The 121896-nt window shown below is 43.6% G+C and overlaps 1 protein-coding gene across 1 annotated transcript; it reads left to right on the top strand.

Moving 5' to 3' along the window:
• The first annotated feature begins 20827 nt into the window (after positions 1 to 20827).
• On the top strand, positions 20828 to 45481 carry HACD1 (3-hydroxyacyl-CoA dehydratase 1). The gene is made up of 7 exons (XM_074946021.1): positions 20828 to 21208; positions 26719 to 26836; positions 28034 to 28052; positions 28136 to 28224; positions 32486 to 32607; positions 35323 to 35501; positions 39810 to 45481. Exons 1-7 carry the CDS (start codon positions 21078 to 21080, stop codon positions 39890 to 39892), a joined length of 741 nt encoding a protein of 246 aa, XP_074802122.1. The 5' UTR covers positions 20828 to 21077; the 3' UTR covers positions 39893 to 45481.
• Positions 45482 to 121896: the final 76415 nt, after the last annotated feature.

Raw genomic sequence — 121896 nt, 5'->3', positions numbered from 1 at the left:
TGTAGTACTATTCATAGATATGCCACTATTTTATTAATAATAATGCTCAGTTAATTATCTATGCAGCTTAATCAGTTCCTGTTGTTTCTTAATTGCTCTGTGTGTTTACACATGTGAAAAATTGCAGAACCATGTGCTACATGTATTTTTCATGTTTCTGACTGCCTCATCTTCTTTTCCACCCCTTAATCCATCTCCCCAGGACTTACTTTGATATTCCAAACCCTGGAGCAGCTTCATATAGCCACAACCTATAAAAACAACCTACCAGAGAAAGATTGCCTGCACATGTTACAGGAAAAAACTAGTTTTTCAGATTATTACAGGAACCATTTTTGTATCTCTGCTTGTAAAGCTAGGTCATGAGTTCAATTGTACGGGGCTAAGAGAAAGTAATTTAAAAAAAAGTTTTAAAAAATAGGCTAAAATAGTTTATGCATATAAAAGTGTTCTCCTTTTAAAGTACGGTTATCTTAGGCCTTTACTGGTCTAGAACAGAGTATTAGATCTCATTGAAGCAGGAAATCTCCCCTTGTGAGTACAATAAAGCTCCTGTTTCCAAAACTAGAGGAAATTCCACATTTAGGGGAGAAAGAGCAATTATTTCTCTGAAAATTTGATTTTGCAATATATTTCAAGGCAATACTTATATTTTCCACCTGTTTTTTCCCTCATATAGTGTCACGGTTATTAAGTCATGCACATATCTTGATATTTGTTTTTAAATAACTTGAATGAAGGTTGAGTCTTATTCTCACTGGTTTAGAAAACATGAAGGTTTTTGGAAACTTGTCTCAAATGCACATAATACTATGCTTTGACATCTTCAAGGATTCTTTAGAATCAACTAGAGCTGTCTGCTTTTAACGTGTTTTGCATATTATATACAGCAAAAAATGAAGGGTAGTTTTAGTAACAGACAGAAATTACCCTGGATCAAATTCTCTGCTGGTGCAACTCTTTGGGCTTCAGTAGAGTTAGCCATCAGACACTATGTCCCTCTATATTTGTTGATTTCACATTACAATCTAGTTTCAGTCCCAGCTTTATTTACAGTAGTAGCACAGTTATAAAATATTATTTTAAAAACAGATTTTTCTGTTTTGCAATTTGTAAAGGCATTTCTAAAGGAAACTTGAAGATATGTAATTTTTTGTAAGAGTTACACTTTTTAAAAAAAATTAAGTGAGCTCCCTTAAAAACTTTCCAGTTTTCCTTAGATTATTTGATCTCAATATTTACAGTATTCCCTGCACTTACGGTAGAGAGTATTTAGAGAATATTTTAAATACTATTTATTAAATAGGACAAAATCAGAAAGTTTTTAATGATGACCACTATAAATGTAGGCTTCATGAAATGTTCTAGGTTAATACCCTAGGGGACTGAAATTCTCTGTTTCACGTCATTGACAATGCTTTAAAACCAGAGGGGACAAGTTGTTGCTGTAAGCATCATTTTTGATATACCTAGACTCCAGGGAAGCATAGAGTGCAGTCCAACTTATGCGATTTATATCTTCATTTTTGCAAGGTGGATAATTTTAGCACCATGCAGTTTACTGTGCGGTGATCTTGCAGATAAGACTTCAAAAAACAAAGTTGTGGCTGATCTGCATAAATATAAACCAACATGGCAGTTTAGGGATACTATTGCAGCATTCTGTGTGTTGGTTGGCTTCTATACTCCACTTCAGAGATGGCTGCACTTCGGTGATATTTTATATATATGGTTTGGGAAGAGCTTTGGGATAAAAGATGGGGTGTAAATTGTGAAATATATTAATTTTCAAAGTTCCCCATAGTAAAACTTCTACTGGGATCATTAAAACAGTGGGTAATATATCTCAACCCTGTTTTGAAGGACCATCAGTAGGCATGAGAGAGAAATTCAGTCTCCTTGGCTTTCTTGCCAAGATTGACAACAAATGTAAGTTATGAAAGATTTTTTTGGAATGTGGCAACCTGTCCATTATGAAATTGACTGAGATACCCAACTCATTTCACAAAAACCAATGAGTAGTCTTCCAATACTTACAACTTACAACAGTGCTATCAAACAATTTAGTCTTATAAAGCATAATTACTATAAAAACATTACACAGACAATACAAATAAGTATTTACAATTTGTGTATTTATGAACTTACAAAATGTGCTTTTCCACATGGCTCACAGGCAAACAAATCCATAGCCACATGATTTCATGATTTTCACTATGTTGCAGATCATGGCAGCTTGGAGCTTCAATGGAGCACCAGGGATAGAACTCAGATTCTCTAGCTTCAAAATCATAAGCACCTAGGCCTGTATGCACAAAAGGGGTTAGGCACCTAAGTCCCCAAGTCCCAGTTTTAGAACCACTCTGATGCACAAAACTCCCTCTGAACTTGTACACACCTAAGTTTGTGCAGTAAAAATTCCCTGCGTGACTTTGTTTCGGCTCCTGAGCACACATACTGCTGCCTCCCTCTAGGTACCTGTCTCCCACCTAAGTCCCAGAGTGATTCACAAACCAGAGGAAGATAAGTATTCAGTCACCTAAGCAGCATGCATGGCCTAATTCAATAGGCATGCTTAGAGGCCATCTAGTTGATTAGGCCCTTCAGGTGAGTTCACACAAAACAGCCCAAGGTGGACCTCCCTTATAACTTTTAGCACAGTGGGTAGGATACTCACCTGGGATGTGGGAGACACCCAGGTCAAGTCGCCCCATCCACCTAAGATGAGTATCACCACTCACATGCCTGCTTTAACTGTTGAGCTATGGGATATTCTGTTGTGAGGTTTCCTCAATCTGTTGAAGCTGTTGCACTCTGGATAGCTAATTAAAGAGGCATTGGAGCAGGGGGACCAGATCCTGGGTCTCTTTCTCAGCTGAGTGCTCAAACTATCAGGCTACAGAGTCAATCTCATACCTACCGTTTCTCTCAAATAACTTCTCTTCCTCCTCATCTCCGCTGCTTGTTAAAAAGCATAAGCACCTAATGCCAAGAGAGGGTTTATAGCTGAGAATCCCAAAAACAGATTGATGCCTCCCTGCAGCTGAGAGAGGGGCAGGGCTTATCACATACCCCTCTTGTCACCATCTCCCATTGGCTAGCTTAGGCAGCTCCCTGCCTAGCATCCTGGCTTTTGTGAATTGCAGACTAACGGTACAAAAAGAAAGAAAAAGAAAATAAAAAAACAGCTGTAGCTGCAAGTCTCAGAGCCAGGGACAGATTAATCTTTTGTGGGCTCTGGTACCCAACAGTGGCCCTGCTCCCTGCTCCAAGGCCCCACCCTACTCGGCCTCTTCCCCCTGAGATCCCACCCCCCACTTACACAGGGGAGAAGGGGCAGAGAGGAGCGAGAAGTGGGTGTGGCCTCAGGGGGAAGAGGCCAAGAAGACACCATTCTGAGTGTGGGCCCACCATCATTGTGCCATTATAAAGCCGGTACTGCTCAGAGCCCCCCTGGTGAAATGTCTCAGGCTTGCAGGGCTCACACTGCTGGGCTAAAAATAGTAGTGTAGACATTCAGTTTCAGGCTGGAGCCCAGGCTCTGAAACCCAGCAAGGTGGGAGGGTCTTGAAACCCAGGCTGCAGCACGAGTCTGAACATGTAGACATACCCTATGGTGCCAATCTCTTTCCATTCATTGCATAGGAGTTTAGGCACTGAACTCAGGCATTGTGAATCAGTGATTTTCTAGGCACCTAAAACTTAGATGTTATGATGCTCAATGTCACAATGCTTAACTCCTTGTGTGCATTCAGGTCTTACCACTAAAGAAAATTTTCCATTAAGTGGTAGCACTGTCGAGGCTACGACATCCAGCTAAACAGTTCTGAATCCACTGTGGTCCAGATACACACACTATTCTCTTTTATATTACCTTAGTCAGACAAAACTTACCTGAGAATACAAAAATACAGCCAAATGAAATCCTCCACCCTAGTGATTTTACAGAATGAACAGAAATTATATTCTCAAATTAGTCATGACTGAAATTAATAGTTATTAAAGACATATTTTTCCACTCTTACTGAGTTTTACAATCCAGACCAAATTTGATTTGACAGCAATGAAATGTGCACATGTTGAAAGATGATTTGCCTCTGGAATAAACTGAAAAATAGATACAGTTTAAGGGATAATAATTTTCTCTGCACTGTTATATTTTCATAATATCTGCACTATATGCTCTAGCTGCTTAAATTTAAGTCACTTAAAATGGAATGGAATTTTAAATACTTCAACATTCCACTTCTGTATGTTAAAGCCTTACATTGAAACAAAACGTTCACTACCCATTGGTTTGCAGGGACATAAGAACAGCCATACTGGGTCAGACCAAGGGTCCATCTAGCCCAGAATCCTGTCTTCCAACAGTGGCCAATGCTACGTGCCCCAGAGGGAGTGAACAGAACAGGTAATCATCAAGTGATCCATTCCTTGACTACCATTCCCAGCTTCTAGCAAACAGACGCTAGGGACACCAGCCCAGCCCATCCTGGCTAATAGTCATTGATGAACCTATCCTCCATGAACTTATCCAGTTCTTTTTTTAACCCTGTTATAGTCTTGGCCTTCACAACATCCTCTGGCAAGGAGTTCCACAGGTTGACTGCGTTGAGTGAAAAAATACTTCCTTTTGTTTGTTTTAAACCTGCTGCCTATTCAGTTGGTGACCCCGAATTCGTGTGTTATGAGAAGGAATGAATAACACTTCCTTATTTACTTTCTCGACAAAAGTCATGGTTTAATAGACCTATATCACATCCCCCTTTAGTCGTCTCTTTCCCAAGCTGAAAAGTCCCAGTTTTATTAATCTCTCCTCCTATGGAAGCTGTTCCATACCCCTAATAATTTCTGTTGCCCTTTTCTGAACCTTTTCGAATTCCAATATATCTTTTTTGCGATGGGGCAACCACATCTGCACGCAGTAGTCAAGATGTGGGCATACCATGGATATATATAGAGGCAATATGATATTTTCTGTCTTATTATCTATTCCTTTCTTAATGATTCCCAACATTCTGTTTGCTTTTTTGATTGCCGCTGCACATTGAGTGAATGTTTTCAGAGAACTATCCACAATGACTCCAAGATCTGTTTCTTGAGTGGTAACCACTAATTTAGACCCCATCATTTTATATGTATAGTTGGAATTATGTTTTCCAATGTGCGTTACTTTGCATTTATCAACATTGAATTTCATCTGCCATTTTGTTGCCCAGTCACCCAGTTTTGTGAGATTCTTTTGTAGCTCTTCCCAATCTGCTTGGGACCTAACTATCTTGAGTAGTTTTGTATCATCTGCAAATTTTGCCACCTCATTGTTTACCCCTTTTTCCAGATCATTTATAAATATGTTGAATAGTGCTGGTCTCAGTACAGACCCTGGGAGACACCACTATTTACCTCTTTTAATTCTGAAAACTGACCGTTTATTCCTACCCTTTGTTTCCTATCTTTTAACCAGTTACCAATCCGTGAGAGGACCTTCCCTCTTATCCCACGACAGCTTACTTAGCTTTAGAGCCTTTGGTGAGAGCTTTCTGATCCCCCTTGTCCACATACTTGCTGACCCCCTCAAAGAATTCTAGTAGATTGGTGAGGCATGATTTCCTTTTACAAAAAACATGTTGACTTTTCCCCAACAAATTATGTTCATCTATGTATTTGACAATTTTGCTTCAACCAGTTTGCCTGGTACTGAAGTCAGGCTTACCGGCCTGTAATTGCCGGGATCACCTCTGGAGCCCCTTTAAAATATTGGTGTCACATTAGCTGTCCTCCAGTCATTTGGTACAGAACTGATTTAAATGATAAGTTACAACCTACAGTTAGTAGTTCTGCAATTTCACATTTGATTTCCTTGAGAACTCTTGTGAGAATACCATCTGGTCCTGGTGACTTATTACTGTTTAGTTTATCAATTTGTTCCAAAACTTCCTCTAATGATACTTCAATCTGGAACAGTTCCTCAGATTTGTCACCTAAAAAGAATGGCTCAGGTTTGGGAATCTCCCTTACATCCTACATTGTGAAAACCAATGCAAATAATTCATTTAGTTTCTCCTCAATGGCCTTATCGTCCTTGAGTGCTCCTTTAGCATCTCGATCATCCAGTGGCCCCACTGGTTGTTTAGCAAGCTTCCTGCTTCTGATGTACTTAAAAAAAATTGCTATTACTTTTTGAGTCTTTGGCTAGTTGTTCTTCAAATCCTTTTATGGCGTTCCTAATTATATTTTTACACTTCATATGCCAGAGTTTATACTACTTTCTCTTTTCCTCACTAGGATTTAAATTCCACTTTTTAAAGGATGCCTTTCTGTCTCTCACTGCTTCTTTTACTTTGTTGTTTAGCCACGGTGGCACTTTTTTGATTCTCCATGTTTTTTAATTTGGGGTATACATTTAAGTTGAGCCTCTATTATGGTGTCTTTTAAAAGTTTCCATGTGGCTTGCAGGGATTTCACTTTTGGCACTGTACCTTTTAATTTCTGTTTAATTAACTTCCTCATTTTTGTCTAGTCCCCCTTTCTGAAATTAGATGCTACAGTGTTGGGTTGCTGTGGTGTTTTCTCCACCACAGGGATGTTTAATTTAATTATATTATAGTCACTATTACCAAGCAATCCAGCTAGAATCACTTCTTAGACCAGATACGGTGATCCACTTAGGACTAAATCAGGGGTAGGCAACCTGTGGTATGTGCGCCAAAGGTGACACTGGAGCTGATTTTCAGTGGCACTCACACTGCCCAGGTCCTGGCCACCAGTCCAGGGGCCTCTGCATTTTAATTTAATTTTAAATGAAGCTTCTTAAACATTTTAAAAACCTTATTTACTTTACATACAAGAATAGTTTAGTTATATGTTATAGACTTATAGAAAGAGACCTTCTAAAAACGTTAAAATGTATTACTGGCACGCGAAACCTTAAATTAGAGTGAATAAATGAAGACTCAGCACACCACTTCTGAAAGGTTGCTGACCTCTGGACTAAATCAAGAGTTTCCTCTCCTCTTGTGGGTTCCAGGACTAGATGCTCCAAGAAGCAATCATTTAAGGTCTCAAGAAACTTTATCTCTGCATCCTGTCCTGAGGTGACATGTACACGTACCCAATCAATATGGGGATAGTTGAAATCCCCCATTACTATTGAATTTTGTTTTTTTTTATAGACCCTCTAATCTCCCTGGGCATTTCACAGTCACTATCATCATCCTGGTCAGGTGGTTGGTAATGTATCCCTACTGCTATATATTATTAGAGCATAGAATTACTATCCATAGAGATTCTATGGTACAGTTTGGTTCATTTAAGATTTTTGTTTCATTTGATATATATGATATAGTGCCATTTCCCCACCAGCACAACCTGTTCTGTCCTTCCAATATATTTTGTACCCTGGTATTACTGCATCCCATTGATTATCCTAATTCCACCAAGTTTCTATGATGCCTTTTATATCAATATCCTCATAAAACTAAGAGTGACCCAAAAGAATTTGGTACTGCACTCCTGAAACTATTTTTGTTTGGCATCCCATTTACATATATACATATATATACACACACACACTCAATTTTTCTTTTTACTACAAATCCGTAAGGATTTTTTGTTAGCTATTTAAGACATGTTTTGTTCACATGTGTCTGTTGTGTATATTTGACTCTTGGTACCAAGTTCAGTCATGATAACACAGCCACCGGTGCTCCAGGCAGCGCGGTAAGGGGCAGGGAGCGGGGGGGGGGGGGGTTGAATAGAGAGCAGGGGAGTTCAGGGTGGTGGTGGTGGTCAGGGGGCGGGGGTGTGGATAGGGGTCAGGGCGGTCAGAGGGCAGGGAACGGGGGGTTGAATGGGGGCAGGGGTCCCGGGGGGTAGTCAGGAATGGGGGGGGGGGTTGGATGGGGTGGCAGGGGGCAGTCAGGGGACGGAGAGAAGGGGTGGTTGGATGGGGCAGGGATCCCAGGGGGGCAGTCAGGAATGAAAGGAGGGGTTGGATGGGGTGGCGGGGGGCAGTCAGGGATGGGGGTTCCGGGGGCGGTCAGGGGACAGGGAGCAGGGGTGTGTGTGGATGGGGCATGGGTCCCAGGGGGGCCGTCAGGGATCGGGGGGGTTGGATGGCGCAGGAGTCCCAGTGGGGACCATTAGGGGGCAAGAAGCAGGGGGTTGGGAGGGCAGGGGCCAGGCCACGCCTGGCTTTTTGGGGAGGCACAGCCTCCCCTAACTGGCCTTCCATACAATTTTCTGAACCCAATGCAGCCCTCAGGCCAAAAAGGGCTCTGCTTTAGAGTAAAGACAAAAATACTATGACCATCAAAGGAAGGTCAATTGGAGTTCCAGGGAGCATGTTGAGTGGAGGAATGCTCACACCTGGCATCCATATTTAATATAGCACACACTGTAGCAGCATGAGGTTTTTAGCAGCTGTCCTTGAGTGGTATGAGCCAGAAAAGAAGTCATACAGATAGACTCAGGAATGGAACAGATACGGAGACCAAACTTCCATCCAAAGTATCAGCCAGATACAGGCTGTATCAGTATTTTAATTTTAGTTTTCCGGGGATATCCTTTGTTATAAATTGCTTTTTACTTGGAACTGAGGACAGAGAGAAAGTAGAAGCAGAAAATTTCTCAGAACAAAGGAAGTGTCAATAGCATATCTAATGCCCTACCCTGTCTTCAACAGTGGTCGGTAACAAAGCTTTAGAGAAAGATGTAAGATCTTCATAATGGATATTTATACAGTAATATGGCTAAAGGGAAATTTCTTCCAAGTCCCAGCCAATGACAATGTGTTGTAAATCCTGCAGGATAAAGATTGATTTACGATGTAAAATTTTATCTTATGAGTAACTCTGGATATTTTCTCTTATCCTAGTATATCTATTCCTTTTTCATTTCTGTTAAATTATTTCCCTCAGTACTGAGTTATATGGATTAATTACTCATTGTGTTAACACAGTTTTCTTTTGTCAGTTTAAAATGTTCTGCCTTTTCCTCCAAGTGTGTGTTCCTTTCTTCTTATATTAAGTATGCAAATGAAGATGATCTGAATCATGTAGCTGGAGCTCCCCCGGGGTGATGATATCACTAGAATTAGACAAATATTACACAATACATATATATCTATATGTAAAGAGAGAAGGTAGGTGAGGTAATATCTATTATTGGACCAACTTCTGCTGGTGGAACGTACAAGCTTTCAAACTACACAGAAGTCTTCAGGTCTGGGGAAAGAAATCGGACTGTCTGAGCTAAATACAAGTTGGGACAGATAGTTAAACTTCAGGGGCAACATGGGTAGGAGATCACGTGAAAAAATATTCACAAACAGTTATTGGACTTTTGAAAACAAATTCACTTTGCCTGTGTGATAGGATGCTTAGAGGGCCAGGCAGTCTAGTGGTTAGTGCACCTCACTTCCGGCCCTCATGCTTCTCTGGCAGCAGTGCCTTAGGCTGGGAACCTTCTGGCCTCCACTTGCATCTGGGCCTCAGCCCTTAAAGCAGTGGGGTAGAGTGACCCATGCCCTCCCTCTCCACCAAGTCCCAGCACAGGGCACTGTGCGAAGCAATGCCCAAAGTCCTCCCAGCAGAGAGTCTAAGTCCACTGCTTAGGGTGACCACCTTTTCAAAAGGCAAAAGCGGGACACATGCAGGAGCCCCACCCACCTCTGTGGCCCCACGCTGTGCCCCTCCTCTTCCCCCAAGGTCCCGGCCCCTGGTTAGTCTGGAAGCTGGAGCTGGGCCACGGTCAGAGCCATCAAGGGAGCCCAGGCCACTGTGGGGAGCCCTGGACCCTCCACCTGCCTTGGGTGGGGGGCTGGGGTGCCTGAAAGCAGCTCCCGGCCTGTGTCCCCACCTCCCAGGGCATCAGGGGTTAGGGCCTCGTGGCAAGGTGGGGGCTAAGGCCCACCTCAGCCCCCCCCATCCAGCGGGAAGATGTTAGCACCGCCCCGGAGCCTCGGGCAGGCTGGGACAAATGCAGTCCTCGAGTCATTCAGCCCTGGACCAGAACTTCAACTCTTCATTTCGGGAAGGACCCGCCCAATTCGGGATGGGTTGTTACCCTACCACTGCCTTGATCTACTTCCTACCCATGTCCCTTCAGTTTGTGGCATGGCCGCCCTTATAGTCCAAACAGCCCTGTAGTGGCTCTCCAGAAGTAGCTCCCGCTTGTGAACTTTTTGTGGCATTCTGCCATGGGCTCAGGACCCACTGGGCAAGGTGGATGTAAGGTAGGAGGGGTTTAGCCCCACTGTGTCTTTATAATCAAATACTACTGTAAGCAGAGTCAGGATGAGCTCCACCCTGACATCTGGTGGTGAGGTGTGGCAAGTTGTGGAAAAGAACTTCAGGGGCTGATCTCATTTGCATAGGCACACCCACCCCCCCTAGAATGAGGCCATAACTGCCCAAATGGTCACTTTGGCTGTTGTGGGATCCCCAGTTTCTCTGTTATTGGGGCGGGAAGAATAAATTGTTATTAGCCTGATTATGGGAACTGTGCTTGGAACTGTACTTGGCCTTTTGTTATGATGGAGGGACTCACCATCAACTAAGTAGCACTCGCTAGGCAAGGGACATGGGTTCCAAAACTCTGTGAATTGAGAGAGGCTTGAGACAGGTATTAGTACCTGGTGGTGTGGGCCCTTTTGTGAGGGCCTGAAACACCAATTGCACCTCTGTCTCTCTCCACTGTGGAATGTCAGAGCTAATTTTGGGTCTATTAAGAGTCTTGCTACAGGCACTGTGCTGAATTCACTTTGGCCTTATGGTGCACCAACACTAAGACTACTACTATGAGCTGAAATCACTGTGTCAAGTAGTGGGGAGCCGGAAGACCTAGGGTGCAGTGGTGCTGTTTGTGGATAGGCTGGCGGAGCCGTTCGTGAGACGGTGAGGTGAGCTGTGCAGAGCGGAGCCGTTTGTGAGACGGCGAGCTGTGCAGAGTGGAGCTGTTCGGGGTGGAGCGGAGCCCTGTGGGGCAGTCAGCTTTAGGACACATAAGGTGCCCCTTACCTCTTTCCCCCACACACAGGCACATTTTAGCCAGACTGGGGAGTAACAATCTGCAGATGAACTTTTGAACTCTGGGGCTGGACTTTGGGTGATTTGTGGATTGCTGGACTCAAGAGACGTTTGGGTTCTGGGACTCAAGAACCCGAGGGAAAGGATGTGGCCCAATTTGCTGGGATGGGTCTTTGCTCATGGTTTGGTTAATGAACACTAGTTGTGGTGTTTCCCCAATTTAATGCTGATGTCGTTTACCTCATGTTATTAAAGATTCTCTGCTACACCGAGACTCTGTGCTTGCGAGAGGGGAAGTATTGCCTCTTTGAGGCGCCCAGGGGGTGTGTAAGATTTTCCCAGGTCACTGGGTGGGGGCTCGAGCCAGTTTTGCATTTGCTTTGATGAGAGGGAACCCCTGTGTACTGAACCCGGCCCTTGCTGCTATCAACTTGGCCTGGCAGAAGGGTTACATTACAGTTCACACACCGGTGAATGCTCCCCAGTTGTCTCTCTCAGTTATGGACACGCTGTTTCTCTGCCAGTGGCTGCCTGACTTGTGATGCTCCCTTCATGTAGAGGGGCCAAGTTACCTCCTGCGTCTCTGAGGAGTCTACATTCTCTCTCCTTTTCTTTCGCCTCCAGGCTTGGCACTAGCTGCAGGGCTGGGCTAGCTGGCCCCATAGGCTCTCTTTAACCCTTTTCATGCTGGTATGAGGTATCTGCTTCATCAAAGCCTGTGTTCACTTTGAAAAAAGCAACTCCTGCAGAATATTCACAAAATGCAAATATAAACTCATATTTGCAAGCACTGCATCAGAAACGAGTCTCTAGAATTTATGCTCATCTAATCAAGAGACAGTTCAAGTTGTTTGTTTTTCCACACTCAGAACAGCGTTTGCAGCAAGCAGTTAATGAGCAAGCCCCAGGGTGAAAACTTTACATTAAAGTTTCATCAAATAATTTTGAACAAAAAGCACTGAACTCATAATCTAGTCAGAGGCAATACATGAACAGAAACAGGGCCAAATTATATAAATGATTTGCTTCTAATAGGCCAATGGCAGTTTATTGTGATGTACTTTTAAGAAGCAGGCACTATTAGCTTTGTCATCTGCAGGTTTCTTAGATTCCTGGGTGCAGACTTCTTCATTCTGGATGTTGTTTGAAGCGTTTGGAGTTGCTGGGGGCAAACTGCTAGGATTGTCTGGGCCTCTTCCTGAAGTTTCATTTAGTTTTACCTGCTAGGCATCATTTGGCAGTTCCCAGCACCTCTGTATTCCTAATCCCTTTACTCACTAGCATAAGAATGGTTTTAGATGCTACAAAGGGACATTGAACAGTTTCTTGTTTCCCATATTTATTGACGGAAGCCATCACAGAGCTGTATGTTTTACGTGGAATGCTGACTTCTGTGCGGAGTTCTAAACTCTCCCAAGGGAAGCATGAGCAAGATCAGAAAACAGATTTTTTTTCTCTTTAAATTTGGCAAAACTATGACCTTATATTGAATAATGTTTCCTAAATACTATATAGACAGTCCCTTCAGTGGACTTGTACCTTCTTTTGATCATCTTCAGTCTTTGGCTCTTTACTGATATTGCCAAGAAGGATCCGGTTGTCATGTGCTTTTTTTGGTGCAGACACCTGCTCTGTTTCTGACCACAAACCCCTACAGATGCAGCATGCCCAAGATGGTCACTTTCATTTGCTGGTGACCTGGGCCTGATTTCAACAAAATGTTGAAGTTAAAATTAACCTTCTCTCCCCACATTGTCCATGCCATTTCCAGCCTCCACCAACTCCTACAAAAGAAAATGTGAATATTTCCATTGACCTTAAAAGCAGTTGAGGACTGGCACCCTAGACCCTAGCAAAGTAAGTCTCTTAAAAACTAAGTAAAAAGAAAAGGAGTACTTGTGGCACCTTAGAGACTAACCAATTTATTTGAGCATAAGCTTTCGTGAGCTACAGCTCACTTCATCGGATGCATCCTGACCCTAAGCTTATGCTCAAATAAATTGGTTAGTCTCTAAGGTGCCACAAGTCCTCCTTTTCTTTTTGCGAATACAGACTAACACAGCTGTTACTCTTAAAAACTAAGTATTTCTTACTTATACTTATTTCAAATAAGTATCTCAATGCTATGTGAGACTGACAATGGAACCATTCACAGCATTAGAGCCTATAGCACTCTGGTGTTAGAGATTTATTGTTTGAAATTATAGTGAAAGTTAGCAGAGTAATTTTTCACTTGTATTGAATTGAGAGTGTTGCAAGCCAGTCCTGTAAGATGCTGTATTAAAGAAAATCATTATTACAATATACTTGGTGTAGCAGCATAAAAATGACTAAAGCCTAGTTATGGTACATGTTTAAGGGAGGGGACTGTGAGACTAAGATACTTGGCGAGGTAACAACTGAACTCCAGCAAATAAGTTTGGGTGTGATTCACAAAAGTGTTTAGGCACTTAACACCCACTGATTTCAATTGAAATTAGGTGCCTAAATATCTTTAAGAATATGGGGTGGCATTCACAATTAAGTCACTAGGACTACTCACATACTTAAAACTAAGCACATTCATTATTTGCAGAATTGGGACCTTAAGGTGAAATTCAGCCCTCAGGTATAGCCAGCACAAGTGGTACGCAGGGATGCCTGTCCATAGCCTGCATACCATGGAATCACTCTGTGCACCAAAAGACCCATGGCAGTGCAGCAAAAGACCCATGAAAGTTAACAGTGCTACCATCCAGAATGGCCCACAAAGAAAGGAATGATGTAAACAGAGTACACTGGAACTGCTGTGACAATAAGCAGTGTGTCTGTATATGCCAACCCCTCAGAAACAGAATATCCAAGTCATTTTATTGTGCATATCCCTCAAAGCTATAATTTGGATTCATCCTTTTCTTAGGAATCTGCCTGCTCCAGGGTCAGCTGCCATTTTGTAAGACAAATTGCGGCAGAAAGTTACATAGGAAACACTGTTCTCATGAGGCTTCAGTTTTGTTCTTTATTTTGTTATTTTCTTTTAGTTGAAAATAAAAAACTCATTCAGACCTGCAATATACGGGAAACCTGCTGAGGTTGTAAGACAGCAACAATGCAAGTGTACACAAATATTCAAATGATAAAAAAAGAAGGAAACCTACTTCTTTCTAATGGCAGCATACCAAGAGCTATGGTTTGGAAACTGGGTGAACATGGGAAAGAACACCTTGCATAAACTGGAAGTGGCTGTGAAAATTACAGTTGGGTTCATACAAACCACCTTGCCCTGTCCACCCCAGGTTGGGAAGTTCAGATTTAAACTGAAATTAGATAGCCAAATTAAGCTAAATCAATATTAGGCTACACTGATTTAAGAGTATCTGTACAAGGGGGTTGGACTGATTTAACTACTTTTTGTACAAACCAGTTTAGTGATGTCTGTGCAAATTCTTTGTGTAGCCATCCCTATATATAGCTTATACATCATTTGGAGATTCTTCAAGTCAAAAGGCACTATCAGACACTCAGGTTTCCGAAGAAGAGCTATTAAATTCTGAAGGAACTTAAGGATGAAGTGACTTTGCTGCTAGAAAAAAATATGCAATCTCATTAAAAACAGCTACTATATTGGCTGATGTGAGGATACTAAATATTGTACCTATTTTTTAAAAAAGTCCTAGGAGTGATCCTAGGAGTTACAGATCAATAAGTCTGACATCTGTACCTAGTTTATTAATATAAGTTTTGGTTAAAAATAGAATAATAGAACACCTCAAAAGCACCTGCAAAGGAAATTCATGCCTATTAGCATTTTTTAATATCTAAACAAAGGAGAGGATAAAGGAAAACTGACATGATTTATTTAGAGACAAGGTTGGTGAGGTAATATCTTTTATAGGACCAACTTCTGTTGGTGAGAGAGACAAGCTTTTGAGCTTACACAGAGCTCTTCTTTGGATCTGGGAAACATACTGAGGATGCCACAGCTAAATACAAGGTGGAACAGTTTTTCACATGCTTATCACAGTATGTGGTCTACCTCCTCCAGTGCACTAAATGCCCTAGCAACTATACGGGTGAAACCAGACAATCACAATGCTCTCAAATGAACTCACACTGGAAAATGATAAAAAGACAGAAACACCACATCACCTGTGGGTGAACACTTCTCACAAAAACTCATGCTATAGCTGACTTACTGGTCCTCACCCTCAAAGAAAACCTGCACAACACTTTCAAAAGACAAGCCGGGGAGCTTCAATTCATTACTCTGCTAAACACTAAAAGTAATGGACTGAATAGAGACACTGGATTTATGGCTTATTACAATATATAACCCACTAACAAGCCCCCAATTGCCTTTCCCTCCTGCTTTCCTTTCCCTCCTATGACTGCAGGGGAGTAAATGAGCCATTTCACCTTAAATGGTCCTTGAACTATGGGTTAACTACTTATCCTAAAACAATCTGTTCCACCTTGTGTTTAGCTGTGACACTTTCAGTACGTTTCCCAGACCTGAAGAAGATCTGTGTAAGCTTGAAAGCTTCTCTCTCTCACAAACAGAAGTTGGTCCAATAAAAGATACTTCCTCACCCACCTCATCTCTCTAATAGCCTGGGACTAACATGGCTACAACAACATGGCACACAATAATTTATTTAGACTTTCAAAAGGCTGTTGTTGACAAGTCCCTTACAAGAGTCCATTAAATAAACTAAGTAGTCAGGAGGCTAGATGCAAAATATTGCCTTGAATCAAAAACTGGCTAAGAGCCTGAAAATGTAATGTAGGTATAAATGGTTAATTTTCATCATGGCAGAAAATCAAGAGAATGGTTCCATAATGTTCTGTGCTAGAGCTGGTCTTGTTTAATATATTTATTAACTATATAGAAAAGTGAGTGAGCAGAGAAGTGGCAAATTTGAAGATAGCACAAAATTATTTAATTAAGTCAAGTCCAGAAAGGATTATAAGGAACGTCAGAAGGAACTAGCCAAGTTCGGTGAATGGGCAACATGATGGCAGATGAAATTAAATGTTGATAAATGTAAGATAAGGCACACTTCAGGAAAAACACTGTATTGAATATACACGTTAATGAGTTCTAAAGAAATTATCAACTCAGAAAAAGGATCTGAGCATCACTATTGATAGCTCAACATGCAGCTGCTGTAAAAAACAAAAACTTCAAAAAATTAAAGAAAAGTTTATGATGCATCAGGAATAGGAGAGAGAATAATGTGGAAAATGTTATAATGCTATTATATAAATCATTGCAGTACTGTGTTCAGTACTAGTCACTCCATCTCTGCAACGATATTGTAGAATTTGAGAGGATTCTGACACAGGCAAAGAGAATGAGTAGGGGTATGGAAAAACTCTCATATGACGAGACTGGAAAAAATTGGAATTGTTTACATTAGAAAGTCAATGGGATTTGTGCTCCTAAATCCCTTTGACACATTTGAAAAACTCCCAAGATAAATAAAAAGAGGCGTGATAAAAGTGGATCAGGAATTTCTGTTCTCCTTGTCTCATGAGACAAGAACCAAGGGACATTCAATTCAATTGAAAGGCAGGGAATTCAAATGATAAAAAGAAATACTGCTCACGCAATGCTTGATTAGACCATGGAATTCATTGCAACAGGAATTATTTTAGAGCATTCTATGGCCTGTGTTACACAGGAAATCAGACTAGAAAGATGATCACAGTGGTCTCTTTTGCCCTTAGAATTTATTAATCCAAGAAGTTGAAGCCAAAAATTTAGCAAAATTAAAAGAGGGAATTCGCACTTATATGGGTAACAAGAATACCCAGAATAACAACAGCAAATATTTACAATGTTTTGGAATGGATATAAAATCTCTTATGCTTCTGGGTTTATGCCAGTCTCTAACTATTAGATATTGGATAATCTGTCCACTGTAGGGTGTGGGATTCATACAGGGTTCATGCGCTTGGCAACATTCAGGGCACACCCGGAGTGTTGTGCTGGAGCTGTGCACACACAGCTCCTCTCAAGGGCATCAACCTTGGAATCTCGCCCAAATGACATGAACCGTGGGAAGCCTCCCAGGACTGGGCTCAAGGCCCGAGAGCAAGGAATGCGGTAGATAGAAATTGGTAAATAAGAATGTTAAACAAAGCCAGTGTATTCCTTTTATCTGTTGGAGAATGTAATGCACGGGGGGAGAGAAAGAATAAAGGAGAGGGTGGAAAGCTGACAGGATCAGTCCAGTCCGTTAGCAGACCAGCCTGTTTGCTTGCTTAAAGCTGTGTTCTGTCTTGTCATTGAACCGCCACAGTAGGGTTTGTTGCAAGCATCTGCTTTTGGCAACAGGTATTGGACTAGATGGACTATGGATCTGATCCAGTCTGGCAATTCCTGCATCCGTATAAGGAAATTTTATTAACAATAGGGCTCCCAAGCTAGGATGTATCTATATTAGGAAATGTATGGGACACCCTATACCCCATATCAGGGGTTCTCAACATTTTTTTTGTTGAGGCCTCTCTCAACATGCTATAAAAACTCCAGGGCCCGGGGGGGGGGGGGGGAAACGGGGCAGGGACAAGGGCTGGCAGGGCTTCTGCCCACGGGGAGCGCCAGGCATTGTGGCTTCAGTCCTGTGCAGCTCCCAGGTTCAGCAGAGGGGGGAGTGTGCTAGGGCTCCTGGCTTCATCCCTGCACCACTCCTGGCTTTGGAGATGGGGGGCTGCTGGCTTCAGCCCGCACTGCTCCTGGCTTCAGTCTGGGCGGGCAGAAGAATGCCAGCTTCAGTCCCCCATTGCTCCTGGCTTCAGATGGAGGGGGCTGGGGGGAAGGGGTGCTTCAGCCCCACACCTGCTCCCAGCTTCAGACCTGGGGTGGTGGTGGTCCTGGCTTCAGCCCTGCACGTGCTCATGGCTTCAGATGCGGCGGGAGGCGCCGACTTCAGCTCCATGTGCACTCCTGGCTTCAGACTGGGGGGTGGGGCCCACTGGCTTCAGCCCTGCACCGCTCCCAGCTTGAGACGGGAGGGAGTGCCAAGGCTCCCAGCTTCAGGCCCGCAGGAGGGTGCCAGGGGACTCGTGTTTCTGCACGGGGCCCCACGGCCCTCCTGAAAGGACTCACAGACCCCAGGGGGCCATGGATCCCTGGTTGAGAACCGCTGCCTCATATGACACTCAATACCTCATGTTCACCACTTTTGTAAGGTTACAATATAGTTTGTACAAAGTACACCTTGGGAGGTATCTTTTGAAAACCCAATCTGCTGAATATTGTTATTCTGTTGAAATGTGTATATGTGAAATGTGTATAATCTAGCCAGCTTTCTACCCACTATACCCAGCTATAATCTAGCCAGCTTTCTACCCACCTTATAGTACATTCATTCTAGATGAATGTACTATAAGGTGGGTAGAAAGCTGGCTAGATTGTCGGGCTCAACGGGTAGTGATCAATGGCTCCATGTCTAGTTGGCAGCCGGTGTCAAGTGGAGTGCCCCAGGGGTCGGTCCTGGGGCCGGTTTTGTTCAATATTTTCATAAATGATCTGGAGGATGGTGTGGATTGCACTCTCAGCAAATTTGCAGATGATACTAAACTGGGAGGAGTGGCTCTAGACTGTTCTCAATGGTAGCAGATGACAGAACGAGGAGTAATGGTCTCAAGTTGCAATGGGGGAGGTTTAGATTGGATATTAGGAAAAACTTTTTCACTAAGAGGATGGTGAAACACTGGAATGCGTTACCTAGGGAGGTGGTAGAATCTCCTTCCTTAGAGGTTTTTAAGGTCAGGCTTGACAAAGCCCTGGCTGGGATGATTTAACTGGGAATTGGTCTTGCTTCGAGCAGGGGGTTGGACTAGATGACCTTCTGGGGTCCCTTCCAACCCTGATATTCTATGATTCTATGATTCTATGAACATCATTGCATGTAAAATTATGAGATTTTGCTGTATGATTGTTACTGAAATATTTGTAGTTCTGGGTAACATCCACAAACCATTTTCTCAGAGACAAAGGCACACTAGCATGCCAGCAAGGTGCTAAAAAGCCATCACCTACTTAACTATTCATTCACCAGCAGGATGGAAGGTATAAACAAGAAATTTACATTGCATTGCAGGAACATTTCAAATCTCAGGTACACAGGGAACTGTTAGTCTACACGGTAGCAGAGGGTAATCCTCAAAGAAAGGAGGTGGGTATAAAAGAATAAGAGTTTCCTTCACCTCACCTATCTCCTCCTTCCATCTCTGTGCTAATAATAAGAAGAAAGGGGCAGGGGGAGTGGTCCCAGGCTGGAAAATGATGCAGCCTGTGAAATGTATTGCAGCTCATGGTGAGACAACCCTTTTGCTTTTAAGCCTATTAGCCTTGGTAAAGTTTAGGAATTAGCTTGCCTGTTTATCCTTTAATTTCTTTTGTAACCGATTCTGACTTCTATGCCTTACCACTTGTAATCCCTTAAAATCTTTCTCTAGTTAATAAAACTTGTTTTATTATTTTATCTAAACCAGTGTGTTTTGGTTGAAGTGCTTGGGAATCTCTTCTTAGGTCAACCAGCCTGGTGCATAATCATTATTAAGGCTATGTTTTAGTCACAGGTATTTTTAGTTAAAGTCATGGACCTGTCACGGGCAGTAAACAAAAAATCACGGCCCGTAACCTGTCCATGACTTTTACTATATACCCCTAACTAAAACTTGGACAGGGGGCCATGGGTGCTCTGTGGGGGGGCAGTTCAGGACCCCTGCTGGTGCCGGGGGGGGGGAGAGGAGGCTGGGCGCTGATGCTCAGCCTGAGACAGTTGCTGGTGCTGGGTGGGGGGGGTGGGTAGGCAACAGCGCTCAGTTCGCAAAGGCCGGGGGGGCTCTGCACGCTGCTCCCACCACAAGCACTGGCTCCGCAACTCCCATTGGCTGGGAACCACAGCCTATCAGGTCTGTATTGTTGGGGAGTCAGGGTGCAGTATCCAACCTGTCTGATTCACGAAGGACCCTCCCCCTGGGGAATGTCATAATGTATACGCAGGGCAGGGGTGCTGGTACAATTTTTATGGTGGGAGTGCTGATGATGGAAATCATGTATTTGGCATTTGTTATTACTATTTCAAGCCAGAGGGTGCAGCAACACCCCCAGTACTAGCACCACTGATGCAGGGGCAACTTTGCATACAAGTAGGGGGTATGTCTACACTGTAAACTAAGGCTGGGCTCTCACTCAGGTTTGAGCCCAAGCCCCCATTCCATCCACATACAAATCAGTCTGAATCTGGTCACCAAGCACTCAGGACCCCAGGTTCCTAGGACCCTGCTGGGGGTGGGTCAGGGCCCAAGTCCCACTGAGACTTGGATCCAAGTCCTGTTATTTAGCAATGTGGGTGCAGTTCAAGCTGCTGAGCTGAGTCATAAGGTCTGCATAGCACAGTGTGGTCATGTTAGGACAGCTGTGAGTCCCAGATCCAGCAATTGTAAAGCCAGGTTTACAATGCAGCATGGATACTCAAGCAAAGGGTTGGAAACACCTGTCTCACAGACCAGGATTTGCGATGCAGTGTAGACATAGCCAAGGTGACGCACGTCCAACATAGGTGAGCCCTGTAAAAGTAAGGACCCGTAGCAAGGGTACAGCCTGTGTAAGCATAAAGTACCCACCTGGCTATCCTACCAATCGCTCATGTTGCACACAAGGATATGTTACACCTACACGGTTACCCACGGGAGTGTATTTTGTGGAGGCAGCTTAGGGGGGCGGGGTGTAAAAACGTTTGATCTCAAGTCAGGGAAGCCAGACTGGGAACCGCGCGGCGCAGCAATCGCTTTAGGGTCGGGGCGTTAGCCTCTCTCCACGCTGTCCGGCCAGCTGGGCTGGGGAAGGGGGGCACCGTGTGACCTGAGGAGCCGCTGGAGGAGAAAGGAGGAGCCGGCGACACCATGTGAGCCGCTGGCCGGGGGCAGCAGCAGCCCGCCGTGAAGACAGATGGGGTGAGCGAGAGTCCGCTCCAGCTGTCAGCGCGGCTTCAGCCCAGCCCCTGCCTGCGCCCCTCCTCCGCCGCGCGTCTCTCCCCGGGCCTCGGGCAAACCATGGCGTCCAGCGAGGAGGACGGGGCCGGCGGCGGCGGCTCGCTGGAGGAGAAGGAGAAGGGCAGGAAGAGGCGCCTGGGCGCCTTGGCCACAGCTTGGCTCATCGGCTACAACATCGCCATGACCGCCGGGTGCGTGCCGGGGCGCGCTGCGGGCTGGACAGACGCGGCGGGGCGAGGGGGAGCGGGCTGCGGCGGGAGCCGGGCTGAGAGGCGGAGGCCTTGCGACCGGGGGGCGGGGGGCGGCTCTGCTCTAGCAGAGGGCGGCAGAGGCGGCTGCCTGCAGGGCGAGCCCTCGCCCGCCTGGCATTTCCTAATACGGCGCAGCGGTGCAGCCGCGAGCGCGTCATCTCGCAGCCCGGCGGGGAGGTTAAGTATAGCCCGAGCCAGGAATGCCGGGCGGGGCTGCCGGGGCAGGGGGCTCCCCATGGCATAAGTCACCGCGGCCGCCCCCGCGCGCTGAGCCGGCTCCGCGTGGAGCGGGAGCTGCTGGCTGCAGGCGGCTCCCCTGCGCCCCGGGCCCCGCTCCGAGCAGGGCTGAGGCTGACTGCCAGCTGGGGCACCGCCCTGTCTAAGGAGCCTTGGCAGACTTGCGGTCTCAAGCTGCCAGTGAAGGCTTCTGGGGGGTTGCGAAGTGGCTGTAAGCGCGTTGTTACAGCAGGATTCCTCGTTTTCCTCCCACGCCGAGGGCGGGATCAATGTTTTAATAAAGTTTTCAGAGTAGTTTGAGACCCACTGGCTCCCAGCAGCACCAGATGGTACTGCCTGCCCAAAGTTTCTAAATAGCTTTGGTTCAAATTCTTGCTTTGGAGAGCACTCCGGAGACAGGCAACCTATATTAATTTCTTCCATCTGCCATGTTAAGAATTAACTGCAAGAAATGATTACTACTGTTATATTTCTGAGTAGCAGCCGTGTTAGTCTGTATTCGCAAAAAGAAAAGGAGGACTTGTGGCACCTTAGAGACTAACCAATTTATTTGAGCATAAGCTTAGGGTCAGGATGCATCCGATGAAGTGAGCTGTAGCTCACGAAAGTTTATGCTCAAATAAATTGGTTAGTCTCTAAGGTACCACAAGTCCTCCTTTTCTTTTTACTATTATATTGAAAAACCATCTTGGCTTCAGACTAAGCAGCATCACTGATAAATAGTTAACTGATATTGAAACAGTATTTTAAGACATTAGTTTCCTTCTTCCAGCTCCATCTTGGTCTCCCAACGTGCCGCTCTACAGATCAGTCTCTCAGTATTGAAAACAGGTTACAGGCCAAATTCAGCCCTGACACAAGCATACAAAACTCAGTGCATTTGTACCCACTTACCAACGTTGAATTTGGCTTAGTATGTCATTTCAATTTTTGTCCTCAATTCAACTACTGGTAGGGGCCGTTCCAATTTGAATGCATTGGGGTCGAACTGTTAATAAGCCCAGGAGTGCATTTAAACTGACGCCCAGTGTTACAATGGATTCTTTTGTGAAAATGTAGTATTGGTATTAAGTTTTAAGGCTAAGGGAATTCTGGCTTATATTTAAGTGGTTGATGTATGTATTTTCATTCCTTTTCAAGATTTATCATGTTAATAGCAGTGTTTTTCATAACATACTTAAACTGACTTAATTTTCTGTCGAATGACTGAAAATTGTCAGGTTTCAGAGTAGCAGCCGTGTTAGTCTGTATCCACAAAAAGAAAAGGAGGACTTGTGGCACCTTAGAGACTAACAAATTTATTTGAGCATAAGCTTTCGTGAGCTACAGCTCACTTCATCGGATGCATCCACTGAATGCATCCGATGAAGTGAGCTGTAGCTCAAGAAGGCTTATGCTCAAATAAATTTGTTAGTCTCTAAGGTGCCACAAGTACTCCTTTTCTTTTTGAAAATTGTCAGACTCCCACAAATTTTAATACTTAGGATAATTCGACATTGGAACATTTTACAAAGGGAATTGTTGAAGTCAGGCATGGGGCTTTATGAAGGTATGTTTGTGTCAGCTTTAATTAGTGTTTTTATTCGTTCATAATCTTTGCTAGTTTGGAATTGCTGTGTTTCCTCATTGTATTTCTTAACAGTCCACCCCTTGCTTTGTTGTTGTTCATTTGCTCATGAGCACTGGGCTCCTGCCACAGACTTTTAAGGTGGAAACCTTTATTTTAGTTAAGTATCAGAAGGGTAGCTGTGTTAGTCTAGAGCGGTAAAAGCGGCAAAGAGTCCTGTGACACCTTATAGACTAACAGATGTACTGGAGCATAAGCTTTCATGGGTGAGTACCCATGCATCTGACGAAGTGGGTAATCCCCCACGAAAGCTTATGCTCCAATACGTCTGTTAGTCAAAAAGGTGCCACAGGACTCTTTGCCATCTATTTTAGTTGTGATCCCTGCAAGTGCTGAAGCCCCACATATCCCGTCAAAGCCTCTGGTAGTTGAGAGCCACCAGCAGTCGTAAAAGTGGGCCCTTTGTTTCTTGTGTGGGATAGGAAAAAAGAAAGACAAACATTTCATCATCTTTTCAAACCGATAAAGTATAGTAGATACACTTAAGGGAACATTGAAGGGTAATACTAGTACAGGCAAGTTTATCCACTTGGCAAGACAGTACTTGTTAATAAAATTCTAGGAATACCCCAGTTTATCAAAAATTGTGCTAATTCCTCTTTCTAATATGGGATTACATTTTATCATTCATACTGGTAAATGCGTAGGTGATGTTCCAAAGCAAAAATGGCAGGTAGATGTCCAAATCCCATTGAAAGTCAATGGAAGTTAGGCCCGTAACTGTCCTTTGGGCCTCCGAAAGCCTCCCTCAGGGGAATTTATCGTGTAGGGTATTTTCTATTTCATACTGAATGCTTCTCTGATGTTGAGTGAAAGTTGCCATTTTTCTGTATGCAATACAAAGGCCCATATGGGACAAAATAAAAAAAAAAGTTGCAAGCTGAAGACCAAATAAAATGGTCTGTGGAAGTACTTTTTTAAAGAATAACCTGTCTAAGCAAGAGACCTACCAAATTTTGCTTTTTATTAAGTCAGAGAAGACATTTCATGTTCCCTTTCTGTTGCAAAATGAGATTCAGGGAACCTTTTTGGTTTATACTTATTGCCTTTTTCGTCAGATATAATATGGCTTCTCAGGGTATCTCTTATGTAAAGATACTGTTGTCACCTGCCATATTGCCAACCATATAAAAATCCATTATAATTCTCCTTTGGCACACACTTTACTATAAAATACAAAACATTTAGAACCCAGGAAAGCCTTATTGTGAAGGCAACATGTATTGCTGAAGTTAAAATAATCCACTGATTTCAGCAGTAGCTGGAATCCACTCTAATTTTATACTCTACAAAAATTTACTCAGATTTTTACACTAGCCATAAAAAGCCAAAATAATATCTGTGGGTGTTGCTTAACTGGCACTTGTGTTTCATTCTTAGGACAGGAATTGGAATTCACCCTGTGCCGCAGCATTATGGAACCTTGGTAGTTACACTACACACAGGGGAACAGGTATAGAATAGGCATGATGAGAGAATCCACATTTGCAGTGTATGGTGGAGCCCAGTTGCATGTGAGTTCCACATATTGAAAGAAAGGCTTGGAGGTGAGAGATAGCTATTGTCACAGGGTGTACCTATTCAGTAGTGTCCCCTTCTGGCCAAGTGTGGAGCTGTACGTGCTCCCAGACTCACTTTCCCCTAATGTCATCAATAAGGTCACTGAGGCTTTACATGGCCTTCTGAAGGGTCTAATTTATTAACCAAAGACCCAATAAAAATACCAGCAAGCCCTCACCCCAGCATCTTATCTGGGAGACACAGTCCCTCTCGGTTTATCAATTCCTACCTGAGTCTACCACTCTCCTCCAAGAGGGTTTTCTCTCAATTCAGGTCCCTTCTCCAGACACTCTTGACACTCACTGGGAAGAATTCTTCCCTAGAGCCAAGGGAGGGTGTGCAGAGATCTGTCAGCAGTAGCCCTTCTCTAGAAAGCACACAATTCTGACAGGCTGGCCCTTCTGCCACTATTTGGAATTCCCTACCCCTCTGAGCAGTCCTTCCAGGTCCCTTGCTCTGGTGAATTCTTCTACCCTCAAAAACTTCCTGTCTCAGGGATCCATCTCAGCTAATCTCTGGTAACCCTTTGTCAGGCTCATTAGCTAATTAGCTACCAGCTAGCCACCTAGAGATTTAATTCCTTCCAGGTGTGTCTGACTTGGCTTTTCTTTACAGGAGCCTCTCACAGGTAGGCAGGTCTCCTAAAAGGGCTAGCTCTGTGCCACTACTGAGTCCCCTGCTAAGTGGCCACAAAACTTAATGTAAGCAATATTTAGGGACTGCCGCCCCTATTCCCAGCAGGCTTCCCGCAGCTCCCATTGGCCGGGAACAGCGAACCGCGGCCAATGGGAGCTGCAGGGGGCCGTGTCTGTGGACAGTCAACGTAAACAAAATGTCTTGTGGCCCGCCAGCAGATTACCCTGATAGGCTGCACGCCAAAGGTTGCCAACCCCTGCCTTAGGTTATTATAAAATTTATTTTAGCTCAGATTTGTTTGATCTCAGTGAAGAAAGCTTTAATTTGACTAACAATTATTTTTGCTTTCTTTCATTTGAATAATAGCAGAATGCATATTTAAAAAAAAATCCACACTTAATATCAGTACATGATTACCAACATGTCAGTTCCAGAACTGTCCACTTTTGCCAAAATTTTCAAAAGTGACTAGTGATTCTGGATGCCTGGATTTTTGAGTGCCCAACTTTAGACACTTTAAATTGGCCTGATTTTCTGAGGATGGGTATACAACACTTTCTGAAAATTGGACCCCTTTATTGGTGTCTCAAAATGGACACCCACAAACTGAGGCACTCAGAATCACTAGTTGCTTTTTCCAGTCTTGGCCTTAAGTCCCTATGTGCTAGTCCTTCAAAGAGCTTTGTGTGGGTAGAACCCCACTCTCAGGGGTCCCCTCACAGAGCTCCTCGCAGGATTGAGACCAAGGTTGGAAATGCTGGCCACGGCGCTTACTTTTCAATATGTTTTAAGAAAACAAAGTACATATATTCAAATAATTTTTTAAATTTCATGTACATTTTTCAATTTCTTAATGCTATGAAACTCTGATAAGCAATTTGGGATTTGGAATTATATTGGAAAAAGAACTGTAGTCTATACTAGAACCATTACACTGAGTTGTGCAGAGGTTTTCCAGTTGGGGACAACTGCTGGTATATTGAGAGTGGCTGGCACCTGAAGTTGGCATCTTTTTTTTCTTTTTTTTTCTTACCTGCTATGTCATGTTAAAAACAGCTAAAATATGTGAATTAATACTCTCTGAATAATAAAGATATGGTCCATACCATGGAAAAGAGAACACCTTAGCTATGTAACAAAGAGGGCTCTTTGCAAAGAGCAGCAAGACATTCTCTCTATACTTTTCCACAGAGTAGGGTACAGGAGCTAAATAGTTAATGGATTTTGCTATATTTTAAATTATATTGTCAATCTCTTTTTAAACAACACCAGTAGAAAATCAAAATTCTCCTTCAAATATCTGAGATGAAAGTAATGTAATGAATAATTTAGATACCTGGGTGTTCTTAGAATTCTCATTTGAAAATTATCCATTCTCTTTCTTTTCTAGGTGGCTGGTATTGGCTATTGCCATGGCTCGGTTTTACATGCAGAAAGGAACATACAAAGGCTTATACAAAACTATTCAAAAGACACTTAAATTTTTCCAGACATTTGCTGTGCTTGAGGTAAATTTTTAAATGCTACACATTGCTTGATTGGAAAATATTTACCCTCAGCAAAGAAAAACAAAACTTCATTAACATGGAGTTAAGGATGAAAGAATATCTCAGAATTTCCAGTCTTTCTAACTTCATTTATTTTTAAGGTGTTTTTTCTGGGGGAGAGAGGAGGTTGGTTGAAGGGAATGGATATCTATTGTAACATTAACTCTAGGCTACTAAATTATTTGCTTAGGATTTTTTTGCATTTCAAAAATGCTTAAGAATTGCTCAGAGACAGATCTTGCAAGCCAAACAAGGACTCCATTCCTTATGGAGCCTATTCCTTTGCAGACACCCTGCCCTCCTCCACAGATGATTGCTTCCTTCTCATTCCCCATACTGGACTCATTATCCCCCATATGCTTTTCTCTCTTTAGCTCCTTCCAGACTGGACCCACATGCCCCATATGGTTTGCTACTAGTCTTTCATTGAACTATGACTTTCCACATTTGCAAAGCACTCTGGAGGCTGAGTGCACTTGGCAAAGCATGCATCAGACTGATATTGATATATAATACATTCATCAAGCAGATGTATGTATATAATACATGTGCCTCTTTTAACGTGTATGGTCATCTGTGTTTTGGTTTTTATATTATAATAATACCTTTACACTTCTAAATAATTCTACCTGAACCCATCAACACTAGTCAAGGATTTAATTTGAAAAAGAATTAATAAAAATCTTCTAAAATGAACAACAAAAATTTTAAAATCCTTGTATATCTGAAACACCATATGTATCTTGCTTTAAATTTTCCAGAAGAATTCTGATCTGGATAAGATGTTGCATGTGAAACTGAGGTTTGGTTTTGAAGCTGAAGAGCAAGGTGTGTGTATGTATATGAAAATCAGCCTTATGTAAAAGTTCCTTCGGTAAGCAAGTCAGTCTTGATTCAGTGGTATTACAAATCAAGGGCCTGATCCTGTGAGGAGTGCAGCAAAGGAATTCAGGGTAATTGGCACCTCACAGAATTTGGCCTTGAGATCTTAATTTTTGCTGCCGATAGAGTCAATGAAAGTGTAGTCTGAATAAGGAGTAAAGGACTAGGAGTAAGTTTAGATTTATGTTAACAGCAGCAATGTCTTTGTTTATACTGCAAACAATAAAATGACTTTAAACCAGTGACTTTTAATTTATACTTTATTTTTATTGACAGGTAGTCCACTGTGCAGTTGGTGAGTCTTTTGCTTTTAATTTCTCACTTAACTGATTACAAACAGGAATTATGGGACATAGATAATGTATTTCTCTTTTTAAGGAATAGTTCACACCTCTGTGCTTGTGACTGGGGTCCAAGTGAGTTCAAGAATCTTCATGGTATGGTTTATAACACACAGTATAAAACAGGTGGGTGCATGAGCAAATTCTGTTTTACTCTTTACAGGAAGGGCTGATTATTAATAAAAAGCTCATTTTAGCAGGAAGTGTTATTTAACAAGTAATAGGATCTGGCAAATGCTCCATACAGGGGGCTCTTACAAACTTCAGTCAGAGTTCTGCAGGTAGAGAACTTACAGGTTCAAGCCTATAGTTCATGGGTGGGCAAACTTTTTAGCCCAAGGGCCACATCTGGGTATGGAAATTGTGTGGGGGGCCATGAATGCTTACAAAATTGGGGGTTGGGGTGCGGGAGGGGCCGAGGGCTCTGGCTGGGGGTGCGGGCTCTGGGGTGGGGCCAGAAATGAAGAGTTCAGAGTGTGGGAAGGGGCTCCGGGCTGGGGCAGCGGGTTGGGGTGCGGGTGTGTGTGTGAGGGCTCCGGCTGGGGGTGCAGGCTCTGGGGTGGGGATGAGGGGTTGGGGGTGCAGGAGGGTGCTCTGGGCTGGGACCGAGGGGTTCGGAGGGCAGGAGGGGGATCAGGGCTGGGGCAGGGGGTCGGGAGTGCAGGCTCCGGGCAACGCTTACCTCAAGCAGCTCCCGGAAGCAGTGGCATGTCCCTGCTCCATTTCGTATGTGGTTCCCAGCGAATTGGAGCTGCGAGGGCAGCATGCGGAGTCCCCTGGCTGCCCCTACATGTAGGAGCCAGAGGGGGGACATGCCGCTGCTTCTGGGAGCCGCACGGAGCCATGTCACGCGCGGAGTGGGGCAAGCCCCCAACCTCGCTTCCCGGCTGGAGCACTGGAGCGGGGCAAGCCCCAGACCCTGCTCCCTGGCAGGAGCTCGAGGACCAGATTAAAATGTCTGAAGGGCTGGATGCGGCCCCTGGGCCATAGTTTGCCCACCCCGCTATAGTTTACAGTTGTTTACACATAGGATGCTGGTAAATGCCATTGGAGAGGGACAACTGAGACATACTGGGTTTCTGCCAGGTTTGATCTGTCTGTTAAGCAAGATTAAGGGGTAGAGCTTCTGTTCATCAACAAATGTACCACTTTGTACCACAAATTCCACTTTGAAAAAGAACTTCAATTAGCATGTGTTGAATGTACAAATGGAAGTCATTCTTAAACTGAATGCATCTGGATAAACACTGTTGTGACATTTTACATTGATGTTTTCTTTGTAGTTTGTATTAAATCCTTTCTCAAAAATTTTAAATTAATATTATATGAATATTGTAGGTTCACAGCATGCCACTGTAATAGACCATGATTAAAAAAAAACAGAGAAAACCTCCCAGCATATGAAAATTACCCAACTGCCCCTGAAAGTGTTATTTATGTGGTTGGTTATAGATTTTAATGTAGATTCTACTGTTTTGTTACCCCAAGATAAAATGGTGCAAGGAATCTATGATTCTTGTAATGAATGGACTAGGACTTATAGTTTAGTTCGTCTGAATTTTATTTACTTTGCAGGGCTTGAAATTCCTATTCTCTAAAGGTAAATATCGAGTAATGGATCCCAACCTTTGGGTCTGTGCTTCTGTGTGTGACTTGGGTCAGAACTTTCTTAACTCAAGATGCTGAGCCTTTAAACTTTCTCACCAGCAGGTGGCACATGCCTAACTGCTGATGAGATATAACAGCCAGGCAGAAACTGCCTCCATTGTCAATTCCCTTTTTATCTGTTCACAGAAAAGAGCTCTCTTATACACTTTGTTTTCTTTGTCTCCCTTTTTTGTAATACCGAGTAGGTTTATCTTAAAATTTTTTTAAGGTAACTGCTTCTTGTTTTGCTTTTAGAAGAAAAGAAAAAATGTTCAAGAAGTGAACCATTTGTTGGTTACATTGGACGAGTAGATCGAGGCTAGGGCATATATCACTGATTTTCATCATTCTACCTTTATGTGGAATGAACTAAACCTTGTCCACCCAGCTCTTTGTTTCACTTGATTTCAATATAGTAGGTCAAACTACATCAAAAAATCCCCATGTCTAAATGTCTGTCTGAATGCATTTCTCATTGTTATTTCTTTGCATGCCTGAACACTCAGGGTCATGTGAGGGTATCCGATATGTCAGGGTTGGGCAAACTTTTTGGCCCGAGGGCCACGTTGAGGTTGCTAAATGGTATCAAGGGCTAGGTAGGGAAGGCTGTGCTTCTGCAAACAGCCTGGCCCCCCACTCCCTATCCGTCCCCTCCCACTTCCCGCCCCCCTCAGAACCTCCAACCCATCCAAACCCCCCCACCCCACTCCTTGTCCCCTGACCGCCCCTCCTGGGACCCCCCGCCCCTAACCGCCCCCCCCCCAGGACCCCACCCCCTATGCAACCCTCCCTGCTCCCTGTCCCCTGACTGCCCCGACCCCTATCCACACCCCCGACCCCTGACAGGCACCCCAACCCATCCAACCCCTCACCCCACTCCTTGTCCCCTGATCGCCCCCTCCCGGGATCCCAGTCCCTAACTGCCCCCCCAGGATCCCACCCCCTATCCAGCCCTCCCTGCCCCCCCTCCCGGGACCTCACACCCCATCCAACCCCCACTGCTCCCTGTCTTCTGACCTCCCCCCCCCCCGAACCTCCGCCCCATCCAACCGCCGCCTGACTACCCCCCAGGACTTCCTGCCCCTTATCCAATTCCCCCGCCCCTTTACCATGCTGCTCAGAGCAACAGGACAGGCTTATTGGAAAGCCTGGGAGGTGGGTGGGCACAAGCCACGCAGCTGCATGGGAGGAGGGACAGTGGGGGAAGGGCCGGGGGCTAGCCTGGCCGGGAGCTCAGGGGCCAGGCAGGACGGTTCCGTGGGCTGGATGTGGCCCGCGAACCGTAGTTTGCCTACCTCTGGGATATGTAGTTAGAGGCCTGTTAGTGATGATAGCCAGCCTCACTACTTGTCCAGGAGATTTGCGAGGCAACCACATGGAATTCTCTACATACTTATTCAAAGAACTATTGCTTGCATTTAGCATTGTGACCCAAATCCAGGTTTAGCCTGTCAGTGTTAGCCTCTTATCTACTTCAGGTGGAGAGTAGCCTAATTCTCTTCTTCTCCCTTACCTATATTTGAATATCTTTGTACTTCAGTTTGTTTGTTTTTTTGCTTTTGTTATTGAGATTTGTCCTAACCCTCTTATTTTTTTTAAATAAAAGTTAAATCTTGTTTCCAATTTACACATATTGGGCCTAATTTTCAAAGTTGCTGAGCATCTGCATCTCCTAGCTGTGAGTGTTCAGCATCTTTGAAAAGCATTAAAGCTTTGTCACTAGGTTGCATTTTGTTGAAAAACAGTGTTTCCCTTTTCTGTGTTTGGAACAAAAAATGTCTCTGTATTTTATTTTCTAGAAATCCCAGGAGGTTTTCAGCCTTCAGGCACAGAAGCCTATTACCAAATTCCTCCCCTTTTAAAGAAAATAATTAAATCACTTGTGTGTAATTCTCCTTCTCAGAAGGTATTATTTGTAAAAGACCCCCAACCATCATCTTTGCACAGTTGGGGATTCCCCTCCCCAAAGGATCTGATCTTTGAAGCAGCAGGTAGATATGCTACCTACTGAGGAGGCAGTTTAACTACTCAGAACTTGAATCTTTAAAACACTGCAGATGAGTATATTCACCTACAGCTCTTGATCCTCTCACTCCTCCTCCTTCAGTGATCGACCCACTCCCAACTGCCTAACTGTCCTGCAAACTCCTGAGCACTCCAACCTGATCTTCTGCTGTCAGGTTTCACTTTGTAGCCCATGGAGTACACTGAACAAAATGGAATTATCTTGTGTATCGCGGAGACATTAGTAAGCAGGAGTGGGGGAAGCAACAACAGACATGGGCTAGGTGAACATAAGAAGACAGACAAGACGAAGAGTAGTGTGATGTGATGTTTGTCCAGTCTAAAATGGAAGAGAAATATTATACATAGTATTTTGAGAAAAAGAAAGGGAGAGGATAAACACAAGCAACTAGACCAAAAATCAGAAGAAATAGAGCAAATTGAAAGGGCAGATGCAGGGTAAGCAAAAGAAGGAATTAAATCAACGAAATAGTTCAGTGTTTTGATGTATTTACAATGGTTACAGTCACTTTGTACTGCACAGTTAGCAAAATTTCAGTATGTTGGTGAATACCTGTAATAGAAAAGTTAACAGGTGCTGATTTTTGATACCCAAGTTTTCCTTCTTCTCAAATTCTTAGTTCTATTCCAAATGTCTTAAGTGGAAGTCTATTGCCGCTTGCATAGAAAAGAAGCTTAAGGGTGAAGAAAATGTTGGTTCTTTATACTTTCACAGATCCAGAATGAGGAGAGCGTTATTCTTTTTCTGGTCGTTTGGACTGTGACAGAGATTACACGATATTCCTTCTACACATTCAACCTGCTCAACCATTTGCCATACTTCATTAAATGGGCCAGGTGGAGATGTCTTGCAGTTTAGTTTCTCATAGTTCTGTGCATGCTAATTTCATGCATGCTGAACTAACACACAGGAGAACAGATGTGTGAGCTTTGGCTTTGTGTCAGAAGAATGCGGTTGGTTGCCTTGTGTATTTAGGAATATTGCCATTTGGTTTAAAATGTAAAGAATATTTTAGCTCAGATATTTGGATGTGATTTGTTTTTTAATTTCTTTGTTTGATAGTTATTTTCATTTACTAGTCATCCTTTTGTTTTATGCTTGCAGGATTACCTTTTAACTTTTAGAAATTTAAGTTGCATTTTGAATACAATTTAAAATGTACTAAATTATCTTTTTTTTAAAAATGATCATACCATGTATCCTCTTGCACTATGCAATAAAGAAAAACAAAACCTTTTGTTGCCAGAAATCTAGGTGTTTACAAACGTAGGCCCAGATTCTACAAGGACTTACCCATAGACACTGTGAGTGCTAACTGTGATGGGACTATTCCAAGTTCATAAAGCTGGGCACATACATAAGTCTTTGCAGGACGGGGGCCAGAGTGCCCACTCAGTCCTGTGAAGTTGCTGGGAGCTTTGGGCTCTCATCACCTTACAGGCTTTGTCCCTTATTCTGTATTCAATTTATGATTTAATTAGAGGTTTTACAAAGCCTTCGTTAATATTTTAACTAGCTTAGTCCAAAGAACAAGGGCATCTTTTTTATAGACGTAACCTTGACTTGAGATGTCAATACTTGAGTATGTTACTGAATGTGAAATACATTACTGATTGTGTTTAGGCTGGGTATTTACCATGAAGCTTAACTGGATGAATTGCATCCTCTGTAATTATTGAATGAACAATAAATATATATCCAGAACAGACTTTGCTTTTTATGAAGCAGATAAGTCTTTTTAAAAATTCATTATAGATGATTTGTCCATATTTATCCAAAAATATATTTTTGTTTATTTATTTTGCTTTATTTTTGTTTTGTAGACAACACAGTTCTGATGCTTCTAATGCACTTCTTTGATATGGCTGATATTTATGTCCATTCTTATAATACATTGTCTTTCTGCTTGTACAGTATGTGGTAGGTTTTGGCATGTTTAAGACTAAATGGCAGACTTAAAAAAATAAACAGTTAAAGATCCCCTGTCTTTAATTGAATATATATTTAGGCTTTAAATTTAAAAACACATTTGAAAGATATCAACCTATCAGATACTCCCAATGCTTCCAAGTTAGAGGGTTTTTTCCATTCAAAATATAATAAGGCAGTAGGAAAAATAGTCATTCTGACAATAGAGCCTTATATGTGTGTGAAATATATTGGAAAACAAACATTTGAAAGTGAGTTTTTCTGTCACATATTTTACCAAGGGCTGACATCAGGAATCAGGGGAAATTTATAGCTAGCACAAATGGGCACAAATCCATTGGCTTATCTGAGTTGTGTCTTCTCTTCTCTTCCCCCCGACCCACCCACCTCTTCCCGTCCTTTGATGAGTTTTGTCCTTTTTTGTATATATAGCTATACATCAATACACATGTGCAAACCATAGTAAACTTCCGTTTAATGCTTTGGGATCACTAGCTTTTTATTTTGAATGATAAAAGCTTTGTCTTTCCCTATTAAATAGAATAAATACACCTACATTTTAATTCAGAATACCCCATTTTTGGTTTGTTTCTGTTCTGCATATGGCCAAGGTGTATTTGGAGTTACGCCATCAGTTTCTTGTTACGTCTCACCTAATCTGTTCTGTTTGATGTACGAGCTCGCTAAGCCCATCGATTACTAGGGAGTTTCATATTCAGTTGCTGCCATTTTAAAACTCATCTGGTTTGGTCATAGAATGCATATTATACATTTATTTCAGACCCTGTGAGGCAGCTGTCATTGCTTTCTCCAGCCTGAACTCAAGAGAACAGTTCTTTATGAATGATTGCATCTGTATGTCTTACCTTGCATGAGAATTTTTCAAAACATTGCTGATTTCAGTTTCTTACTTTTCCACCATGTATATAGCATATGGTATTCAAAGTAGTTGGCTTCTTTCAGTGTCTTTGCTTTATCATTTATTTGAAAGTGGGTCTCTTTGTCTAAAATGGGTTCATTGAGATATCTGGTCTCACACACAGATGCTTTTGCATCAGTAATTCCCATTCATGTAAGTGGCAGATGCAGTACATGGTTAGCTTCCCCATATGACAATGGGAGGAACAAGCTTCCTAGGTATCTTAAGATTCCATTAACTTCAATAGAATTACAGTGGGGAAGGGATGCACTTGGACCAGTGTGCATGGGCTGTGATGAAGATATGTATTCCTACTTATTATTGGTCCAGGCCTGCTCCCAGGCCAATCAATGGCACCAGGATCAGGCTCTAAATCAACCAAAACAAGATTACTGGATGATACAACAGTTTTCCAAACTTTGAATCTTTATCTTTAACATTGGAAAAACATTAAAACATTTTGATATTACTGCAAACTAAATGTAAGGGCTTAGGGCCAGATCCTCATCTAGTATAAATCAACATAACTCTATTAAAGTCAGTGAAGTTGTGCTCATTTATACCAGCTAAGGGTCTGGCCCTTGGTTTTCTCTTGCAGGAAACTACTGTAGTTCATTGCTGTGCCACTAATCATCAAAACAAGAAATGTTACAACATGAATTTATCTTTCAAGAAAATAATTCTTAGATTTGTTTTTCTTCAGATACAACTTTTTTATCATCTTGTATCCTGCTGGAGTTGCTGGTGAACTTCTAACTATTTATGCTGCATTACCTTATGTGAAGAAGACAGGCATCTTTTCACTGAGACTTCCCAACAAGTATAATGTCTCTTTTGACTACTACTACTTCCTTATTATTGTCATGGCCTCATATATACCATGTAAGTACTATTATACTTTAATAATACCAACAACACAATAATAAATTATGCAGCCGTTCTCAAACTGTGGGTCAGGATCCCATTTTAATGGGGTCGCTAGGGCTGGTGGTTAGACTTGCTGGGGCCAAAGCCCGAGCCCTGCCGCCTAGGGTCAAAGTCCAAAGGCTTGAGCTCTGGGGAGTGGGGCTCAGACTTCGGCTTCAGCCCTGGGCGGCAGGGCTCCGGTGGGCTCAGGCTTCAATCCCCCTTCCTGGGGTTGTGTAGTAATTTTTGTTGTCAGTAGGGGGTTGCAGTGCAGTGAAGTTTGAGAATCCCTGAATTATAGGCAGAGCTTGCAGTGATGCCTGTAGTTACCTTTGCCTAATACTTTATAGGACCTAGTTAGTTAAAATTTTGCCACACTTTAACTGCTTAGGCAGAAATTTTACATGCTGAGTGTCTGCCTCAGGCTGAATATATTTGGAAAGCTTCAGTGAAAATGGTTTAGCCATTTCCTAGAACAAGATTAGGGAAAAATAAGATTTGTTGTTTATGTTAAAAGAATCCTACTACCATTTTGTTGAGAAGCTCTAGCCCCTCCACTGTTTGGAGAAAGGACTTGAAATTTGGACCCCTGTTGGTGTCAGGGATGAGCATTTTGCAATCCTCATGAAAATGCATCTAAAATTAGCCTCTGAAAATCATGGTTTGCACATACTCGGTAAAGGTTTGTTAGAGGCTAGCAGCAAAATTCTCTAAAAATTCCATCTGCACTGAGCATGCTGCGCTCCACTCCTACAGAACTTTGTTCCAACAACATTGAACATGCTGCACCCCCAGAGAGTTCACTGAGCATGCTTCAGACCAGGGGAAGCAGGATTTTTCCTGCAATTGCTCCCTCCTGGGAGCCGCTATTGAATTAGACACATGAACTGACAGCAGAGAGACTGTCTCTCCTGTATTCTCAGTACTCCCTATGCTGGCACCAAGACAGAACTGAGAAGTTGTCTCACTTAAATGCAGAGAAATGAGGAGCAGCATGGGCACAGGTGTGGCAGACTGGGGAGGGATAGAGGCATGCTGGGGTCTACAGACCAGGGGGGATAGAAACAGCTGAGACAGGGACAGGCTGGGGGTGGGCAGAGTTGAATAGAGAAGAGACAAAGGCAGGCTGGGAGTGGAGGCTTGGATAGGAGCAGAATAGGACAGATGCAGGGAGGACAGAGACAGACGGGGACAGGTTGGGAAGGATTATGCAAGGGGATAGGGCAGAAGGAGGGATGTTGAGGATGACAGGGGCAGAAGGATCTGTTACCACTAGAACACAGTGCCTTATACAGAATTTGAACTAGACCCTTAGCTTCCTGGGTCTCAGTGTTTCTCTACTGTTCTGCAAATATATTGGAAACCCACTGGCAAACTGTGAATTTTAGATCAGTAAGCCCTACAACTGTACCTGACAAATTGGTTGAACTGATAATAACAAAGCACCTGGAATATCATGATTGATAGGCTCTAATCAGTATGCATTCTGTAAAATGAAATCATGTCTCACTAAGCTCTTAGAATTCTTTGAATGTGTCAGTAAACTAGTGGATAAAGGAGCAGTGGTTGACATAACGTATTTCAAGTTCCAAAAGGCCTTTGACAAGGTTCCACACAAGAGGCTATTAAGGAAGCTACGTAGTCACAGGGTGAGAGGCAAACTCATATGAAGAGAGACTTAGATTGAAGACTTGGATTGTTTACCTCAGTAAGGAGACAGATAAGAGGGGACATGATAAAAATATCTAAAATAACAAATGGTATAGAGAAGGGAGACTGGGAGTTTGTCTTCTCCCTGGCCCATAACAGAAGATCAAGGGAACATTCAGTGAAATCAAAAGGTGGGAAATTCAAAACTGATAATACTCTTTCACACAATGTGTAATTAAACTGTGGAACTCTTTGCCCCCTCAACTCTTTGTTGTTGAGGCCAACAATTTAGCAAGATTCAAAAAGGGATTACGTATTAATATGGATAAATAGACTATCCAGAGTTATAATTAATTATAACAGACATTTTGAACTTTTATAAATTTTATAATTAATTATAACAAAAAATAAATCTTCAAAAAGAAAAGGAGGACTTGTGGCACCTTAGAGACTAACAAATTTATTTGAGCATAAGCTTTCGTGAGCTACAGCTCACTTCATCATCATAAGCTCATGAAAGTTTATGCTCAAATAAATTTGTTAGTCTCTGAGGTGCCACAAGTCCTCCTTTTCTTTTTGCGGATACAGACTAACACGGCTGCTACTCTGAAATCTACCAAAAATAAACCTTATGTTTCAAGGGTTAAGTCAGTGTTTAACTATTAAAGGTCAGGATGAGATCTAATGTGAATAACACTTTATCCCACATCCACATAGTGTGTGATTTTTACAACTGTCTCCGAAGCATCTGGTACTGGCCACTGGACAAGATAGACAGTGGGTCTGAGTCACAGTGGTAATTGCTACATTCCTATGTGTCTCATCCCTTTTTAGTGTCTGGCCCACAGTGATAACAGCTTGCTACTGCTGTTTGTTGCGGCATTAGCTTAAGTGGCTGAGGTCTGTGCTGTGAAGCTTAAGATTTCAAGCCTGCTGATGACCCATGAAGGGGTCAGTATGGTGCCGCACGAAGGAATTTCTGTTTTTTCAGTTTACTTTGTTTAAAATTAGGAAATCACACCTAAAGAAACTACATCTAGGAACACCCAAAGAAACATCATCTTAATCCTGCCTCAGTATGGGGGCTGGATTAGATGACCTCTTGATCTCCCTTTAGCTCTACAGTTCTACCATTAAAATAACATTAAGATGGCAAAGTCAGGCACCCTGGTGCATATGTATTATGATACAGGGTAAAAATTTCAAAAATCCCTGAGTGACTTAGGCTCCTAAGTCTCACTGAAAGTCAGGGGGACTTAGACTCCTAAGTACCTATGTCCCTTTTGAAAATGGGACTAAGGGTCCTAAATCATTTAGATTATTTTGAAAATTGTACCCATAGTTTTTAATTACATATGACTTTTTTCCCACAGAACCCCCGTTTTATTCAGTGCACAGGATGGACTGTGTTCTGGGTATGAATCAGGGGTATGTAGTGAACGAGATGGTTGTCTCTATGACCCTGCCTCATTTGTTGCAGAAGTTGGAAGGTGTGCAGTGAAGGAGGCAGGGGATTGCAGGAAGAGAAGGAATGGTCTTGTGCTTAAAGCAGTTGAATGCTGCCCTAGAGAATTGGATTCTATCCCTGCCTATGTCACAGAGTTCTTATGTGATGCTGGGCAAGTCAGTTAAATGGAATTATGTGTTCCTCATTTCCTGGGTGCCCTACCTGAGTCACCTATGGCCTGATATGCATAGGTGTTGAGCACATATAGCTGTAACTGAATTCAGTTAAAGCTGTGCATCTATATAATAAGATTTTAACACTGTCACTCTGTCTGTGTGTCACTTTGAAGCCTAGAATGTCTGTTGAGTCAGTGGAATCATGGAAACAGCCACAAGCCTGGCTGTTAGTTCTTTTTGTTTAGAATATCTCCAGGTTCAGTCATTATTGGGATTCATTGTGTCATCCAATTTTTATGGTCTCAGACATTTGCAGCGTTTTTACATGCACAACTTTACAAATTCCACCCATGTGATAGCTTGGGCTTTCAGCCACTAGCTGAACTTGTAAAGTGCTCTAAAAAGAATGTTCAGGCCCTAGGCATCTCAAATTGGGTACCCAAAATTAGTGGACACTTTTGGCCTTAACCTCTCTGTGGTGAGTCTCTTTGTTCCCATCTGTGAAGTGGGGATAATAATACCACTTTTCCTGACGGGGTGTTGTAAAGATAACTTCACAGGTATTAATGAATTTATCAGATACCACATTGATGAGCACCACAGAAAGCCCTTTGGGAGTTGGGGGGAGGTGAAGTGGGTAGGATATTACAACAATTTCCGTAGGACTAGAGGGAGATAAGTTGGCATCTTCCTCCCAGTCCTGACCCATTCAAACCTCCCTCAGCATAGATCCTGGGCCACATGGAAGAGTCCACAGAGCCATGGAGGTTCCTGAGAAGTCATTGACCCTACTTCCACAGACAGAGGGTTGGAGGGAGATGCATGCACAGATCCTTACATGGATTTTGGTAGTGTGAACTGATCCATCAGTGTTTAAGTCATAGTTTGCCATTGTAAGCAACCCAGTGTTACTTGCTCCATCGCCATAATTTTTCCTCAGCTGAATAGTGTACAGTTAGAAATGTATTTTTCCTTTTTTCCTCTAATTTGTTCATTTATTCTTTGATCAAGTGTTTCCACAACTCTACTTTCATATGCTGTGGCAGAGAAGAAAGGTGCTTCATGGAGAGGTGATTGTAGAAAAGGACGATTAATCCAACTCTTGCAACCACGGTGCTTTTTACAGAATAATAAGAAATGGAAACAAAACACTTCATGTGATCCTTATGAGTCCAAGTTTTAAATCATGGAACAAGAATAAATGGCTGTGCATGAAATAACATGGATTGTATTGTTTTGTAAATTCAGTATGTCTTCAGACTTTGCATTTCATCCTTGGCTTCACTTTTGATTATTTTATTTCATTGGTTGGTTGTTTCCTCAGACAAACTATTTTCTTCCCAATTTTTTTATATAAATTAATAAATAGAGGCAGGAGATTGAATAGCTTGCCAAATTGCTTTCTATTACAAAACTTCTAGTGGTCATTAAGAAAAAAAACAGAGTTGATGAGCAATATTGGAAGTTAGTACAGTATTCTGAAAAATAGATACTTCATAAATTAGATTTTTTTATAGGACAGGTGGCTTAAATTTTGTCCTTTCTTATTATTTTGAAAATATTAATCTTTGTCAATATTCAGAACTGAGAGTTTAGTGTCTCTTGAACCTTATGAGAACACGCCATTAAAAGTAAACTAAACTAACGCCAGGGTTATAATTACTTAGGGTCTGACTCTGCAGCTCTTACTCACATTAAGTAGTATCTTCCTTCACAATTATCCTTTTGAAACTTTTAGAGTCCAATTCAGCATTAGTAAGTGTAATAGAATTGGACACTTCATTAGGCCAGAGACTCAGCATAGGGGAAGTGGTCCATGCTAGCAGATTCAGGTGCAGGATCAAGGCCTGGAAGAGCTGAAGCCTTTTACTTGCAGGATTGTATCTTAGCATCATAGAATAAGCTTGTAAAAGAGTTGAACTCTAGATTCTCTATGCAGATTTAGAGTAGTGTACTTCAGTTTGCTATTACTTAATGCCTAGCTATAGCTGATGATGTGGCCCAGGTTTATTTTGTCCTGGTGAATTGATTACCAGTTTATTCTGTATTCTAGAGTTAGGGAACATGAGGGGTGGCGGTGAGGAGTAAATACAGAAGTACATGTGGAAACTGCAGCTATGGCAAAGTATTTTATTTCTTACAATTAATCAAATGGGATAAAAATGGAAGATTTAAAAATACTTTAAAATACTGTCTTGACATGTAATTGTATTTTGAATCAGCCAGCTATGCACTTTTAATTGCTCCTTCAGTTAATTGTTTCATCCTCTTTATAATGTAATCAAGGAACAGTTTTGGATCTGGTCCTATTTAACATCTTTAATAATCCAGAAGAGGAACATGTTAATGAAAATCACAGATAATGCTAAACTGAAGATGTTATAAACACCAGCATGGAGAGATGAGTTATATAATGGGTCTTACAGAGGTTAGAAATATGGGCAGGAATTTAAAGCCATAAAGTTGGAAGAGACCTGAAGTGAGAGTGGACCACAGATTAAATGTTCATTTGCAATACGATGTGGTAGCAAAAAAGATCAGTGCAATTTGGGGTTGCATATGCTGAAGTTTCATGTCGTGAAGCAGGGAGATGTGATTGTCCCTCTTTAGGGGACTCTGCTGAGTCCACATCTGAAATAGCATGTAAAGTTCTGGGTACCTCAAAAGCAGAAATTTTTAGGCAAACTAGAAAGTTCAAAAAACAGCAACAAAAATAATGAATGGACATGAGTAAGAGGTAGGAAAGATTGACTTTAAAACATTAAATATGTACAGCGTGGTTATGGAGAAAATATTTGAGAAGGAAAAGGAATTATTAAGTACTAGGAGTTGTAATTAGGAGTCAGGGGAAATTAAGAAATGGAAAATATAAAATGAATACTAGGAAAAAGATCCTGACCATGAGCTCTACTAAGTTGCTGAATAATATTCCAAGGCCCATGATGGCAGCTCCTTTTCCTGGGACATGTAAAGCCCAACTTTTTGGAATACTAGAAAACATATTGTAGGAAACAGTCTTGCTTTGACTGTGGATGGGTCTAGATAACCTGAAAGGTGGTTTCCATTTCTAACTTCTAATGATTATATACTGTGACTTTTAAAAAGAGTTGGAAATGTTTCCTGATGTGACTAACAAGTCTTTGTTATATCCTTAAGTTGCAATTTTATGTCTTAGACTTCCCATATTTACACATCTCAACATTACATGTAAACTAGCTTCCTTTTCAGTTATTGGTGTATAGAAGGCTTGAGATGGAATAATAGTTTTTCTGACAATTTGAAAACTGAATATTCTTGATCTATTTTAAAACAGCGTATTGATCCAAGGTGCTATGTTAACTTATTAAAATACATTTTTATGCAGCTGAAATGATTTAATGTATTAAAATAAATATCACATTTACAGTCTTGAGGCACAAAATACTTATACATGCTACATGTTTAGACTAAAAGTTTTATTTGTTAAGTGTCTTTTGCATAAAAAGTGCTTCAAATATTAATTGTTCTGATAAACTTAATTCAACTTGCACTCTGTTCCATATGAAACACCCGGGCAGCTTCTGAGCACCTATTTCTCAATGAGCAGGCAGAAGGATCTCATGGAATTTGAATTAATTAATATGATTGGGTTGTGTTCAGTGCCAAAGTGTAGTATCCTTTTACTGGGGGTTTGAGCTTACTTAAGACTATGACTATTGATCTATTTGAAATTAATTGACTATTCCAAGGGCCCGATCCTGCAACTCTAACTCAAATGAGTTTGTCCTTTGACTACAAGTTGAAGGGCTGAGCTCCAATACAGTGTTATTCATCCGGGGGAGGAGCGGGGTTGTATTGTGTGTGGGTTGAACATATTGTCATACAAGATGCAAAGAATTGCTGTAAGCATTTTGATATCCTTTTATACATGCAACATGACTTAATACAACACCATTCATTACCATTCTGGTTTTTGGCTTGCACAAAGCAGCAATGTACTAGTCCTGAATATTAATACATGAACAAGAAAAAACGTAAAGGTGGTTTACAATTGAAGTAGAATCTTGTTAAACTGCACATCAATAAACTGCAGCCTCATGCTGAAAATAACTCTTTGGGTCTGTGTTACTGAAGGCCAGACCAGTGAGATTTTGGTGTGGATGACAAGCTCCCTGTGAAAATTACATTGAATCTCTCTCTCTCTCTCTCTCTCTCTCTCTCTCTTAAATCTTTCACTGAATTTTTCACTCCGCTCTAATTAATATATTTTAAATTGATATCTTCTGTTAGCAAGTAAGAACTGTGAGTGAAATCCTGGTCCCCCTGAAGTCAAAGATTGAAACCCCCATTGACTTCAGTCAGGCCAGTATTTCAGTCTGTGTGCATAGCATCATATTTATAACATAATGAAATAGTGAACTAACTTACTCCATGCATTTAATTGGCATTAAAAACAAGTGTGAATTTCTTAGGGTGCACTCTGTTTCAAACCTGAATTTGGCACATTTGTCCATCTTTGTAATCTTCACTGCAGTATTCACAAATGTTTTAACTTATTGAGAACCTCTTTATTATGAAAGGTTAGGAATATATTCCAGCATTAAATTCTTTGACATTTTAATATTGTATCTAATAAGCTGTTCATGTGAATGACAGCTCTTGCATCATGCTATTTTGGTGTTTTATTGAAGGTGCTAATATCTGGCCTGATTCTGTAATGTTGTGGGACGGCCTTTATTCATATGAGTAATCCCATTGATTTCAGGACTTGGCCCTTAATGCCTAAAGGCTTAATCCTGAGATCAGACCAAAACCCACAGAAAAGGGCATGGGACTGAGAAATGGCATCAGCCCTAACTGCCCAAGATGGCCAATGCTGGCCATTGTGAAGAACAGTTGGCACAGTTCATTTCTCCCCTCTCTTGCTCTATACAGCATCTTAGAACATGGCTGAGTTGGCTACACTGAGTCTAAACCACAATCCCTACCCTCTCCATGGAGAACTGTGGAGACCAGTTTGGGAGATCTCCATGCACAAAGGGGAAGCAGAATCACCTTGCACGGCTTCTGTGCTCCACTCTACCCTGCCTAAGGCTTCATGAGCATGAATTTCTCTCAGGAGCTGGCTCTGTAAAAGCAATAGTATGCCAACACTTCTGTACTATGCTGCTGTGTATAGTACAGTTCAATATTAATAGCCTTAGAGAACTTGTGCAACATGCTTCTGCTAATTCCCATTAAATAACATTAATCACACATGGCCAGTTACCTCGTTCTCTTCGTGTTAATTAATAAGCTGCAATGCACATTTCACAGGGCAACACGCGGAAGGCTTTTCTGTAACCAAAGGGAACATACTTCTTTCTATCTAGGACATACATATGTAAATGTTAAATCTAGGAATTGCCACTGCTCTGCCTGTGATACTTAGATTCTTCATGGTAGTTGACCTAAGTGATGAGTGACACTTTCTGGTTTTATTGTGAACTGATCAAATCTACAGCCTAAACGTGGCATGTGCATAAGCCAGTTTTGGTGAACTGAGCTCAAGCTCAACTGTTATTAGGGAAAAAAAGAGGAACTAATGTTAAGAACTGATACATGGGGATTTTTAACGAGGAATACTTAGAGTAAGTGTGCTGGACTGAACAAGAGGGTTTTGTAAAAGTGAGAATTTCAGATGGACAAATTGACTGCAGTTAATCCTAGAGAATTAGTGAAGCTATTTTTCTGAAAGACAATGCTGCAAGCCTTTTATAAATTCAAATTTGTTTTATAATTTGTATTTTAAAATGTGCTTATAGATATATTATTTATTATGAAACAGCTTACAGGTCAAGTCCACACTACATATCCACTTTTTTGTATGGATACAGTACTTTGACCTCTTAAAATGTGTTCAGCTATTTTTATTATACTGAAAATTAAATTTAAGGAAGTAAATAATTGACATTTCTGCAAAGTGGTTGTTAGTGTGGTTTCTTTCATGACTTTATTGTGGTATTGTTAGTGTGTACTAAGCCCAATGCCCTGAAAGCAGCAAGTTAAAATTTGGCAAGGAGAGCTCTCTCAAACGTACTTGCAAGATCGGAGGGGCCTTAGTAGTAAACTGCATGCAGGTGCAAGGGTGTAAGGGCCTGACATTGTAAGGTGCTGATACCTCCTGAGAGATCTTGAGGGCCTTAAGCTTCGATTGATTTCAATGGGAGTGGAAGATGTCTAGCACCTCGGAGGGTGATCAACACTTCGTATTATCAGATTCCACAAGCCTGATCCTGTGAACTCTGGGACTACACAGATAGCGCCACTGGCTCCTTAAAAGCTTGCTCCTGGATGGTACTAATGACCTCTTATAAGGTGCTGAGAGCCCTCAATTCCAGATGGCACTGGGTATAATTCTAAGAGGTGCTTAGCACATGTAACTCCACATGACATCCACAAAAGCAGTGGTAATTTTGGGCACTCACCACCTGTCAGGATTAGACCCTAGACTGTTAGCTTTTGGGAACACTCAAAATGTACCATAGTCCATTTGTCATGTTACATCAACTGAAATATGATGTGGTCTGGCTTATTCACAGTCATCTTGCTTCTTAATTCATTCTTGTTCATATTTTATTTCTTTCCAGTTGCTTGCTTTGTACAAATGTAAGCACAGTCTAATTTGTCTAATCTTTTCATGTAGAAAATGTATTTAAAGAGTCATCAAAATGTAAATGTAATGCAGTTGCTCATTTATTTATTAAAATTTACCTACCTACATATTCTCAACTGGTGTATCATATTCATAATGTATACAGATGGACTTATGAAGTGAATCATAAAATATTGACCTTTTAATAAAATAAAATAGTTCATAGTATTTATATGCAAAGATTTGTGGAGCTAAAGCTGCAGGTGTTTCTTTTAGATTTTATCTAACATGCTAATATTGTAGCTATTGAACAGAAACTATACAAACAATTATGAGCCCCATATTATAAAGTGTTATCTATAGTAACACTTGGATGTCTGTTTTTGATTTTGTAGCATATAGATGACCTAACAAGAGGTCAGTTCATGCAACTGTACATTTCAGAGGGTTACAGGAGGTTGGTATGCAAATACAAATATTATGTTTCCATAACCAGGATTACTGCACAAGTTCACCTTGAGATCTTAACTAAAATATATTACAGCACAGAATTTGGCACCACCCACTCTTCACATTTCACTCCCCAAAATATCTTTTGTTTAAAGTAGATTTTGGTCCTAAATGATTGAGATATAAAGAGAAACATCCAGCTACTCAATATTGGTTTATTTTCTCTTGAGGAGTAGGTAAAACTTCTCAGAACTGATGGAATTATACAATATTTTCCTCCATCGCCAGTATGTAGGCAAAATATTATGATAATGATCTTGAAATAGGGCCCAGTCTTGTGAGGTGTTAAGCACTGTTTGTAAGGGGCTGAGCATCCTCAGCATTCAGTGACTTCAAATGAGAGTTGAGGGTATTCAGCACCTTGAAGGAATGGGCTCTTATCCCTCCTCTGCCTCCCAAACACCAACCTTTCCAGCCATAAACATTTAATGGAACCAACACTACATTGTCATGAAAATCTTATTCTCTTTCATTTAAAATTGACAGCTGCAAATTTAATTAGTGGACATTTTAAACGTACTGAGTCTAGATACGTACAAGAGCTGATACCTTAGCTGAACCGATACCACTGACCTTGCAGCTCTGTGGACGGAACAACATGTAAGTGAAGATTTCACTTGAATCAGATGATAATTTGTTTTGATTCCCAGATCTAGAAGTTGTAAACCAAGAGTCTCGGTTTGATACAAAACTTTGATTCCCAGATAATCCAGTATATAATGGGATTAATTCAGCAAGATGATCAGGTGGCCTTTCTTTCTACTGAAAGATACAGGACAGGATTATTTTACTTTTGAGCTGAAAGGAGGGCAGGAACAATCCAATTCCTATAAAAGTTAATTGAAGAGCATCCACTGATTTTAATGGCAGTTAGCTGGGACATAGAAATTCAAGCATCCTGTTTTGTGTGTTCATTACACAGTGGGCCAAAAAAGGTAGACTCTTGATTATAATACCACTCTCACCCAATGTGAATCTGAATCACCAGTGTCAGAAACTCACTTTACATGTCTGCAGATGTATTTTTTATTTTTAACAATGACACAGCCCATTAAAAATAGGCAGGGTAGATCAAACCTCACAGCTGCTTTTGACGTTCCCAACTTGGAATGCTGCTGGCAGGGAACATCTTTGATTGTCACATGTCGGCTCTTGGTGAACTACGCTCATGCCATGAATGGCATTTTACCTTTCTTTAAGGGGTTATTCCAGATTCAGTAGAACAAACTGCAGATGACAAGCAAGAACAGATTCAGATGGGCTTACTATTTAACACTCCTAATACCTTGTCTTCTATATTTTAAGAGCATCCATGGTGTGTAATCAAATGTCTGTGCCTCTTCATTTATTACATGTGATGGCATTATATAGTAGAATAGCCCTTCAAATGGTGGAAGAAAGAAAGAAATAGACTGAGCATTTATGGCTGCAAAATACAAATTATATCATAAAGTATTCCTTGGAAGCCCATTAGAATTTGCATCAAACTCATTCACAAAAAAGGAGCCATGACAGTGGGGCTCAGAACACACACTATTCATCTGCAGTGAGAGACATGCAGCCCGCTGAAAGCAAACACAGTAACATCATTTGGCCTCTATTTGGAATTTAAAAAGCCCAAATATTTCTTTGCAGTTGGTTTAACATGAGTTTTTTTTTTAATGGCAGTATTTGCTCTTACTGTGTAGGACACAGGTGGGCAAACTACGGCCCATGGGCCACATCCGGCCTGCGGGACCGTCTTGCCCGGCCCTTGAACTCCTGGCCAGAGAGGCTAGTCCCTGGCCCCACCCCTGCTGTCTCCCCTCCCCCACAGCCACACTGCTGCGCGGGCAGCATAGCTGGCTTGGTTTGGGTGGCAGGGCTGCGAGCTCCTGCTGTACTAAGCTGCATGGTAAGGGGGTGGGAGAGTTGGATAAGGGGCAGGGTGTCCCGGGGGGGGCAGTTAGGGGACAGGGAGCAGGGTGCGGTTGGATGGGGCGAAGGTTCTGAGGGCAGGGTGGTCAGGGAGCAGGGAGTGGTTGGATAGGTGTGGGAGTCCTGGGGGGCCTGCCAGGGGACAGGGGTGTGGATAGGGGTTGGGGAAGTCAGGGGACAGGGAGCAGGGGGGGGTTGGATAGGAGTGGGAGTCCTGGGGGGGGCCTGTCAGGGGGTGGGAGTGTGGATAGGTGTCGGGGGGGGCAGTCAGGGGACAGGGAGTGGGGGGGTTAGATAGGGGGTGGGGTCCTGGGGGGGGCAGTTAGGGAAGAGGGGTCCCAGGAGGGGGTGGTCAGGGAACAAGGAGCAGGGGGAGTTGGATGGGTCAGGAGTTCTGAGGGGGGCAGGAAGTGGGAGGGGGGGATAGGGGGCTGGGCTGTTTGGGGAGCCACAGCCTTCCTTACCCTGCCCTCCATACAGTTTTGCACCCCGATGTGGTCCTTGGGCCAAAAGGTTTGCCCACCGCTGGTGTAGGACACAGAAAATAAATCACCTTAAACCTAGGCTATGTCTACACTACAGCCTGGGTCGGCAGAACATATGTCACACAGGAGTGTGAATATTCCACCCTCCTGAGCGACAGAAGTTACAGCAACGTAAGCGCTCATGTGCACAGCACTATGTTGGTGCGAAAGCTTCTGCTGCCATAGCTTATGCTACTCGTGGAGGTGGCGTTTTTTATGCCGACGGGAGAGAGGTCTCCCATTAGTATAGAGCATCTTCACCAGATGCGCTTCAGGAATGCAGCTATATCGGTGCACTGTACACATAGACATGGCCAGATTCAGGGTAAGGATAGAAATAAATAGATTGCTAAAGCAAGTTGGAACCATCATACTCCAGATCCTAGAACTTCCTGTTATTTGAGCTCTTCCAGGCTTTTGAACAACCTTCCATTCTCTCCTGTCAATGCTTGCTTAAGCAACATTAATCCATAACATTGCACAGACAGTAATTATTAAGTGTGATATAATTCAAAATGGTCTGACCTGACTCTCAGAACATACGTGGGTTCCAATATAATCAAAACATTTTATAAAATTGTGAATTAGCGTAAAACGTTTGTGCATGTCAGTTTTGCTCAGAAAAAAATACCCCTTTTTTTTTTACCAGTAAAAAGAAAAGGAGCACTTGTGGCACCTTAGAGACTAACCAATTTATTTGAGCATAAGCTTTCGTGAGCTACAGCTCACTTCATCGGATGCAATGTAGCTCATGAAAGCTTATGCTCAAATAAATTGGTTAGTCTCTAAGGTGCCACAAGTACTCCTTTTCTTTTTGCGAATACAGACTAACACGGCTGTTACTCTGAAACCTTTTTTACCAGTGTAGACAAATGTACGTGTCTGTGGCCTTCCTTCGAGCAGATCAACACTTTGGACTTGTTTCTCAACAGCTATTTTTCCCAAATAGAATGTACTTGGGGACATGACTGAATAACAAAAAATCACCAGGCGGGTCACGCAAATGTATATGTGACCTGATACATTTCTACCATAATTCTGCAAATCTTCGGTGACTTCAGGCTGGTGTCAGGGAGATTTGTTACAGCCTTTTTCCTGCTGGATGTGATGTGGGAGGATCATGGCCTGTGGGATAGTTTCCAGTTGCCAGTTACAGTACTACTTCTGGTCTTATATTTAGTAAGTGAAATCCTGGCCTTGTTGAAGTTAAGGGGGCTATGAGTTTACACAAGAGCTGTCAAATGATTTAAAAAAAATAATCGCAATCAATCATGAGATTTAAAAAACAGTTGTGGTTAATTACAGTTTTAATCACACTGTTAAAAATAACAGGTTTCAGAGTAGCAGCCGTGTTAGTCTGTATCCATAAAAAGTAAAGGAGTACTTGTGGCACCTTAGAGACTAACAAATTTATTAGAGCATAAGCATCTGATGAAGTGAGCTGTAGCTCATGAAAGCTTATGCGCTCATAAATTTGTTAGTCTCTAAGGTGCCACAAGTCCTCCTTTTCTTTTTAAAAAAAACAGAATACCAATTTATTATAAATATTTTGGATGCTTTTCTACATTTTCAAATATATTGATTTCAATTACAACACAGAATACAAAGTGTACAGTGCTCACTTTATATAATTTTTGTTATTACAAATATTTGCACTGTAAAAAAAAAGAAAAGAAATAGTATTTTTCAACTCACCTCATACAAGTACTGTACTGCAATCTTTTTATCATAAAGGTGCAATTTACAAATGTAGATTTTTTTTACATAACTGCACTCTAAAACAAAACAATATAAAACTTTAGAGCCTACAAGTCAAAGCATGAAGGGGCATACGAATGTTTAGCATATCTGGCACGTAAATACTTGTAACACTGGCTACAACAGTGCCATGCGACTGTCTGTTCTCACTTTCAGGTGACATTGTAAATAAGAAGCAGGCAGCATTATCTTCCGTAAATGTAAACAAACAAGCTTGTTTGTCTTAGTGATTGGCTGTACAAGAAGTAGTACTGAGTGGACTTATATGAGGTGAATGGAAAAATACTATTTCTTTTGTTTGTCTTTTTTACAATGCAAATATTTGTAATAAAAAATAATATAAATTGAGCAAAGTGAACTTTGTATTCTCTGTTGTAATTGAAATCAATATATTTGAAAATGTAGCAAAACACCCAAAATATTTATAATAAAATTAATTAGTATTCTATTATTGTTTAACAGTGCAATTAAAACTGTAATTAATCAAGACTATTTTTTAAATCGAGTTAATTTGTTTTGCGTTAATCGCATGCATTAACTATGATTAATTGACAGCCCACATAGTTTACACCAGGGGTGGGCAAACTACGGCCTGCAGGCCGGATCCAGCCCCTCGGGGCTTTGGATCTGGCCTGCAGGATTGCCACCCCCGTGGCACCGTAGGCCCCGTGCCGCACCGGGAAGCGGTCGGCACCACATCCCTGTGTCCCCTGGCGGGCGGGGGGGGAACAGAGAGCTCTGCGCAGTGCCCTTGCCTGTGGGTACCTCCCCCAAAGCTCCCATTGGCCGGGAACAGGGAACCGCAGCCAATGGGACCTTCGGGGGAGGTACCCACAGGCAAGTGCAGCGCACGGCGCTCTCTGCCCCCCTCTCCCGCAGGGACGTGGTGCCGGCCGCTTCCTGGAGTGGCGCGGGGCTGGGGCCAGTGCAGGCAGGCAGGGAGCCTGCCCTGGCCCTGGTGTGTGCTGCTGCCACCCCGGAGCCACTCCAGGTAAGCAGCACTGGGCCGCAGTCCAAACCCCTCCTGCACCCCACACCTCAACTCCTTGCCCTGAGCCCCCTGCCCGCACCCCAACCCCCTGCCACACCCTGCACCCCTCCTGTACCCCAACCCCCTGCTCTGAGCCCCCTCCCGCACTCCGCACCCCTCCCTGCACCACTGCCCTGAGCCCCCTGCCTGCACCCCAACCCCCTGCCACACCCTGCACCCCTCCTGTACCCCAACCCCCTGCTCTGAGCCCCCTCCCACACTCCACACCCCTCCCTGCACCACTGCCCTGAGCCCCCTCCCACACTGTGCACCCCCTCCTCCACCCCAACCCCTTGCCCTGAGCCCCTTCCTGCACACTGCACCCCCTCCCACACCCCGCACCCCAACCCCCTGCCCCAGCCCTACACTTAGGCCCTGCAAGCAATTTCCCCACCCAGATGTGGCCCTTGGGCCAAAAAGTTTGCCCACTCCTGGTTTACACACATTGCTTCAATTTCCATTCACTGAGAGGTGATGCCATTGAAGAAGATATCCATCTAGAACAGGCATTCTCAAACTTCATTGCACTGGGACCCCCCCTTCTGACAACAAAAATTACTACATGACCCCAGGAGAGGAGACCAAAGCCTGAGCTCTGCTGCCCTGGGTGAGGGGGACCAAAGCCCAGGCCCAAGGGCTTCAGCCCCAGGCAGGGGGCCTGTAACCTGAACATGCGCATGTAAGCCCTTGAGCATGAGCTTCATCCCCAGATGGTGGGGCTCAGGCTTTGGCCCTGGGCCCCAGCATGTCTAAGACAACCTTGGTGACCCCATTAAAATGGGCTCTCGACCCACTTTGGGGTCCCGACCCACAGTTTGAGAACTGCTGATCTAGAAGTCTTGCCAGAAGGAGATCTTTAATGATAATCGCATCTCAGAATGTGTTTCACCTGTCACTGCTCAATACTCTGCTTCACGCCAGGCAAACTTTCCAGAGAGTTCTGTCTCTAACAAGATGACCCAGGTGAAATGTCCTGAAGTACTTGTGGAAGCCAGCACTCTGGTCACTTAGAACACCCAGGGCACAGCATGTGGTTAAAGTAGGAAGGACTTGGGTGGTTTGGCTTTGGAAGGGATCCTGTGCACCTGTAGGAAGTTTGATGCGGTAACTAGGTCACCGGCTGGATAGTGCTAAGAAGAAAGCAAGCAGAAGAACAGGCTGAGCCTGGGTGTAAGAAGGGGGAGCCACATAACTGCTGCTATGTTGTGTTGACCCTGGAGCATAAACAGCAATAAATACACTGCGTGGAGGCAGGGGTGAAAGTAAAATGTGTGTCTTACTGGTACTGGGGAGCTTCCCCCCCCCAGAAGGGGCGGGGCCTCAGGCAGAAGGGGCGGAGCTGGGGGGCTCAGTGTCCCCCAGCCAGCCCGCTCGCGCCGCCCAGGGCTCCAGCCTGGGCCCTTTAAAATCGCGGGCCCCGGGATAGCTGCTCCTTTTGCCCTCCCCTCCCCCCCCGCCCCCCGGTCGGTGGCCCTACCAGGAGGGACCCAGCAAGGACGCTGACAGGGGGGCGCAAAAGGAGCAGCGATGTTAAAGCGCTGCCGTGGCACAGCTTTAAGCAAGGTCCTTTAAAGTCAGCGGTATGGGCTGGTACAGGTGGCCACTTTTTACCAGTACACCATACCGGCCCGTACTGCCTTACTTTCACCCCTGGGTGGAGGTATCCTGTTGGGCTGTGCATGCCGCTTAATTCATAAAGGGGGGTTACCAATCACGGTTTACAGGAGTTGAAGGGGGAGCCCATTCACAATGCTGCATATAAAATGCATGCAGAATATGAAGATTGAGTAGGTAACATTTGCTCAAAAAGATGCAAAGATTTTCATTAATGTTTTCATAATCTTTAAGCAAGACTAAGCCACAAGAATAAAGTAAATCAGATGTGACAAATTTAAGTGTGTTATGATGCACTTAAATAACATACAGTACTGGAAACAATAAGGAACAGTTGTAGAGTAAGAAATGTCCTGGTACTCGATCCTCAGAAAGGCACACACTTAAATAACTGTCACACTTGCTAGAGTCCCAGAACTTCAAGAAAAAAAAAAAGGCATAATCTTTAACTCTTTTACAGGTGGCAAGAAAGAGTGGTTCAGAGCCTCAGTTTGCCTATTTCAGATATAGTGGTCAGAGCAGGTGTTGATGTCAGGAGACAGTACTCTGAGCCAAGAATCGGAGCCAAAATCAGAAGTTGAACCAAGGGTTGGAACTGGAGCCAAAGTCAAAAGTTGAGCCAAGGGTTGGAGCCAGAGATCAAGGGCAGGGATCAGGAACAAGACAGGACCAGGTCAAGAAAGCAGGGTTCACAAGTCAGACAAAAAGGCAGAGTCTAGTGAGGAAGCCAGACAGGAATTCATCCAGTTGCATAGACAACTTTCTGTGCCTCCTTCTGGTTTAAATCATGCAGTTGCATCAATTGGCTAGGTGCTCCTGAGCAAGGATTCCAGTAGCTAGTCAGCCCATGAGTTACTAAAAGCCCCTTGGATGGGTGGCTGCCTATACACCTGTGTTCAAGATCGATGAATCCTCACAACCTGTAAGCTTTGCGGAGTGATAAGTAGTGGAGACGTGGAACTCTGACTGCTCCTGTGTTTTGGGTTTTATTGATTCTGTGGCTGATGGCTCAAGTTTTGATCAAAACAAATAATGGAAAATAGTTACCTATCATGAGAAATGTATTGTTCCGACATGGGCAACTCAGTGCAGAAAAAAATAAAACTGATTTACTAGGTATCATCTTTTTAAGCTGATACAGCTGAGAATTTTTTAGAATCAAAAACCTGCATTTTCCTAGTAGTAGGAAGTGGAAAATAAATAACTTATTTTTTTAATTATGAGGGCATTATTAAAAAAACTACCTTCTAATGATTTTGATTTCCTTCACTGGTTAATGTTGGATAATACATCTTCTCTCTTTTTTGGTGAAGATTTTTGCTTATACACAGTTACTTATAGGATAATTAGTATGTTATCTTCAGAGTCTATAATTCCTGAATGATTGCTTTTGGCACATGTGATGCTAGAAATTCCCTGAGTTGGTGTCATGTTTTTATTCCATTTTCTTGGTCGTTAGCTATGATTCTTAGCTGCAGATGTTTGCTAGGATGATGTGGTGACTATAGCTTTCATCTGAGCCGAGGAGAGATTACTCTTCAGACATGTATTCCATATTTCAGCATGTTTCTCTTTTTATCTTGCTTCTTTCTGATCTCTGCAGCCTTTTAATGGAATGTTGAACAAGCAAAAAGATACTTATAAATGATGACTTTTTTTCTTTACACTACTGATGTCCTCTTACAATGCCTGAGCTGGTCAATATAATCTAAGTCTGAGGTGACTCAACCACTTTCCTATTGTTTGTGCAGTATCCTTTCCATTATAGGGCCAGATTGTGGCCTAACTAACTCTCCTAAGCATGGGAGTTATGGCGCACCCCCTTACTCCTCTCACCAACCACTCTCTTTATAAGTAGTCTCAGGAGGTGGAGCTCATCCTCCACCAGGCTTCTACTTTTCTTCCTGTGCAGGTGGGTGGGAGTGGCTGAAGCCTTAGCTCTATGGACCCCATCCCCCACCTCTAACTTACCAGTGCACACAGCTGCATCACTGTGCAGGGTGAGTAGAACTGACTCAGGGCATGGCTACACTTGCAGATGTAAAGCGCTTTGAGTTAAACCTGCCTTCAGAGAGCGCAGTAGGGAAAGCTCTCCAGTCTCTCCACACTGACAGGAACAAACACACTGGCGTGGCCACATTTGTGGCACTTGCAGTGGCATTGGGAGTGGTGCATTATGGGCAGCTATCCCACAGAGCACCTCTTCCCATTCTGGTGCTGTGGCTTGTGGGAAGGGGGCGGAGGGTGCGGGGCATTCTGGGTCCTGTCCCAACGCCCCGTGATGCATCAGTTCGCATCCCAGCAATCCCTGTGCTTCCGTCCACATTTGGCGCCATCTTTCAACATTTTTTGTACTGCGCGCTCTGTCTTCCCTTTCGGTCTGCGGGAATGGAGCCCAAACTGCTGAGGAGTATGCCGACAAGTCTCGCCAGCACATCACATTTGGCAGTCGAGTTATTCCTTATGATCCAAAGTGACAGTGAGGGCTCCGATGATATCAACTCGAGTAACACATATGACATGAGTTTGCTTGTGGCATTCACAGACATGCTCACCACCGTGGAATGCCGCTTTTGGGCTCGGGGAACAAGCACTGAGTGGTGGGATCACATCATCATGCAAGTCTGGGATGACAAGCAGTGGCAGCAACACTTTTGGATGAGAAAAGCCACTTTCATGGAACTGGGTGATGAGTTCACCCCCACCCTGTGGCACAAGGATACGAAATTGAGAGCTGCCCTGACAGTAGAGAAGCAATCTGGATGCTGGCAATTCCAGACAGCTACCGATTGGTCCCTAACCAGTTTGGAGTGGGAAAGTCTACCGTTGGAATCATGTTGATGCAAGTTTGCAGGACCATTAATCGCATCCTGCTCAGAAGAACCGTGACTCTGGGTAACGTGCATGACATTGTGGATGGCTTTGCACAAATGGGTTTCCCTAACTGCAGAGGGGCGATAGATGGCATGCATATTCCAATTCTGGCAAAAAGGAGTAGCCTAGCCTCCGAGTATGTTAATCAGAAGGGGTATTTCTCTATGGTTCTCCAGGCGCTTGTGGATCACCGTGAGCGTTTCATTGCCATTTCTGGGCCAGTCTGCGTTAAGGTGCGTGACGCACACATCTTTTGGAACACTGGCCTGTTCAGGAAGCCTCAAGCCGGGACTTTTTTCCCCAGACCAGAAGATCACTGTAGGGGAAGTCGAAATGCCCATTGTGATCCTTGGAGACTCCGCTTATCCTTTAATGCTGTGGCGCATGAAACCCTACACAGGGAGCCTTAACAGCAGCAAGGAGCGGTTCAACAACAGGCTGAGCCAGTGCAGAATGACTGTGGAGTGTGCTTTTAGCCGTTTAAAGGGCCGCTGGCGCTCTCTGCATGGGAAGCTGGACCTGGCTGATGGCAGCATTCCCACGGTTATATCCGTGTGCTGTACCCTCCATAACACTTGTGAAGGGAAGGGTGAACGATTCACTCAGGCATGGAACTCGGCAGTTCAACACCTGGAGGCTGAATTTGAACAGCCAGAGAGCAGGGCTATTAGAGGGCCTAGTGTGGGGCTTCAAGGATTAGGGATGCCTTGAGGGAGCAATTTGAGGCTGAAAGCCACCAGTAATGTCTGGTGCCCTGCACGGGAGTGAAGTGCAGTGATTCCAATGTTAGTAGGAATCTGTGTTTGCTATGCTGACTTGCAGTGCCCGTTTCTTTCCTGGGCTAAGGTATCTCTTGCTTTATTATTGCATAAAGTATGTTTTCAAAGCCAAAAAATCCATTTATTGAAAAGAAACACAACTCCTTGGGAAACAGAAAGGACAAGGGGGTGGGGTGGGGTGGGGAACGGTACAATCACAGATTTACGTATGTTCTGTTATCATACTGAGCCTTCCTGTCTGGAGTGCTGTGCAATGAGTGCTGCACTTCAGGATGGCTATCCTGCATGGAGATGGGGGTTGAATGCAGTGGGTAATGGTCATAGTTTTCAGGGCTGGATGGTGAAGCTGCAGGTGTTGGAGGCAGCCAGTGGCGGTAAGAACCCGGATGTTGGAGAAAGTGGGTTGGAGGTGACATGGGGGCACAAGGGAAAGAGTTTTGGGACACGGGCTGCTGGGCGGGGGGGGGGGCGGGCAGGCACGGTAGTACTCCACCTGCATGGCTACAAGCGCCTGGATAGAGTCCGCTTGGTGCTCCATTATGCTTACCAGCCGATCCGTGCTTTGCTGCCGGAGCACCGCACTTTTGTGCCGGCACTCTCATTCTGCTGGCTGATCCTCCTTTCACTGTCCTGCCACTCCTGCACTTTTTGATTTTCATTACTTGAATGTTGTATTACTTCATGCAATGTCTTCCTTGCTTCTATGTGGCCTCTTTCTGATTCTTCGGAGTCTTTCGGCAGGTGATAACACGGACGGCTGAGATCTCAAGGTTGCATCTGTATGTAACCCTTCTGCCCGTCAGAGTTGGCAGCAACAAGGGCCGGGTTCAATATCTAGGGGATTCATTCCAATAACACAATGCAAACCGGCTCGAGCCCCGAGTGACCTGGGACAAATATATACCACCCTCGCTGGGCACCTCCAAGAGGCAATACTTCCCCTCTCGCAAGCACATAGTCTGAGTGTAGCAAAAAGCCTTTTAATAACAGAGAGAAACAATGTGGCATTATGTTGGGGAAACACCACCAACAGGATTCGTAACACAACCCATGAGCAAAAAAAAAAAAAACCATGCAAATTGGGGCGTGTCCTTTCCCTTTGGTTCTTGAGTCCAGCAACCCCAAATCACCCAAAGTCCCAAAAGTCCAATGACCCAAAAGTCTCTGTCTCTGGGCAGGGCAGCCCCAGAGTTCAAAAGTTTATCTGCAGAGGTTTACCTCCCAACCTGGGTGGAGATGGAGGGGGGGGAGAGAGGTAAGGGGCACCTTACATGATCTGAAGCTGACTGCCCCACAGCTCCATAGGCCTTCGCTCCGCCAGCCGCCCCACGAACTGCTTCGCTCGCCTCCGCTCCGCTGCTCCACCAGCCGGTCCACGAACTGCTCCGCTCCACGTCCCACAAGCAGCTCCCGCCGGCCAATGAACTGCTCCACCAGCCTGTCTACAAGGCACTCCAGCCGTCCCACAAACTGCTCCACAATATATCTTCAGGCTCCCCCACTACTTAACACAATGCTCAGTGATTTCAGCTCTTAGTCAGTTCAGCTCTTTGGTGAATTCAGCTTGTAGTAGGGGAGCCTCAGTGCTGGTGCACCATTAGCCCAAAGTGAGCTCAGCAGCCTGTAACTAGACTCCTAATGGAATCAAAATTAGCTCTGATATTCCACAGTGGAGAGAGGAGGAAGTACAATTAGCATGTAGGGCCCTCACCCAGGGGCCCATGCCACCAAGTATTAATACTTGTCCCCAATCTCTCTCAAGTCACAGAGTTTTGGAACCCATGACCCTTGCCTAGCGAGTGCTACTTAGTTGATGGTGAGTCCCTCCATCATAACAAAAGGCCAAGTACAGTTCCAAGCACAGTTCCCATAATCAGGGTAATAACAATTTATTCTTCCTGCCCCAATAACAGAGATACTGGGGATCCCACAGCAGCCAAAGTGACCATTTGGGCAGCTATGGCCTCATTCTAGGCGGGGTGGGTGTGCCTATGCAAATGAGATCGGCTCCTGAAGTTCTTTTCCACAACTTGCCACACCTCACCACCAGATGTCAGGGTGGAACTCATCCTGACACTGCTTACATGTAAAAGCAAAATGCAACACTTAACAGAAGCAGCATTGTTCACACCAGACAGAGCAATGATTCTGCCGTACTTAAGGGAAGCACAGTCTACACAATAGCATAATTTGCCTGTCCCAAAGCGAGCACACATAACCCACGGGAGCCCCAAAATGGTGAGTAAGCACAGGGTCAACCGTGACTGATTGTTTCATGGGTGTACTGTCCTCTGGGTTTCTGTGCCTTGGGGAGAACCAACAGCTGCAGGGGGCCCCTATACTGAACACTGTCCCCACATTTTCCACAGGAGTTCGTCCTGGAAGATATCTCGCTGCTGAGGGTGACCTGGGAAGCAAGGGAGGGTCTTCTATATGCAGCTTGCCTGTGTGCAGCAATGGTCCCCCCTCCCCTCATGGCACAGTGGCACAGACAAGTTAGCCTTACTGAGACAAGGACCACAGTGGCTCTCCTGAGAAACCTGCTCAAGCACATTGCCCAAGTTCTGGATGAAACCTTTGAAGAGATCACGGAGGCCGATTACCACGATGTGAGAGAGCACATCAATGCCCTACTCTGCATCTAGGCATGCATGCAGCCCTTACCCTCCTCACCCCAAGAGCCCGCACCAAATAACTTCCTTCCCAAAATAAAAGCCGCTTACCGGGAACCTCCTCTGGTGTTTGTCTTTCCCGAAGCACCGGCCGCCGTGACTGGCTACCTTCCTCCTGGCTTGAGAACAGCTCCTGGCTGTATGCATCTAGGGATTCTGTGGTGTCTTCCTCCACCCCAGCATCCTTGCTCCTGCTTTACTGCTCCTCCTCCCACCTTGTTGCACTGGGCTCTGAAGTGTCCATGGTGGTCCTCGGAATGGAGGTGGGTTTGCCCCCAAGTATCACATCCAGCTCTTTTTAGAAATGGCAAGTCGCAGGGGCAGCACCGGAACAGCTGTTTGCCTTGCGGGCTTTGCAGTAGGCATTCCGCAGCTACCTCACTTTAATTCTGCACTGCGGTGCGTCCCAGTCATGGCCCCTTTCCATCATGTCCCTTGATATCTGCCCAAATTCCTATGTAATTCCTATGGCTGGAGCGCAGCTGGGACTGGACAGCTTCCTCCCCGCAAACACTGATGAGGTCCAGCACCTCGCCATTGCTCCATACTGGGGATCGCCTGGCACATGGAGGCATGGTCACCTGGAAAGATTTGCTGAGAGCACTCCACGCCTGGCTGAGCAAACAGGAAGGGGATTTTCAAAATTCGCAGAGAATTTAAAGGGCGAGTCTGATGGTTGGTCACCTGAGGGCAGGGCAGTAGAGTTCAAAGTGATGACCAGAGTGGCTAGAACAAGCATCGTGGGACACTTCTGGAGGCCGATCAGAGCACATTAACAGACCAGGGCGTCCACACTGGTGCCGTGGCACTCCAGCGGGGACGCACCAAACGTTATTCCACTTGCTGAGGTGGAGTACCAGGAGCGTTCTAGCCGCAGAGTCAGAGTTCTCTACGTACCTGGCCAGCGTGGATGGGTAGTGAGCTAGGGCGCCCGGGGCTCCTTTAATGTGCTCTATCTCGCAAGTGTAGCCAAGCCCTCAAATTCCTAACCTCCCCTAGAGCAGTGGGGAAAGGATCTGCTGCTGGTGTGTTATATGGAGTCCCTTTCTCAGGACTTGTGCGAAAGCCATAGTTCAGCCCTTGCTATCCAGGAGACATGTTATATTGAAGATATGCTGTCATTTTATGTTTCTACGGTTTTTGACCATTGGCTGCACCACATGCTTATAACTGCATAGTGTGTCTGTGCCCTATTTTTGTACAAGTTACCAGTGAACATGATCTTCTGTATAGTTTGGTTCTGAGTCTTCAGTAGCAGCTTGATAAGTCTGTATTCCTTAGATTGCTGGGTGTGCATTTTGGGGAGTATGAACACTTAAAGTAGTATGAATCCATCTGTTCAGGATTTTTGGTGCACTCTGCAAATAGTTTTGGCAGCTAATTTGCTCCTCTCTTCTTCCCTTATGATTTCAGTATTTAAATCATAGTCTGCATGTTCTAACTCTCTCTCCTGCAGTGGAACAAAATCCTATGTAAAAGGAAAAGTGAAAAAACAGGTACAAAGACTAATGAGCAAGCTTAAAAAAACACAGTGAATCTATTTCTGGTGAAGTCTCGTATAGGAATTGTGAAAGAAATGCCAGTCTTATGATTTTGAGAACTCACAAAAGGATCCTGCTCCAGCCTTCTCCAAAAGTGACAGTTTCTGTCAGGAAAACTATAATGAAATATGTGGTTCCTCCTGAATTGAAATATTTTGGTGTATTGAACTGATCCCAGATGTTTTGTTTTGAGTCAGTTCAACATTAAATTTGTAACTCTGTTGTGCTGCATTGCCTCATGGGAACTGTAGTTCAGAGGCCACAGTTAGGAGATGCAGTTTAATGTTGAACTGACTCAAAAGGAAATGGTTCACCGCTCCTGGGTGTAAAAGTATTGAAATTTTGTTTTATTCCATGAGAAACCTGATATTTTAACGTTTTGTCTAATGAATGAAAATAAGAGTTTAAATATAAGAATTTCCTGTGGGATGGAAATTCCATTTTTTTGATCACCTGTGCTTAGAAGTGACCAGCTAAAGGGGAACTGTCAGGATGGATAGTTCACAAGTGCTATCTGGTGTCCATAGAACACTCCTGTGATTGGTATGGAGCTGCTGTGTAATAACTTATGAATACTGTATGTTATTGGGATGTTTGCAGTATTACTATATTGGTTTAGTTTAATAGGTTGTAAGGAAAAAATGACTTGAGGTAAGCCACTTCTCAGCAATCCTTTGATGGTTAAGGGGTAATGCCCAAATCGTTAACTTTGAAGACTTTACCTCCTCCCAGCTAACCTACAAAATTAGTTTTGTCTAGAAGAGCCAAAACCCAGGAATGCAGAAGAACAAAGGAACTTTGGAGATAGTACAACTTTAGGTAAGATAGGCAAGAATGTAGAACCTCAGGTATCTGAACTCAGACCAGCTTGGTAACTGTGCTTGATATATTGGGTACTGTAGTCCAGGGCCTGGTCCAAAAGTGGCTGAATTATAGAATTTCACCCCAGAAGAGGTAAAGGCATGAGGCCTGACACCTGGGGGGATGCACTTAGAGAGACCAGGTGGGGGACAGAGAGGCAGCTAGCCCTGTAACCATGACAGAAAGAAAAAACAAAACACCAAAGACAAGATTCTGAAGCTCTCTCTCACATTAACTACTACTTTACACCAAATAGTCAATGGGACTATTGAAATAAGTTGTTACATAGGGAAAGTAAGGGTGTCACTGTCTGGTCCAAAATTACCAGAGTAGCTCAGTGTCCTTTATTTGGAATTGTTACCTATTTAGTCTACAAGCTTCTTGAGACAGACAGTATCTTCCTTTATTTCTTGCACAGTGCTGGACATTCTGTTAGTGCTTAAGAACTAACTAATTCTACAGGCCAGCTCTTCAGCTTATGTAAATAAATATAGTTCCATTGATTTACACAGAAGGAGGATTTGACTCCATTATTTGCAGCACCAAACCCACTGGCAAGTAATATCCAGTTTACTTTAAAAGTCCTGAATGTTTTTACTACTCCCAACTCATTGCACACAGTCTCAGAATGGATTGTTTATAAATGGGATTGCCCGGCCCAAAAATAAAAATAGACCTAAACAAAACTTCTCTCAGTTGTCCCATGCACCACATTGTAATTATTTCTTAAGGCTCTCCTGAAAAGGAAGATTTGCAGTGGAAGATGATGTTTGGTGTGTGCATTGCTGTGGGGGCAGTTACCATCACAATGAGACCAGTATTTCATTTCCTGTGGTTTGAGAGTGAAAATACTGTAGACAGCATCTTGATGGCAGCTGAGTATGAAGCGCTCCTAATTGTCTCTCTCAGTGTACACCTGTTACAGATCTTACATTTTTCTATATTTATTAGAAACTCTATTTAACCCCTTCTTCCAGTCCGGGGTCTCTAGGATTTGCTGTAGGTGCCACAGATTTGACCCTAAACATTCCTTGGCCTGCAATGGAATCAATAACCAAGATACCATAAAATGCTGTGGGTGCCTTCCATCATTACTACTTAGGCTCCAGATAGCTTTGAGTACTTGAGGTCCCAGGGTAATTTAGAGATACATACTGGAGAAAGGTAACCAGTGGGAAAATAACTGTGGCCCTGTCACAAGCCACTTGGCTACATCTAGTGTGGTAACTGACACACTACTACTACACCCTATGGCTATCCCCTTCCAGATGTGCCTAGTTCAGAAATCCTGGGAACAGAGACGTCAGTCAGGCTGAGGGTATTTATTTCCCATCCTTACAAGTAGGTTTGTTGTTGAACTTCAGAGTATTAAAAAATGTGGGGAATCAGCGGGGCAACGGGAGACGTGATCAGGGCCAAACAACAAACACAGTTACGGAGCCCCAGCCCCTCATCGGGGCAGGGCAGCAAAGAGTCTCTGGCTCAAGCCTGCACTCAGGCTGAGCAGCAAACAGTCAGGCGTCCTAGCTCTGGCAGAGGGCCGACAAGCACAGGCTTCGTGCCTAAGAGAGGGGGAGACTGCCACCCACAGATTGGGGGCGGCAGGTGGAGATGCAGGCCCACCTGCTCCACTGCATCCCAGCCCAGGGCCCTAGCAGTGGCAGAGCGGTCTACCACTGGGTCAGTGGGGATCCTGACCGCAACACACTGACTCACTCGCTGTCAGCGTTGCAGCCACACCAGGGTCGGCTACCCCTGGGCCACTTCCCAACTCCCCCCTTAGTGTGTACCTGGCTCTGTAGAGGGTCTTCGGGGAAGAAGGCCTCTGTCATGCTTGCAGCTGCTGTGTGCTCAGGTCTGTAAATGGTCCTGGTCAGTCCTTGACTCCCTCAGGGTCTGCAGCAGCCTCCCAGTTTGGGAGCTCACAGGGGGCGCCTTGCTCCTCTGGCAGCTGCCTCCCAACTGAGTTCTCTGGCCTGCCTTTTATACTTCCGGTCCCGCCCACTAACTTCAGGTGGGAGGGTTGAGCATGGCTTGGCTCTGCCCACCAGGGTTCAATGAAGGGCTCCTCCCCCTCCAGGTCTGTGGGCGGCCAATCCACCCCACTACAATTCCCTAACGTGGTTTCTGTGATCTTAGTGTAATTTTCCATTCCGTCCACCCCACAACATCTAGTCCTCTCTTAAGGTTGCCTTTTTTTTAAGCTACCTGTGGGCCTTTGTCACCTGCCCCCTTTTTACCTAGTTTAAAGCCCTCCTCGCTAGGTTGGCAAGTCAGTATCCAGTGTTGCTTTTTCCCTTCTACGTCAAGTGAACCCAGTCTCTTCCCAGCAGTCCTTCCTGGAACAACACCCCATGGTCAAGGAAGCCAAAGCCCTCTCCCCAAACCCATCTATGCAGCCATGCATTCATCTCCAGGATATCTGTATCCCTGCCTGGGCCTTTACTCTCAGCCAGGAGGATGGATGAGAACACCAACCTTACCCCTGACTCCTTCACCATGGCTCCCAGAGCCCTGTTGTCACTGCTGATCTGCTCAGGAACATACCTGGCACTACCACTAGTGCTAGGGTTGCCAACTTTCTAATTCCAGAAAACCGAACACCCTTGCTCTGTCACTTTGCTTGGCCCCGCCCTTTCCCAAGGCCCCACCCCTCATTTACTCTATCCCCCTTCCCTCCATCCCCAATCCTGCTAACAAATTAACATGAGTATCTTTACACATGTATGTAGTTCCACTGAGTTGAATGGGACTACTCACATGTGTAAAGTTATTCACATGCGGGATCAGAGCAATAGTCCTCTCTCTGCTCCATTTCAATCCCAGCAATAACATTAATTTATAGACTAAGACCAAAAGGCACTAATTCTAGTCTAACCTCCTGTATATCGTAGGCCATTAAATTTCACCCCATCATGCATGTATTGAGTCCAATAACTTGTTAAATAGCTTATGTTTGACTAAAGCATATCTTCCAGAAGTGCATCTAGTCTTGATTTAAAGACCTTATGAGATGGAGAACCCACCACTTCCCATGGTAATTTGTTCCAATTGTTAATCACTCTCACTGATAAAAATGTGTGCCTTATTTCTAATTTGAATTTTTTCTGACTTCAACTTCCAGACTTTTTTTATGCCTTTCTCTGCCAAATTAAGGAGCCTTATAGTAGCTGATATTTTTTCCCCATAAAGCCACTTCTACACTGTAATCAAGTCACCTCTCAGTCTTCTTTTTGATAACTGAACATATTAAGCTCTTTCAGCCTCTCACGGTAAAGCATTTTCTCTAGTCTTCAAATTATCTTAGTGACTCTCTTCTACACCCTCTCCAATTTTTCAACATCCCATTTAAAATGTAGACACCAGAAACAGATACAGTATTCCGGTATTTGTTTCACCAATGCCAGGTACTCCTACACGCTGGTGTTGCTCTCCAAAATGGATGAATGATAAAAGGGTGGATAAGTCAAAGTGAATTTAAGCTTAAAATGCAGGTGAGGAAGACAGCTAGTAAGAATATAACTTGTAAAACAGAAATTGGGGATCTATTTTACTTTCTCAGGGGATAATAGGTAATCCAAAAGGGAAACTAAGAATCTGCTCCACCCTTAGCTCTACTTTCTTAATAATTTGTCAGATATTTCTCTTGACAAGTACAAAACCTGATTTGTTCATGTTACATCATCCATAGAAATGTTTTGTATAATGCAACATCGGTGCAACAATTCTGTTCCATCTATGACAAAGTGGACTACATTTGTCAGTGGTGGTAAATTGTGGAAATGATAGACTAATAAATATATTTTTATTTCATAAATGCCTATATTGTAATTTTATGTGTGGAATTAGGACCACACATTATCACAGCTGCCATGGGTCCATTAAAGGCCCACTCCTGAAGCCCAAATAGAAATCCACAGAAATGCACACCTGTCCGGATACCTATATAAATACATCTGTAGAAACTGACTCCCACACCTACATGCAGATACACATGTGTATTCATGAGTACACATCTAGCATGCACTAACATATATACTTCCACATTATTTATTATTTTAATTGTTGTTTAGAGCCTAAAGACCCTAACTAAGATCAGGGCTCCAGGGTAGTAGGTGCTGGACATACACATAAAAAGAGAGAGTCAGTAACAAAGAGTTTTTAACGTAGCTAGACAAAGGTGGGGAGAAATGTATGATACATTGGCTCTTCTGCAATTACTGGTCAACAACATTCATTTTTAAAGAAATATTACATTTCTTTTAGAGTTCCCTTCTCTTTTAAAATCTTATTGTGAAATGAATACACACATATTTTATGTCATCAACTTTTTGTGCACAAGCCAGCAAAAGGAATAAAAGTCAAAGAGTTAGGCTGCAAATTTTATTCATACAGGTATACATACACATGCAACAATACACGCACCTCCCCACACAAAGACACATAGTGTCTTACATACATACAGTGTATGCATGCACACACTTGCCTACATAGAGACACTTTTTCATATACTTTTCCAGAAGCTGCCTAAATCACCCAGTCGGGAAGGGAGGAAGGTGGGCTGGAGGGGAAAAGATGGGGCGGGGACTGGAGGAGAGAGGATGGGGACGGAAAGAGGCCAAGGATGAGAGCAGGGTGGGGCTGAGAGGGGGAAGTTAAGGATGAGGGGGTGTGGGAGCTATGTGGAGATGCAGGGAGAGGCAGAAGGCTACAGGTGCATGAGGATGTGGGGGGCACAGGGTGGATAGGGACATAATGGGAGTGCAGCAGGGTATGGAGGTGAATGGGGTGCAGAGCTGTGAGGGGTGAGGGACATTGGGTGGTGGCTCTGAAAGGTGGAGAGGATGGGTGGGAGAGCTCTGTAAGGGGTACAGGGTTGGGATGGGTAGGTATGGGGGCAGGATGGGATGGGGGAGGGATGCAGTGAGGGAGATAGGACTGCGGGGGTGTTGGGACAGGGAGGGATGCAGTGACGGGGGGATGAAGGTTCGAGAGGTTGGGATGAAGGTGTCGGGGGTTGGGAGGAGGAGAGATGCAGTGATGGGGATGGGAGTGCTGGGGGGCTGGGACAGGGAGGGATGCAGTGATGGGGGGATGAAGTGCGGGGGGTTGGGATGAAGGTGTGGGGGGATGCAGTGAGGGGGATGGGGGTGCAGCCCCATTCCCAGCACTCAGAGACAGGGATACACATATCCCAAACTCCTGGGTGCCAGCAATGGAGAGACAGACCGCGGTTCACTGCACGGCATGCGCCGCAGCTGGAGCCCAGCCACACGAAGAGCGCGAGGGGAAGAGGGCCAGCAGCAGCGGGAGAGGCGTACCGCACGTGACCTCTCAACAGCCACTTGCTGAGCACGAGTCGCGCTAGTTCCTCCCCTGCCCTGACCCAGCCAAAGGGAGCTGCGCCTGCAGGCGGCGGGTGGGGCAGCACGCAGACCCCCCTGCCCGGGCCGCCCCTAAGGCTAGGAGCTGGACATGCCAGCTGCTTCCTGACCTGGGAGCCGCGTGGCGCAGTGGCTGGTGCTGCCAACCGGACAGTCAATGGCCTAGTCAGCAGTGCTGACTGGAGCCGCCAGGATCCCTTTTTGACCGGGTATTCTGGTCCAAAACTGGACACTTGTTCACCCTAATTAGTGCCCATGTGGATAAGCAGCATGGGGCAGTACCCAGAGGGACGGGACAGCTTTGGCAACGTTTCCATGAGTTCTGAGATGCAGGCTCCAGGCAGGCAGCACAGCTCCCAGGACATCATGTCAGGATGGCAGATGGGTGCCTCCCTCCGCCTGAGAAGAAAATCCCTAACCACCACACTCTGTCACCTCCCTTTGGGTCACCCTGAGTCTCCCAGACTGCAACAAAAAATTATTTCCTAAGTATAAATGTTTATTTCTTATCTTTGAATGAATCCAAGAGGGTGGAATCCTATGGCTCCTACATTTTTGGACACTTTTAAAGTGATACACTAGAGCTGGGTCATTATCTCCTATATGTGAAGCAGCCAATTTAAACCAGGTGAGGAGCTGGCCCTTTACGTGTATATAAAATGTATGCCATGTGAATGTCTTTCCATAATAGTTGCAAAGTAATAAATTTAAAAAGGTCTTTGGATCTTGAACTCTAGAAGAGGTTTATAGATTTTTACTTTTACATGTTGTTGTATTGATGATATTTCAGGATAAACAGGATTAAGGTTTTGCTGAAGCTTTTATTTTTCCTCCATTTGATATTTGGCAACCCCTTCCTACAGGGCATGCAGAATGTTACACTCTGTACTCAAGAAACTTAATACCATGTACAGAATATAGACACTAAAATTAAGTGGAGTTAGAACACAGTAATATACTATACTATATAGCTAAAGCAAACATTCTTTTTTGCCTCAAAGAGAGAAAGCACAGAGTAAATTATAGTTGTTGGCATAAATAGCAATTACCATTTTTAAAAAGTGCATTAATTGTACATTATCTTTCCATGTCATAATACTAGAACAGAGAATTAATTTAAGTTGAAGGAAGATATGATCCACAGTCAAGATATAAGCAGTGAATTGAAGAGTGGTTTAATGGCTGCCTTAGGCAGATCTGAATGTATAATAAGAAATATCTAATAGGGAAACATAGCGTGGAATTGAATTTCAGAGTCTGGCAGCATAAGTGGGGTCAATGAATATTTAGTAAAAAAAACATAGAATGAAACGGGAACAGGTCAGTCTCTGTGCAGTGAATGGGTTCAAAACCTAGAAGAATCAATCCTAATGATGAGGTATTCCTTTTTGGAAGATAATAGATTGATATTTATGTGGAATCTATTTTTGTCAAGTACACTTTGGTAAAGTGCATTTCAGCATGCTATAGATGTAGATCCAAGATACAAACCTTCACCAATTTATCGTGCTTCATGTCTGCTTGTATATAAATCTCCCCGCTGTATTTTCCACTGAATGCATCCGATGAAGTGAGCTGTAGCTCACGAAAGCTTATGCTCAAATAAATTTGTTAGTCTCTAAGGTGCCACAAGTCCTCCTTTTCTTTTTGCAAATACAGACTAACACGGCTGCTACTTTGAAACATGTCTGCTTGTGTCTCCTGCCAAGACCTTTCTGGGAAACTGTAAGAAGAAAATTATGTGCTGGCCTAGGATTTGACTTGACTGCATTCCCCTCACTGCTACTGTACTCCTTTCTGCAGGGGATCATTTTACATTTTCTTAATTGCAGAGACAGCTTGTAGTGCTGGCAGTGGTCCGTACTAAGAAATAGATTTTAATGAAGTGCAGTTCTTTTACTTTACTGGAACTTAAGCAATCATGAAACTGAATCATAGCACCCCATCAAGCTGACAGCTGTGTCACCACAGAGGAAAAGGTTTATTCAGAACTCTTTTACATTTACAGCAGGCTTATGCTTTGAAAATGTGTTTTGCCATGGTGCTTTATGTGTAATTGCACTGACATGTTTTTGAGACTAGTGGAACCTTGCAGTAAAATACCTGAAGCTACCGACTATTGAGTGAACAGGATTTGGCCCATAATACAAACTAAGTAATATAATAGTACTGTCTTCAAGATTACCTTTCTATAAGCTTGATTCACCTCTCTGAATAGTAGGAAGATAATCACTTCAAAACTGGTCTCTTTACTAAGCACCTCAGGATGTGCGTATATTTTAATTGTATTGTACTGAGACTTATTTGTTGGCCTGATTCTGCTCCTTTACATTTGCTTGCTACAGGCATTGATGAATTAAGTTAGAATTCAAAAGTTTGAACAAAGTAGCTTCCATAATTCATAGGGGAAGATCCAATATTTCTGACCCCATTCCTAACATCCCCAAATTGCAGAACATTAAGCTTACATCTCTGAAACTTAAACCAGGAGGCTTGAGAAGCTGCATTTTTAGTTGATTTGGGTTACACTTAAACTTAGTTTATCATCAGCTACCCATGATGTAATAGCTATCCAAAGGGGACTGAAAAAATGTACACTATAACGAAACAGGCACCTGGGTCTAGTTTCAATAAAATCGATTGACTGACCTTACCTGCAGCATCTTTCTCTGCAACCCCCACCCTTCCTGATTCCTGCTCCTTAGTCCTCTCAAGTGCGTGGCTTGCAGTTTAAAGGAAATTGAACCCCAGCTGCCACTCCCCAGCTGTTCAGATGGCAGGAGAGAAATCATTTGTTCTGCCTGTGTACGCTACAAATACAACACCCGATCAATCTGCTTTCATAAAGGGGTTTAAGAAGTGATCAGTAACTAGAACGCCTTACTGCAAAGGTACAAGGGGAAACAGTGCAAACAGTGCAATTAGATAACACAAACTTTTACTTATTAGTGCTTTCTTGTAATGGGGTGAACGGGATTTGGAGACTTTTGGATCCAATGGGTTTTGAGAGCCCCTTGGTGGCAATTACTGACCAGATGTGGGACCACCATGATGAAAGACCTAGAGAACCCTACAACTATCTTTGTCTAACACCACTGGCACCTTCTCCACCATAGCTTCTGCACGATTTCCACAACCAGAATTGTTTTGAATAGTGAAATGTCATGGGAGCTGGTCATTTTTGGCCATCAGGCCATTAACGGGGGCGGCTCATTTTTATCAGGTGTAAAATGAAGATGATTCTGACTTCACTGGTGTGTTCTGGAAAAAAAAACAACTAATTGATGTCTGAGCAATTGGGCGATGAGATCCTTTATTCAAAGGGTACTATGTAAATGCACATGGTTGTTATAGTAGTGCCTAGAAACACCCAATCACAAGCAGGACTCCATTATGTTGAGTGATGTACAAACATGGGAGACAATCCCTGCCCTGCAGAGCTTACAGTTTAAATAGATGAGACAAAAAAAGTGGCAGGGAAAACAGGCACAGAGAGGTTCAGGCCCAGATTTTCTGAGATATTTGGGTGCCTAATGATGCAGATAGGCAGATATTCTGCATAAGTGCTTTGGAAAATCCCTCTGGGCATCTGTGATAGTGTTGGGACTCACCACCGAGGCACCTACCGCTGGTGACTCCGGGTATTAGCTCAGTCCATGTGGAGTGCCCTCCGCCAGTGGTGTCCCATCCGTCTCTCACCCTCTGTTGGTCTCTGAACCTGCGTTGCTCCCTGCTCAACGGCATCCTCTTCAGGACACTGCCCTCCAGCAGTGCCCCTTAGTCCATGCTCATCCCCTTCCAGGGGCGGGAGGGGTGGGTTTAACAGCAGTCTCCTGGTTTGCCCCGCCGCAGGGGCCAACCACACCCCAAAGTCTAACCCCTTCCCTCAGGGGTCTGGTGCAGTCCGTTATGGCCACTTCCCAAGGCCAGGTGCAAGATAAGGGGGGGGACCCAGGCCCATGCACTACTCTGGGTCCCAACCCAGGGACCCTCCAGCAACAGCCTCCCTGCCCTCCTTCTCTCCCCTCGTCTGTCTGCTCTCCCTGGGTCACTTCCCCTCTGACCCCTTTACACTGTCTAGGCCCTTCTGGTCAGGGCCCGCAGCCTGGCAGGTAACAGGCTGGAGCTCTCCTATGCTCCCCTCAGTCTGTCCTGTCCTGTCCTGTCCTGTCCTGTCCTGTCCTGTCCTGTCCTGTCCTGTCCTGTCCTGTCCTGTCCTGTCCTGTCCTCCTTGCTCAGGAGACTGCCCTTCCCTGCTGGAAGTCTGGGAGAGACTGATTGCTCCTCTCATGGGCAGCCTTTATATAGGGCTGAGCCCGGCCCTGATTGGCCACCTCTTGCGCATCCCTAATTGGTTCTCTAACAGGCCCTCCCTGATTGGCTGCCACTTTGCGCAGCCTCTCTGGCCTGCCTTTGCCCACCCTCACAGGGGGATGGGGCACTTGTCCCACCATAGCATCTATTTGCTCCTTTAGGTGGCTAATTACCTTTGAAAATCTGGCCTGAAGTGACTGGCCCAGGATCATCCAGCAGGTCACCAGCAGAGCCAAGACTAGAAACCAGGTCTCCTGAGTCCCATTCCAATGTCTATCCAGTAGGCAATGCTGCCTATCAAAGATGCTTCTTCTTTTTAAATTATGCCCCATCATCAATTTTCCCCTTTTTGGGCGAAGTGATTTTTTTTTTCTTTTTTAATAGCAAGAGTGGCTCACCATTTTCCAAAGAATCTGACATCATCCAGCCAGGCTTCAGATCAGGATATGGAATGGAAACAGCAAGAGCTGCACTTGTTGGATAACTTACTTATTCACAGAGGCAGTGGTTAGAGGTCTACACTAATGCACATGGATCAACTGGATTTATTATTGACTTGACATGTCAGTCTTCAGGTGTTATGGAGGCTGCCTATGTGGTCTTGCTGGAATGAGCAGTCATATTCATCTGGCTTTGCTCATTTTTAGATATGGGTGAAATTTTTCAGATGAAACATTTTTCATTGAAAAATGCAGATTTGGGTTGACTGAAACTTTTCCCAGAGTCACATTGAATTCACCAATTTTTTCTCCCACCTCCAAAAGAATTTCAGAAAGTCAAAATGTTTTGCTTGAACACTTTCAAAATGAGATATTTTGGTGTTTTGACTTGAAATAACTTTCTGTTTTGAATTTTATTTCTATTTCTTGTTTTTTTAAAAATGTTTTAAACAAACCTCTGATAGTCTATACTATTATGTTCACCACCTTTACAAGACTATGATACGTTTTGTACAAAGTATGCCTTGTGAGGTATCATTTGAAATGTCATAATCTGCTGAACATTATTGTCCTTGTAAAATATGTGTATCAACTTATATGTAAAGTTATAGAATTCTACTGTATATCATTGCTGTAACATGTTCCAGAGTTAGGCTATGTCTACACTGCACACCTACAGTGGTGCGGCTGTGCTGCAAGAGCTGCACCATTGTAAGGTAAGCAGTGTGGATGCTCTTTGTCACCAGGAGAGAGCTCTACTGATGACAAAATAAAACCACCCCCAATGAGAGGCAGTAGCTTCATTGCTGGGAGAGCATCTCCTGCCGCCGAAGCGCTGTCCACACTGGTGCTTTTTGTCGTTAAAATATTTGTTGTTAAAGGGGGTGTTTTTTCACACCCCTGAGGGACAAAAATTTTAATGACGAAAGTACAGTGTAGACAGAGCCTTAGAAAGGCAGGCCCAAACCAGTTTTTTTCAGAGACAAAGACATACTGGCACCTCCAGACAGGTATCAAGAAATTCAAGTGGGCTATCACTTAATCAGCCATTCTTCAGCAACAGGAAGGTGTGAATGAGAATTTTACACTTCATCACAGGGATGGTTCAACCCTCACATCCACAAGAGACTACTTGTTGCCTGCACCCCAGGGGAGGAGGGGGAAGAGTAATCCTCAAAGAGGGGATAGTGGAATAAGAATGAGGTACAGTGGCCTCCAATTCACCTCTCTCCTCCTTCATCTCTCTCCTCCTTCATCTCTGCTCATGACATCGACTCTCAAAAAACTGAATTAAGGAGGAGGGGTCCCAGCCTGAAAGGAGACCCAGCCTGTGAAATTTACTGCAGCATATGGTGAGATTAAAACCTTTTGCTTTTAAATTTACTTAGCTTGTTAAGTTAGGCATTAGCTTTTCTTTTCTTCCTCATCACTTGTAATCACTTGAGTTTATTAACTACAGAAATATTTTATCTTATCTTAACCAATGTGTTTGGATTAGAGTGTGTGGGAAACTCCATTTGGGATAACAAGGCTGGTGCATTATCATTTTCCTTTGATGAAATGATGGACTTTCTATGGGCTTGTACTGCTCAGAACAGCACCGTCAGTACAAGATGCACATTTCTGGGGAGACAAGGCTGGGACTAAGAATTTTCAGGTGTCATCTTGTACGTAATTCATGAGTGACTGATCAGAGTTCTCATGTATTTAGCTAGGAGCAAAGTTGCACGCTGAAGGCTGTGTGAACAGGCCAGGAGTGGATGTTCTGACAGCATAGAAGTGTAAAAGATACCCCAGGCTAGAGAATTAAGGGGAAACAGCTGTTTAACTGTCCAGATTGTACCTTAGGTCATGTCACACCCTCATCCAAACAAAACATTTCATTCCACTCCAAAGTGATCTTTTAACAATATATTTTGGTTCAGCCACCAACCCAAAAATTTACCCATTTACTCTACCCATTTCTTCTGAACAGATCCCAGCTGCTTCACTTCCTGGAGAGCTTTAACCTGTGGAGTTCCTTTGCTGCTCAGTCTCAGCAGTTCTTTACGTCAACATATGTTGGTCCAGTTGGAGTGATTGTGAAATGCCATACAGGCTGCAGTACCGTCAGTATGCTGATGACATTCTGCTTTACATCTCTTTCTCAGCAAATGCAGAAAATATTTCCCAGCTGTCCTGGTGCCTGTGGGAAATCAGACTGTGGCTGAAAAGGAGCTAGCACATACTAAATCTGGGTAGAACTGAGATTATGCTAGTAGGAGAAAGACATTTTGAAGAACTAGGAATATCCTCTTCTATTGAGGGCTGTAGTCTCTTACTTGTCAAAGTAGCATACAGTCTCAGGGGTCTTGCTGGGTTTATTGCTACACCTGGGTAGCAACATAGAGTTTAAGGCCAGAAGGGACCACTTGATTATCTAGTCTGACTTCCTGTATATCATGGGCCACCAGCACCACCCAGCACCCGCACACTAAGCTCAACAACTGAAATTAGACCAAAGCATTGCAACCCACAGGAGCCTAGACAGGCAAAGTGAAGGAGGGACCAAGGTGCATCAGTGCTTAAGGCCCCCACAATAAAGTAACAGTATATGTATATGCTACAGTGGTGAGCTAGGACACTGCAGCCCTTCCGCTGATGTAGAACTAGCTACAGTTATCCAGCCTGGAGGCTGAATGATGGTAATGAATTCTACCAGGTCTGACTATTAAGCTACATCTTGTTTAACCCACTGCGGTGGCCTGCCTGCTAGAAAAGGGCGACTAATGAGAACACATCACAGCAGTGCACTCTATTCTGGCTGCTTCCCTATGCCTTGGTATTTTTAAACTTCTAGTCCTTATCTGTAATGGTTGAGGTCCAAACTATCTGTTCAACTTTTTCTTCCTCCTCCCTCTGCCATGTTACCTGTATTTGACTGGGAAATTGCAACTGATCCAGGGGGATCCAAGCTGAAGCTCTTGCAGGCCAAGACAAAGCATTTTCAACAGAGGGAGCTCAGTTGTGGAGTGCATTACATCACCATAGACCAGGATGAGCATGAATCTTGCCACTTTTAGGGCACAGTGCAAGACCCATCTGTCTAAATAGATCTATTGCCAGTAATAGAATAGCATGAGCGATGACCAGTTTTATCTTGGAAGACAACCACTGAAGTGCCTTAAAATTGAAATGAAAGTTGCAATGCTGGGTCCATCTTCACATGCACAATTGTGACTGGGATGGGTGTATAAACCCCACACTAGAACTGAAGAGGTTAAAGAGCAATTCTGTGCCCAGGTGACCCCACCCAACCCACATGCAGAGCATGCTCCAGTTGGAGGTGGAGTGTAAATGGGAGCCAGACAACTCAGAAGGGGCCTGACAGGGCAGGGAGAGTGACCTATCCTGAGAGCTCCTGAAGAAGGGCATTTCAAAAACCTTTCCTGGGGAGACAGAGCCTGCCTGCTGAGTCCAGAGGTGCTGAAGATTCAATTATCATCTTTTCTTTTTCTACCTTGAGGCAAACTGTAGGACTTTGGCAAGAGATTGAGTGGTAGGAAGTGGCCCAGGGAGGCAGCCTTAAGGCACTGCTGTGTGCTGGACATTATTGCCTGTGCTGGAGGCCGGTGGACTGAGGGCTTGGGCTTGCCTACCAGCCCCCCTTGTTACAAAGAACAGAATAACCCACACTCCTGCTTAGGAAGCTTGGGGAGGACAAAGACTTTGAAAACTCCTCAGCTGGGGCTGGACACCCACAGACTGAAGGTCCCTCCCTTCCCCAGTCATGGGGGCATGGGACCCAATATCTTCCTGGGGGCTCTGCTACCCTGGAGAGGGATAAGGCTAAGTGGTGATCTGATTAGTGGGTCAAGTCAACACCTACCAAAAGACAGGATGCCACAGGGTATGACAGGCGCCAGTAACATTGGAGGCTGGGCAAATAGAGACCTAGTACCCAAACTACCAGGTGATGCTACCAGTGAACGCTGCTCAACACAGTGACCCTAGATGTTGAACATGGCACATGTATTTTACAATCATGTGTTCATTAGACATACATGTAACTGATCAGAATATCCAGAAATAAGTGAAAGAATAGCTATTCTGGACTCTGTGACAGCAGTAATACAGACCTCTGTAACATGTTGAAAGGCTACATTGGAGACAGTTGTTTCAGCTATTAATAGGTCTCAGAACAAGCAACGCACACACAATAATTTAGGAATTTGGACCTTTCCTCAGAAAATGATATGCCATTATTTATAAAAATACCAGTCGGCAGAAAAATAGGCAACTAAAGTAGTATATTTGGGTTAATCATAGAATCATAGACTTTAAGGTCAGAAGGGACCATTATGATCATCTAGGCTGACCTCCTGCACAACGCAGGCCATAGAATCTCACCCACCCACGCCTGTAACAAACCCCTAATCTATGTCTGAGCTATTGAAGTCCTCAAATCGTGGTTTAAAGACTTCAAGGTGCAGAGAATCCTCCAGCAAGTGACCCGTGCCCCACGCTGCAGAGGAAGGCGAAAAACCCCCAGGCCTCTGCCAATCTGCCCTGGAAGGAAATTCCTTCCCGATCCCAAATATGGCGATCTGTTAGATTCCATCCGCTGTGAAAGGGTTCTGTGCTGAAGTGGGTCAGTGCTTCATCCATGCTGAGGGGGATATATAATATATATTTCTGCAAGGGATTAGCCACCTGACTCCCATTAACGTGAATGGAAATTGCACAGATAACTCCCTATGCGCCAACAAATGTACCCATGCATAGCATGTTTGCAGACTGAACCCAACCTGCGACTACTGCGTTGTTAGCTGCTGTCATAATTTGCTGCAATCTGTGTCATCTCAAGCGCTGAGATAGTACAGATGTAAGAGAGAGAGTGTCGTTTTCACAATTAAGCAGCATGGGTATTTTGAAAAAAGCACCATGTTGGAGAAAAATATACAAAACCCTGCAGGCACCACTGACAGCAGGAGAGGAAGCAATTTAATAGTGTAAAAGGAAATCTCTGTAGATGGAATGGGGAGCACCACTGGGTTTTCAGTAGCTGACAGTAGGAGCAGCAGTAGGAAGTATCTGTGGCTGAATGAGACTGGAAAAGTTCTGGGTGTATTAGTAAACAACAGTAAATAAGAAAAGTGACTTGAAAAGGCTGCATGCCCTGCATAACCTTAAGTAAGCTACACAGTGGAAACAAAGGCACACTTTTTAATTTAAAAACAAACAGGCCCACTCTTCTCCCTGTGTGAATCTGAATACCTTCCCAATTGATAGATCCATGCACAAAGCAAAGATCTGTCATATCCTTTCCTACTTCTATAGTAAAACTTTAGCAAACAAAGCCCATGCACCAGGCATCTAGCACCATCATCCATGGAACTTGGATTATTTTTTTCTTCTTTTAGCTTTAGTGCCATCTGGGGTTGGCTCTTCGAGTCCGTCTTCTCCATTCTAGTCTGCCTTGAAGTAGTTCCTTGGAAACTCCATGGGTAATCAAATCTTTTTGCATAAGATACATCCTTCTAGTTTTCGGTCTTCCGACCTTTCTCTTACCCTCTAAGTTTAACACCCTGTTTCCTATCTATTCTTCTTTTCGCATGCCCAAACTACCTAAGCATGGATTCCCTCATCTTTTCTATAATTAGTGCCATCTTCACACTTCCCCTAATTTGTTCATTCTGAACATGCTCCATCCTTGTAACTCCAAGCATCCATCTTAACATTTTCATTTCCAGTGTGTTCAAGATCTGCCCCTGTCTCTACCTCAGCGCTCAGCATTCAGAGTAGAGTTGCCAACTCTGTTTGGATCTATTCCAGGAGGTTTCATCACATGATGTAATGGCCTTAATGACTGTCCTACTGTATTCTAAACCTCATTCACTACAGAGCCATCATTTTGCCTTTGGTTGGAACAAGGCGTGACATATGAATTATAATTTCACAGTTTAAGCATATGGCATAAATAAACAATATTAAAAACCTCCATTTCTAATGTGAATCTTATTTTTAAATAGCACGATTGGGTTTAGGTTACTTGGCTTCTTAATGCATGTTTAAATGTTTGTGTTTATGTGTGCATGTGTGCCTTAGTTAATTCCATTATTTAAAAATACAGAAAATAAAATAGCATACCATTAGAAAATGGCAGACCCAGCAAAAACTCATTGATTAGATGCATTTAATGGAAAATGCTTGATGACACAAATTGCATCCTGCTGTAAATTCATCGACTTTGCAAAGCCAGTTTTTATAGTCAGGGTCTTTACACTAGTCGTCACTGTAACAACAATAGTGCTTTTTCTTTTTTACGATATCTTCAGAGCTGCTATGTTTTGAAAAGCCCCCACCACCATCCATTTCTGTTCTCTTTTTTTGAAAGTGCAAGACAGTTTCAGTGTAGCGTAGGCTAAACGTGAACATGCCCGCATACATGTGTACATCGGTTATGGTGCACAGACTTTACGTCATGACATGAAGTTGCGGCCACACTAGGTAAAGAAATGCATGAACAGTGCAACTGCTGGGCAGGCAAATGCACATTACCATGGCATTTTAAACACCGGCTGGACTAGTGTATAAATCAGATTCAACACTCAATATTCATTTTCCGAATGCCCTATGATTTATCTCCCAGGTTGCTCTCAGCAGTCTCCTGAAGATTTGTGGATCTTATGTAAAGATAACATCCATTGCTGACTTGCCTGGTATGAACTCGGACTATTTGTATCTTCATGTTGTCAAAGTACCAGGATAAGAAAGTCCTCAAAAGGATGCAATAGCCAACAGCTCCTTTTAATTATTTTGTATTTGAAGGGAGCTTATGAAACTTTGATTATCTATCACCCCAGAGTGTGTAACAAATATTTTTATGGGGTGAACAGGCAATAATGTTCTAATGAGGAACTGTCATTCTACTGCACCACATCTATCAGATAAAATTATGTAACTTTACTGCATTCACTAATTATTGTCAAAATGACATCATGGTAATGTTGTTACAGCTTCAGACCCTGGCTTTGAAAATGAAAGGCCTTAGTATTCATTTAGTGGCAGAAGACCATATCTTATGATAACATTCATTGCCACCACTGTGCTAGTTCTTAATTTTCTCATGGATATTTTCCCCGTATTTCAATTTATAAACAATATATTTCCCCACATCTCTTCCCACTGTTACTCAGGGTTTTCAGAACCCAAAGTAGTGGTAACTTTATTGTTTCTCTCCAGACGGTGTCAGGAATAAATCAGTGGGGACACAGCTCATCTGTCTGATAAATAATTGGCACAAGCAAAAATGCTTTCACCTAAAAGTACTTTTTTATTAGATCCTAAGTGTGCGCGTGTACACACACACACACACACACACACACACACACACACACACAGAATAGGTTTAAAGCATTTCAAAACATTTATATTTAACTAAATTTAAGAAATGGTTTCAAGGGATCAGTGACCAGGTTTCAGGGGGGCCCTCTTTCTGTCTAGTGGGTGGGGAGCTTAGCTATCAGATCCTTGCCCAAAGAAAGCTTCCTCAGACTGCTCCAAAGCAAATTCTTTCACCTAATGTCTTATGGCTAATCTCAAACAAAGAACATAACCTACCGTGACTTCTAATGGGTCACTAATTCTCCTACTTTCAACAAAACTACTCATTATCTCTTATCAAAACAGTTCTAATCATAACAACAATGCATTTACATGTTAGAGGCATCTAAAACCAAGATTGTTGTCCAAACATTCCTTCTATTTTCATGGAACCTTCACGTCTTGTCCCAACCACCCATTCTGATAGCAAAACGACAAATATGCAGTTATTTGGCCTTGCTTCGCAGGGCTGAAGATTTTCCTAGCTATGTGATGTTTGGTTTTCAGCTGGCAGTGGCTGAACACACAAGATGGCTGACTGCAGTACTGTCGAATTCTAGGGTAACATGCAGGAATGTCAAATTCTGGTGTAACACCAACACCACTGTTGTACATTTATCAGTCATCATATGTTGCTGTTGCAAAATTATAAGTTCATCCCAGGGTGAAATTCATGTGTAGTTTGAGGGGGCCAGCACAAAGCCCTTTGCACCATTTAGTCCTGGCACACTCTGTTCTTCAAGAACAGCACCCACACAGAGTATCTGCCCTACCTAGACTGGCATGGAAAGTCACAATGGGAGGAAGCCATGCCATAGAACCACGTTTATAGGGATTCTGTGGCCCAGCACTCTCAGCTATTGATGCAGTTAAGAAGTGGCTGGTATTAATGTTCGTAGAATAAAATATTGGCCACAAGGGAGCAGCTGGGGGGTTGCTTTAATTGAATTGGCTTCACAGTCCATCATTACAAAGCCTGAATACTTGATCTTTTGTGAAATTTATGCCACCTACCTCTCCTCTGGTCTCCACTGCAGAATGCCAAATACACTTGTCTCATATTAAAGGCTTGTCAGGTCTGAACCATTACTTTCAAATGAAAATCTTTTGTTGTTTGCATAGCACAGGTTTCCATTTAGTTAAAGTAGAGGCCAGATGTTCAATTGCTGTAAACTGATGTAGCTCCATTGACTTGATTGCACTACACTAATATTCACCAGGGAGACTCTGGCCCACAACTTAAAAAACTTCCTCATGGAAAAAACCATTAATTTAAATTGAGGGCAAAATGAGCAGAAGTTGGTTTCATGAAGCAAAAACTTTACGTTAAAAAAAGCCCCATAATTTTGGTAAAACCCAAACCATCACCATTGTCCCATTCCAAATGGTGAAAACTTTCAGTAGAGTCTAGAGCTGGATTTGAGTCAAAACCTACAGACTATATCCCATAGGATAAAAATCTTGGATTTTTATGTTTTTGCCCAGTTTTGATTTCTGTGCTTTGTTTTTTTTCAATTGCCAAAAATTATGGCAAATTCAGCATCTGGAAATGTTAACAAACACATCTCTGAGCCAAGGATAGAATAACTTTTCTGATACTGACAACCTTCAGAAAGAGTTTTACTGGAAAAGAATGATCGATCACAGTTTTTTTGGATTTATGGTTTTGTAAAGTGATTGCTCCGGACAGAACACATTTTTCATGTCTTTGCTGCCTAATGCTGTTCCGCTCTTTGTCAGCTTCGTGCCATTGCAAACTGTAGCACTTTCCCTTGTCCATTTCGCTTCACTGAAGATGAAGTTATGGGTGATAGGAGCAGCAAAGCAACTGGCAGCAGTATGCAGAACTGACTTGGATGAGCAAAACCATCCTTAGCTGCAGTGACTTCAAAAAGTGAGTTCAAGTCTAAAGAATTGGCAGCCACCTATTAACATTTTAAATGAATTCAAATGAACAAAAACAAGTTCCTGGGGGGGGGGGGGGATCTGCAGGGGAAATGGAGTCCTTCTTGATACCACATTGGAAAAGTTCTGCACCCAGTAAGGGTTTCAGAAACTGTATTTTGTTCATTTTGCTTTTGTTCCTTGATGGAGCTACATCTCTAATAGAGCAGTGTGGAGGATGACAATTCCACTTCACAGCAACTTTCAGAAGTTCTGAAACTTGTTTTCATTCCACCTGAGGTGGGACAAAGCCAAAACCTTTCTAAAGTGCTTGTAAAAATGGAATTATGTTGAAATGGTCGTTGTTGAGCTTTTCAATTCAAGAAGATAATTTGGGTCCAGGGATCTCTGGTCATTTTGTTGGAAGAGAAGTCTGGGATGTGGGAGACATAGTTTCAAGTCCCTGCTCGGCCTCATTCAGAGCAGAGTTTTTCCATCACAGATAACTCCGAATCAGCATTTAGTCTAAAATGTTCAGACCAGCTCTAATCTACCTGAAAATGTAAGCTGGTGTGGAACCTGGTAGCTCTTTTGTTATAGGGTACGTTTTACTGGAACCACAAAAGAGCCAGGCTTTTGGATGTGCACTGACTTCCTATTACGAACCAGGTAGAATTTAAGTTGTTGGTTTTTGACCTATAAAGCTCTCAATGCCCTGAGATCAAATTACCTCAAAGACCACCTTTCTCTCTGTGCCATATTTCCACAGTTGAGATCGGCACGGGTGCTTAGGCTGGAGGCCCAGTTGAAAAAATGAAAGGGAGCAGTTGGCAGGATGTTTTCTGTGAAGGCCCCACAGTTTTGGTACTCCATGCGCAGACTCCTCACCTCTTCCCTATCTGTAGTAATCCTATTTTATTGACTTTCAGGGCATGCTACAAGGCCCATTTTGTTTTCCACAGTTGGGAAGGTTTGGAAGGACTTCACTGAGAGATCGTAACAATCTTCAAATGTTTCCAGCTGCTAGGTTGTGATATATGTTAATATTATGTTGGGCAGTTTATTTATATAACTGTATTTTTAAAATGGGTCTGAGAACATCAAGGGCAAAGGCTAGGTGCTTATGTTTATGGAATGAGTGTAAAAATCAAATAAATGAAAGATAATAAATAGATTATTTATGAGAGAAACCAACAGGAAATCCGGACTACTGGTCAGTTTTGACCTCCCTTGGAGGTTATAAACAGTGTGATTGCCACCTTATAAAATGATCACATGCCCTTGTTTCACGTCAGCTGGATATGATCAGAATGGAAATACTGCGGAAAAAAGTTTAAGCATTTCTATTCCAGCCCAACTGGGATGGGGAAGTATTGGACCTCATTACCATTTTCTGCTGGGTGTAAATTGGTGCCATGTAAGTCAAAGCAGCTATGCCAGTTTACACCAGCTACAAATCTGGTGCCTGGTCTATTGATCTTACAGTCCATGAAAGAACCTACCTACCTTCTCAGTCAATTGAGGGTATGCTGCTTGCTATGGTAATCAAGGAGATCTGGATAAAGCTCTCTCTAGCTGCAGCATACATACAGCCTTTCATAATGGATGATGTCAGAGATCTCCATTAAATAGAAAATGTGTTGTGGATACTACTAAGCAAGCCCCACAACAAGCTACAACAAGCCACTCTCATGTGACAATCTGAGAAAAGAGAGGAGCCTTGTCTTGCACCCTAATGGTCAGCAAACAAGATCTAGTTGGAGAAATGAATTCTGGAACACAGGGCCCTCCCCTGAGAATGCCCTACCATCAGCTGCTAGATGATTAAATTCAGTTATTTTAGCATAAGTGTCGAGATTAATTTAAATGTTGTGGCAGCTCACAGGGTTAACGAGTCTGTCAGATTGCTGGATTTCAACCCTCAAAGGCTTTAGAGCTCAATTTAGAATTGCCTAAGACTACAGTCAGAAACAAATGGAAAGCTGTGCTGTAGTTGAAGAACTAGTGTGTTGTGTCTGCTGTGGTTAATATGGCAAACGTCTGACCAGATGAAGGTTGAAAAAAGTGGCTTTGGACATTGATACAACTTGTGACTTGAGGAGCTGGAGGGCCCAAAACACTCAGAATTGTGAGTTTCTTGCTTGAGCAAACACTCCTAATAGTGGAGCTAAAATTCCTCCTCCGCTGACAGCAAGCTCATTCCTTCAACTCAGTAGCCAGGATGCACTTTAGACACCTCACTGTCATCTACTTTTCCGTTTCAGCCAGACAATTGTACCGCAAACAGATCTTACCACCTGAGTCTGATGCAACTGAGATGAAGTTGTGCATCATCTGCATTCGGATGGCATAGCAGCTTAAGTCATCTTACTGATTTGCATTGCATTCACCTGAACAGGAAGGGTGACAAAACAGACCCTTTCAGCTCCTGGCACAAGAAATGGCTTGGGACAGATGAGCAGTTGTCCCTAACCACTTTGTGGGATGCCTGGAAATGAAAAAAGCTGAGCCAGGTGATAGCTGTGGACAGCTAGCAATTCAACTAAACACTGCTGTCAGAAGTTTTTGGTACCATTGCCTACACTGCAAGAATCAGAGTGTACACCTAACCTTTGTCCTCTGCTATGAGTAGACAACTGAACAGTAAAACCGCTGCAGTATCTGGGGCTCAGCTAGACTAAACACCAGGCTGAAAAGATCTGAAAATTTTACATGACTTCAAAGTTGCCTTACTTTTACCTTCTCGATAATCATTCTCAAGGGGAAAGATGGGAGGCAGAGTGAGAATTAATAAGATTGCTATCATCGAAAGATTGTTTCTTTGCAGGCACTTAAACATTATGGGTTTAAGAAATGCTGATAACCTACCCTTTCATGGGTGGCATTAACAATCTCAGCCAAAATACATCCCAGGAAATTAACAGGCAGTAGGTTTACAACAAACAAAAGGAAGTATTTCTTCACTCAGCATACAGTCAACCTGTAGAACTCAATGTCAGGAAATGCTGTGAAGGCCAAAAATCTAACTAGATTCAAAAAAGAACTAGATAAATTCATGGAGGACAGGTTCATCAATAGCTATTAGCCAAGATATTCAGGGAAGCAACCCCATGCTCTGGGCATCCCTAAATATGTGACAGCCAGAAGCTGGGACTGGATGACAGGGGATGGATCACTCAGTAATTGCCCTGTTCTGTTCACACCTTCTGAAGCATCTGGCGCTGGCCAGAGTCAAAGACCAGACACAGGTCTAGATGGTGCATTGGTCTGACCCATATGGCCATTCGTACGTTTCTAACATTGAATTTTCAGATGATTTATAATAGCTGAGTTTGTGGCCCTATAGGTGTATCATGAAAACTGGATATAGCTGAATGGTAACTTGTGGGAAACAGAGAAATATTGGGGGGGGGAGGGGTTGTTTGTTTGTTCCTTCCCCACCACCTCCAAAGTAGCTGTTCAGATCCTAGAAATATTTTCCAATCCAGGTTATAACAATTCATAACATACTACAAGTAAAATTTTGGTTTGAAAACAATCTTTGTATTGTATTTGTTTATGGTTTCTAGCACAATGGGGCTCTGATTCCCACATGCGGTCTGTAGGTGCTACTGCAATACAAATAATACGTAATCATATAAACCAATTGCAATTCCCTTTGAACATTAATCACACATACTTTTTGGTTTTTGTTGAGAAACCTTACAAAAACTAAAAGTAGGCCGGCCATATTTCCTTAAACTGAAAACGGGATGTGTGGAGCTGGCCCGAGCTGCCTGGCATTGCTGCTCATTCCCCATGCCCCTGCGAATGTTCCTCTGTGTCCCCAGTTGAGCCAAGTAGCAGAGATGGGGGCAGGGGGGAAGAGGAATGGGTATGATTTGGGATCTGGGCAGGAAAGCAGGGTGTGAGTGTGCAAGTGTGAGTACTTTTGGACTTGGAGCCAGGAGGTGAAGCTACTGGACCATGATCCAGTTAGCAAAGTGATGTCCCTTTGGGGGTTGGAATAGCAGAGAAGCAGGAAGGAGGCTCTAGGTAGTGGGAGGGCCCAAGGACACTCCAGAGAGCAGCCCTGGGAAGGTGGAGGAAGACCAGGATACAGGGCTGCCATTTCAGATTTTGGTATGGGGGGAGCAATTCCTGGCTCGTGACTGGGGGGGGGGGGAGAAGAGCGGAGGACAGGGTCATTCCTGGTCAGTGGTACGAAACTCAGGGGGGGCCAGGTGCCCACCAGCATCCTCCCTTAATGGCGCCCCTACCAGAATGTAGCAGAAGAGGGCACCTGGAGGCAGACTGGGGAGGGAAAGAAGCCGGCTAAGGCGGCAGGGGGACCAACCCCAAAGGACGGTGGATGGGGAAGACATGAGGCTGGGGTGGGGACTCCAGGGACCGTTAAGGGGGCTGTGGCAGGGGCTCTGCCACACTTGGTGCCCCAGCACAACCGGATGCTGTGGGACCCAGTTGGGCACTTACCCACCAGGTTGCCCGGGAGGACCTGGGGCCCACTAGTCACAGCTCCATGGCCCCACTGGAGAAGAATTTGAATGAGGGCCCTGACCACACTGTCCTCTAATTGGGCTGCAGAGTGAGCACATGATACCTGATCACTCTCTGATTGGCAGGGGCAGTGCAGGGCATAGCGGAGACATCAGCCAGGATCCTGTCCCCCTCCCCCAAATGTCACCACTCGCCCCCCAGCGTTCCTCCATGCCCCCCCTAGCAAAACTGGGCATTTGTCCCGTGTGCTTTTGCCAACTGATCAGTTGTCCAGTTTTGCCAAAAAAGTCAGGAGAACAGGGATGTATGGTCACCTAAATGGGATGTATGGTCACCCTAACTTTCTAAGGCTAGAATCATAGAATATCAGGGTTGGAAGGGACCTCAGGAGGTCATCTAGTCCAACCCCCTGCTCAAAGCAGGACCGATCCCCGACTAAATCATCCCAGCCAGGGCTTTGTCAAGCCTGACCTTAAAAACTTCTAGGGAAGGAGATTCCACCACCTCCCTAGGTAACGCATTCCAGTGTTTCACCACCCTCATAGTGAAAAAGTTTTTCCTAATATCCAAAGTAAATCTCCCCCACTGTAACTTGAGACCATTACTCCTTGTTCTGTCATCTGCTACCACTGAGAACAGTCTAGAGCCATCCTCTTTGGAACCCCCTTTCAGGTAGTTGAAAGCAGCTATCAAATCCCCCCTCATTCTTCTCTTCTGAAGACTAAACATCCCCAGTTCCCTCAGCCTCTCCTCATAAGTCATGTGTTCCAGTCCCCTCATCATTTTTGTTGCCCTCCGCTGGACTCTTTCCAATTTTTCCACATCCTTCTTGTAGTGTGGGGCAAAACTGGACAGAGTACTCCAGATGAGGCCTCACCAATGTCAAATAGAGGGGAACGATCACATCCCTCAATCTGCTGGCAATGCCCCTACTTATACATCCCAAAATGCCATTGGCCTTCTTGGCAACAAGGGCACACTGTTGACTCATATCCAACTTCTCGTCCACTGTAACCCCTAGGTCCTTTTCTGCAGAACTGCTGCCGAGCCATTCGGTCCCTAATCTGTAGCGGTGCATTGGATTCTTCCGTCCTAAGTGCAGGACTCTGCACTTGTCCTTGTTGAACCTCATCAGATTTCTTTTGGCCCAATCCTCCAATTTGTCTAGGTCCCTCTGTATCCTATCCCTACCCTCCAGCGTATCTACCACTCCTCCCAGTTTAGTGTCATCTGCAAACTTGCTGAGGGTGTAATCCACACCATCCTCCAGATCATTTATGAAGATATTGAACAAAACCGGCCCCAGGACCGACCCCTGGGGCACTCCACTTGATACCGGCTGCCAACTAGACATGGAGCCATTGATCACTACCCGTTGAGCCCGACAATCTAGCCAGCTTTCTATCCACCTTATAGTCCATTCATCCAGCCCATACTTCTTTAACTTGCTGACAAGAATACTGTGGGAGACCTTGTCAAAAGCTTCGCTAAAGTCAAGGAACAACACGTCCACTGCTTTCCCTTCATCCACAGAGCCAGTTATCTCGTCATAGAAGGCAATTAGATTAGTCAGGCATGACTTGCCCTTAGTGAATCCATGCTGACTGTTCCTGATCACTTTCCTCTCCTCTAAGTGCTTCAGAATTGATTCCTTGAGGACCTGCTCCATGATTTTTCCAGGGACTGAGGTGAGGCTGATTGGCCTGTAGTTCCCAGGATCCTCCTCCTTCCCTTTTTTAAAGATGGGCACTACATTAGCCTTTTTCCAGTCATCTGGGACCTCCCCCGATCGCCATGAGTTTTCAAAGATAATGGCCAATGGCTCTGCAATCACATCCGTCAATTCCTTTAGCACTCTCGGATGCAACGCATCCGGCCCCATGGACTTGTGCTCGTCCAGCTTTTCTAAATAGTCCTGAACCACTTCTTTCTCCACAGAGGGCTGGTCACCTCCTCCCCATGCTGTGCTGCCCAGTGCCGTAGTCTGGGAGCTGACCTTCTTCGTGAAGACAGAGGCAAAAAAAGCATTGAGTACATTAGCTTTTTCCACATCCTCTGTCACGAGATTGCCTCCCTCATTCAGTAAGGGGCCCACACTTTCCTTGACTTTCTTCTTGTTGCTAACGTACCTGAAGAAACCCTTCTTGTTACTCTTAACATCTCTTGCTAGCTGCAACTCCAGGTGCGATTTGGCCTTCCTGATTTCACTCCTGCAAGCCTGAGCAATATTTTTATACTCATCCCTGGTCATTTGTCCAATCTTCCACTTCTTGTAAGCTTCTTTTTTGTATTTAAGAGCAGCAAGGATTTCACTGTTAAGCCAAGCTGGTCGCCTGCCATATTTACTATTCTTTCTACATATCGGGATGGTTTGTCCCTGTAACCTCAATAAGGATTCTTTAAAATACAGCCAGCTCTCCTGGACTCCTTTCCCCCTCATGTTATTCTCCCAGGGGATCTTGCCCATCAGTTCCCTGAGGGAGTCAAAGTCTGCTTTTCTGAAGTCCAGGATCTGTATTCTGCTGCTCTCCTTTCTTCCTTGTGTTAGGATCCTGAACTCGACCATTTCATGGTCACTGCCTCCCAGGTTCCCATCCACTTTTGCTTCCCCTACTAATTCTTCCCGGTTTGTGAGCAGCAGGTCAAGAAGAGCTCTGCCCCTAGTTGGTTCCTCCAGCACTTGCACCAGGAAATTGTCCCCTACATTTTCCAAAAACTTCCTGGATTGCCTGTGCACTGCTGTATTGCTCTCCCAGCAGATATCAGGGTGATTGAAGTCTCCCATGAGAACCAGGGCCTGCGATCTAGTAACTTCTGCGAGTTGCCGGAAGAAAGCCTCGTCCACCTCATCCCCCTGGTCTGGTGGTCTGTAGTAGACTCCCACCATGACATCACCCTTGTTGCTCACGCTTCTAAACTTAATCCAGAGACTCTCAGGTTTTTCTGCAGTTTCATACTTGAGCTCTGAGCAGTCATACTGCTCTCTTACATACAGTGCAACTGCCCCACCTTTTCTGCCCTTCCTGTCCTTCCTGAACAGCTTATATCCATCCATGACAGTACTCCAGTCATGTGAGTTATCCCACCAAGTCTCTGTTATTCCAAGCACATCATAATTCCTTGATTGTGCCAGGACTTCCAGTTCTCCCTGCTTGTTTCCCAGGCTTCGTGCATTTGTATATAGGCACTTGAGGTAACCTGCTGATTGCCCCTCTTTCTCAGTATGAGGCAGGAGCCCTCCCCTCTCACGCGCTCCTGCTCATGCCTCCTCCCGGTATCCCACTTCCCCACTTACCTCAGGGCTTTGGTCTCCTTCCCCCGGTGAACCTAGTTTAAAGCCCTCCTCACTAGGTTAGCCAGCCTGCTTGCGAAGATGCTCTTCCCTCTCTTCGTAAGGTGGAGCCCGTCTCTGCCCAGCACTCCTCCTTCTTGGAACACCATCCCATGGTCAAAGAATCCAAAGCCTTCTCTCCGACACCACCTGCGTAGCCATTCGTTGACTTCCACGATTCGACGGTCTTTACACAGGCCTTTTCCTTCCACGGGGAGGATGGACGAGAACACCACTTGCACCTCAAACTCCTTTATCCTTCTTCCCAGAGCCACGTAGTCCGCAGTGATCCGCTCAAGGTCATTCTTGGCAGTATCATTGGTGCCCACATGAAGAAGCAGGAAGGGGTAGCGATCTGAGGGCTTGATGAGTCTCGGCAGTCTCTCCGTCACATCGCGAATCTTAGCTCCTGGCAAGCAGCAGACTTCTCGGTTTTCCCGGTCGGGGTGGCAGATAGATGACTCAGTCCCCCTGAGGAGAGAGTCCCCGACCACCACCACCCGCCTCCTTCTCTTGGGAGCGGTGGTCGTGGAACCCCCAACCCTAGGACAGTGCATCCCATGCCTTCAATCGGCGGAGTCTCCTTCTGCTCCCTTCCCTAAGACGTATCATCTGGTCCACTCTCCGCATTAGTACCTGTGGAGAGAACATGAAAATGGTTACTTACCTGTATCTGCCCTGCTGGTACATTGACGTTCCCCTTTTTTCTTCTGGAGGTCACATGATGCCAAATTTCTTCACCATCCTTCTGTCCCCGATGTGCAGCCTGCTCTGAATCTTCAGAACCTTGCGCCCGTAGAAGCATATCCTGACGTCTGTCCAGGAAATCTTCAGATTCTCTTATGCAACGCAGGGTCGATACCTGTTGCTCCAGACCTTGAACTTTCTCTTCCAGTATGGAAACCAGCTTGCACTTTGTACAGACAAAGTCGCATCTGTCCTGTGGAAGAAAGACAAACATAGCACATCCAGTGCAGGTCACAATAGCTGAACACCCCCCATCCATATTACCTTCCTTCTACGAGCTTCCTCAGGAGTTGTAGTAATTACTCACAGAATCCGGCAAGATGTAAGCCTCAGTGGGCTCTCCCCAGGCGAACTCCCAGCAAACTCCTTTTGTTAGCTGCTCTGCTGTTCGCTGCTCAGCTGGTTTGCAACTGACTGGCTTTTTATGCAGTCAGGCCCACTTAAGGCTCACCTGAAACAAAGCACACCCAGTTCCCGCCCTTTTCAAACAACCAATCAAGCACACAGCACACAGTCACACTGTCCTCACAACAAACACTCAGATACATTTGATATGTTCTTCTTCTAGGAATAACCTCACTGATAAACTGTCACTTATCCTTTGCAAAAAAAGAAAAGGAGTACTTGTGGCACCTTAGAGACTAACCAATTTATTTGAGCATAAGCTTTCGTGAGCTACAGTTCACTTCATCGGAGTGAGCTGTAGTTCACGAAAGCTTATGCTCAAATAAATTGGTTGGTCTCTAAGGTGCCACAAGTCCTCCTTTTCTTTTTGCGAATACAGACTAACACGGCTGTTACTCTGAAACTTATCCTTTGATGATTGACGTTTGGCACCTTTCAGCCAAAGAATGTTCAAAATGATGTGTACAATCCTGCCCATATTGCTTGGAGCTGTTTGGGCTCTGGGTATGGTATGAAAGCCTTTTTACTGGCAGGGTATTTCAGTGTCGGGGCTCAATGCCCTTCGTTGCTACTCCCAAGAGAATCAGTGGGTGTCATTGGCTAGTCCATCTTGCTGACTGTACATGCTCTCGCTCTCTCTCTCAATATACACACGCTAGCTGGCTGGAGGACTAGTCGTGCCCACTAGCAGGCAGACTATACCCCTTATAGAAGTGGTGCCCAAACTTTTCCTCTCTGCCCCCCCCCTTACCAGTAATGGAATCTGTCTGTGCCCCGCCTCCATTACTGCACAGTTGGCTCAGCAGAGGAGCTTGGGCTGAAGGCGGAACTGGGGGCAGAATGGAGGATGAGGGAGGAGCTGGGACTAGAGGTGGAGCTGGTCTGGGGGGCAGGGAGGGAATGAGAGCAGAGCTGGGCTGGGATAGATCAGGGGGCAGCATGGAGCTGCGTCTGGAGCCGGATTTGGGGGCGGAGCTGGCCTCGGGATGGAACAGGGGGTGGAGTGGAGCTGCGGCTAGGGCTAGGGCTGGAGCTGGGTGATGTTCCCTCCCCACCCCCTGTGGGAGCTTGCTCAGGCCCCTCTGCATGCCCCCCTGAACCTTCCTCTGTGTCCCCCTAGGGAGGCATGCCCACTGTTTGCGATGATCCTGAAAAAGTTTGTAAAGATAATTTCCCCATCAAATCAGGAGATAAGATGGACTGGCAGATCATATAAAAGTTATTAAAATGTACTTTATGAAGTTGTCAGTCAGATCACATGACTGACTGAATATCGCTAACATCAGAGTTGTGAAAATGAAGTTCAGAGGGCAATAGAACAACTTCTATGGTAGACTTCTCCACTGTAACTTGAACAAAATTGTGCTTCTTAAGAAATGTTAATGTGTCCCTCTCTACCTCTTATGTAAATTGCCAGGATCGATGTCTAAGTGGCTCACAAAGAAACCTATAATTCAAATAGTGGAAACTTGGGTGTTTATGGCACAGTAGGAAGCCAGCAGTGCTCCCATACAATTGAAATAATGGATTTCCGAGCTTCATACTTCAATCACAAGCCATTAATTAAAATTGCAGTGCCACTCTAAATTACTATCACATTGCAAAAATAGAATGAGGTATTCTTCTTATGGCAAGCCAGAAGTAGTATAAAGAAAAAAAAAGCTGGTAGCAATTTTAAGATGACAGAAAGGAGATTTGGGACCATTTAATGACAACAGAGAAGCCAGCAGCAATTTGCAGATGTCAGAGAGAAGACCTGGAACTACTTAATATTAATGCCAACAGCGTATGGGATCCTCTTCATAGATTGTCACAGTGTAATCCTATTTGAGAAAAACTATCATAAACCTCCATTCAAGTAGCGTATCAAAAGGCAGCTTCAGTTTTTTGCACCATGTGGTGGTGCCATCAGCTTGCCACAGAGCAGCCTGGAAACTGGGGAGGAAATGAAACCAGAAAAAATGAAGTTTAAATAGTATCTGATTTTTTGGTAGCCTTTCCTATGTGAAAACTGTAGCCTCTACCAGACAGATGTTTAATGTTCAAAATGAAAATTCTGAAATGAGCTTAAACTTTCATTTTAATTTAATTTCTTCACAAAATATTTAGGAATTTCTGGAGCTGTGACCAGGCGATTGGACCGTAAGGAGGCATTTTAATAACGTGGATGATTTCCTTTCCTTAATTAAGGCCCCAATCCTTCAACATCCATGCACGTATGGCAATGACTTTAATAGGACTAACCATGTGCTGACCATTAAGCAGCTGCCTACGTGTACACAGGATCATGGCTGAAGCCAGAGAAAGCCACAGCTCATTTAATCAAACTCAGAATTCATGGGGACAAAATATACTGGCAAAAAAGAAAGGGAATCCCTTTGTTTGAGCTCTTTCCTAATTATCCTGTTCGCTAAATTGAATTTCTGGTGGTTACAAAAGGGCATAAAATGTTCAGACATGCTGTTAAACAGACTGTTAGAAAATGAGACTATACAACTCCAATAGCCGCGTCACTAACTTGAGCGAATGAGTACGCTGTGAGTTGAAACTCAAGTCATCAAAGTGATAGCAGCATTGCTGGTTATTTGCTTTATGCAGGCTCTGATCCTGCAGTGCACTCTGCTAAAAGAGACTTTTGCATCGTTGTGCAATCCTACTGACTTCAGTGGAACTTTGCACTGTCACAGTTACGTTGGAGGATAAGCCCTTTTCGAACGCTGCAACTTAAAATCTGCCCAACTGCTTTAGAAGAATCCAGCACATGATCACAATTCTTCCTATGGTAAGGGAAAACACCAAGAGTTAAAATAGAAAGATTAGAAGCTCATAAAACAAAAGGGTGGCTTGAGGATTCCAAATATAGAACTATATTCTATTGCTAATGGTCTTTCACAATTGGCTTCTTTCCTTGGAACTGCTGAATCATTTCCTACTTGGATTCATTTACAAATGTCACCTTTTTCCAATCCAATTCTGCCTAGCTGCAGCAATGAAAAATCAGTCACTCAGTATTAAGTATAGTGAAAAATTTTGAGTAAAGGCATATACATTGATCTGTGTTCTACCAGAATTAATCCAGCATTTTTCCCTCTGGAACAATATTAAAATAAAAACAGAGTGTAGGTCCTTTTTGCAGTGGAGAATGGAAGCTGGCAAGGAATGTTTCTCTAGGGATTTATATGTGGATGGCTTCTCAGCAACATGTACATCCCAGCAACCTGTACATTCCTGCAAAATTGTTTTCATTTTTTTGAGGGGTGAGGGTAGAAACAAGATCTGACATTTCATGTAACTTCAAATTATTTGCATTCCTGTTTGCCTAAAGTACCTGAGCCATTTCATTTAGCTCTTTCAGTATGAAAACATGCATCCTCCTTATCTACTCTCAAATTTTACTGTGTTATTTGGACTAAATTTTTCATTTTAATATGTCAGAGAGTTGGAAATGTGAGTTAAATATATTGGACTAGACCATGAGATCTGTTGATGAAATTAAACTGGTGGGTGTATGATCGTAGTGGACATTAAAATCTACACACCAAGGCAGATGATGAGACAGGCGTAGAAGGCAAAGGCAGAGTCCCACAAGTTGGAGAAACTGGAGAACCTATCTTCCCCCAACCTTGGTGGCTGAAGTGAGGAGAAGGGATATTTCTGTGTCCTATATGGAACAACAGGGTCATAGAAAGATAGTGTACGGTTCACGGGAAAGGTCGTAGCATGTGTGAAGACCTGAGGCCAGGGGGTACGGAAGGGTGGGAGGAGAGTTTCTTTTTGGGGTTTAGAACTGAGGAAGTTGGACTTTGTTCCTTCCCCGCAGAAGTCCTTTCTTGTGCTCGGCTGCAGCTCTTGACAGACCACTTTAGGGTGACTGAGGAGGTATCATAGAATCATAGAATCATAGAATATCAGGGTTGGAAGGGACCCCAGAAGGTCATCTAGTCCAACCCCCTGCTCAAAGCAGGACCAATTCCCAGTTAAATCATCCCAGCCAGGGCTTTGTCAAGCCTGACCTTAAAAACCTCTAAGGAAGGAGATTCTACCACCTCCCTAGGTAACGCATTCCAGTGTTTCACCACCCTCTTAGTGAAAAAGTTTTTCCTAATATCCAATCTAAACCTCCCCCATTGCAACTTGAGACCATTACTCCTCGTTCTGTCATCTGCTACCATTGAGAACAGTCTAGAGCCATCCTCTTTGGAACCCCCTTTCAGGTAGTTGAAAGCAGCTATCAAATCCCCCCTCATTCTTCTCTTCTGCAGACTAAACAATCCCAGCTCCCTCAGCCTCTCCTCATAAGTCATGTGCTCTAGACCCCTAATCATTTTTGTTGCCCTTCGCTGGACTCTCTCCAATTTATCCACATCCTTCTTGTAGTGTGGGGCTCAAAACTGGACACAGTACTCCAGATGAGGCCTCACCAGTGTCGAATAGAGGGGAACGATCACGTCCCTCGATCTGCTCGCTATGCCCCTACTTATACATCCCAAAATGCCATTGGCCTTCTTGGCAACAAAGGCACACTGCTGACTCATATCCAGCTTCTCGTCCACTGTCACCCCTAGGTCCTTTTCCGCAGAACTGCTGCCTAGCCATTCGGTCCCTAGTCTGTAGCGGTGCATTGGATTCTTCCATCCTAAGTGTAGGACCCTGCACTTATCCTTATTGAACCTCATCAGATTTCTTTTGGCCCAATCCTCCAATTTGTCTAGGTCCTTCTGTATCCTATCCCTCCCCTCCAGCGTATCTACCACTCCTCCCAGTTTAGTATCATCCGCAAATTTGCTGAGAGTGCAATTCACACCATCCTCCAGATCATTTATGAAGATATTGAACAAAACCGGCCCCAGGACTGACCCCTGGGGCACTCCACTTGATACCGGCTGCCAACTAGACATGGAGCCATTGATCACTACCCGTTGAGCCCGACAATCTAGCCAGCTTTCTACCCACCTTATAGTGCATTCATCCAGCCCATACTTCCTTAACTTGCTGACAAGAATACTGTGGGAGACCGTGTCAAAAGCTTTGCTAAAGTCAAGAAACAATACATCCACTGCTTTCCCTTCATCCACAGAACCAGTAATCTCATCATAAAAGGCGATTAGATTAGTCAGGCATGACCTTCCCTTGGTGAATCCATGCTGACTGTTCCTGATCACTTTCCTCTCATGTAAGTGCTTCAGGATTGATTCTTTGAGGACCTGCTCCATGATTTTTCCAGGGACTGAGGTGAGGCTGACTGGCCTGTAGTTCCCAGGATCCTCCTTCTTCCCTTTTTTAAAGATTGGCACTACATTAGCCTTTTTCCAGTCATCCGGGACTTCCCCCGTTCGCCACGAGTTTTCAAAGATAATGGCCAAGGGCTCTGCAATCACAGCCGCCAATTCCTTCAGCACTCTCGGATGCAACTCGTCCGGCCCCATGGACTTGTGCACGTCCAGCTTTTCTAAATAGTCCCTAACCACCTCTATCTCCACAGAGGGCTGGCCATCTCTTCCCCATTTTGTGATGCCCAGCGCAGCAGTCTGGGAGCTGACCTTGTTAGTGAAAACAGAGACAAAAAAAGCATTGAGTACATTAGCTTTTTCCACATCCTCTGTCACTAGGTTGCCTCCCTCATTCAGTAAGGGGCCCACACTTTCCTTGGCTTTCTTCTTGTTGCCAACATACCTGAAGAAACCCTTCTTGTTACTCTTGACATCTCTTGCTAGCTGCAGCTCCAGGTAGAACAGTGTTGCTGTGCTCTGGGAGTTGGGGAGAGGATTGGTGACATGTGCTTGGTGTACTCAGTCCCTGTACTTTTGGGCAATGGGTGACAAGGCAAGAAAAGAAGTTGAGTAAAGCACGTGTCTGGAATAAGACATTTTGCCTATATGCCCTCGGTCTGACCTGTTATCCTGTTGGGGTACCTGCTGTTGGTTAAGGATCCTGTTCTTCAATTTGGGTTGTTAAATGCATGGTTAGTGGTTAACTAAACATTGGCCATCCATGATCCTCTGCCTTTGCATGCATAACTAGGAGGTTGCTAAATCACACTGCGGGAGTGGTTCTGGTATAGGTGGTTCCAGCTGGGTATGACTCAAGAAGGGATTGTTAGGGAAGTGGTGTGACTATGTTGTTTAAATCAGACCTAAAGTGTAGGTATGTGTGCTCATTCAGCTTGTGAGTCCTGAGATAAAGTTAAGATGGGGCTGGTGTACAGGTCAACCCAAGTTCCAGTAAAATCCCTGCATGAGCTGAACAGACATGGATATCTTCTGAGTCAGACTTTGTAAGTTCTATGGTTTCTGTGCAGATATCTTCAGAGTCAGAGTTTGTAAGCTCTATCCTATGGTTTCTGTGCATACACAAAGTTACACACTCAAAAGAGGAGGCCAGAACTCAGACCCCTATGCCAGCGTGGTTCTTAATGTTTGGGAACGTAGAAAACTTATTTTTAAAAGCATTTTGATTCATCTGTAATCTCATTCAGACTGTAAACTCTTGGAGGCAGGGACCTTGACTCCGAGTCTGCTTGTAAAAACACCTAATGTTCTATACAAATAACAGCAATCATGCCCCTTCAATGGCTTAATACTGTCCTTTGCCTCTCAGTGTAAAACAGTCATCATGCCATCTAGTGTTTACTTGATCTTACTGATGAATGATGTGCAAGACAGGTACAGACATTACTGTATAGGAAGGACATGACATTATCTTTAAACATTTTCACTATGACTGGTATCTTGAGGAGTTTATTTAACCCTGTTACTAGGGATGAAGGGAAAATGGGTTGAGATAAAATAAGGTCTGAAAATTCCCCAAATTGGCAACCAGGACAAATCTTTTTTTTTTAATTCAGAAAAGTTTAATTAACTCTATTATTTATTATTTTTACAAGCCTCTGCTCATAGTTCATTCCAGAGCAGAAATGCTCCAAGGGGTTCTTCTTACAATGTTCCCCACCCAGACAGACCTGGAAAATACCAGTTTCACCCCACAAGCAGATATGTTGCTGGACTTATGGAATCGCACAAGGATCCTCATATGTAGGGGGGTTTAAGGTGGGATGTCACTAAGAATGAGAGCCAGAGGAATCCAAGAGTGAATCAGAGTGGATCCTGAGGAAAAAGAATTAAGGATTATGAAGGGTGAGAGGAACTGAGGTCCAGAGCCTTCAAGGGATTTAGGTGCCTAACTCCCATTGGCCCCTAAGTACTTTGGAGGATCTGGGCATGGGAAAGTCTGTGGCAGGCAGGGGGTAGAATGGGAGATAAATGGGGTGGAGGACGTAAAGATTAATAGAACTTTGTAAGGTTGAGATAAGTTTTGAATATGTCTCCAGACTTTGAGGGCATGTGAACTGAGCCTCTGAAAGGTCTTTTGATACCTCATAACTATTGCAGTGCTGCACTTCCAATGGAGCTGTGCAGTGCACTGCTATTAAGTCACTGAGGGTCCTGTTCTGCAAGGCTTCAAGCGCCTTCAACATCTTTAGGAGTCAGTGGGTATTGAGGGTGCTCAGCAAGAAAGCCAAAACGGAGTCGTTCAGTCTATATTCATAACCCCATAGTATTTGCTCTTGGAAACATTCACATGAAAAGGTTTTTAGTTTGCATGAATGTTTGGGGATGGTTGTTCTTTATGAGTGAAATTCAGCCCTATAGATAGGGCAGGTCCCTCTCAAGCCATCAAAATAGGGTTTAAGTAGAACTTGTGCGATGTGGGCCCCTGTGCAGCCCTTCTCATGGGGCTAATTTTCCACACTATATAAATATTTGCATTCACATGTGAACAGGCGTATTTACTGTCTATTATTAACTGCATGTTATCAGAGTTCATCAGTTCTTGCCTGTTATTCTCTTGTTTAAGAAGCTGTATCCTTCATACAATCAGGGAGCAGAAACAATATCATATGACCATTGACACACCATGTATAATGAACATTAGCCACTCAAAGTAACCAGATTAAGAGCAATTTCTCACCCTACCTCTCCAATGTATGGAACTAGTCAAAAAATTTCAATTAATTGAAATGTCAATTAAAAGTGGACACTACTGTGAGGCTACACCCCATATTCCTCATAGAGATATTGTTATGATATGAATATGGCATAACTACAATGTGTTATATGCAAGTTGGGTCTTGTGAGATATCATTGCAAAGGTTATGATTTGCTGAATACGATTATTGAATTTGTATGCATGTATCATTTCTGTATCTGACATTAGGAATATTGACTATGTATCAATTACAAGTGGGTTTATACCTGGGGAACACCCACCAGACAGAATGCAATCAGTCTGGATGGGCCATTAGGAAGAACAATAGGTCTCTGAAGATGCTAATCTCCTACCTCCCTGGGATGCTACAAATGGCCTTTGACTCATGGCTGCTTTGACACTGCAGGGTCTTGTGATCATGTCACCTAGTACTGGACTCCATGATAAAATACTTGTATTTTTCCAAAGAGGGGTGCAAGGGAGGAACCAAACTGGAAAACAAAGGATTCATGCCATATGTAAATCCTATTTAAGACAGGAGAATGAGATGATTGGGGACAGTCTTCACCGAATCCCCGCCCAGGATGACTGTTTGAAACTTCTAAGAAACAAAGACAAATAGGGGAAGGGGGGAGGACTCAGCCTGGGCTGGAAAAGGTATCTGGCCTAGAAAGAAATAGCTGGAATTTTAAGGTGCAAACAAGAGCAGCTTGTCTTCAAGAACCTCTGCAATCTGCCATAAAACAACATTTAGGGTGAGAAATTACTACTTGTAACCAGTTTATTTAGTGTATTAAGATTAGATTGCATGTTTGTGTTATTTGCTCAGTAATCTGCTTTGATCTGTTTACTATCCCCTATAATCACTTAAAATCTATCTTTTGTAGTTAATAAACTTGTTTTTGTTTTCTCTAAACCCAGTTTGCAAAATTCATAACCTGGGGGTGGGGAAGCTGTGCATATCTTCCTCCACATTAAGGGAGGAGGCGAATTTCAATAAGCTCAAACTAGATAATGCAGTTTGGGGTTTGCACCCCACAGAGGGAGTGCACTTGATTGCTGGTTAATTCCCTAGCTGAGTCTTCCCATGCAGAGCTGATGTCATTGTCTGTGTCTTTCCGCAGCTGGGTGGGTCCCTTCCTGTGTGTGTGCTGGAGGAGCCTTGAGGGCCTGGCTCAGCAGGACAGTGTAAAGGAGCTGGTGGAGCAGGAGGGCTCAGTGGTACCCCAATATATCAGGTGGCACCCCAGAGCGGGGGGGGGGATAACCCATTACAACAACATTTAAAAATATATTTTGTGTCTGCCTAGCTCTATGAGCAAACAATAACAAATAAAATGTCAGCAATCAGGATTATTGTGGGAACAACTCCAGAGAAAAAACTGCATTCTTCTGTTAACTTATTCCCAGTAAATAATGCAACCAGTTCTACCCATCATTGGGTTATTGACCAGCAACTCTTTCCTTAAAGTGATGAATGGTATATCACTGTTTCCTTCTCCCTTTCTGATAATCTGTTATAATAACAGTAGCTTTTATCATAACTTTATCACTGCTCTGTTTTTCCTCTCTTCCTTCTCTTACTGTAAAAGCTCTCAAAGGAAGGTTTTGTATCTGAGGAGAAGCCAAATTAACATAATCGGCAGCATCTATAAATAGTTCCTCCAGTTTATTAGACTCTTCTACAAGACTTGGAGCAATATAGCAATATTTCGTTACCTTTTTTAAGTGCTAGTAAAATATCCATCCTTTTATAGCATTTTATTTTCCTATTATAATGGTTTTCAAATATTGTTGTCATTTTCCTGATCTACTTATCCTGACCCTCCCTTTGGATATTTTTCAATGCTTTCATACAATTTTAAGTTCTCTTGTTATTGCCATACCCTCGCACGTTCCAGATGAACGTTAGTTAACACTTTGTTACAGTCTCTTTATGACGTGTTGGAAGAGCTCATTCCAAAATGTGGCCTACAGCCTTGATGAATTGTTGTGCCTACCAGTTAAATACCCAAGACAATGAAAAGATGCTCCATCTAAAGTAAGGAGCAGGTATTGAAGAAATTGTGGAATATCTGTAGAGTAGAAACCAGACATATTTTTACTGTCTTGTGTCTGATAATCCTTTTTCAATTTTCATAGCTAGAAAGAGTTCTGACTGTAACCAAAAGCGCCTCTGTGTTCACATCCTACACACTATTGTAATAATCTTTGTACAAAATGTGCCTTTTGAGGTATCGTTTGAAAACTAATAACTCACTGGTCAATAATATCATGGTGAAATGTGTGTAGTAATATTACATGTAAAGTTATGAAATCCCCCAAATGATGATAGTAGCACATGTTCAAAACCACACTGTCCTGCCTAGGCAAAAGTTGTTAAATAGGTCTATCCTAAACAAAGGAATGTGTGTTTACCTCAGTTTACATATTAGTAATAAACAGAGTCCTCAACACAGCAGGGAGAAGAGATGGTAGGAGACAAAGCAAATTTGCATTTCAGCAAAAATGGTGAGACGAAAGAACATGGAGCCTCCTTTACCACCAGACTCCATGTCTCCTCCTTTACTGTTTGAATAAATTTTACTTTGAAGGGTAACCCTCAGAAGAATCCACTTCAAAGGTTCACTGGACTATAAAAGAAAGGGGCAGAGAACCCCACATTCTCTCTCTTTCACCTCCAAAGAAAAAGGCACCAGCACCATTGGTCCTCTGGGAGAGATCCTGACCAAGGAAAGGGTCGGTTACCATCTTGCTGGAAGATTACATGTGAGAAAGGCCATCTTGAACAAAAGCCTTGAACCAAAATTTGCTAGATTAAGTTTTAGATGCATGTTTTCACTTTTATTTGCTTGTAACTGTTTCTAACTTTCTCTCTTATATCGGAATTCACTCCAACTCCTCTCTGCTTTTGCTTGTTTTATTTTTTATCTAAACCAATCCAGTGCTGTGTATAAACTGAACTGTTTGGTAACTCCAGTTAAAGTGGCAAACTATTAAATATTTACTCGTTAACAGGGCAAATGCATCTTAATATCTGAGGTGTCCAGGAGAGGGCTGGACTGTGCAGAACACACGTTTTTGGGACAATCCGGGACTGGGAGTATATTGGAGTCACCCTGCAAGTTTTAAACAAAGCTGCTGGAAGCCAGAGTGTGACTGGAGCGTTGCTGACAAGCTGCTGGGGTCAGAGCTGCTGGACCAGGACTGAAGCTATGCATAGACATTCAGGGTGTGCCTTACATGCTGGTAGCTTATTTGTGAGCAGCCCAGGTTGGGAGCTACAACAGCAAAGCATCGTGAGGCACCTAAGGTTGGGGGCAGGTGGCGACAAACCCTCACTTGATCTAAATTACACCCCAGAATGTGACCTAATCTGTTACTGATGTTATCCCCATCTGCACCTGCCCCAGCTAAGTGAGTAGGCTCAGAGGGAAACACATACAACTCCCCCTGAAAGGATAGTGCAGCAGCTGTGCTCTTTGGGAGCTCTGTGAGGCATTATATTTGTACTCATCTACGGCACAAAGAGCAGCTCCATGCCATCTTGAGCATGGGGATGTTTCTTCTTCATATGAAGCTATGAAATCTGTAGGCAATGAATGAAGGGGAATATACAATGGAGCATAAAATAATCCACAGTGCAAAGAAGTTTTGATGGCAAGAATATATTTTGGGAGCATAGAATTTTTCATGCCATATGACAGGGTGGCCACACCGCGGCTCTTGAGCCACCTGCAGCTCTTTTACAGTTAAAGTGCAGCTCTCAGGGCTCCTGCACACTCTCCCACATTCTCCGTCTATCAGACTCGGGTCAGAAGGGGCTGGAGGCTTCTGCCCTGTGGCAGGATTGGGCCTAGGGGCTTCTGCCAGAGATGACTGGTGCCTGCTGAGGTGGGGGCATGATTTAAAGGTTCACCTCCCACAACAGCTTGAGTAATGCCCCCTGCCCCAGGCATGGCCCCCTTACCCTCAGAAACCCCTCCCTGCAACTCCCAGCTGTTTGCTACTGCCTCTCCCTACAGCTGCAGCGCCCAGCTTGCCGATTCCAGCAGCTGCCGTGCAGGGAAGGGGCTGACCACACAGGGCTAGCAAACCCTGGCAAAAATCATGGAGGCATGTGACGTGTCGCCTCTGGCTTCTGCCCAACTGGGTGGGATGTCTTGGGGCATGCCTCATGGGGCTCGGGGCTTCAGCAGGAGCAGGGCTGAAGCCCCGAGCCCTCGCAGGTGCGTTCCAGCTCTTGAACTTCTGAAGATTGTCATATGTGGCTCGGAGGGTCACTAAGTTTGGCCTCCCCTGCCATATGAGGCCACTGGTCCAGAGAGTCTATAATCCTTTCTCCAGTAATGACCGATGCTTAACATGTTAAGGGGATGTCCAAGCCACCTTCTCTTTCATGTACTCTGCCAATTGTGCAATGCTGTTCCTTGACTGGGAGAACCCTTTCCTTTCCTTTTTATCGTGGTAGTTCAACAACATCAGTCTTCTGTGCATTGTCCTCTGTGCTTTCAGAAAATGTAAGCAGCCTGTACGCTACCAAAAAATAAGAATGCAGCAGCCTTGGCACATTGGATCCCAAAGACACTTGGGAAGTTGCTCAAAGTCACATATATTGCAGAATGCACAGACCAGTCATCCTTTTTGCTGCATTCTTGGCAATAAGTTGCCAAGCAAAGAAAGTTATAAATTGCGCAGTAGGTGAACATTCAGGTCTCATTAATACTGGTGGGTAGAGCTGTCTGTATGGATAGCTAGTGTGATACAGACAATTAACCTCTAGAAAGATAAGAAGCATGCGTGTTGTGAATAATGTGCTCTATCTAGTTGAAACCATGTCTGCAGCTCACAGTTTTGTGCCTATGCTAAATTCTGCTGATACATTGGTTTATACTTTGGATGCCTACACTGTAGGATTAGCTTTTAATATTTCCCAGTAAATGCTTGTTGTGGAAAAATATTACCATGTTCAACATTATGTATCAATTTAAAAATTGAGACCCCTTCCCCCCCCTTCAAAAAAAAACAACCAAAACCCCTTTCCATGCATTTTCTGCATCTGCGCTGTTCCTTTCCCCACCATTTTTCATCTTTATAATGGGGACTTGTGTGTTCCTGTTATGGGGAAAAAAAAGCTGAAACTTCGGGTCATGATTTAAAACAAATGGGCGCATAAAGTTGGCCTTTATGGGGCTATTTCTTTTAAAATTAGCCTCTAATTCTGTTGAGTGGTCTTCTATTTTAAAGTAATTGTCCTAATTGCCTGTAGCATGCAAAGCTTGGAAGAACCAGAACAATGAAGCAATAAGAGTAGAGCTGGCTGATCTTCATTTGAAACAAAAGTTTCCATGAAAAATATAGTTTTTTCAAAATGATTCCCCCCCCCCCCGCAAAAAAAAAAACCAAACCCTTCCTTTCTTTTGAATGTTTTCCAACCACCATTTTTTATTTGGAAAACTGAAAAGGTGAAAAATATTTTTGATTTTAATCCAAAACCCAGAAAATTCCATGGATTTCTTTTAAAAGACTTTTATATCTTGCAGGAAACATGTCTCATTTTCCAGCCAGCTCAAAACAAGAGGTGTTAAATCCTATCCTTAGAGTCCACAGTTTGCAGGTGCAAGAATGTAGGTAAAAGGGAGAGTGAGTTTGTGTGTGTGGTTTTTGGAGGGGGGAGAGGGGGTGAGAGAACCTGGATTTCTGCAGGAAATGGCCCACCTTGATTATCATACACATTGTGAAGAGAGTGGTCACTTTGGATGGGCTATTACCAGCAAGAGAGTGAGTCTGTCTGTGGGGGGGGGGCGGAGGGTGAGAAAACCTGGATTTGTGCTGGAAATGGCCCAACTTGATGATCACTTTAGATAAGCTATTACCAGCAGGAGAGTGGGGTGGGAGGAGGTATTGTTTCATGGTCTCTGTGTATATAATGTCTTCTGCAGCTTCCACAGTATGCATCCGATGAAGTGAGCTGTAGCTCACGAAAGCTCATGCTCAAATAAATTGGTTAGTCTCTCAGGTGCCACAAGTACTCCTTTTCTTTTGACTTCAAAACTGCACCTATAAAATTAGAGGCTGCTCTGAGGCCCATGTAAAAATCTAGTGCTATGTGATTTAAATGAAAAAAATATATCCAAATTACTTTTGAGGAAAAATAGCCAGGATTATAAGATGTAATTATAAATATCAAACTATCAGTGCGAGCCCTTCCTATGTCGTTGGTCAACAACATGACTCTTTGCTGCCATCATGGCCAGGGGACTAGCTGAAGCTGGGGCTGGGTTAGTTGGATGATTTTCAGCTTCTCTTGAGAATAATGAATGGGACTGAAATGAAAATGCATATTGAAGGTATATGAACAGGAAAAGGAATGGCATTAATTTTCCAGATTTCTATTAAACAGAAAATGTTGTTCAAATTTGCTAGACTCTCACAGACCTGGAGATACCAAAATATAGTAAGTGCCATCTTCCTCTCTGCCTAGAAGATGTTGTAGGTCCTGAGATACCATGGTGATTAGAATGTATAGCACTTGTGGTTATGAAGCAGTCACCCAGAATCCAGGAGTAATAAGTATTTGTTATCGTTATAGGGCCCCATTCTCCCCTATGTGGGAATAGTCCACGTAGCTGGAAAGATCATGTGGGATTCATTCAGTTTCACTCGGATCCTCATCTGTGGCAGATTCCCAGTTGGTCTTGGGGTGGCTAAGCCAGCGTCCAGGTGCAAGTTAGGGCAGCTTGTGGGATTGCTTGAACAGACACAGGCCCTAGCTGCAGGAAGGAGTAGGTGATGCAGGAGTTAGTAAAGTGGCTCGACTCCACTTGAGGATTCACCTATTCAGGTTGGTGTGTACTTAGCCCCCAGAGAACCCCAGCTGCTTTGCACTGGTGGAGTGGTGTAAAGTTGCCCCAATGAACCAAATGATCTGGCCCTGGGTCTTAATTGATTCACTACCCCCTAATGCTCCAGAGGAAGGAGAAAACTAATCAGTATTACCAATCCCAAGCATTCAAAAATCATGAGATTTGTTTAAAATTCATGAAATTTAAGGAAAAATGTATTTTCTTTTTTTCTTAATTTGCCTTCTAATTTTTTGAGCCTTTATGGGTCACATTTTCAAGCTGTTCATGCAACCATGGGGGCTAGACACTTAGATATTTTTTTCAGATGAAAGCTCAGATTCTCATTTAATCACATGACCCCAGGAGTTGGGACAACACCAAGTATCACAAGATGTGCGTGTTGACCTTTAATCCCTGACCTGATCTTGGAATTCCTTATATAGAGGATTTTGTATTATATTCTAGGATAAGATCAGGTGCGTAAGGAAATGCTACTATGCAAGTAGGGGAAAATATGATTTAAAATGCTTTTGGAAATGGGCTTTGTTATAAGCAAGAGCCTAGCAAGACCTGGCAGTTAGCATGAGCAGTTATTGTAAGTTAGCATGAGCATATGACCTAGGTTATGAGTTTACAGGGGCTTTCTGCAATATGTACTTTAGATATAAATAAGTAAACTTCAAAAGAGTGAAAATAATGGATTTCTAGGGGATTTTTGTAACATGTAGCCATGAGGTTAACTTCCTTAACATGTTAGAAATATTGAGAAATATAATGACGCAAATAGCCTGTGTTAGCAATCGGCATCCCAGTTATGGTTGCTTGGAATGCCACATATGGACAGGAGGCCAGGAAGTAATCTAAATATGGTCACCAGATTTATGGGTATAGAGGAAAGGGGTACAAAGTAAGTTCTAACCTCTAGTGTATTTTCCTTCACTGTGGAGTCGAAATGGTGACAACCTGGATCATAACATCCCACTTATGATGTTCTCCACATACTGCTTCCTTATATCTTTGTTTCCAACAATCTCCACAGGGCTGTATGTCAACATAGGGGGTTGTTATATTCTGTATATCTATTTTCTATATGCTAATGCTTATGTTTAATATCCAAATAATTCCAATTAAAGTTTTCAAGTTTCTGCGTGTGGCCTACCACTCTCATACTTAATAAGAAGTTTTATGTAGCTGCCCGAGTAAAGAGCCTGTTATCAGGGACTTGTGCAATTTGCACTTTAAAATTAATGAAAAGCCACATGTGGTAAAATCAGAAGAGTTGGCAACACTGATTCATCCCATTCTTTGATATTTTGCCCTAGGAAAAATAGTGTCCTCCTGATCCCAAATATGGCTATTGTTTTAACCCTGCCCATGTGAGAGGAAATCATCCCTGATCTAAGGAATAGAAGAATGGCCATACTAGGGCAGACCAATGGTCTGTCTAGCCCAATATTCTGTATTCTGACAGTGGCCAATGCCAGATGCTTCAGAGAGAATGAACAGAATAGAGCAATTATCAAGTGATCCATCCCCTGTGGTCCACTCTCAGCTTCTGGCAGTTAGAGACTTAGGACACCCAGAGCGTGGGGTTGTATCCCTGAATCTTGGCTAATAGCCATTGATGGACCTATCCTCTATGAACTTATCTAATTCTTTTTTGAACCGAAATAGACTTTTAGCCTTCACAGCATCTGATTTTATCGACCTCTATCATATCTCACCTTAATTGTCTCTTTTCCAAGATGAACAGTCCCAGACTTTTTAATCTTTCTTCATATGGAAACTATTCCATCCCCCGACTAATTTTTGTTGCCCTTTGCTGTACTTTTTCCAGTTCTAACATATCTTTTTTTAAGATGGGGTGATCAGAACTGCATGTAGTAGTCCAGGTGTGGGCATGCCATGGATTTATATAGTGGTTCTATAAGGTTTTCTGTTTTATCAGCAATTCCTTTCCTAATAGTCCCTAACATTCTGTTAGCTTCTTTGACTGCCGCTGCACATTGAGTGGATGTTTTCACAGAACTATCCATGATGACTTCAAGGTCGCTTTCTTGAGTGGTAACAGCTAATTTAGACCCTATCATTTTGTATGTATAGTTGGGATTATGTTTCCCAATGTGCATTGTTTTGCATTTATCAACATTGAATTTCATCTGCCATTTTGTTGCCCAATCACCCAGTTTGATGAGACCCTTTTGTAACTCTTTGCAGTTTACTTTGGACTTAATTTAATTAATCTCATTTATGCTTTGAGACTAAGTAAACCGTTTGTCCTTGAATTCTAATGTGATAGATTCTATCAATTTGTCACAGGTAGATAATTAGTTCTAGTGGATGTGTGTGGGAACAATAGTTACTTACATAGAACATAAAATAAGTGACTATTAACTTCTCAAAGAATGTCTATTCTGCTCAAATTAAGAACAGAATATGCATTGTGGAAATCATGTGAGAAGAGTTTAATTTTTCAAACTTATCAGGATCTACAATAAATATTTTTGAGAAAATAGTATATTATGGAGGAGCACAGAGGCATACACTGCATGCAGCCAAAAAATCATTATGTATTTTGTTACAATACCAAATAAATTAATTCATAATCACAAGTCCCTTTAAACATTACTTCCTTATTAAAGAGGAACTTGCTAAATTAAAAGAGCTTTGAATGTTTTGTTCGCTATTAATGCTTTTAACATTTCTACTTATTTAATTGAATTAAATGAATCAAATAAAAACGTTTGGAAAATAAGCCCATAAAACACAGGAAAGCCAAAGTCCTTGAAGCTGGTTCAAAGGAGGGTTTTAGGAAGAGCTTTCTGGCTTTCCAGCAGACGTTTAATTTGGTGGTCAGTTTCCAGAAGTTGTAGGGATCCTTTCATATATGTTTAAGCTTAAAGATTTTTTACAATATTATCAGCCATGGTCATTTTTTAAAATGGTTAGAGTTTATTTGTTCAGGGAAGCATTCCAGCTGTAATAGCCACCAAGAACTGAGTTCTGTATTGCAGTGTTTTTATGTTGCACCTGCTTGTGCTTTTTAGATTTTAAATCCTTGGGGCTAGGGCCTTCGGTCTTTGTTCAGCATTCTTTATCTGTTGTAATCACCTTGCACGTTTGTGGCACAGTACAAATAAGAATTGCAATAGTTTGTTTTCACCAAGGGGCATGTTCAGCATTAGATAATGAGATTTAACTGATTCAGTACGTTCAGAACAATTTAGGGAAGTATGGTCTTTTGTTGAGGGAAAAATGCTGTATGCGCATTAGTAAACCCAAGTTAACAAAAAGGAGGGTTTTTGCATTACAAAGATCCAAGTCATCAGGTTATTCCCAGTTCAAGCAACTTTTACAAAACTGTGCTTCATATGTACAGTGAAATAATACATTTACTTCCCTACAGGGGTTATGGGTTAAATAGCTTGGCAGGTAAACCAGAACTTGGAATGGAGTAAAGAAAGGATCTTTGACTTTATTTCCCAATTAACTTGTAGAAATATCGCCAACGCAAAGATCTCTCTCCATAATGGTCTCTCTCTTTATTATAGTACAATAGGTACCTTTCCAGTCCACAGTAACTATTTATGTGCAAGCAACTTGCCATTATAGCTTAGAGTCATCAATGCCCGGCCCAATCCAAAGGAGAATTTGGGTTACCTACAATGAAGACTGTGGCCCATAGGGACTCTTTGCTATGTAAGATAACTGCACCCTTCCTTTAGCCTAAAAGTTTGCTGCTATTATACAATCTAAAACAGTGGTTCTCAACCAGGGGTACACATACCCCTAGGAGTACACAGAGGTCTTCTATGGGATACATCAACTCATCTAGATATTTGCCTAGTTTTATAACAGGCTACGTAAAAAGCACTAGCGTAGTCTGTATGAAATTTTCATTTGTACTAACAATGACTTGTTTATGCTGCTCCATATACTATACACTGAAATATATGTACAATAGCTTACATGCCTATCCAACAACACATCCGTTCAGCCAATAAATACAGCACTATTGAAATGGATGACATTGCTTGTGAAGCAGTAAGATAATGGCATTCAATAGTCCATGTAAACTACAGCAACAAGTATCTCAAACTTACATCCAGGAAATAAAAAACATAAAAATACAGAAATGTTCTTTAGAGAGAGAGTAAAGACACAGATGTTCATGCTTCCAAAAGGGTGTCATTACCAGCTCTAAAGCAGATGTTCCCTCATGCTTGATGCTGTGAGGTATTGAGCAACGTACTTGTAGTGGACTTGCCAATCACTAGGTGCCTCCATGCAGCCAGAGTTGTTTCCACATGGCTCTCCCTCTCTTCAGTCTCCCTTGGGAGCACTATATAGTCTTTCTTAGGGCTACCACCAGGCCCCCCCGCCCCCCCAAAATAGGCCAGTTGCCCAAAGTAATTCAAAATAGTTCTCAGTGTCCCAAAAAAAAGGTCTATCATAGTAGACCCATAGTTCATGCCAATCTCCCACACTCCTGTCATCCCCAGAGACCTTATGGTGCTCAGCAGAAGCCTCGCCTTCTGGCTCAGTCTTCCTTCCCCTTCCAGTTTCAGCCAGACCGAGCCTGTTGTCAGACCAACAACCCTGAAATGGTTCCCTAAGTCCCCTTAGGCTTAATGCAGTACACCCCATTACAGTACTCATTGCCCTCAACAGCCACTGAAGCCAACGGGAGCTGGGGAGGCACAGTAATAAGCACTTGACACATAAATTACCATTATTGGGTGGTTATTGAGTTTGAGATTTTGAGTGAAAGTAGAGCTATCCAAAGGCTCCAGATTGATAGCTCAGGAAGCTGAAATACTCTCCACAAAACTTCAGTGGCACTGCAAGATGCCCAGTCTGCCTGTAACAGGTTGCAGGGACACTACCTCATCCCCAGGGAACAAAGAGTTTCCCACCGCTCAGCTTCCCCCTGCTGTTGCAGAGGAGCTGGGAGAAGGACTATAGACTGGTTGCTGCTATGAAAGGTATGGGAGAATGCTGATGGACAGATCATGCTCTGCACTCAGAATCATAAGACTGGGTTGAAACACAGGCTGAGGAAGTTTTCTATTACTGTCTCTTTATTTGGTTATATTCACTTGTTTTGATTTCTGGGATTACAAACAATTTTCCCTTGAGGACAAACCCTTGCTTGACTGCACCTCTGATATGTCATTCCGCCAGTTTATACTACCATTTCAATCTTCCTTCGCCTTGATTGGGGAGACCACTTCTTCGGGAAAGATGAAAATCCCCATCTGTGATCTCTGTTTATCCAGTCTTCATCTGATCTGCTCTGACAGCCATTATCGGAGTCAGTTAGGATGGTGGCTTCAGTGACACGAAATGAATTGGTAGAATGCAGTTTGGAGAACACCAATTATTTTCCCAGAGATCACTCAATATTTCCAGTCACTACTTTCCAGATTATGGATTCACACTGGTGTCCTAAAAGTGAACATTTCCATTTACCAATCACCAAAATCATACAACACCCCACTCTCCGCAAATTTGCTTTTTAAGATTTGGCAGTATAACTACCCTATTTTTACATGTTGAGAGTTCATCTGGACACACACATTTCCTTTCCTTTGTTTGAAATGACATATTGTAACATTTATTCAAATTACTTTTTCTTTAATTTATATACCCATGTAAATTACCCTGCCAGTATACGTTAAAACAAAGTTTTAGAATTGGGATACAAACCAGTAATTAAAGAGTAAAACATTTGTCTTATAACAGTGTGTTGCTAGCTTCCCAAGGAACACTGTATCTGAACAAATAAATCAATGTCAAACATTTTTAAATTATTCAATGCTTTTTAATTTCCTTCAGATTATCTTGCTTCAGATCTTGGCATACAACACTGTACCACACTCTAATCTTAGGAGCACAGCAACTGTCATTACATATCTTACAAGATCCAGTACTTGCATATGACCACACGGTGTAATGGATTTTTGAGATAGAGATGCACAAGGCACATTGGGGTGTAACTAGAATTAGTGATTCAGAGATCAAAATGTGCAGTTCAGTCCAAATCACTGGGTTCTTGGAGGCATGAATGGCTTAAGGGTTTGGTAGTGAATTATAGAACCTTTCATCAGCAGGACAGCTCTGTTCTCTGCCCTCCATGAAATAAGTTGGTGAGCTCAGTCTAATTCTAAATGACTAGGTGTCCAGATGAAAAAAGCATCTCATTGCAGTTAGTGCTAATTGGTATTTGGATCAGGAGAACTTTCCAGCTCTAGGGCTTACTGCTAGCACCACAGTCTGGAAGTTGAATGCCCTGTTCGTCTTACTCGGGGAGAGGCTGACAGAGATACCTACAGACGCAGAAGCGCTCCACACAGCTGCACCGGCACAGGAGCCAGCAAACAGAGCTGTAAACAGGGGAGTTTGACTGGGAGCTCTGTTGGAGGAGAAGGTATTTGCTATGACAGACACAGAGGCAGCAGTGGTAGTGACCCAAGCAGTGGAAGACACATTGAAGATGACTGGATGTGGAAGCTGCGGATCATGTACATGATCCTGGAGGCGGTACCTGAAAAGAGTTTCATCTGCATGAAGTGCTGCCTGATAGAGCTGATAGAAGAGCAGATCTGAGGATTGGAGATACAGGTTCTACTTGAGTTTAGAAGGGGGTTCGAGTGGATGATGGAGCAAAGACATGAGGAGGCTGAAGGGAAAAGTTCAGACTTGCAGATGGAAGCAGGACCAAAGAACTCTGAGGGTGAGGAAAGTGGACAGCGGAAGCATGTGATTAAGAGAACCAGGCAGAGGAAAAGACGGGCTAGTGAAGGAGAAATAGAGCTCAGGAACAGGTTTGCGAAGTTGGAAAATGAAGAGGGGGCACAGCAAGTAGTCACTGACGGTGAGAGGGCAAGGAAGAAGAGAAAAGAAGCAGTCCTATAGGAAGAGGGGAAGAGTCAATGGAGATAACACCACCAAATATGAGCCCCAGGAGGATACGGGATGGGTTGCAGAGGATTGCAAGGGACAATAGGAATCGAGAGGACTTGCAGCCAGAGGGAACAGGGGATAGACCGGAGAATTGCATCATCACCAGGAAAAGGTAGGTCTACGTGATTGGGGACTCCTTATTGAGAAGAATAGACAGGCCTGTAACCAGAGCAGATCCAGAGAACAGAAGGGTGTGCTGTCTGCCAGGTGCTAAGATATGGGATGTGGACCTGAGGCTGAAGAGGATCCTAACGGGAGTGGGAAAGAATCCACTGATTTGTTCCCACATGAAGGACAATGATATTGCTAGATTCTCGCTGGAACGTATCAAGGGAGACTATGCCAGGCTGGGGAAGATGCTTAAGGAAATCGAGGCTCAGGTGATCTTCAGTGGGATTCTGCCTGTTCCTAGAGAAGGGCAACAAAAGGTGTGACAAGATTATGATGATCAACAGATGGCTCAGGCAGTGGTGCTATAAGGAGGGCTTTGGGATGTATGGCCACTGGGAAGCCTTCATGGACACAGGACTGTTCTCTCAGGATGGACTTCACCTGAGCAGGGAGGGAAATAAGCTTCTAGGATGGAGGCTGGCACAACTGATTAAGAGAGCTTTAAAACTAGGAATATGGGGGAGATGGTTGGGAGATGTTAAGGTAATCTCCATGCCAGAGTTTAACACTGAGAAGGAAGAAAACGAAGTAAGAAAGGATACAGCCATGGATAGGAGAATGGACATAAGGAGGAAGGGTAGTGTAGGTACCAGTCTAATAGGTGATGATGGCGGTAGACTGTCTGTGCCTAATCAGGTAAAGAATGTGAGCGAAGCCAAACAGCAGAAATTAAGATGTTTGTACACCAATGCGAGGAGCCTAGGTAACAAAATGGAGGAACTAGAGCTATTGGTGAAGGAAGTGAAACCAGATATTATAGGGATAACAGAAACATGGTGGAATAGTAGTCATGACTGGACTACAGGTATTGAAGGGTATGTGCTGTTTAGGAAAGACAAAAATAAAGGCAAAGGTGGTGGAGTAGCATTGTATTTCAATGACGAGGTAGACTGTAAAGAAATAAGAAGTGATGGAATGGATAAGACAGAGTCTGTCTGGGCAAAAATCACATTGGGAAAGAAAGCTACTACAGCTTCCCCTAGGATAGTGCTTGGGGTGTGCTGTAGACCATCGGGATCCGATTTGGATATGGATAGAGACCTCTTTAATGTATTAAAGTAGTACAGGAAATACTAATGGGAATTGTATGATCATGGGAGGACTTTAACTTCCCAGATATAGACTGGAGGACAAGTGCTAGTAACAATAATAAGGCTCAGATTTTCTTGGGTGCGATAGCTGATGGATTCCTTCACCAAGTAGTTGCTGAACCCACAAGAGGGGATACCATTTTAGATTTGGTTTTGGTGAGCAGTGAGGACCTCATAGAAGAAATGATTGTAGGGGACAACCTTGGTTCGAGTGATCATGAGCTAATTCAGTTCAAACTGAATGGAAGGATAAACAAAAATAGATCTGTGACTAGGATTTTTGATTTCAAAAGGGCTAACTTTAAAAAAAATAAGGAAATTCGTTAGGGCAGTGGATTGGACTGAAGAACTTGTGGATCTAAAGGCAGAGGAGACCTGGAATTACTTCAGGTCAAGTTTGCAGAAACTATCAGAAGCCTGCATCCCAAGAAAGGGGAAAAAAACTCAAAGGCAGGAGTTGTAGACCAAGCTGGATGAGCAAGCATCTCAGAGAGGTGATTAAGAAAAAGCAGAAAGCGTACAAGGAGTGGAGGATGGGAGGGATCAGCAAGGAAAGCTACCTTATTGAGGTCAGAACATGTAGGGATAAAGTGAGAAAGGCCAAAAACCATATAGAGTTGGACCTTGCAAAGGGAATTAAAAGCAATAGTGAAAGGTTCAATAGTCATATAAATAAGAAGAAAACAAAGAAAGAACAAGTGGAAATGCTAAACACTGAGGATGGAGTGGAGGTTAAGGATAATTTATGCATGGCCCAATATCTAAACAAATACTTTGCCTCAGTCTTTAATAAGGCTAATGGAGGAGCTTAGGGATAACGGTAGGATGACAAATGGGAATGAGGATATGGAGGTACATATTACCACATCCAAGGTAGAAGCCAAACTTGAACAGCTTAATGGGACTAAATCGGGGGGGCCCAGATAATCTTCATCCAAGAATATTGAAGGAACTGGCACATGCAATTGCAAGCCCATTAGCAAGAATTTTTAACAAATCTATAAACTCAGGGGCTGTACAGTATGACTGAGCTATTGAAGGAGAATTGCTAACATAGTTCCTATTTTTAAGAAAGGAAAAAAAAGTGATCTGGGTAACTACAGGCCTGTTAGTTTGAGATCTGTAGTGTACAAGTGGAAAAAAAATTGAAGGAGAACGTAGTTAAGGACACTGAGGTCAATGGTAATTGGGACAAAATACAACATGGTTTTACAAAAGGTAGATCGTGCCAAACCAACCGGATCTCCTTCTTTGAGAAGGTAACATATTTTTTAGACAAAGGAAACGCAGTGGATCTAATGTACCTCGATTTCAGTAAGGCATTTGATACGGTTCCACATGGGGAATTATTAGCTAAGCTGGAAAAGATGGGGCTCAATATGAAAATTGAAAGGTGGATAAGGAATTGGTTAAAGGGGACACTACAACGGGTCATATTGAAAGGTGAACTGTCAGGCTGGAAGGAAGTTACTAGTGGAGTTCCTCAGAGATCGGTTTTGGGACCAATCTTTTTATTACTGACCTTGGCACAAAAAGTGGGAATGTGCTAATAAAGTCTGCGGATGACACGAAGCTGGGAAGTATTGCCAATACAGAGAAGGACCAGGATATCATACAGGAAGATCTGGATGACCTTGTAAACTGGAGTAATAGTAGGATGAAATTTAATAGTGAAAAGTGCAAGGTCTTGCATTTAGGGATTAATAACAAGAATTTTTGTTATAAACTGGGGACGCATCACTTGGAAGTAACAGAGGAGGAGAAAGACCTCGGAGCATTGGTTGATCACAGGATGACTATGAGCCACCAATGTGATATGACCGTGAAAAAAGCTAATGCAGTCTTGGGATGCATCAGGCGAGGTATTTCCAGTAGAGACAAGGAGGTGTTAGTACCGTTATACAAGGCACTGGTGAGACCTCATCTGGAATATTGTGTGCAGTTCTGGTCTCCCGTGTTTAAGAAGGATTAATTCTAACTGGAACAGATACAGAGAAGGGCTACTCGAATGATCCGAGAAATGGAAAACCTGTCTTATGAAAGGAGACTCAAAGAGCTTGGCTTGTTTAGCCTAACCAAAAGAAGGCTGAGGGGAGACGTGATTGCTCTCAATAAATATATCGGAGAGATAAATACCAGAGAGGGAGAGGAATTATTTAAGCTCAGTACCAATGTGGACACAAGAACAAACGGATATAAACTGGCCATCAGGAAGTTTAGACTTGAAATTAGACAAAGGTTTTTAACCATCAGAGGAGTGACGTTCTGGAATAGCCTTCCAAGAGGAGCAGTGGAGGCAAAAGACATATCTGGCTTCAAGACTAAGCTTGATAAGTTTATGGAGGGGATGGTATGATGGGATAGCGTAATTTTGGCGATTAATTGATCTTTGACTATTAGCAGTAAATATGCCCAATGGCCTGTGATGGGACACTAGATAGGGTGGGATCTGAGTTACCCAGGAAAGAATTCTCTGTAGAGTCTGGCTGGTGAGTCTTGCCCACATGCTCAGGGTTTAGCGGATCGCCATATTTGGGGTCGGGAAGGAATTTTCCTCCAGGGCAGATTGGCAGAGGCTTGGGGGTTTTTCGCCTTCCTCTGCAGCATGGGACATGCTGGAGGATTCTCTGCACCTTGAAGTCTTTAAACCACAATTTGAGGACTTCAATAGCTCAGACATAGGTCAGGGGTTTGTTACAGGAGTGGGTGGGTGAGATTCTGTGGCCTGTGTTGTGCAGGAGATCAGACTAGACGATCATAATGGTCCCTTCTGACCTTAAAGTCTATGAGTCTATGAACTGACTTCACATGAATGCTGAAGTAACTGCTCCCCCTTAGAAGGGTCCACCCCAAATGATTTGGTGGCTATGTTGTTGCTGCCCATGTTACAAGTGACTAGAGGAGGGTGAATAACTTTTTGCTTGGGTTTACTGATAGTTCTGGCAAAAACAAACAAACAAAAAAACAAAACCAGTTCGTCATTTCATTTTGGGTTGAATAAGATGTTTTGTTCAACCAGAAACAAAGTGTTTTGTTTCGTTTCCAGGTACTTTTTTTTTTTTTTTTTTTTTTTTTTAAAGCAAGGGACATTAAGGGCTAGATTCACCAACAGCTGGAGGGGTCAGCTTCCTTAAAATCTTTAACACTGTGATTGAAGCACTCACCTGGGAGGCCCAGTTACAATTCCTCCCTACTGCAGAGCAAAAATATGAACATGGGCCTCTCACCTAGCAGTGAAGGGCGCAGAACCAGCAAGCTACAGAGTTATTCTCCTGCTCTTTCTAGCCAATGACCATTCAGGCATTTGATACAAATGGGAACAGCTTCAGTTTGTTCTTCCATTGCTCTAGTAGTTATGTAGTTGCATTACTTTTGATTTTCACAGGAGATCTGATTCTGCAAAGTTCTGTTTAACCATTCTACCAAAAATCACCTTCGGTTTCAATGGAATTGTTCAGATCAAATAATACCCTAAATAGCCTTTCATAACAATAAAGAACATAAAAACTGCTAAAAATGTGAAGTTGAAGTCAGGCTATATGAATCACAACAAGAGAAAATATATCACATCACAAGAAAAGGGGAACTGGAGCTAATTTCACTGCTATTAGTGCAAAGGATTCCGTTTTGCAGCCTGGGACTCACTATGTATGATAGTAAAATAACACTGTCAGTATTTATTGATCCCTCCTGTTGGCTTGGCATTTATGTCTGACACGCTCTATTTGGTTTCCTCCTGTGCTAGATTCCTTAGTTCTCTGTGCCCAGAACACTGGAAGTGCTGGATAATAAATAATACACCAAAGTGTGCCTTCTTTGGAAGCACAAGCCACTGAGACAGAGACAGATAGCTAAGTAGCAATATCAGGACTAAAGGAGAAATTCTTGCTTACATCTCACGTACACCTTGGGAGAATTACAGAGAGTCTGTTTACAGATACTAATGAAAGTGAGTCAGAACTGTGGCGTGATCAGCAGGGTTTGTCACAGAGGATCAAAATACCCAGATATTTTGCGGAAAAAGTGGTGAAGGTAACGCTTTAAAATAATTGTCCCCTTTAATTGACGCGTGAATCACAGACAAAATTATATTTCCATACCAAATGAGCTCACTATGGGGCCGGAGTGCCTTTGGTGTATTATTCAAGGGGAAAGAGAGAGAGAGAGAGAGAGAGAGAGAGAATTGCTTACAACAACAGATTTGGGTCTAAAATTAATTTTTCTGCATGAAGGACATATTCTTATTATCAGTGCTGTTCAGACAGCAAATGACCTTTTGAATACTTATTTGACAGCCAAATGCATTTTGACAGACCCCTCCTCACAAATCACTGTGTAACCCATTGGTACCTGAAATACTGTCCGGATATTTCTATTTTGGGGTAGAGGTTTTCAGTCTCACTTTACAAATAGCCCAGCATGTGGTACAGCAAGGGCCTGAAATAAAACAAAGGTAATTAGTTTCAGCTGAGTTCTCTATAACGTTACAGCATTGAGGGTTGGAGATCTGCCTGGCTCATTCTCTTTTCCTGGGTGGTTTTCCTTTTTCAATATGTCCTCTGAGGTTTCTTTTATTGTTGCTTTTCCCTCCAGTGTGTGGCCTTCCTTTCTTCTGTCTCAACATTGGTATTTCATGTCGAATTGAGGAGCTGTACTGAGGTTAAAAAGAAATGTGTATATTTTGTCTGATGGCGTCAAAGGGCCTGATTCTCCTTGTTTAGACCCCCACTTCAGCAAGGTGCATCAGCACATACCTAACTTTAAGTATGTTAGTAGCCCCTTGAAGTTAACAGTACCTTCCTTGGATTGGGACCACAGTAATTTACAGTTGTGCAGGGTTGGTGCAAAACAGTATCACCATGATCCGGCAGTGTTTTACAATGACTTTGCACAGGTGTAAATGACTATAGAAGATGCAAGTTAGTAGAGAATCAGGACTAATATTTGTACCATATGTTTCAAAGGTACTTGTCCTTTTGAACTAAGAGGAGTAGAAGGTGGAGTTCATTCCTGTGCAGATGACAGAATTAGCCTGAAGTCTTGGCAATTATGTTTGTTCCGTTTTTAACTTTTTGATGAAAGCATTTAATTCATTTTGTTCAGTACAAAGAGAGAGGCTCATTTTTCCTTGTTACAGATTCAACAGCCACATGCACTAATGATGAGGTGTATTATAGCTGTCATTTCACTCTAATACTGACAAGGTACCCTGACCTCTATGTGTCATCAACTTGCATTCTTGCTTTATTTTTTTGGCCTAAATGAATTACAACAAGAGGAAACTAGAAGAGCACCAACAGAGAAAGGATACTGGGCTGTTTCATCACTTCTGCTAGCCCTAAGGGTCCCATAGGGGGCTGGGCACAGAGGGCCCACAACTCACATTGAAGTCAATGGCACTTGCAGGTGATCATTACATCTCAGAACAGACCATTAATCCAAGGGCCCCACTTTTTCTTTGTGAAACTGGACAGCGTACCAACAGCAGTGGACACTTCCATTCATCTGTTTACTTAGAAGATTTCCCACCCCCCATCATGTGGGCTTCAGGATCCCATGAACACAAATGATGCTGGCTGCCCACTGCAATCCATCAGAGTAAAGTATTGAAGGGCCACTCATAGTTCATAGTCCCATCCAGGTCAGTGAATGGTTTGCATACAAATCGAGGCTAGTATATGATCCTAAATTTAATTTTTTCCTACAGACTTGGAGATGAGCATAGTCTGACCCACAACACTGAGGTAGGGGTGGCGTGGAAGAGAACTGTATTAAGGGCCTTGCTACGCTTGAGGGAATTAGTGCAATCATTGACCCCACTGTGTGGCTAAACCGCCCCAGCTTTTGTTAGTTTCCCAGTTCAGATGTGCAGTGCTCTTCAGACAAAGCTGCACATGGAGCTATGACCAGTAAATGTTGTCTGAATATGTTTTTTTAGGATTAATATGCTCCCCCCACCCCGTATTTTAATAATTGCCTCTGTGTTTGACACTCTGTCACTAGCCCATTAGGATTTGGATGAGTGTTTGTCTCATTTTTAATTTGCATTCACAGTATGCATCAAAACTTGTTTTGAATTCTTGCAGTGGATGCTGTGAATGTGTGTTAACAATACTGCAGATTTGTGAGGTGTGTAGCGAAAGTCTAGTAATTAACTACTCATTCCCAGGCACTTGGGGAGACCACATTTCCCATTCCCAGGAACTTTTTTTTTCTTCTTAACTTGGTTTGGGATGGGGGTGGGGTTGCGCAGGGGAAGGATTGGAGGTTCAATGAAGAAGTCACACTGAGTGCATTTGAATGGGATGAGGGCATGGACTCAACTCTTCTCCCATAGCTTAATAGCTTCCACTCACCATGGCTGCCCCTCCCTCTTCAGAACACTCCTCTGTACCTTCATGGAACTTGGGACTCACAAGGCCTCAGGTTCACTTAAGCTGGAGGGTGCCTGGCTGGGCGTGGAGAAGTAGGGTCTGCTACAGTGCAGGATCACTACGGAGATGGCACTGGAGGATGTTAGCTAGCCAATTATACTGGAAGTAGGTACAAATCTGCAAAACTGAAATATAGAGATCAGAGTCAATTTTCAGCCGTGATTCAATGAAGACCATACTGTATCTGTGGAGAAGGGCAGAAAATTTGTCCCTTCCTTTCTCCCCCCCCCCCCACCGCTACTCTGCACAAACCTAATTGGCTGGTTGCCACTCCAAAACAAGAACACAGAATTAACTTTGACCCTTGGGAGGGTTTGAGTGAACAAGCAGACAGGATTGGGGGGAGCAGCACGGGGACCAGCCCAGAAAAATTGGCACAGAGGAGAGGAAACAAAGGAAGAAGCAGGTGCAGGAAGCATGAACCCTGAGCTAGAACACAGAGGGAGCTGCTTGGAGGAGACCAAGCTGCTTGCAAAAGGGGGCTTGAATAAACACTCAGCCTGGAGCTGACAGGACAGCTGAGACCAGAGAACAAGACCCACTGTTCTGGGGTCACACTGCACACCAGCATCAGAGTGCATGCTCAGGTTCGACTGACCCAAAGGCAGGGGTGGGATTACATTGGTGTGGGACAGAGCGTCTGTGTGTGTCTAAAAGAGAGTGGGGTGGGCTGTTTTGCTGTACACTCTGTAACCCTACTAGAGATTCTCACCTAGGTCTATTCCTGGCATTGCCTGGGTTAGATAAAGGTGTCATTCTATTGTTAACACCTGGAGCAAATACCCTGCTTAACTCTGTTTCCACCATGGAGGGAGGGTCAGTGCAGAGGTGTGCAGCTGGGACCTGGGCCCCCTTTCCCAACTCTGGGAATCCCCAGCCTGACAAGTGGCATTATGAATAGGATTTGGAGAGTTTTTAGGGAGGGATCCCTGGGGACCATGTCTGCGGCACCAGGAACATCTTTCAACGAGACAGACTTTCCCACAACCCCTTCCAACCCAGCCCACCTCCTGCCACCCTGCTCAGCCCCAATGATTTTGACATACCACCTCAGGTCCCTACGGTTACCCAGGTTTACAGAGGATGACCTGACCAGCTTTCCAGGCAGGGCTGGAATCCACATTTAACATGTATAGCTTCCCTGAGTACTAGAAGTGAGGGATCCTGTCAGCCCAGATGAGGGGAGCTACCCTAGTGGAGGTGCAGACCTGGTCTGATGACCAGAAAAGTATCACCAAAAATATTATAAGCAGCTAGATTGGATTTATGGGCCCCTAGAGGAGTTATTAATAATTTCAAATATTATTAATAAGGGAAACCACCAAACACTATTTTCACCATAAATTGCATTGTTAAATCCAAAGTCCTTTATGAAGTTTGTATAAACATGCCTAAAAAGCCTAAATAATAAGCAATTTACCACACTCAAACAGTATGCATTTGATCAAGATATTTACAAATGGGCTAAACTCAGAGGTGCTTAGACCCCCTATTGGTATGGTCCTACCAAATTCACAGGCATAAAAAAAGCTTCACGGACTGTGAAATCTGGTCTCTCCCCATGAAATCTGGTCTTTTGTGTGCTTTTACCCTATACTATATAGATTTCACAGGGGAGACCAGTGTTTCTCAAATTGGAGGTCCTGACCCAAAAGGGAGTTGCAAAGAGGGGTGGGGGTCACAAGGTTATTTTAAGGGGGGGGGTCACAGTATTGCCACCCTTACTTCTGCGCTACCTTCAGAGCTGGGAGCTGGAGAGCAGTGGTTGTTGGCCGGGTGTCCAGCTCTGAAGACAGCAGCAGAAGTAAGGTGGCAATACTATACCATGCCACGCGTACTTCTGCGCTGCTGCCTTCAGAGCTGGGTGGCGGCGGCTGCTGACTAAGGGTCCAGCTCTGCAGTCAGAAGTAAGGGTGGCAATACCATCCTATGCCATCATTTCTTCTGTGCTGCTGCTGGTGGAAGTTCTGCCTTCAGAGCTGGGATCCCAGCCAGCAGCCACTGCTCTCCAGCTGCCCAGCTCTGAAGGCAGCACTGCCGCCAGCAGCAGTGCAGAAGTAAGGGTAGCAGTACCACAAGCCCCGCCCCCCACACACACATAACCTTGCGACCTCCCCAAAACTCCTTTTAGGGTCAGAACCCCTAAAATTACAATGCAGTGAAATTTCAGATTTAAATAGCTGAAATCATGAAATTTATATTTTAAAATCCTATGACCATGAGAAATTGACCAAAATAGACCATGAATTTGGTAGGGCCCTACCTATTGATCACCTCCAGCATGGTCAGGCAGGTATTAGCAATGAACCTTTAAGAGCTGACTTTATATATCCTTTAACAAACAAAGGACATCACTGCTAATTACTGACTTCAGCTAATAATCAGAGACAATTCACCATCATTTCCTGTCTTATTCCAGATAGGACTTACTAACTCCTTTTTTCCCCCCCAAGGCCCTTGCTCCCCTCATTCTTGTTGTCCAACAGTTTTCCCACTGAACCTGGGTTGACACAGGCTTTAACTGTGTGGGTTGGGGAAGGGCCAT

The sequence above is a fragment of the Natator depressus genome, chromosome 2, assembly GCF_965152275.1.
Source record: "Natator depressus isolate rNatDep1 chromosome 2, rNatDep2.hap1, whole genome shotgun sequence".
NCBI lineage: Eukaryota > Metazoa > Chordata > Testudines > Cheloniidae > Natator > Natator depressus.
This window is presented reverse-complemented; position numbering and strand designations above follow the sequence as displayed.

Coding starts and splice junctions, on each gene's coding strand:
- HACD1 (XM_074946021.1), top strand. CDS start 21,078: ATGGCGTCCAGCGAGGAGGACGGGGCCGGCGGCGGCGGCTCGCTGGAG. Junction 32,608..35,322: donor TACTTCATTAAATGGGCCAG/GTGGAGATGTCT, acceptor GTTTTTCTTCAG/ATACAACTTTTTTATCATCT. Junction 35,502..39,809: donor CATGGCCTCATATATACCAT/GTAAGTACTATT, acceptor TCTTTGATCAAG/TGTTTCCACAACTCTACTTT.